General features: G+C 44.5%; 3 protein-coding genes and 1 long non-coding RNA gene across 4 annotated transcripts; 1 reads left to right on the forward strand and 3 right to left on the reverse strand.

Annotated features, from left to right (window-relative positions):
• Window positions 1-59,422: 59,422 nt before the first annotated feature.
• On the forward strand, window positions 59,423-80,044 carry LOC311101812 (neuronal PAS domain-containing protein 1-like; the record flags this gene model as incomplete). Its single annotated transcript, XM_084143012.1, has 11 exons — window positions 59,423-59,517; window positions 60,724-60,962; window positions 71,629-71,696; window positions 72,883-72,972; window positions 76,132-76,306; window positions 76,404-76,516; window positions 76,840-77,036; window positions 77,238-77,344; window positions 77,526-77,673; window positions 78,594-78,706; window positions 79,053-80,044. The coding sequence occupies 11 exons, from the start codon at window positions 59,423-59,425 to the stop codon at window positions 80,042-80,044; spliced, it is 2,337 nt and encodes a 778-aa protein (XP_083999138.1).
• A 5,775-nt stretch (window positions 80,045-85,819) lies between these two features.
• Window positions 85,820-88,391, reverse strand: LOC311101287 (transmembrane protein 160-like). Its single transcript, XM_084142416.1, has 4 exons — window positions 88,119-88,391; window positions 87,934-87,958; window positions 87,564-87,656; window positions 85,820-87,415 (listed from the first exon to the last, which is right to left on the reverse strand). Exons 1-4 carry the CDS (start codon window positions 88,335-88,337, stop codon window positions 87,111-87,113), a joined length of 642 nt encoding a protein of 213 aa, XP_083998542.1. The 5' UTR covers window positions 88,338-88,391; the 3' UTR covers window positions 85,820-87,110.
• Window positions 88,392-93,198: 4,807 nt separating this feature from the next.
• LOC311102142 (uncharacterized protein) lies at window positions 93,199-121,180 on the reverse strand. Its single transcript, XM_084143375.1, has 6 exons — window positions 120,887-121,180; window positions 118,570-120,113; window positions 97,990-98,109; window positions 97,691-97,827; window positions 95,869-95,936; window positions 93,199-95,742 (listed from the first exon to the last, which is right to left on the reverse strand). Exons 2-6 carry the CDS (start codon window positions 119,860-119,862, stop codon window positions 95,690-95,692), a joined length of 1,671 nt encoding a protein of 556 aa, XP_083999501.1. The 5' UTR covers window positions 119,863-120,113; window positions 120,887-121,180; the 3' UTR covers window positions 93,199-95,689.
• Window positions 121,181-139,096: 17,916 nt separating this feature from the next.
• LOC311101605 lies at window positions 139,097-139,678 on the reverse strand. Its single transcript, XR_014609936.1, has 3 exons — window positions 139,657-139,678; window positions 139,461-139,569; window positions 139,097-139,221 (listed from the first exon to the last, which is right to left on the reverse strand). It is a non-coding gene; the product is annotated as an uncharacterized lncRNA (long non-coding RNA).
• Window positions 139,679-144,179: the final 4,501 nt, after the last annotated feature.

Raw genomic sequence — 144,179 nt, forward strand, 5'->3', positions numbered from 1 at the left:
ATAGTAGCAATATCAAAAACAGAAAGTGTCCAGATACAATTATTTGATAAATATTTTGTCATTATTTGATGACGCTTACCCGACACACTTGTCTAAATTGATGGGTCATGTGAAGGAAATGCTATAACCACCCCTCATCCACATCTAGCTAAATTGATGGGTGACTATTGTCTAGACATGTACACAATCGATGGCCGTAATCACCCCCAGACACTACCCTGCTAATTTGATGGGTCATGTAATAATCCAGCCGAAGTAGAGTCTTTTGTTTAGACATGTAGCTAGCTAGCTAGCTAAACAATTAACCGGCATAACCCCAACTCATACTACTACCAATACAAACATTGTCAAAGCTCTAGTATGAATCTGCAGGTAGCTAAAGCTAACACACTAGGTTCAATGTTAACTAGCTAATATTAGGCTGGAACTAGCAATGCAAATGGATTTCAGATTCAAATAATACAGTGAGGGAAAAAAGTATTTGATCCCCTGCTGATTTTGTACGTTTGCCCACTGACAAAGAAATGATCAGTCTATAATTTTAATGGTAGGTTTATTTGAACAGTGAGAGACAGAATAACAACAAAAAAATCCAGAAAAGCACATGTCAAAAATGTTATAAATTGATTTGCATTTTAATGAGGGAAATAAGTATTTGACCCCCTCTCAATCAAAAAGATTTCTGGCTCCCAGGTGTCTTTTATACAGGTAACGAGCTGAGATTAGGAGCACACTCTTAAAGGGAGTGCTCCTAATCTCAGCTTGTTACCTGTATAAAAGACACCTGTCCACAGAAGCAATCAATCAATCAGATTCCAAACTCTCCACCATGGCCAAGACCAAGGATGTCAGGGACAAGATTGTAGACCTACACAAGGCTGGAATGGGCTACAAGACCATCGCCAAGCAGCTTGGTGAGAAGGTGACAACAGTTGGTGCGATTATTCGCAAATGGTAGAAACACAAAATAACTGTCAATCTCCCTCTGCCTGGGGCTCCATGTAAGATCTTACCTCGTGGAGTTGCAATGATCATGAGAACGGTGCGGAATCAGCCCAGAACTACACGGCAGGATCTTGTCAATGATCTCAAGGCAGCTGGGACCATAGTCACCAAGAAAACATTTGGTAACACACTACGCTGTGAAGGACTGAAATCCTGCAGTGCAGGAGAGGAGAGAGAGAAGAGGGGGCAGGAGAGTGGGCCAGAGAGGGATGGAGGAGAGGGGCCAGGAGAGTGGGCCAGAGAGGGATGGAGGAGAGGGAGCAGGAGAGTGGGCCAGAAAGAGATGGAGGAGTGGGAGCAGGAGAGGTGGCCAGAGAGGTGTCCAGAGAGGGATGGATGAGAGGGGGCAGGAGAGTGGGCCAGAGAGGGATGGAGGAGAGGGGGCAGGAGAATAGGCCAGAGAGGGATGGAGGAGAGGGATGGAGGAGTGGGAGCAGGAGAGGTGGCCAGAGAGGGATGGAGGAGAGGGGCCAGGACAGTGGGCCAGAGAGGGATGGAGGAGAGGGGGCAGGAGAGTGTGCCAGAGAGGGATGGAGGAGTGGGAGCAGGAGAGGTGGCCAGAGAGGTGGCCAGAGACGGATGGAGGAGAGGGGGCAGGAGACAGCCACTGATGGGGGATGAGGGGGTAAGAGCAGTGTTGCTCATCGGAGGCGTGTACCACTGACACATACACACACACACCAGAGGAGGCTGGTAGGAGGAGCTATAGGAGGATGGGCATATTGGAATGGCTGGAATGGAATAAATGAAACGGTATCAAACACATCAAACATATGGAAACTCTTCCATTTATTCCATTCCAGCCATTACAATGAGCCTGTCCTCATATACCTCCTCCCACCAGCCTCCTCTGACACACACGTATACATAAACACACTAGGCATTCATGCACCTAAGGGTATTCTGTTGATGCCTCTCTCTCTCTCTCTCGTTGCATCCAATGGCAGTGTACGCGATAAGCTAATGCAAGGAGCTGCTTGTGGATTTAACATCTCCAACGCAGTTCCACCTCCGATTTGATAGAATCTAGCCCTTCACATTGCATTATCCAGTAACCACATCAACCTTTAATCCACATCTTATACTTTTCTCATATTTTGTGTGTTCTTTCTTCCATATGGGAATGAATGCTGACAAATAAATGCTCATATTATTTTATTGATGAAGTATTCCACTAAATGAAAGAAGATAGAAATGAACTTTTGACCAATGCTAGCTGATAATATTTACTCTTCCATATGCGTTGTGTTCTTACATCTTCTTCAGTATGAGGTCTGGGATGTACACCATGTGATTTTCTTTGCCATATGCCTTTTTCAACAGCTTTTCTCTTTCTTTCTCCCTCTGTTTCTTTTCGTTATAGTTCCTTGCCACCTCGTCCAGGTGGGCTTTCACCCTCTCCTTATTCTTCCTCACTTCTTCCTTACTCTCTGCTTTTCTAGCTCTGAGCAGTTCTTTTACTTTGTTCTTCTCCAACAAGTCTCTTTCTTTCCTCTCCTTTTTCTCCTGCTTTGCCCTGACTCTCTGGGCGCGTTTAGTTTCCATCTGAAAGAGAAAGTCCATACATGTTGGTCAGTGATCTGAAATATTATTATTACTCCTTCTCTAGCATGCAGTCAACTTAATCTGTTGAATCTGATAGTATAACCATTAGGAGGTGACTTAGGACCTCCCTGAACTGTGACTGGTTAAATGGAGTACTGTACCTGTGCCTGCTCTTGCTCTCTGAACCTCAGGACAGTCTGCATCTGGTACAGCTTTATGTACGCCTCCTTCATCCTCTCCACCACATCCCTCTTCTCTATTGCCCATCTCTCTTTCTCCCTTTGCATTTTCTCAATTTCACTACTCTTTCTCTCCCGCTCCTCTGTAATCTTCCAGTTCTCCTTCTCCATCTCTCTCTTTTCCATCTCCCATCCCTTCTTCTCTTGTCCATTCAGGCACAGAATCCTCATCTTTTCTCTTTCCAGAGCCTCTATCACTCTCTCCTTCTCTCTCAGCTCAATTATCCACTCCTCTGCTGCCTGCGTGCTCCTCCTCTTAATCTCCTCCTTCTCCTTCATCCATCTTTCCCCCCGTTGATCCAAGAGGCTTCGTAGGCCAGCCTTGGCCTTGGCCCATCTCCCCCTGTCCTCCTTCCAGGCTACTAGGGTCTGATTCCTCTCCTGGTCTGCTTTGGCCAAAGCTGTCTCCAAACCATTTCTTATGAGGTTCCATCCATTCCTCTCTCTCACCCTCTCCTTCCCCACCCTTTCATTCTCAGCTAACAGTCTCTTCTTGTTCTCCACTGTCACCTTCCATAACTTGGCCAAGGACATCTTCACCATTGTTTGTTTGTCGGTCGCTGCGCTTTCTCTCTGTTTGTCCATCACCTCTCGCTGCCTTTCATTCTCAGCTAACAGCCTTGTGTTCTCCACGGTCAACTTCCCTATCTTGGCCAAGTGCAGTATGTTCTGCACCTTCAGCTTTGCCATCTTGAGCTCCATCTTTTTTCTGTCTGACACTGCGCTTTCTCTCTGTTTGTCCGACACCTCTCTCACCCTTTCATTCTCAGCTGACAGCCTCGTGTTCTCCACGGTCAACTTCCCTATCTTGGCCAAGTGCAGTATGTTCTGCACCTTCAGCTTTGCCATCTTGAGCTCCATATTTTTTCTGTCTGACACTGCACTTTCTCTCTGTTTCTCAAACAACTCTCTCTCCAGCTTCCATTGGTAGCAGTTTACCTCAATAGAAGCCTCAGTCTCCCTTATCTGTCTCAGCAACTCTTCAATTAGCCTTTCTCTTTCTTGCTCTGGTTCCACCCTCACCTTGTTGACTTCCTCCAACACCTCTCTCTGCAGCTTCCACCGGTAGTGGTCTACCTTGTTACAAGTCTCAATCTCCTTTCTCATTCTCAGCAGCCCCTCCATTTCTCTTTGTCTTTCTATCTCTCGTTCCCCCCTCATCTTGTTGCCTTTCTCCATCTCCTCACTTTCAGTCATCTCTTTCTCCATCTCAATGACTTCTCTCTGCATCAATATGTATGGAGAAACATGTATTCCTTATTTTGTTTATTTTGTGTGAATCTTTTCCATGTCATTTTCTTAAAACTGTCTGGCCATGCCAGTTTTCCAACTTCAGTTACCTTCAGGCTAACTGGTATAATTTATTAAATGGTAATAAGTAGGCCTACCTTCACTGATTTCCTTAGAAGTCAAACACTTTTACACATTATTATGTTCTAACTCACCTCTCCTCCGCGATTTCTGTCCACTTCTGAAGATTTAAAAAGATATACACTTGAGTAGTTATGGTGTGGTGAATGGATATGCTGGTTGTTTTCTTTGGTTTGGAACTTGTTGTAGCCAAGTTCTAATTCCAAATGATATGGTCGTAGCCTAGCTTAATTGTTGAGTCATAATGAGATTGGAATGTTGGCTTGAATTCTGTATTATGGACAAAAATCTCAGAATTCTGAAGATTTTATAATTATATTTAAAAATTATTGTTTGTCATACATTCTATATACAACATTCTAGCCCTTGGATGCTCTCTCAGAGTTATAAGTCTTATATTCTCAGCCCAAAAGAAATTTGGTCTATTTCAAAAATATTCAAAATAAGGATTATGTCGTGTCGCGTCGGCTACAGGTGCTCTTGCTGTAAAACAAAGGAGTCTGCCTATGCTGCCCTTTGATTAGAAAGTCTTTATTCATTATCACAAGCTTACAGCATAAGTTTACAGACACGCGTTGTCTGGAGAGCAGTGGCCTCGAATTAGAATAACCGCTCTGGGGTTTATTGTCTAAAACCCTTCTTATATAGACAATACCAAAATAAGGGTTACCCCCTCTTCTGGCCAATCACCAGTCTCCCCTCGGGCGTCACCCTCCAAGCGGCACATTTCAAATAACATCATAAAACATCCCCCCTCTGGCCTGAACAACCAACATTCCATTTCGTCATGAAAAACATTTAACAAAGACATAATTTTAATACACTACATATTCCCCCCTTCGAGACAAAACTAAAAAGTCTCGACAACAATAGGATTATGACCAGTAACAATTTATCTTATTGAGTATCTTTAACCTTAAACCAAAAACATTCTTCTCTAGAGTGTAAATACCTTTCTATGAAATAACTGTTTATGAAGTGTGAATACATTACTATGAAATATGAAGAAATCTCTATGGAGTGTAAGAGCGAAAAACTGTCCGGCAGCCATCTTTTCAGATATCCATCCATATCAATCAAGACAGTAAAATTCTCTCACGGTCCCTCTGCCCCAGGCAACCACCGTCGGTACTCCAGATAACTCATTAACCATGTAAATGCATTTTGAAACTATGATGCAATTAAATACACATGTAAGCCCCTGCAAACAAAATCCTATCCATAAACATCCATTGCACGGCTGGTCAACCCATCGAATCGTACAATGAATCTCTCCCTTCCTAGCCTCTCTGTCCCTAAACATTCACCGAAATAAACAAAAACATCTAAGATCCTCACATGTATTCAATAACATCAAACATCATTCTACAAAATTAATACCTGAGACTATTACACAATTATGTATTACACATGTCTATATTTCATTGCAAACACTGGAATGTAGTCCACTACACTTCATCTCCCTGTAGTGTCCTCTTCCAATGGACTTGTTGATGATGGAATCAGCCACACCCTCCTTGTTTCATCTCCTCCAGTCATATTGTCCCTTCATATTGTCTTTGTTTGAGTATTCCAATCTCCACATGTTCTCCCAAATGCTTCTGGAATGACAAGAAAATAAACGACCAAACAGTATCTTTTGCAAAACAAACACTTTCAAATTAAACCTCAATTTCACCTAAGAATTTTAAAAATGATATATAAATGATGCATGAATCACATAAACCTATTCCCCCCTTTGATTCATAAATCATACCAACATCACCCCAATATTGAAAAAAAAAAAAAAATTTTTTTTGAAAAATCATCAAAATGATATTTATCCATCAGTAGTCCATCCATCTTCCTGCAGATCCGGAACAGTCAACACCGGCATCTGAGTGTTGTCTCCAGGAATCACTCTCCAACCTATCTCAATATCATAACTTTCTCAAAGATCAGTAACAAATTACAAACATCACAGTGTTATCAAAGCTGAAACTAAAATCTGACCCATCACTGCCCCTACTGGCCTAATTGATCTTGCAACCAAATCTTCTCAGATCTCCCAAACACATCCCTTATAATGCATCTATAACCCCAGTGATCTTATCTGAACTATCTGGACTCAAAGTATAACTAATATTTATCAATATGATCTTCCCAAATGTTACACCATACCATGAATAAAGTCCCCCCTTCTCCCTGACCTTATCCTTCAATGATAGGCTTGAAGACTATGACATGTCGCCATGTCACCCTTTTAACCCTAGATTTAGCTGTGTCCAATGCTATCCCTCTTATAATGGTAAAACCTCATATGGAAGCTTCAACGTTGACATGTAACCAAATCCTGTCCATTCATAATGTAAGAATATATATTTTATCATCACAAACCCACCAAATATCTCTAAAATTCTCCATAGTCACATTGTCAGTCAAAAGCTAATCGTTTAACCATCAAAGTCCTGCTTTTCTTACTACCTGCTACCTAAAAAGTAACATATTTCTCATTACTACCCTTAAGGTCATGCTTATCCAAAGTTATCATATAACATCCCAATCTGATCTTCCCATAAACACACCCCTTACCTCATATGTTTTATTAGAATAAAACAACTTTTAGCCCTCAATGTTTCACCTGAATACTTCAGGATTCTGTTGTTACCTGCTTTTCCTTTCCCATTTAACAATTCCCATATTAATTCACTTAACCCAATTCCACCTAACCCTAGGCTTAAACCACTGTTCTGACAACGACATTATTTTATCTGTCAATGACTGTTGCCAATACCACAGTCATGACAAAGCATAAGACTGACCCACACCTGATAGAGGCTGCGCAACCGTCTAACATGTTTGGGCTGGAATCCTCAACAGACATGGACCTTCAAGATTCCTCACTGATCTTACAGAATGAGTTAATCTATCTCTAATTTCCACAACAGAAGAACGAGCGGTACTGATCAGATACCTCTCCCTGTCTGTCATCAAAATCAAAGACCTCATCCTGTCCTCCATGATGAATCTATATTCTCTCTACTACTATCTGTTCTCCTATTTTAACCCCATTCGTACTATCATTGACAGCACTCTCCATCCGTAACATAACCCATGAGTCTACAATCCCCCATTTAATTTCAGAAAAGTTGTTGTCGATGTCATACTCCCTCTTTTGCTATTGCCATCGTATCACTAATCCCTTCCAAAGTTACCATTAAAGTAGTTGATTTAACTGCTGTATCAACCCTAATTACTTCTAGTGCAAAAGTTCCCATTCCCATTATCCTCTGTGTCTTATCTACTGTTGGAGTGACTGTAATCTACTCTTCCTGAACTCCTTTGGTGACTGTGGAGGCTACAAACCTTAACTCTTCCATTATAAGCGTTACTTTATGAATTACATAGCCCTTTAACCAATAATTCCTAACCGGAACAACTTCTAATGCTTGCACTAGATAAGTATACAAATATTCTCCCTGACCTTTCTCTGTAACATTACGCAACATAAGTGAACAGTCACTCCTAACCCTCTTCTAAACTATACCTCCTTTTACTCCTGGTCCTGATAACAATACTTATTCTCCATAATTATCTCTCCATATGGGAGAAACGTCCCCATCCTAAACCCTAATAAGTATTTTTCCCCCTAAAATTGGTGCTGTATTGGTTCCCTTATAATCAAATGCGATATATTTATGACTTTAATACCTATCAATGTTGAAAGAGTTAACTTGCTTCTCACTGTTGTTATAATAGACTGAAGTGTGAATGTCCTTAGTTACTCCTAGTTTTTCCCCCCAGTTTTCCCCTAAGACTTTGAACTCTTTACTTGTATTTCCATCTATCCCCACTAATGTCACTTTTTCCCCAAATCTCAGTCCTTTCTCTAAATCCCTGACTTTCAAACTTTTGATTACACAAAATACACCCATAATTACCTTGATCTCCCTACTCTAAAGTGTCATTCATTACTGTTCTCTCTCTCTTACTACTAACCTTAAAACTTAGCTTACTGTCTCAGAGTTCCTTCAACCCTAATCTACTCCTAACTTATTTTAATCTAATCTTTTCTCTCATAACATTTACAACTTTTCCCCTGATTTTCACAAAATCCCTTACCACCAAATTTGTAGAATATGTGATTGGGAAAGTTCCCCACCTGCTTCTGACTCATTACACACAGACTTGGCAAAACGACTAAACACCTTTTAGCCTAGCCTGAAATCCCTTAGTGTAAGAATGTAACCCAGAATAATAGTCACCCCTTTTAACTTTTCAGACAGATTGTCTTAATAGACAATCGTCTAGTGTACATCTTATTGTACACTTCAATTCTCTTCCCAACACTGTAATAACAGTATCTTCTAATATTAGTATGTCTATTTTGATTAACTGTTTTACTACCTCAAATCCCTATCCTAATTCGTTATCAATTAGTGAGATGTTTAACCTCTTTAGGCCTAAACCCAAATAAGTTTTTCCCCTATTCACTATCACTTCTAATGGCCGGTTGTTTCAACTGTTAGCTATTTTCTCTTCTCCTCTAATCGATGCTCTCAGCAATGCACCCCCTTCCGGATCTTCTAGACACTAACAGGTGATCTTGAATTGCCCCTGTATCTTCCTTAAAAATGTTCTCTGTTCTTCCTCCTCCTCCAATTCTGTGTCTGTCCAGAAACTGGCGGTCGATATGGAACATCTGGTCCCCCCTTGGCTGGTACAATTGCCTTTGATATTGTTCAGTTAAAGCTGTAACAGTGATTGTTGATTTGGTTCACTCTGATTCTTCATAACCAAAACTTATCTTCTCCACCCGTTGTATGATTGAGTTTTCAGAGTTTCTTCTTCTCCAATTCTTGGGATCCTCTCAGCAGTTTCTCCTCTTCTGTATCTTCAACTGTGTTACTTCTAAACTATTTGCTTTATCCAGGCATGATAAGCATCGGTCTATATCTCTATTTCTTCTTTGCCAGTCATTGTAGGATAAAATCCTCGAACATAAAGCACCCTTCATCTCCAAATCTTCATCGCTTTCTTCATCAGAACTCGAATCTCTTGTCCCCTTCTTCGTTCAACTTTCATCAGAGATTAAATCTCGTGTATCCTTCTTCGTTTCTCTCTTGCCAACTTCCTTCTGATCACAGAGTCATATCCACCCATGACCTCTCTCAATCACTCTCATCTTCATCATCCTCATCTCCTTAAGTTCCCAGACATCTCGGTTTTTCTTCCTTCTGGAGTTTTGGATTCATCTTTATCGTCGTTTCTGCTTGTATTCGTCTTCATCTCTGATGCCATAATCACCCTGCTAGATGATCACTGAAAGCTGAGGATAAACACCCCTAAGCTGTACTTTTCTTCTCGTAAGGTGGGTGTCTTTTTGCTTAATCCGTATGTGAAAAAGGTGTACTAACATCTGCCATTAGTCTTTCTAACACTACTCTCTAACCCTACTTTAGTTAAAGGATTACTATTTTTCCCTATATCAATCGGTGTAATCACCTTCATCGTGAACTATCTTATTTTAGACTGTATAGCCTAAGGCTTCCCCCCTTAAATTATTAATATAACCCTAACAACCCCCAAAAAATCAAATAAAATCAAATATGAATATTAAAAAATTCAATTAAATGCCTTATTCAAAAACCCTTTAATTAAAAATAAAAACCAATTAAAAACTCAATTAAAAATTATGAATAATTTAAAACCAATTTTTTATTCCTATATTACCAATTTATCAATTAGTGTTTGCTATCTAACCACAACCCATCAACTGCCAGTAAATGCAAGTTAGTCATCTTCAGACTAAAATACCCATAAACAAAGCCTTCTAACCTTACAACCCTTCAATACTCCAATTCCCATAACCCCTTGCTCTATCAGCTCTAATTATCTTAAATTTACAGAAGAATGTCAGTCTTCGATTCCCAACACATCTGTAATCAAACCCCAGTGATACACAGAGCCTCCAAAATGCAATTTTTAATGAAATAGTATTTGCCAAGCCTATGTGAAATTGTCATAACATCACATATTTTGTTAGGATGATTTTGTGTACTAGCCTGATCTGATCCTCTCGTCTGCCTCGTCACACCTTGTCACGTGACGCACACGTCAGCCCCTCCTCTCTCCTATCGTATCGTATCGTATTGCTCCACTCATATGACAGGAAAAAAACAGAGACACAGAATAACATCTTAGTAGTTAATGCAATCCCTGAGTTATTTCACCCATTCAATATTCGTTCGTTCTACATTATTCACTCTAAGACTAAAATCAGAACTACATAGATCGCTCAAAAACATTATTTTATTTTATTTTAACAAAACATTTTTATTTTAATCCGTCATTTAATTCAATGCATTATTCTTCGCCAACATATATTTAATTTATCAATTCAATAGGACACACCACAAGTTTCATCTTTAACCAATCTTTAAACTAGAATACTCGTGCTAAAATCTCTCTGTCTGTGTGTTTCTCCGTCTCCCTGCAGCCCCCAGATGGGACCTATGACCCTAACCAACCATTTTGTTTTGTAGGCTGAGCACAACCGCATGTCGTAGATTTAGTGCCGTAAACCAAAACGTGTCCTAATCTCGTGTCATAAACTCCCCCTTTCTGTAGTGTAGTGTCGCAAAATCATGCACATGCGCACATCCATTCAAAAACACGTTTTCACCGTGGAAGATTTTAGATCTCTCCCCAAACAGACAGAATAACCGTCCAACTGTAACTCTCGTTTTCCCCTCCTAGTCAAACAACATTTAACAGCGCTCACAAAACATACAACCTGACTTACAGACAGTGACAAGTTTAAGAGACTTTAATCCATCGCAATGGAATCTCTAAGGATATCCGTTAGCATGTAGCACGCAACACAATTAGCCTTCAACATTAGCATTTAGCTTAGCCTAAGGTACACTGTGGCACAAAACACAATTAGCATGTAGCATTAGCATTTAGCCACGATGTACCACGTGACCCGTAACAATCCAGCCTTAGCCCTAGCCTCCAGCTAACTACGGCCTACAACACAAATGAACATCCCGCACCGTGGCCAAATCATCATCATCGCAATTATCTCCGTCTAACTTTTTGTTGCCGTAAGTTCTGGATAATCATAGAGAGGTTACCCCATGCATTATAGTCCGTCAACCATACGATGAGTATATAACATGCATATAATTCGTCCAGCTTAATAATTCCCAGAATTAACCTTACACCACCTAACGCGTTGCAAGGATTTTATGGCCCATTCCTAAAGAATCGCCTCGGTCCGAGGTCTTTTCCGTATTCACGGTGCCCTAACTATGCAGACGTCTTCCAACATTTATTCTCTACCAATCCATTGTCCAATCCATTGTTGTAAACAGCATTTACACATCAACCAAATTTAGAATATTTTCGTTCAGACTCCCAGTCAACAGCAATCACACCAACACCAGCCCAAAATCCCACTGTACATACTCTCATTTCCCCCGTGAGCAAGCGACCCAATGAATGCCCAAATGATGATAAATCTCACCCTTAGCCGGCTTGAACAATAATCGCCTCGCGTCTCAATAGGGAAAACGAAGAGAGATGCAATCAGTACCCGTACTGGCCACCATTTGTCGTGTCGCGTCGGCTACAGGTGCTCTTGCTGTAAAACAAAGGAGTCTGCCTATGCTGCCCTTTGATTAGAAAGTCTTTATTCATTATCACAAGCTTACAGCATAAGTTTACAGACACGCGTTGTCTGGAGAGCAGTGGCCTCGAATTAGAATAACCGCTCTGGGGTTTATTGTCTAAAACCCTTCTTATATAGACAATACCAAAATAAGGGTTACCCCCTCTTCTGGCCAATCACCAGTCTCCCCTCGGGCGTCACCCTCCAAGCGGCACATTTCAAATAACATCATAAAACATCCCCCCTCTGGCCTGAACAACCAACATTCCATTTCGTCATGAAAAACATTGGTCTATTTCAAAAATATTCAAAATAAGGATTACTTTGTAAGTATTGGTTGTCATGGTGCCGTGAGGAAGCCTAGGCAGAGAGCGCTGTCAATATGTGACCGACCGCCTTGATTCGGTCTTATGTAGCAACATTTGAAATTGTGTTTTTACATTGGATAAAAGTAGAGACTCAGAGCTAGAACATTGTATATCATACACTGCAGTTGAGGAACAATGGGGAAGTCATTGTGCTTTGAAAGTTGATAAACTTGTAACCCCAACTTCTGAGAAAATGGCCCTTGAATGTTTTGGTACACCTACTGGAGAGCTCTTCTTTGTCTACACCCATTCAGCATCGTTCACACCCTCTTAAGCCTTAGCCCCACCCATCTCTTTAAAGATTCACATGTGAGGCCATGTAGTAAACACATGCTATATCAAATAAAATCTAAGTTTATTTGTCACATGCACAGGTAACAGAAGGTGTAAACGGTACAGTGATAGTACTTGCATACTTGCATAGTAGCAATATCAAAAACAGAAAGTGTCCAAATACAATTATTTGATAAATATTTTGTCATTATTTGATGACGCTTACCCGACACACTTGTCTAAATTGATGGGTCATGTGAAGGAAATGCTATAACCACCCCTCATCCACATCTAGCTAAATTGATGGGTGACTATTGTCTAGACATGTACACAATCGATGGCCATAATCACCCCCAGACACTACCCTGCTAATTTGATGGGTCATGTAATAATCCAGCCGAAGTAGAGTCTTTTGTTTAGACATGTAGCTAGCTAGCTAGCTAAACAATTAACCGGCATAACCCCAACTCATACTACTACCAATACAAACATTGTCAAAGCTCTAGTATGAATCTGCAGGTAGCTAAAGCTAACACACTAGGTTCAATGTTAACTAGCTAATATTAGGCTGGAACTAGCAATGCAAATGGATTTCAGATTCAAATAATACAGTGAGGGAAAAAAGTATTTGATCCCCTGCTGATTTTGTACGTTTGCCCACTGACAAAGAAATGATCAGTCTATAGTTTTAATGGTAGGTTTATTTGAACAGTGAGAGACAGAATAACAACAAAAAAATCCAGAAAAGCACATGTCAAAAATGTTATAAATTGATTTGCATTTTAATGAGGGAAATAAGTATTTGACCCCCTCTCAATCAGAAAGATGTCTGGCTCCCAGGTGTCTTTTATACAGGTAACGAGCTGAGATTAGGAGCACACTCTTAAAGGGAGTGCTCCTAATCTCAGCTTGTTACCTGTATAAAAGACACCTGTCCACAGAAGCAATCAATCAATCAGATTCCAAACTCTCCACCATGGCCAAGACCAAAGAGCTCTCCAAGGATGTCAGGGACAAGATTGTAGACCTACACAAGGCTGGAATGGGCTACAAGACCATCGCCAAGCAGCTTGGTGAGAAGGTGACAACAGTTGGTGCGATTATTCGCAAATGGAAGAAACACAAATTAACTGTCAATCTCCCTCTGCCTGGGGCTCCATGTAAGTTCTTACCTCGTGGAGTTGCAATGATCATGAGAACGGTGAGGAATCAGCCCAGAACTACACGGCAGGATCTTGTCAATGATCTCAAGGCAGCTGGGACCATAGTCACCAAGAAAACATTTGGTAACACACTACGCTGTGAAGGACTGAAATCCTGCAGTGCAGGAGAGGAGAGAGAGAAGAGGGGGCAGGAGAGTGGGCCGGAGAGGGATGGAGGAGAGGGGCCAGGAGAGTGGGCCAGAGAGGGATGGAGGAGAGGGAGCAGGAGAGTGGGCCAGAAAGAGATGGAGGAGTGGGAGCAGGAGAGGTGGCCAGAGAGGTGTCCAGAGAGGGATGGATGAGAGGGGGCAGGAGAGTGGGCCAGAGAGGGATGGAGGAGAGGGGGCAGGAGAATAGGCCAGAGAGGGATGGAGGAGTGGGAGCAGGAGAGGTGGCCAGAGAGGGATGGAGGAGAGGGGCCAGGAGAGTGGGCAAGAGAGGGATGGAGGAGAGGGGGCAGGAGAGTGTGCCAGAGAGGGATGGAGGAGTGGGAGCAGGAGAGGTGGCCAGAGAGGTGTCCAGAGAGGGATGGATGAGAGGGGGCAGGAGAGTGGGCCAGAGAGGGATGGAGGAGAGGGGGCAGGAGAATAGGCCAGAGAGGGATGGAGGAGAGGGATGGAGGAGTGGGAGCAGGAGAGGTGGCCAGAGAGGGATGGAGGAGAGGGGCCAGGAGAGTAGGCCAGAGAGGGATGGAGGAGAGGGGGCAGGAGAGTTTGCCAGAGAGGGATGGAGGAGTGGGAGCAGGAGAGGTGGCCAGAGACGGATGGAGGAGAGGGGGCAGGAGATGGGGGATGAGGGGGTAAGAGCAGTGTTGCTCATCGGAGGCGTGTACCACTGATACATACACACACACACCAGAGGAGGCTGGTAGGAGGAGCTATAGGAGGATGGGCATATTGGAATGGCTGGAATGGAATAAATGGAACGGTATCAAACACATCAAACATATGGAAACTCTTCCATTTATTCCATTCCAGCCATTACAATGAGCCTGTCCTCCTATACCTCCTCCCACCAGCCTCCTCTGACACACACGTATACATAAACACACTAGGCATTCATGCACCTAAGGGTATTCTGTTGATGCCTCTCTCTCTCTCTCTCTCGTTGCATCCAATGGCAGTGTACGCGATAAGCTAATGCAAGGAGCTGCTTGTGGATTTGCCATCTCCAACGCAGTTCCACCTCCGATTTGATAGAATCTAGCCCTTCACATTGCATTATCCAGTAACCACATCAACCTTTAATCCACATCTTATACTTTTCTCATATTCTGTGGGTTCTTTCTTCCATATGGGAATGAATGCTGACAAATAAATGCTCATATTATTTTATTGATGAAGTATTCCACTAAATGAAAGAAGATAGAAATGAACTTTTGACCAATGCTAGCTGATAATATTTACTCTTCCATATGCGTTGTGTTCTTACATCTTCTTCAGTATGAGGTCTGGGATGTACACCATGTGATTTTCTTTGCCATATGCCTTTTTCAACAGCTTTTCTCTTTCTTTCTCCCTCTGTTTCTTTTCGTTATAGTTCCTTGCCACCTCGTCCAGGTGGGCTTTCACCCTCTCCTTATTCTTCCTCACTTCTTCCTTACTCTCTGCTTTTCTAGCTCTGAGCAGTTCTTTTACTTTGTTCTTCTCCAACAAGTCTCTTTCTTTCCTCTCCTTTTTCTCCTGCTTTGCCCTGGTTCTCTGGGCACGTTTAGTTTCCATCTGAAAGAGAAAGTCCATACATGTTGGTCAGTGATCTGAAATATTATTATTACTCCTTCTCTAGCATGCAGTCAACTTAATCTGTTGAATCTGATAGTATAACCATTAGGAGGTGACTTATGACCTCCCTGAACTGTGACTGGTTAAATGGAGTACTGTACCTGTGCCTGCTCTTGCTCTCTGAACCTCAGGACAGTCTGCATCTGGTACAGCTTTATGTACGCCTCCTTCATCCTCTCCACCACATCCCTCTTCTCTATTGCCCATCTCTCTTTCTCCCTTTGCATTTTCTCAATTTCACTACTCTTTCTCTCCCGCTCCTCTGTAATCTTCCAGTTCTCCTTCTCCATCTCTCTCTTTTCCATCTCCCATCCCTTCTTCTCTTGTCCATTCAGGCACAGAATCCTCATCTTTTCTCTTTCCAGAGCCTCTATCGCTCTCTCCTTCTCTCTCAGCTCAATTATCCACTCCTCTGCTGCCTGCGTGCTCCTCCTCTTAATCTCCTCCTTCTCCTTCATCCATCTTTCCCCCCGTTGATCCAAGAGGCTTCGTAGGCCAGCCTTGGCCTTGGCCCATCTCCCCCTGTCCTCCTTCCAGGCTACTAGGGTCTGATTCCTCTCCTGGTCTACTTTGGCCAAAGCTGTCTCCAAACCATTTCTTATGAGGTTCCATCCATTCCTCTCTCTCACCCTCTCCTTCCCCACCCTTTCATTCTCAGCTAACAGTCTCTTCTTGTTCTCCACTGTCACCTTCCATAACTTGGCCAAGGACATCTTCACCATTGTTTGTTTGTCGGTCGCTGCGCTTTCTCTCTGTTTGTCCATCACCTCTCGCTGCCTTTCATTCTCAGCTAACAGCCTTGTGTTCTCCACGGTCAACTTCCCTATCTTGGCCAAGTGCAGTATGTTCTGCACCTTCAGCTTTGCCATCTTGAGCTCCATCTTTTTTCTGTCTGACACTGCGCTTTCTCTCTGTTTGTCCGACACCTCTCTCACCCTTTCATTCTCAGCTGACAGCCTCGTGTTCTCCACGGTCAACTTCCCTATCTTGGCCAAGTGCAGTATGTTCTGCACCTTCAGCTTTGCCATCTTGAGCTCCATATTTTTTCTGTCTGACACTGCACTTTCTCTCTGTTTCTCAAACAACTCTCTCTCCAGCTTCCATTGGTAGCAGTTTACCTCAATAGAAGCCTCAGTCTCCCTTATCTGTCTCAGCAACTCTTCAATTAGCCTTTCTCTTTCTTGCTCTGGTTCCACCCTCACCTTGTTGACTTCCTCCAACACCTCTCTCTGCAGCTTCCACCGGTAGTGGTCTACCTTGTTACAAGTCTCAATCTCCTTTCTCATTCTCAGCAGCCCCTCCATTTCTCTTTGTCTTTCTATCTCTCGTTCCCCCCTCATCTTGTTGCCTTTCTCCATCTCCTCACTTTCAGTCATCTCTTTCTCCATCTCAATGACTTCTCTCTGCATCAATATGTATGGAGAAACATGTATTCCTTATTTTGTTTATTTTGTGTGAATCTTTTCCATGTCATTTTCTTAAAACTGTCTGGCCATGCCAGTTTTCCAACTTCAGTTACCTTCAGGCTAACTGGTATAATTTATTAAATGGTAATAAGTAGGCCTACCTTCACTGATTTCCTTAGAAGTCAAACACTTTTACACATTATTATGTTCTAACTCACCTCTCCTCCGCGATTTCTGTCCACTTCTGAAGATTTAAAAAGATATACACTTGAGTAGTTATGGTGTGGTGAATGGATATGCTGGTTGTTTTCTTTGGTTTGGAACTTGTTGTAGCCAAGTTCTAATTCCAAATGATATGGTCGTAGCCTAGCTTAATTGTTGAGTCATAATGAGATTGGAATGTTGGCTTGAATTCTGTATTATGGACAAAAATCTCAGAATTCTGAAGATTTTATAATTATATTTAAAAATTATTGTTTGTCATACATTCTATATACAACATTCTAGCCCTTGGATGCTCTCTCAGAGTTATAAGTCTTATATTCTCAGCCCAAAAGAAATTTGGTCTATTTCAAAAATATTCAAAATAAGGATTACTTTGTAAGTATTGGTTGTCATGGTGCCGTGAGGAAGCCTAGGCAGAGAGCTCTGTTAATATGTGACCGACCGCCTTGATTCGGTCTTATGTAGCAACATTTGAAATTGTGTTTTTACATTGGATAAAAGTAGAGACTCAGAGCTAGAACATTGTATATCATACACTGCAGTTGAGGAACAATGGGGAAGTCATTGTGCTTTGAAAGTTGATAAACTTGTAACCCCAACTTCTGAGAAAATGGCCCTTGAATGTTTTGGTACACCTACTGGAGAGCTCTTCTTTGTCTACACCCATTCAGCATCGTTCACACCCTCTTAAGCCTTAGCCCCACCCATCTCTTTAAAGATTCACATGTGAGGCCATGTAGTAAACACATGCTATATCAAATAAAATCTAAGTTTATTTGTCACATGCACAGGTAACAGAAGGTGTAAACGGTACAGTGATAGTACTTGCATACTTGCATAGTAGCAATATCAAAAACAGAAAGTGTCCAGATACAATTATTTGATAAATATTTTGTCATTATTTGATGACGCTTACCCGACACACTTGTCTAAATTGATGGGTCATGTGAAGGAAATGCTATAACCATCCCTCATCCACATCTAGCTAAATTGATGGGTGACTATTGTCTAGACATGTACACAATCGATGGCCGTAATCACCCCCAGACACTACCCTGCTAATTTGATGGGTCATGTAATAATCCAGCCGAAGTAGAGTCTTTTGTTTAGACATGTAGCTAGCTAGCTAGCTAAACAATTAACCGGCATAACCCCAACTCATACTACTACCAATGCAAACATTGTCATAGCTGTAGTATGAATCTGCAGGTAGCTAACACACTAGGTTCAATGTTAACTAGCTAATATTAGGCTGGAACTAGCAATGCAAATGGATTTCAGATTCAAATAATACAGTGAGGGAAAAAAGTATTTGATCCCCTGCTGATTTTGTACGTTTGCCCACTGACAAAGAAATGATCAGTCTATAATTTTAATGGTAGGTTTATTTGAACAGTGAGAGACAGAATAACAACCAAAAAATCCAGAAAAGCACATGTCAAAAATGTTATAAATTGATTTGCATTTTAATGAGGGAAATAAGTATTTGACCCCCTCTCAATCAGAAAGATTTCTGGCTCCCAGGTGTCTTTTATACAGGTAACGAGCTGAGATTAGGAGCACACTCTTAAAGGGAGTGCTCCTAATCTCAGCTTGTTACCTGTATAAAAGACACCTGTCCACAGAAGCAATCAATCAATCAGATTCCAAACTCTCCACCATGGCCAAGACCAAAGAGCTCTCCAAGGATGTCAGGGACAAGATTGTAGACCTACACAAGGCTGGAATGGGCTACAAGACCATCGCCAAGCAGCTTGGTGAGAAGGTGACAACAGTTGGTGTGATTATTCGCAAATGGAAGAAACACAAAATAACTGTCAATCTCCCTCTGCCTGGGGCTCCATGTAAGATCTTACCTCGTGGAGTTGCAATGATCATGAGAACGGTGAGGAATCAGCCCAGAACTACACGGCAGGATCTTGTCAATGATCTCAAGGCAGCTGGGACCATAGTCACCAAGAAAACATTTGGTAACACACTACGCCGTGAAGGACTGAAATCCTGCAGTGCAGGAGAGGAGAGAGAGAAGAGGGGGCAGGAGAGTGGGCCAGAGAGGGATGGAGGAGAGGGGCCAGGAGAGTGGGCCAGAGAGGGATGGAGGAGAGGGAGCAGGAGAGTGGGCCAGAAAGAGGTGGAGGAGTGGGAGCAGGAGAGGTGGCCAGAGAGGTGTCCAGAGAGGGATGGATGAGAGGGGGCAGGAGAGTGGGCCAGAGAGGGATGGAGGAGAGGGGGCAGGAGAATAGGCCAGAGAGGGATGGAGGAGAGGGATGGAGGAGTGGGAGCAGGAGAGGTGGCCAGAGAGGGGCCAGGAGAGTGGGCCAGAGAGGGATGGAGGAGAGGGGGCAGGAGAGTGTGCCAGAGAGGGATGGAGGAGTGGGAGCAGGAGAGGTGGCCAGAGAGGTGGCCAGAGACGGATGGAGGAGAGGGGGCAGGAGACAGCCACTGATGGGGGATAAGGGGGTAAGAGCAGTGTTGCTCATCGGAGGCGTGTACCACTGACACATACACACACACCAGAGGAGGCTGGTAGGAGGAGCTATAGGAGGATGGGGATATTGGAATGGCTGGAATGGAATAAATGGAACGGTATCAAACACATCAAACATATGGAAACTCTTCCATTTATTCCATTCCAGCCATTACAATGAGCCTGTCCTCCTATACCTCCTCCCACCAGCCTCCTCTGACACACACATATACATAAACACACTAGGCATTCATGCACCTAAGGGTATTCTGTTGATGCCTCTCTCTCTCTCTCTCGTTGCATCCAATGGCAGTGTACGCGATAAGCTAATGCAAGGAGCTGCTTGTGGATTTGCCATCTCCAACGCAGTTCCACCTCCGATTTGATAGAATCTAGCCCTTCACATTGCATTATCCAGTAACCACATCAACCTTTAATCCACATCTTATACTTTTCTCATATTTTGTGTGTTCTTTCTTCCATATGAGAATGAATGCTGACAAATAAATGCTCATATTATTTTATTGATGAAGTATTCCACTAAATGAAAGAAGATAGAAATGAACTTTTGACCAATGCTAGCTGATAATATTTACTCTTCCATATGCGTTGTGTTCTTACATCTTCTTCAGTATGAGGTCTGGGATGTACACCATGTGATTTTCTTTGCCATATGCCTTTTTCAACAGCTTTTCTCTTTCTTTCTCCCTCTGTTTCTTTTCGTTATAGTTCCTTGCCACCTCGTCCAGGTGGGCTTTCACCCTCTCCTTATTCTTCCTCACTTCTTCCTTACTCTCTGCTTTTCTAGCTCTGAGCAGTTCTTTTACTTTGTTCTTCTCCAACAAGTCTCTTTCTTTCCTCTCCTTTTTCTCCTGCTTTGCCCTGACTCTCTGGGCGCGTTTAGTTTCCATCTGAAAGAGAAAGTCCATACATGTTGGTCAGTGATCTGAAATATTATTATTACTCCTTCTCTAGCATGCAGTCAACTTAATCTGTTGAATCTGATAGTATAACCATTAGGAGGTGACTTATGACCTCCCTGAACTGTGACTGGTTAAATGGAGTACTGTACCTGTGCCTGCTCTTGCTCTCTGAACCTCAGGACAGTCTGCATCTGGTACAGCTTTATGTACACCTCCTTCATCCTCTCCACCACATCCCTCTTCTCTATTGCCCATCTCTCTTTCTCCCTTTGCATTTTCTCAATTTCACTACTCTTTCTCTCCCACTCCTCTGTAATCTTCCAGTTCTCCTTCTCCATCTCTCTCTTTTCCATCTCCCATCCCTTCTTCTCTTGTCCATTCAGGCACAGAATCCTCATCTTTTCTCTTTCCAGAGCCTCTATCGCTCTCTCCTTCTCTCTCAGCTCAATTATCCACTCCTCTGCTGCCTGCGTGCTCCTCCTCTTAATCTCCTCCTTCTCCTTCATCCATCTTTCCCCCCGTTGATCCAAGAGGCTTCGTAGGCCAGCCTTGGCCTTGGCCCATCTCCCCCTGTCCTCCTTCCAGGCTACTAGGGTCTGATTCCTCTCCTGGTCTACTTTGGCCAAAGCTGTCTCCAAACCATTTCTTATGAGGTTCCATCCATTCCTCTCTCTCACCCTCTCCTTCCCCACCCTTTCATTCTCAGCTAACAGTCTCTTCTTGTTCTCCACTGTCACCTTCCATAACTTGGCCAAGGACATCTTCACCATTGTTTGTTTGTCGGTCGCTGCGCTTTCTCTCTGTTTGTCCATCACCTCTCGCTGCCTTTCATTCTCAGCTAACAGCCTCGTGTTCTCCACGGTCAACTTCCCTATCTTGGCCAAGTGCAGTATGTTCTGCACCTTCAGCTTTGCCATCTTGAGCTCCATCTTTTTTCTGTCTGACACTGCGCTTTCTCTCTGTTTGTCCGACACCTCTCTCACCCTTTCATTCTCAGCTGACAGCCTCGTGTTCTCCACGGTCAACTTCCCTATCTTGGCCAAGTGCAGTATGTTCTGCACCTTCAGCTTTGCCATCTTGAGCTCCATATTTTTTCTGTCTGACACTGCACTTTCTCTCTGTTTCTCAAACAACTCTCTCTCCAGCTTCCATTGGTAGCAGTTTACCTCAATAGAAGCCTCAGTCTCCCTTATCTGTCTCAGCAACTCTTCAATTAGCCTTTCTCTTTCTTGCTCTGGTTCCACCCTCACCTTGTTGACTTCCTCCAACACCTCTCTCTGCAGCTTCCACCGGTAGTGGTCTACCTTGTTACAAGTCTCAATCTCCTTTCTCATTCTCAGCAGCCCCTCCATTTCTCTTTGTCTTTCTATCTCTCGTTCCCCCCTCATCTTGTTGCCTTTCTCCATCTCCTCACTTTCAGTCATCTCTTTCTCCATCTCAATGACTTCTCTCTGCATCAATATGTATGGAGAAACATGTATTCCTTATTTTTTTTATTTTGTGTGAATCTTTTCCATGTCATTTTCTTAAAACTGTCTGGCCATGCCAGTTTTCCAACTTCAGTTACCTTCATGCTAACTGGTATAATTTATTAAATGGTAATAAGTAGGCCTACCTTCACTGATTTCCTTAGAAGTCAAACACTTTTACACATTATTATGTTCTAACTCACCTCTCCTCCGCGATTTCTGTCCACTTATGAAGATTAAAAAAGATATACACTTGAGTAGTTATGGTGTGGTGAATGGATATGCTGGTTGTTTTCTTTGGTTTGGAACTTGTTGTAGCCAAGTTCTAATTCCAAATTCTATGGTTGTAGCCTAGCTTAATTGTTGAGTCATAATGAGATTGGAATGTTGGCTTGAATTCTGTATTATGGACAGAAATCTCAGAATTCTGAAGATTTTAGAATTATATTTAAAAATTATTGTTTGTCATACATTCTATATACAACATTCTAGCCCTTGGATGCTCTCTCAGAGTTATAAGTCATATATTCTCAGCCCAAAATAAATTTGGTCTATTTCAAAAATATTCAAAATAAGGATTACTTTGTAAGTATTGGTTGTCATGGTGCCGTGAGGAAGCCTAGGCAGAGAGCTCTGTTAATATATGACCGACCGCCTTGATTCGGTCTTATGTAGCAACATTTGAAATTGTGTTTTTACATTGGATATAAGTAGAGACTCAGAGCTAGAACATTGTATATCATACACTGCAGTTGAGGAACAATGGGGAAGTCATTGTGCTTTGAAAGTTGATAAACTTGTAACCCCACTTCTGAGAAAATTGCCCTTGAATGTTTTGGTACACCTACTGGAGAGCTCTTCTTTGTCTACACCTATTCAGCATCGTTCACACCCTCTTAAGCCTTAGCCCCACCCATCTCTTTAAAGATTCACATGTGAGGCCATGTAGTAAACACGTGGCCTAGCCAGTCTCCAGACCTTAATCCCATAGAAAATCTGTGGAGGGAGCTGAAGGTTTGAGTTGCCAAACATCAGCCTCGAAACCTTAATGACTTGGAGAAGATCTGCAAAGAGGAGTGGGACAAAATCCCTCCTGAGATGTGTGCAAACCTGGTGGCCAACTACAAGAAACGTCTGACCTCTGTGATTGCCAACAAGGGTTTTGCCACCAAGTACTAAGTCATGTTTTGCAGAGGGGTCAAATACTTATTTCCCTCATTAAAATGCAAATCAATTCATAACATTTTTTACATGTGTTTTTCTGGATTTTTTGTTTGTTATTCTGTCTCTCACTGTTCAAATAAACCTACCATTAAAATTATAGACTGATCATTTCTTTGTCAGTGGGCAAACGTACAAAATCATCAGCGGATCAAATAATTTTTTCCCTCACTGTATTACTACACAGATCATACATGTAACGTTAGCTAGCGAGCCAGCAAGCTAACGTTTGCTAGCTAACTAACAGTATGCTTTAACTTGCAATAAAAATGACATTCTGACAAAATTAGAAACTTATATCTGGAAAATGTAGCTAGACTCTTACCCCTATAAATGAATGAATGCTTCACGGCAGACTGGAACCATTTAACTCTGTTTTGTTTGTAGCTACATCTTGTTTGGCCAGCTTTGTGTCAAGTCACTTTGGTTCACACTGACCATGGCGTGTGCAGAAAGTAGCCCATCACTCTTTCCTACTGATCTGTCGATAGCACCTGCTAAATTCAGGGCATCAATGAAAAGTTGTTGAGAAAAGTAGCAACACTTTTGTAGTTCTCGATGGCTAACGTTATATCTTTCAAATGGCTTGCACAGAACACTGACCTCAACCCAATCGAACACCTTTGGGATGAATTGGAACGTCGACTGCGAGCCAGGCCTAATCGCCCAACATCAGTACCCAACCTCACTAATGCTCTTGTGGCTGAATGGAAGCAAGTCCCCGCAGCAATATTTCATCATCTAGTGGAAAGCCTTCCCAGAAGAGTGGAGGCTGTTATAACAGCGAAGCAGGGACCAACTCTATAATTATGCCCATGATTTTGGAATGACATGTTCGACGAGTAGCTGTCCACATACTTTTGGTCATGTAATGTATATATTTGAAGGTTTAGCTACAATATCTGGTGGATACCCATGGATTTGTAGGACTGAAGATGGCAAGTCTTGGCTTGGCTATGTCAGGACCCGGTGCGAGAAACAGTCACTAATAATTGTCAGAACCCAGAAGATGAGGCAGACACAGCAGTACTAGAGATGGTGGTTTAATAAAGAACAAAAATCCTCAGGCAAAGAAACTAAATCCACAATGTCCAAAAATAAAGCCAAGAGGCACAAAGAGGAAAACCTCCAAAAAACAAAGAAACTCCACAAAGTGGTAAAAATCCCACCAGAGAAATATCCATATAACACAAGGCTTGGGCTGGGGCTGGGTGCTAACTTACAAACACTGAGCAAGGAACTGAGGAACACACAGGGTTTAAATACTAACAGGGGAATGACCTACAGGTGCAAACAATAATTAGATCAAGAAAAAACAAAAGGTACAAAAAAGGTGCAATGGGGACATCTAGTGACCAAAACCCGAACATTCATGGCCAAAACCTGACAGAATCCCCCTCCTAGGAACGGCTCCTGACGTTCCTACCAGCCTTCTCAGGGTGGAGGGCCCTGAACTGACGAATGAGGTCAGGGTCCAGTATGTCCTTGGCAGGAACCCAGGAGCGCTCCTCGGGACCGTAGCCTTCCCAGTCCACCAGATACTGCCAGGACCGCTGCACCCGGCGGGAATCCAGTATCCGGTGGACGGTATAAGCCGATTGGCCACCGATGACACGGGGCGGAGGGGGAGGTCTGCCTGCCGGAATAAGGGGAGAAAAAACAACAGGTTTTAATAAAGAAATGTGAAATGTTGGATTGATCTTAAGGGATCTGGGTAAGTGCAGGCGAAAAGTAACGGGATTGACTCTCCTGGCAATCTTAAAGGGACCGATGAACCTCTGGGACAGCTTGCGAGACTCCACCCGTAGCGGTAGGTTCTTAGTTGAGAGCCATACTCTCTGGCCGGGGTACAGGGTAGGACCGGGACGGCGACCTCTGTTGGCATGTCGTTGGTACTGCTGAGAGGAACGCAGAAGATTAAGACGTGCCTTCTTCCACGTAAGCCGACAGCGTCTGATGAACCTCGAGGCTGAAGGCACTCTGACTTCTGCCTCCTGGTCCGGGAACAATAGAGGTGCATAGCCAAACTGACACTCATGCGGGGACATACCAGTGGAGGAGGAGCACAAGGTGTTGTGCGCGTACTCGGCCCAAACAATGAAGGATGACCAAGTGGACGGGTTGTTGGAAACCATGCATCTGAGGGTGGTTTCCAGCTCCTGATTCATCCTCTCAGTTTGGCCATTGGACTCCGGATGGTACCCGGAAGATAAACTGGCCGTGGCCCCTATGAGTTGGCAGAAGGCCTTCCAAAACCTTGAGGCGAACTGGGGACCTCTGTCGGAAACCATATCTTGCGGGATCCCAAAGACTCGGAACACATGGTTAATCACCAACTCAGCTGTTTCCTTGGCAGAAGGTAATTTGGTCAAAGGAACAAACCTGGCCGCCTTAGAAAACCTGTCGATGATGACTAGGATCGTAGTATTACCATGGGACGGAGGAAGGCCAGTAATAAAGTCCAATGAGATATGGGACCAGGGTCGGTGGGGAATAGATAGAGGGTGAAGGAGTCCTTGAGGGCGAAGGTGAGAAGATTTGCCCTGGCAGCACACGGAACAGGCCTTGATGAAAGTGGCAACGTCTTCCTTCATGGTGGGCCACCAGAACTTACGCTGGATGAACTCCAAGGTGCGGCCTATGCCCGGGTGACAGGTGAGGCGAGAGGAGTGCCCCCACCGAAGGACTTGGGACCTTGCTGCCTTGGGAACAAACAACCGATTAGCAGGACCTCCACCAGGGCCCGGTTCGATGGCTTGAGCTTGTTTCACGGTATCCTCCACTTGCCACGAGATCGGAGCCACGATCTTAGCGGCCGGAAGGACAGTCATGTCAGTATCTTCTCGAATGGCAGGAGAGTAGATTCGTGACAAGGCGTCCGGTTTGAGATTCTTCGACCCGGGTCTATAGGTGAGGATAAACTGAAATCGGCTGAAGAAAAGAGACCATCGAGCTTGTCTGGCGTTCAACCGCTTCGCCTGCTGGATATACTCCAGATTCTTGTGGTCCGTAAGCACTTGAAACGGTTGAGAAGCCCCCTCGAGCCAGTGTCTCCATTCCTTCAATGCCATCTTAACCGCTAGGAGTTCACGGTCCCCCACATCGTAATTCCTCTCGGCCGGGGTAAGCCGGTGAGAGAAGAAGGCGCAAGGATGAAGCTTCTTGTCTTCACCCCTCTGAGACAGGACAGCTCCAACCCCAACCTCTGATGCGTCTACCTCCACCACAAAAGGTTCCTCCGCCGTTGGTAGTGTCAGGATGGGAGCAGAGAGGATGCGCTGCTTGAGTCCTTGGAAGGCCGTCTCAGCTTCTCTTCCCCACAGAAACCTTGTGTTGCCACCCTTGGTTACCGCCGAGAGAGGGGCTGCCACCGAGCTGAAGTTCTTGATGAACTTGCGGTAAAAGTTGGTGAAGCCCAGGAAACGTTGAACTTCCTTAACGGACTTGGGGGTGGGCCAATCCGCTACCGCCTCTACCTTCTTGGGGTCCATCTGGACTCGTCCGGGTTCCACTATAAATCCCAGGAATTGTACTCGAGAGGAATGGAATTCACACTTCTCCGGCTTAACGTACAAATGGCTGTCTAGGAGGCGTTTGAGCACTTGTCTGACATGCTTAGTGTGTTCTTGAAGGGAGCTCGAAAAGATGAGGATGTCATCCAAGTACACAAACACGAAGATGTTAAGCATATCCCTAAGCACATCGTTTATGAGCGCTTGGAACACAGCCGGAGCGTTGGTCAGGCCGAAGGGCATCACCGAGTATTCGTAGTGACCAGTAGGCGTGTTGAAAGCGGTCTTCCACTCGTCCCCGGGTTTGATCCGCACAAGATGGTATGCGTTCCGCAGGTCAAGCTTAGTGAAGACAACTGCTTCCTGGAGCAGCTCAAAGGCTGTGGCCATAAGAGGTAGCGGGTAGCGGTTACGGACGGTTATGGCATTGAGTCCCCGGTAGTCGATGCAAGGTCGTAATCCGCCGTCTTTCTTGGCCACAAAGAAAAACCCTGCTCCCGCCGGCGAGGTAGATGGACGCATGAGGCCTGCTGTCAGAGCGTCCTTGATGTAGGTATCCATAGCAGCTCGTTCGGGAGGAGAAAGGGAAAAGATCCGACCCCTGGGAGGGCAGGTCCCCGGCAACAGGTCGATGGTGCAATCGTAAGGTCTATGGGGTGGTAGTTTGGTGGCCCTCTGTTTGCTAAATACCAGTTTGAGGTCATGGTAACACTCGGGAACTCGGGACAAGTCGATGGATTCTAGAGACTCGGAAGGAGAACTCTGGGAACTCGGGAAGATACAAGTGGCTTGGCACGTGGGACCCCACTGCTTGATAGTGCCCACAGACCAGTCGATGTGAGGGTTATGGCTGTGAAGCCAGGGATAGCCAAGGACGAGAGGAAACTCGGAACAGGCGATCAGATGAAAGTTCATCACTTCCTTGTGTTGGGAAACTGAAAGTCGTAAGGGGGTAGTGGCACGAGTGACAAGTCCAGATCCCAAAGGACTTCTATCCAACGTAGTAACCCTTATGGGGTCACTTAGAGGTTCAGAAGGAACGCCATTCTCCTTCGCCCAGATCCCATCCATGAAGTTACCTGCGGCTCCAGAGTCTACCAAGGCTTGAAGAGAAACCTCGTGGTCGTCCCAGGAAAGGGTAACAGGAATGAGCAGGCGGGAGTTGGATGGATGGGAGGAGGTTATGTTTCCCGTTACAGTCCTCCCAGGCCTGCACGGGAGAGTGCGTTTCCCTGGAGCCCGGGACACGTGGAGCGGAAATGGCCCGGTTTGCCGCAATATAGACAGCATCGCTCCCTCATCCGGCGGTCTCTCTCAGCCTGGGAGATGCGTCCAACCTGCATGGGTTCTGGTGGAGCCAGCGAGGATAAAGGTGGAGACTCGGAGTTGGAACCGATAGGAACTAGGGTGAGCGGTCTATGGTTTTGTTCTCTCTCTCTCAGACGCTGGTCTATGCGTGAAGCCAACTTGATAAGGGACTCGAGGTTGTCCGGTGGTTCCCGAGTGGCCAGTTCATCTTGGATGGTGTCAGAAAGACCCTTCAAAAAACACACTGTGAGCGCCTCGTCGTTCCAGCCACTTGCTGCTGCCAAAGTGCGGAACTGGATGGCATAGTCCGTCACGCTGCGCCGACCTTGGCGGAGAGTCAGGAGCTGTTTGGCTGAGTCAGGGCCGTTGGTAGGACCTTGAAACACTCGCTTGAATTCTTCAGCAAAGGTAGAGTAGCTGGCACAGCAGGGACTTTGGGCATCCCACACAGCAGTAGCCCAGGCTAGAGCCTTTTCCGACAGCAGGGTGATGATATATGCTATCTTGGACCGGTCGGTGGGAAACGACGATGGTTGCAGCTCAAAGGAGAGAGAACATTGGGTGAAAAACCCCTTACAAACACTTGGGTCCCCTGAGAACCGTTGAGGAGGCGGCAGACGAGGTTCCGCCAGGGGATTAACTGCCAGGAGCCCTTGAATCGGATGAACTGGAGCAGAAGCGGTTGCCGGGGAAAGTCGATCCGAAATCTGCTTTATGGAAGTCAGCATCTCTGACAGAAGTTGAGAATGTCTAGCCATTAAGGCCTCTTGCTGAACCAGAGCAGCTTCGTGGCGTTGGACAGTCCCCTCATGGTGGGACAGCATGGAAAAAAAATCCTGGGTACTGGCTGCCTCTGGGTTCATAATAATGGCTCAGTGTTTCTGTCAGGACCCGGTGCGAGAAACAGTCACTAATAATTGTCAGAACCCAGAAGATGAGGCAGACACAGCAGTACTAGAGATGGTGGTTTAATAAAGAACAAAAATCCTCAGGCAAAGAAACTAAATCCACAATGTCCAAAAATAAAGCCAAGAGGCACAAAGAGGAAAACCTCCAAAAAACAAAGAAACTCCACAAAGTGGTAAAAATCCCACCAGAGAAATATCCATATAACACAAGGCTTGGGCTGGGGCTGGGTGCTAACTTACAAACACTGAGCAAGGAACTGAGGAACACACAGGGTTTAAATACTAACAGGGGAATGACCTACAGGTGCAAACAATAATTAGATCAAGAAAAAACAAAAGGTACAAAAAAGGTGCAATGGGGACATCTAGTGACCAAAACCCGAACATTCATGGCCAAAACCTGACAGGCTAGGTAGCTGGCCAATCTAAATTTGAATAATGTACCGGCTGTTTCTGCCCCGGTTTCTGGAAGGATGTGCGGTGGGTGCTACACTTTTCGGTGCTGTATCTCTTCCAGCCTACATACCTACGTCACCCTCGGTGAGGCAAGATCAGAGGATTCCACCATAACCTGCGGTGTCCCACAAGGGTCGGTGCTAGGACCCATCCCCTTCCTACTCTACATGCTCCCACTTGGCCAGGTCTTCAGACAGCAAAATGTCAAATTCCACTGCTACTCAGACGACACACACGTGTACATTAAAAGCAAGGCTGACACAACATCTGCTCTGTCAACCTTGTCCAACTGTCTGGAAGAGGTTAAGACTTGGATGCAGAACAACTTCCTCCAACTCAACAGCAGCAAGACAGAGGCAATACTGATATGAACCCCCCAGCAGATCACCAACTTCTGCAACATCTGCCCTGTCATAGATGGCCACATCATCCCCCTCTTCTCAGTCATCACAATCCTGGGTGTGAAATTCATCCTGCTCTCTCCTTCAATGCCCACATTAGTCACGTCAGTAAAATGTCATTGTTTTAACTGAAGAACATCTCCCGCCTAAGACCCTCTTTCACCAATTCTGACGCTGAACAGCTTATCCATTCGTTTTTCTCCAGAATTAATTATGAGAATGCAGTACTTGGGGGCCTGCCTGCAAACTCAATTCATAAATTATAGCTCATTGAAAACAGTGCTGCAAGGATTCTGAAACAAACCAAAAAGTCTGCCCACATCACAACCACCCTTGCTGACCTCCATTGGCTACCTGTCCCTCAAAGAATTGACAAAAAAATTATCCTCCTCGTCTACATGGCATCGGACCTGCCTACCTGTCTGATCTACTCTCCCCCTATGAACCTCCACGCACCCCACGGTCAAGCCACGCCAAACTGCTTCATGCACCCAGGACCCGGCTCCGAACAATGGGAGAGCGTGCCTTTTCCTCCCACGCACCAAGCCTTTGGAACTCCCTTCCTGACAATCTCAGGGCTGTTCAGACTGTTGGCGCTTTTAATGCAGGCCTTAAGACTTATCTTTATTGGCTGGCTTACCCTTCCTCCTAGACTCGATTGTTGCTTTTATGAAATGGTTATATATATTAGCTATTATTTTTGTACAATTTTTATTTTTAACTTTTATTTTATGCACTTTGAGATTATTATTGTATAATGAAAAGCGCTTTACAAATTAGTGTCAAACAAATTATTATTATTATTATTATTATTATTACAGAGGAGGGGTAGCTGTGAACTTCAGAGACAGAGGGGCCTGGTGTAGAGCTCAGGGCCTGCCTGTCTGATGAATGTTTCTCACTCCCTGGCTGGACCTACTCCTTTACTGAACTGCATCATCATCTAGTGGTGGACGACCATCTCCCTTGAACTGCCAGCTCCCTGATTTTTTTAAATATATTTTTTTTAAGCGACTTTGAGATTCTGTATGAAAAGCACTATATAAAATATATCTATGATTATTATTATTCATTAAGTAATAAAAGGCCTTTACATGTATTTATTTTATTGAAAATGGTCATGTGTAGTTTGTCATGTACAGTGCATTCGGAAAGTATTCAGACCCCTTGACTTTTTCCACATTTTGTAACATTACAGCCTTATTCTAAAATGGATTAAATATTGAAATGTAATTTAAAGAATAATATATATATATCCTCCTGATTCCTGCTTATAAGCAAAAACTAAAGCAGGAAGCACCAGTGACTCGGTTAATAAAAAAGTGGTCAGATGACGCAGATGCTAAGCTACAGGACTGTTTTGCTAGCACAGACTGGAACATGTTCCGGGATTCTTCGGAGAGCATTGAGCAGTACACCACATCAGTCACTGGCTTCATCAATAAGTGCATCGATGACGTCGTCCCCACAGTGACCGTACGTACATACCCCAACCAGAAGCCATGGATTACAGGAAACATCTGCACTGAGCTAAAGGGTAGAGCTGCCACTTTCAAGGAGCGGTTGCATCACCGCCTGGTATGGCAACTGCTTGGCCTCCGACCGCAAGGCACTACAGAGGGTAGTGCGTACGGCCCAGTACATCACTGGGGCCAAGCTTCCTGCCATACAGGACCTCTATACCAGGCGGTGTCAGAGGAAGGCCCTCAAAATTGTCAAAGACTCCAGCCACCCTTGTCATAGACTGTTCTCTCTGCTACCGCACGGCAAGCGGTACCGGAGTGCCAAGTATAGGTCCAAAAGACTTCTCAACAGCTTCTACCCCCAAGCCATGAGACTCCTGAACAGCTAATCATGGCTACCCGGACTATTTGCACTGCCCCCCCATGGAAAAATGTCTGCAGCATTGAAGGTCCCCAAGAACACAGTGGCCTCCATTGTTCTTAAAAGGAGGAAGTTTGGAACCACCAAGACTCTTCTTAGAGCTGGCCGCCCGGCTAAACCGAGCAATCGGGGGAGAATGGCCTTGGTCAGGGACCAGACCAAGAACCCAATGGTCACTCTGACAGAGCTCCAGAGTTCCTCTGTGGAGATGGGAGAACCTTCCAGAAGGACAACCATCTCTGCAGCACTCCACCAATCAGGCCTTTATGGTAGAGTGGCCAGATGGAAGCCACTCCTCAGTAAAGGGCACATGACAGCCCGCTTGGAGTTTGTCAAAAGGCACCTAAAGGACTCTCAGACCATGACAAACAAGATTCTCTGGTCTGTTGAGACCAAGATTGAACTCTTTGGCCTGAATTCCCAGCGTCACGTCTGGAGGAAACCTGGCACCATCCCTACAGTGAAGCATGGTGGTGGCAGCATCATGCTGTGGGGATGTTTTTCAGCAGCAGGGACTGGGAGACTAGTCAGGATCGAGGGAAAGATGAACGGAGCAAAATACAGAGAGATCCTTGATGAAAACCTGCTCCAGAGCGCTCAGGACCTCAGACTGGGGCAAAGGTTCACCTTCCAACAGGACAACGACCCTAAGCACACAGCCAAGACAACGCAGGAGTGGCTTCGGGACAAGTCTCTGAATGTCCTTGAGTGGCCCAGGCAGAGCCCGGACTTGAACCCGATCGAACATCTCTGGAGAGACCTGAAAATAGCTGTGCAGCAACGCTTCCCATCCTACCTGACAGAGCTTGAGAGATCTGCAGAGAAGAATGGGAGAAACTCCCCAAATACAGTTTTGCCAAGCTTGTAACGTCATACCCAAGAAGACTCGAGGCTTTCATCGCTGCCAAAGGTGCTTCAACAAAGTAATGAGTAAAGCGTGTGAATCCTTATGTAAATGTAATTTTTCAGTTGCTGTTATTTTTTATAAATTTGCAAACATTTCTAAAAACCTGTTTTTGCTTTGTCATTATGGGGTATTGTGTGTAGATTAATGAGGTGAAAAAAACTATTTTATCAATTTTAGAATAAGGCTGTAACGTAACAAAATTAGGAAAAAGTCATGAGGTCTGAAAACTTCCCGAATGCTGTATAGTCCTTTCATTGAGGTGTCTCTAGATTAAGGCTTTCCAACCCTGTTCCTGGAGCGCTACCGTCCTGTAGGTTTTCACTCCAACCCTAATCTAGCACACTTGATTCTAGTAATCAGCCGCTTGATAAACTGAATTGGGTTACAGCTGGAGTTGGAGCAAAAACCTACAGGAGGGCACTGTAGCTATTCAGGAACAGGGTTTTGAGCCCTGGTTTAGATGTCTCTGTGTTTCAGGCCCTGTTACTGGGTAATGATGTGAGGATCTGATAGTTAGGAACAGTGGTCCTGGAGACAACCAAAAGAGAGCGGGGGAGAGAGAGGGAGGATCTGTATTAGCCAGGGAGCTGGGTCCGTCTTCACAAAGCATCTCAGGGTAGGAGTGCTGATCTAGGATCAGGTCCCCACATTTTCACTCATTGTGATCTACAAGGTTAATTGGATCTTAGATCAGCACTCCTACTCTGAGATACTTTGTGAATACAGGCCCTGATGGTTAGGAACAGTGGTCCTGGAGACCGAGCCCAGTCCAGAGAGAGAGAGAGGGAAGATCTGTATTGGCCAGGGCAGTTTGATGCCTTTAGCTAAATGATGGTGGCAGACGGAGGGATTGCTTTGGGAAGTTGTAATCCATCATGATTTCAGATGGACTCACAGCAGCGCTATGTTTTTGGGGTTATGGTCTGGAGCTGTGATTGATGTGATGTGGTGGCTGGTGTAGTGTCTGTCTGTCTGTCTGGGTGTGAATAGTGCAGGAGAGATGGGAGTATCAGGGCGGACTGCCCAGCTGGGAAGTATAGGTTCCCAGAATGGTTCTCTTACGTTATTGGAGTTATTATCTTATGGGCAGACTCTTGTGATAAAGGTTTCTGCAAACCAATTTGTAACCCTCACTACAACATTTCTCATTATGTTATACAAACATTTGCTTGAATGGTTAGGAACTGTGGTTTGACTCTGTGGTGTGTGTGTATTTTTGCCTTTCAGCGTTTTCACTGTCTAAATGTACACCTGTGTGTACAGCGTGGTACGTGGGTGCTCTCATGCATGTGAATGTGTTAGCCATGGTTTGCCAGGACGCTCCCTTGCCGTGTGTGTTATCGTATTTCTTTAAGCTGAAGCATTTGTCTGTGTCTCTCTCTCTCTTCCCCCTACAGGTTGAAGTCACACCCAAGTTAATTCTTCAATTAGCGTGAGCTAGATATTCCGGGAAGATCGGAGGGCCCGCCAATCGATGTCCAATTAGTGAGGCCTCGTGGCCCGGGTGAGACCAGGGGAGAGGGGGACCTCACCGGGCATGTAAGGGGTAGGGTGGGGGGGGAGCGGGAGGAGGGGCCGTGAGGGTCTTCTTGAGAGGGTGTATGTGGATGGATGTTAGACGCTCCATCAAGCTGTGCTGAGACCAGTGTAATTAATCAATTTAAGATGGCTGATTGCAGATGACTTTGGGAAAACAGGAGTGACCAGCCCTAGAGAGAGGGGGAGAGAGAGAGAGAGACAAAGGGAAAGAGTGAAAGACAGCGAAAGAGCAGGGATGTGTATTGGCATAATCATCTGCGGAAATTGTATATTAGGTACCATTAAAATAAAGTGTTACTGTATCTGCTCTAATATGTAGTGTAAAAATTGAGAAGTGACAGGAGGAAGCACAGCCCCCCCAGCAGATGTATTTTTGTTCTTGTGAATTAATAGGTCGATGGATGGATGAGCCATGAGTGTCTCATTATTCCAATGCTAATATGCTCAGAAGCCACTATTTATAGATTTGTTAATAGACTATAAAAAAAATGTAATGCATTTGTGCCTGCTTTCTGACTACTCTTACAGTATATACTTGTTTTCTATTAGTTCCGCTACTGTTGCACATTAATCTTTATATAGTTGTATGATTTTTACCATTTGGAAGCCGAGGCACATAATTACATTTTTTGTAGAAGTTGGGCCGCAGTGCATTTAGGGAAGCTCTCATTCTATCTCAACAATCTCATTTAAATACAAATGTAATATTTTGGGGATTGTGAAAAGTGCTTTATGAATGGAATACAGTGATGACTTATTACTGTATTATGAGTCCTCGTCCTTAGTAAAGTGACCTACAAACTTCACATTTTACCCTTGTTCTCTGTGTAACAATGTTTAACGACACCTCTAATGTAGACTATTATTGTACGGCAGAAGAGCACGATTCTGTGTGTGTGTGCTGTCACCTAAGCTTGCTCTAGCAGTATGTGTCAGTAAATTTGAATATCTATTGATTAGTTCTGGCACTGCCTGATAGACAGATCTGTCTTAATACCACTCAAGACAGCCACAATGTCACACGTACAAACACACACACACACACTCACACAGCCGGCGACCGTGGCTTGAGCCATCCTATTCGCCCACGGCTCTCCCAACTGAACAACACTAGCTGACAAAGAAAGACAGAAAGAGGCAGGACAGAGAGACCAGGTAAAGTGTTCTTGATAGAAATAGGTAAATAGAGAGAAAGACAGAGAGACGAGGTAAAGAGTTCTTGATAATGGAGTTGAAGGATGGGACTAATAACAACAAACAACAACTAATGATAAGATAACTAATAATGTAAGCATACTGTGTCCATAATAAGTATATAGGTTGTAGGTTGGGAGCTTTTGTGAAAGAGCACAGTTAGAAAGATATGGCATATAAAAGCAAACCGGATGGACATCATGAAAATGATCGGAGAGGTTGAGAGTAGTTCAGGAGAAAAAAACTAACAAAATATAGTTATTGTAAAATTGACTGTGTCCATAAAATGTATATAGTAAGTATAAGCTGGAAGTAGAGGCCTAAGCATTGTTGTTCACTAGTTTACTCCAATTAGGGAAAGGGTGGTGGGGTTGGAAAGTAATAAAGGGGAATATATTTTTTTTAAAGGATATGTATGTGTATGTATGTATGTATGTATGTATGTATGTATGTATGTATGAATGTATATGTGTATGTATGTATGTACAGTGGGGAGAACAAGTATTTGATACACTGCCGATTTTGAAGGTTTTCCTACATACAAAGCATGTAGAGGTCTGTAATTTTTATCATAGGTACACTTCAACTGTGAGAGACGGAATCTAAAACAAAAATCCAGAAAATCACATTGTATGATTTGTAAGTAATTAATTAGCATTTTATTGCATGACATAAGTATTTGATACATCAGAAAAGCAGAACTTAATATTTGGTACAGAAACCTTTGTTTGCAATTACAGAGATCATACGTTTCATGTAGGTCTTGACCAGGTTTGCACACACTGCAGCAGGGATTTTGGCCCACTCCTCCATACAGACCTTCTCCAGATCCTTCAGGTTTCGGGGCTGTCGCTGGGCAATACGGACTTTCAGCTCCCTCCAAAGATTTTCTATTGGGTTCAGGTCTGGAGACTGGCTAGGCCACTCCAGGACCTTGAGATGCTTCTTACGGAGCCACTCCTTAGTTGCCCTGGCTGTGTGTTTCGGGTCGTTGTCATGCTGGAAGACCCAGCCACGACCCATCTTCAATGCTCTTACTGAGGTAAGGAGGTTGTTGGCCAAGATCTTGCGATACATGGCCCCATTCACCCCCCCCCCCACCCCCCCCCCCCCACCCCCCCTCAATACGGTGCAGTCGTCCTGTCCCCTTTGCAGAAAAGCATCCCCAAAGAATGATGTTTCCACCTCCATGCTTCACGGTTGGGATGGTGTTCTTGAGGTTGTACTCGTCCTTCTTCTTCCTCCAAACACGGCGAGTGGAGTTTAGACCAAAAAGCTCTATTTTTGTCTCATCAGACCACATTACCTTCTCCCATTCCTCCTCTGGATCATCCAGATGGTCATTGGCAAACTTCAGACGGGCCTGGACATGCGCTGGCTTGAGCAGGGGGACCTTGCGTGCGCTGCAGGATTTTAATCCATGACGGCGTATTATGTTACTAATGGTTTTCTTTGAGACTGTGGTCCCAGCTCTCTTCAGGTCATTGACCAGGTCCTGCCGTGTAGTTCTGGGCTGATCCCTCACCTTCCTCATGATCATTGATGCCCCACGAGGTGAGATCTTGCATGGAGCCCCAGAGCGAGAGTGATTGACCGTCATCTTGAACTTCTTCCATTTTCTAATAATTGCACCAACAGTTGTTGCCTTCTCACCAAGCTGCTTGCCTATTGTCCTGTAGCCCATCCCAGCCTTGTGCAGGTCTACAATTTTATCCCTGATGTCCTTACACAGCTCTCTGGTCTTGGCCATTGTGGAGAGGTTGGAGTCTGTTTGATTGAGTGTGTGGACAGGTGTCTTTTATACAGGTAACAAGTTCAAACAGGTGCAGTTAATACAGGTAATGAGTGGAGAACATGAGGGCTTCTTAAAGAAAAACTAACAGGTCTGTGAGAGCCGGAATTCTTACTGGTTGGTAGGTGATCAAATACTTATGTCATGCAATAAAATGCAAATTAATTACTTAAAAATCATACAATGTGATTTTCTGGATTTTTGTTTTAGATTCCATCTCTCACAGTTTAAGTGTACCTATGATAAAAATTACAGACCTCTACATGCTTTGTAAGTAGGAAAACCTGCAAAATCAGCAGTGTATCAAATACTTGTTCTCCCCACTGTATGTGTGTATATATGTGTATAAAACATGGGGGATTGGAAGTGATGTAGACAATTACATTGATTGAAGTTACAATCTATCTGCAATATTAAGCTGATCTACCCCCTAAATAAATAAAAAATAAAGAGTTCTTGATAGAAATAGTTAAATAGAGAGAGAGGAGGATGAGAGAAAACGAGAGAGGTAGAAAAAGAGAGCGAGAAAGTGAGGATGCAGAGAGTGTCCGCCTCTCTCCGCTGCGGCCAGAGGCGAACAGACAGCCACTCCGCTGCAGGAATGCTAATTCAACAAGCTGTTTTTTCTCTCCTTTTACCTCTCTTCTCCTCTGTATGGGGAGTTAAGGCCATCAGAGACAAGACTGTTTTATGGGCTTTGATTATGATGGTGCTGCCACTGACATACATGATGAAACAAGGCTGGACATGTGTGTGCGCACGTGCATGCGTGTGGGTTTGGGGTCTGGGACAGACACTTTCACCCCGTTCCCTCCTTGTTCCCACCTCTCTCCCTCCATCCTAAAGGTTTCCCTATCTCCCTGCTCCACTTCCACACCCCAATCTGCCCCCACCCCAACCCCCCGGCTCATTCACCGGCATCATGTTTGTCTGCGGCTCAGTGGCCATGACAACGGTGTTGTCGGAGGGGGGTCGTGGGGTCAGGGGCCAATCGCAGGTCACTTAGTTGACTATCTGTCTGTGTCACAGGGTGGTCAACTTTGACCCCTGCCTTCCAGCCCTGTCTGAAAGATGAGACAGAGAGCAGTTGTTTCGTGAGACATCCAAGAGGATAAATGTCTGTTTGTTTTAACACCCAGGCCAGTCATTCTATCATTTGAAGCATTCACATCACAGCGCAATGCCCCCCAGTAAAAACTATTATTATTTATCCCTTGAACTTATGCACAGAGCCCTGCTGTTCTAACTGTCATCTGTTAAATTTCAGGACGTAACCTTGAGTCTAGCGTCTTCCCCATCTCCCCATGGCATCTTCAGAGGTTGCAGACTCTTGAAGTGTGATCCATTTAGATAGTGGTTAGTTTCTTCCTGTGCACACAACCACTCATGCACGCTCACACGCACACAATCACGCACACACGTACATGCAGTCATGTAGTTTTTTGGTTGAAAGTCATCTCAGATAAGCTTGACAGACAGGTAGGAAATGTTTGGAAAGTGTATGTCGTGAGTTATGGTTATATGCTTCTTTAGGTACATTTATACTATTTACAATTTTAAAACAGCAAGCAATAATACAATTATTGTAATACATTTTTTGTATCTTTATATTTTCAGGGTTTCACTTGATCAGTTTGAATGCCTGCTCACTGCTTTCTATTTCAGTTCAAATGCATTCTGTTGTCCAAATCCAAATCCAAATCCAAATCCAAATCCAAATCTTGTTGTTTTCCCCCATACGCTGTATGTGAAGGTTTGAACATTCCAGCCTTGTATATCATCTCACTTACATTCACCTCACTCCATCCCCACATCTCCCCATGCTCCATTCCCCCATTTTCTTATCTATTTTCCTCTCTCCTCTCTCTCGCTCTCTCTCTATTTCTATCTGTCTCTCTTTTCTCTGGCTCCTCTGGCTGGTCCCCCTGTGGCACACCGTGTTGTGTCCCTAATTTATTTATAATTAGTGCTCTTTGTCGGGATGTGCGTGGAATGTTAAAGTACAAGCCACTCCGCTCTGGGTACAAATGGGCTAGTGTACCTGCCCCTCCCCAACCCACCAACACAGCGACCCACCGGCCAGTAGGGAGAGCTATGCTGCTAGCCACAACCACAGCCCCAGACATAGGCAAGCACCTTAGGACACAGCGCACACACACATGTACACGCATGGACGGACGCGTGCATACGCACACACGCTCACACAGATAAATGGTTGAGAAGGAATGGAAAGCGACATACAGAATGCTTTTCTGTGCAGGAATAGACGTTTATTATTGCGTTGCAATTTTGAACATTATTTAGGGTGTATTTTAAAGGGTCTTGAGTGAAATGTGAATGTGTGAGTGCAGAGTGTTCATTATACGTTTTCTTTGGTTGTGAGTGTACTAAGACTGGTCATGAATTATCACTATTAACATTCCTTATCACGTCTTAACGTCAACCCTGTCATACTTCATTTACCTCAGCAAGAATGACAGTAGTGATAGGACACGCACGTACACACACACATACACGCGCACGCACATGCACGAGAGCACACACACACACACACGCTTGTGATCAGCCAGCAGGAAGAGCTTTTGTCCTTGGGCTGGGAGGGCACCTGGCTCCTCTCCCATCCTTGTGATCTCTCCGTTCCTTCCCTCTCGTGCGTTCTATCCCTGCTCTATCCCTCTCTTCCTCTTCCCCCTCTCTTCTCCTTGGATCCCTTCATCCCACCATCCCTCTCTCCTCCGCCCAAGGCAATGCCGTCCTGCAGGCTTTGATCAGAGGGCCAGGGAGGAGAGAGGAACTGGGTCAAAAAGTTGTGCTGGAGACTGCAGGAGAACAAGGCTGGAATATCGAGTAGGTGAGACCGAGAGAAAGGGAGAGATAGAGAGATAGAAGGGAGGAAGGTAGAGCGAGGGGGGGAGAGTAAGATGGGGTAATCTAGAGAGAGTAGAGAGAGAGAGAGACAGGGAGAGGATGAGTGGGAGATGGGGAGATATATATAGAGAGAGAGGGAGGGAGGGAGAGAAGAGGATGCCTGAACCGAGGGAGTATAGAGAAGATCAAAATAAAAGGAAAGGAAGCAACAGGAGGGGATAGAGGAGAAGGACGTGGGAAAGGAGAGGTGTTTTCATTTAGTGAAAAGTAAAAAGACAACAACACGTTTATCTTGGATGTGACGCTCAGCATGTTATCAGTGGGTCAGAGGATTGGGCTTTCACTACACCACACTGTACAGGACAGTGCATGCGCGTGTGTGCCTGCGTGTGTGCATGTGTGTGTGCATGTGTGTGAGTCTGGACCTGTTTGACTTGGCTCTGTGTTTTTATCTCATTAAGATGCATGGTTTGTTAATATTCAGATCAATGGATTAATATGCGTCTGGTGTTCCTGCTCTCCTTGTGTCGTCAGCTCACCTGGGACTGGGGAGGGCAAATGGGCTGAGGTGGAGGAAGGGGATATGGTGGAGGGGGAGACAGGGGTAAAAGGGGAGGGTAGGTTGGGGTGTGATCTGGCCAAGGAGGTTTTTGGGGCTGGGGATGGTGGGATGGGATGGGTGAGGGATTTAAAGGAGAGGAGGGAACCAGAAGTGTTTGGTTCTGGAGTAATTGGACCAAGGGGAGGTTAACCATATGCTAATACACACACATATGCACATTCATACACAGGCATGCACACATACACTAGTGCCTACGGTATACACACGCAGACGCACACACACACACACACACACAAACACACACACACGTATGCAGACATACACACCCACATATCCAGGCGCCTACGAGCCACTCAGGCTAGCACAAAAGAGGACAGCAAATGAAAGTGGTAATTACTTTTAAGACTAGAGAAGTGAAGGATTGTATGGCGGGGAGCAATGGGTCACTGTTGAATGGAGAATAGAAGAGCAACGAGACAGTGGGCGAGACAGATACACATCTCAATGAAATGTAGAGCACCTCACTCAACAAAGGGAAAAATAGCGGTTTAATCCTCAAAGAATATTTTCTGATAGATTTGGAATATAATCTGCTTCATGGAAATTATCTTCAATGTTTGCATATTGCATACAGGCCTTGGATTATATAGAAGGTGTATTGTTATTTTGCAATATGCCACCCTGTGCAATGTATTTTATAGTGCTCTTACAGTCATTAATGCCATCGCTGTATTTTATGGTTGTGTTTTATAGTCACAGCGGATTACATCACATCTGTTTTTGTTTTTTTGGCACTGGGAACCTACACTACCAGTCCAAATTTTGGACACACCTTCTCATTCAAGGGTTTTTCTTTATTTTTACTATTTTCTTCATTGTAGAATAGTAGTGAAGACATCACAACTATGAAATAACATATGGAATCATGTAGTAAACAAAAAAGTGTTAAACAAATCAAAATATATTTTATATTTGAAATTCTTCAAATAGCCACCCTTTGCCTTGATGACAGCTTTGCACACTCTTGGCATTCTCTCAACCAGCTTCACCTGGAATGCTTTTCCAACAGTCTTGAAAGAGTTCCCACAAATGCTGAGCACTTGTTGGCTGCTTTTCCTTCACTCTGCGGTCCAACTCATCCCAAACCATCTCAACTGGGTTGAGGTCGGGGATTGTGGAGGCCAGGTCATCTAATGCAGCACTCCATCACTCTCCTTCTTGTTAAAATAGCCCTTACACAGCCTGGAGGTGTGTTGGGTCATTGTCCTGTTGAAAAACAAATGATAGTCCCACTAAGCCCAAACCAGATGGGATGGCGTTTCGCTGCAGAATGATGTGGTAGCCATGCTGGTTAAGTGTGCCTTGAATTCTAAATAAATCACAGACAGTGTCACCAGCAAAGCACCCCCACAACATAACACCTCCTCCTCCTTACGGTGGGAACCACACATGCAGAGATCTTCCGTTCACCCACACTGCGTCTCACAAAGACACAGCGGTTGGAACCAAAAATCTCCAATTTGGACTCCAGAACAAAGGACAAATTAATGTCCATTGCTTGTGTTTCTTGGCCCAAGCAGGTCTCTTATTATTATTGGTGTCCTTTAGTAGTGGTTTCTTTGCAGGAATTCGACCATAACGGCCTGATTCACACAGTCCCCTCTGAACAGTTGATGTTGAGATATGTCTGTTACTTGAACTCTGTGAAGCATTTATTTGGGCTGCAATTTCTGAGGCTGGTAACTCTAATGAAGTTATCCTCTGCAGCAGAGGTAACTCTGGGTCTTCCATTCCTGTGGCGGTCCTCATGAGAGCCAGATTCATCATAACGCTTGATGGTTTTTGCGACTGCATAATATGGACCTGACAACACAACTGATTGGCTCAAACGCATTAAGAAGGAAATCAATTCCACAAATTAACTTTTAAGAAGGCACACTTGTTAATTGAAATGCATTCCAGGTTTCTACCTTATGAAGTTGGTTGAGAGAATGCCAAGTATGTGCAAAGCTGTCATCAAGGCAAATAGTGGCTATATGAAGAATCTCAAATCTAAAATATATTTCGATTTGTTTAACACTTTTTTGGTTACTACATGTTATTTCATAGTTTTGATGTCTTCACTATTATTCTACAATGTAGAAAATAGTAAAAAATAAAGAAAAACCCTTGAACGAGTAGGTGTGTCCAAACTTTTGACTGATACTGTAAGTAAACAGATTTGAGGAATGTAACACTTCACATTCAGTTTCTGCACTTCTTGTTATTCAAAAATAATGACACTTCGTTGGAGCTGTCTTTGATCTATTTCCCCAGAATACGTTTGGAGTGCGCTGGGCGGAGCCAGGTGAGGTCAGAGGGTATAGGGGCGGGTCAGAGGGTATAGGGGTGGGTCTCTCTTAGCGTCCAATAGGGTCACACACCTCAATATCAGTGATCATATGGGTAGAGACGAATGGGGAAGCAAGACATCCCACTCGCCAAAAAATTCTGGTTCATATACAGTCAATTAACTAATAAGCAGACCAGATCCAGCTTCTAATGCATTGGGGCCTATGGGATAGCCACCCCGTTAAGCAGAATGTTTTTCCAATGGTAAAAGGAGTTGGACATCTTCATTTATTCACCATCTTTGATATGGGTCAAAGTCTGAATGACGCTAACACCTGGGGGTGCCCTAAGGCAATGTTGATACTTGTGCTCATGAGGGTTCCCAAGGTGATATTTTTAAGACACAAGGGGGTTCCTTGTTTTGATATGGGAGTGCCTGGCAACTCTGTACACACCTGTATTCCGAACCCTGTGGATGATGATTATATATGGAGACAGACACCCGTTCCCATGAGTCACTCCTTCAAGGGCGTTGCAGGAAGGATTGGAGGGCAAAATCACCCACTCTGTCTCTCCGTCTCACAGCGGATCTCTTTTAAAACATACAGAATAGAGGAGTAGACACACACAAACACAACCCCCAAAAGGCCATTCTCTCGCTTTGGGCTTCTTCTTTTGAGTGGGGGAACTTTTTACTCCTGTGCTCAGTGTTGTTTTTGTTCTAGTGGCTGGGCTGTCAGCTGTTTAAACTGCTGAAGGGTGGGGGTCCACTGGGGGTGTTTGAGGACTTCACTGGCCCCTCTCTCTCTCGCTCTCTCTCTCTCTCTCTCTCTCTCTCTCATTCACGGTCGTGGCTGCCTTCACATCAATGAGCCAGTGAAACCAAAACACTGAATGAGTCTTCATTTGCCTGAACTTTTCACACGCCTCTCTTTTTGTTGCTACGAGTCAGCTTGTTTCCATCGCCCGCCCTGGTACCAAAGCAGCACTTTTCTTCTCCCTTCTGTCCCTTCGCACAATGTTAAGCCCATTTTTAGCTTGACATAATCTGAAATGGTACTTATCTGATTTCATGTCTACCTCAGTGCATTAACTTCAGCTATTTCCCCTTTATGTTGCTGTTTTTCTTTTTTTATGGTGAGTGCATCGAGAGAGAGGGAGAGAGAGAGATAGGGAGGGAGAGATTTGAAACCCAGACCACGGACTAGACAGCCTATCAGTATTCAGTGGAGAAAGTGAGTGATGGAGGGAGAGAGGCGGAGAGAAAAAAGGGGAGGGGGGTGATGTATCAATATTCTGAGTAGTGTTTGAGGGCAAGGGGAATGAACAGAGGAGAGGGAGAGGGGGGGAAGGGGGGAGCGGGGGTGGAGGAAGGGAGGGAGGTTGGCGGGAGAGAGTACTTGAGTGAGTCTCTGAATGTGATTATTTGCTCATGTATGCACATGCTTGTGTGTGTGTATGCATATGTGTGTAAGTGCGTGAATGTGTTGGTGCATGTGTGTAAATGCTTGTTCACCCTCTGTGTGATTGTTTTGCAGATGCTCACTTGTGGACGTTTTGTTAGATAGACTGTGTATAAGACTAGGGAAACCGTTTACAATGTGTTTGTATGTGATGGAATCTCTCACTTGTTTCACTTACACATTCCCTCCCTCCCTCCCTCCCTCCCGTCCTTTCTTCCCTCCCTCCATCCATCCATCCCTCCCTCCCTCCCTCCCTCCCTCTTTCTCTCTCTCTCTCTCTCTCTCTCCCTCGCCCTCTTTCGCTTGTCTTTTACTCTCCCTGCTAATCAGCATTTGAAAGGCAGCTTTGACAGTGAGAAAGAAAGTGAGGGGCAGCGGGAGGAGGGGGTAAACGAAAGCAAGAGACAGTGAGTGAGAGCGAGAGAGAGGGAAAGCGAGGGAGAGAGAGACCGAGGCAAGGGCTGTACAAGCATGCCTTTTATATTTACTAGCGATTGAGGGGAAGAGAGAGCGAGAGAGGGTGAAGAGAGAGACAACCGGTGTGCGCAGCTTTCCCAAGAGGAAATTAAAAGAAAGAAGCTCAGCAGAGAGAGAGAGAGAGAGAGAGAGAGAGAGAGAGAGAGAGAGAGAGAGAGAGAGAGAGAGAGAGAGAGAGAGAGAGAGAGAGAGAGAGAGAGAGAGAGAGAGAGAGAGAGAGAAAGAGAGAGAGAGAGAGAGAGAGAGAGAGAGCTCACGCTGGCTGTCTCCTAATCCTAGTCCCATCTCTAAGAAGTGGCGAAGGGAGCAGAGTGTTATTGAAGTGATCCTGAGCCAGCATAGCCTCTTTTCTCCACCAGCTAGCACCACTTGCGTGCTCACACACACTTGCAACGGGATTCCGCGGTGGGTCCGCCTGCCTGCCTGGTGTCCAGGTCTTTTGTGAGCGTGAGGGGATTGTTGTGCCTCTCAGCCCAGACAGCCAGCCCACCCCCAGTGTGTTTGGGAGCAGGGGACCCCAGCCGGGACGTTTTGGGGGGCACAGGAGTCTGAAGAAGAGGAGGAGGAAGGGAAGAGGAGAGAGTACGTACCCTCAGAGTAGAGGAGTATAGGAGTCAACGCTGGAAATGCCCATCAGGTGAGGCCATCCTGGAACAACTTCTGGTCAGTGTACACACACACTTCCACTGTTTGATAAGTTGATTTGATGTTGTAGAAATACTGTCAACTGGTTGACATTCCAACAGTCATGTGATTGTTATATACTTGATGGTTATGTCAGTTTGAGAGTATATTAAGATGTCACATTTATTGTATAATGACAAAGTTACTTGTTTCAGAGAGTTTTAGGGGAAGTCTCACTTTTTTCATGTCATCTACTCTCTTCATTTCTAAGCAAAGTTTGGAAGATGTCAGACGTACTGACACATGATGGTCCTCTGCTCTTCAAAAAAGGGTCTGAGCCGTAACAACATGTAATTTAGTGGGAAATATTCATCTTTGAACTAGATTAATATGGAAATATCAGTGTGTATCATGAAAAATGTATGCACTCACTAAACTGTAAGTCGCTCTGGATAAGAGCGTCTGCTAAATGACTAAAATGTAAATGTATCATTAGTTACATTTAAAATTGTCAGGAAAACAATATAGTTACAAGAAATGTGAAATAGTTTATTTTAGATTTAGAATTGGATGGATATGTGAAGGATAACACATTGGATATAAATATACATGTAAATATCTGCTTTGGTTTTTGTCTGCTCAGGACTAGATATATTGTCTATGTATTTACCGTAACTCTCTAAAGTAAACTGGATAAAAGCTGTTTGCATAACAGACATAAGCAAAGTACTTGCTTCCTAAGTTGTTTATTTTTGCCAGAGCACTGAAAGGTCAACATTTATTATTATTATTATTAAGAAGACATTATTGTTTTTTATATATAAATAGTGTCATTCTTTAGCCATGGGACGGCAGGTAGCTTAGTGGTTAAGAGCGTTGTGCCAGTAACCGAAAGGTCGCTGGTTCTAATCCCCGAGCCGACTAGGTGAAAAATCTGTCGATGTGCCCTTGAGCAAGGCACTTAACCCTAATTGCTCTGGATAAGAGTGTCTGCTAAATGACTAAAATGTAAAATGTCATTTCCTGTCCACTGTAGCTCGTTCAGAATAGTATTAGCGAGTTATCTGCTGTAAAGGAATGAGAGAAAAGCCCAGTTGGCTGGATGGATGATTGTAGTGCTTTAGGGCACTAACAGCAGGTGGCCATAATTGGGTAAATGACTGTTACAAAATGCCTGTGTAATCTAGTGGTAAATAGTAAATATCACCAATATTATTATATAATGACACCATACAAAAGAATAAGGATCATAAGGTATTTTATGTTAGACTATTTTTTCCATTTGTGTCTAAGGTGCGTGTGTTTGTAGAAACACAGCAATAAATAAAAGGAGGGAGGAGAGAAGGGTGATTTAGGAAAGACAGAGTGGTGCATTAACAAACAAATGTGTGTGTGTGTGTGCAATCATGTGTTTGTATATGTCTGTGTGTGTGCATGTGCGCAAACAACACAGGGACCAGTGTTTTACCCTTGTTGTTTGTCCCTGGTCCACCTTCATAGAGTGTGTTGTTTGCAATTGACCGTTTCTATGCTGTGTGAGAGTGTTGCGAGGTGAACAGCACATAATCCTACCACCACCACCATCTGTAGGGCTCCACCTACTCAGTCACTGCAGGTCCAAGGAGAAATCACTCCACCCAATAATACACAACCACTTCATAGACCACATTAAAAGTGTGGATTTTAGAAGATGTTTTCGGGCTGTGGTGATTGTGTCTGTATCAATAAAAGACATGGGGATCGAAAACCGCTCCAGACATTATTGGTATCACAGAAGCAGGCTATTTCTACAGAGTCACTCGTTACTATAGGCTCTGAAAGGAGAAGACACGCATTGTCTCGATCAATCAGTAATAGCTAATATTAGTTATTGTGGACCGTGTTCAAACCAGAACTTGTCTTCTTTGATTGGTTTCTATCTCTGTCTGTTTGGGGGATTTGACATTCTGGACCCTGTCCTCTTCTGTACTAGTGAAAATATGGAGTCGAGCTCCGCAAAACAACTTTTAATTTTTTCACGATATGGAGAGACACTTGGGTGAAAGGATCATCCTTGGCAACCAGGCCATGATATATTTTGCTCTGTTGAATAACATGCCAATGGACTAACCTCCAACAGTTATTGCAGTAAAAGGGGTCTTAGAGGCAACAGTCACATAGAGGGAGAGAGAGGGTCGGAGATGTCTGGAACAATTGGGATGGCAGGTTGACATTGGGATGGCGTTGGTAGTTGTGGATGAGGAAAGACATGTTTGAAGACTATCAGATAGTCATTGAAATGTCATTTTCTGTGGGGAAAAACTAATTCTTATTGGCTGGACCTGGCTCCCCAGCGGGTGGGCCTGGCTCCCAAGTGGGTGGGCCACCCATGGCTGCGCCACTACCCAGTCATGTGAAATCCATAGATTAGAGCCTAATTTCTTTATTTCAATTGACTGATTTCTTTATATGAACTGTAACTCAGTAAAATCATTGAAATTGTTGCATGTTGCGTTTATATTTTTGTTCAGTATACAGGTATACCAGTATGAAAATGTATGCACTCACTAACTGTAAGTCGCTCTGGATAAGAGCGTCTGCTAAATGACTAAAATGTAAATGTAAATGTATACAGTGGCTTGCGAAAGTATTCACCCCCCTTGGCATTTTTCATATTTTGTTGCCTTACAACCTGGAATTAAAATTGATTTTGGGGGGGTTTGTATCATTTGATTTACACAACATGCCTACCACTTTGAAGATGCAAAATATTTTTTATTGTGAAACAAAAAAGAAATAAGACAAAAAAACTGAAAACTTAAGCGTGCATAACTATTCACCCCCCCCAAAGTCAATACTTTGTAGAGACACCTTTTGCAGCAATTACAGCTGCAAGTCTCTTGGGGTATGTCTCTATAAGCTTGGCACATCTAGCCACTGGGATTTTTGCCCATTCTTCAAGGCAAAACTGCTCCAGCTCCTTCAAGTTGGATGGGTTCTGCTGGTGTACAGCAATCTTTAAGTCATACCACAGATTCTCAATTGGATTGAGGTCTGGGCTTTGACTAGGCCATTCCAAGACATTTAAATATTTCAGCTTAAACCACTCAAGTGTTGCTTTAGCAGTATGCTTAGGGTCATTGTCCTGCTGGAAGGTGAACCTCCGTCCCAGTCTCAAATCTCTGGCAGTCTGAAACAGGTTTCCCTCAAGAATTTCCCTGTATTTAGCGCCATCCATCATTCCTTCAATTCTAACCAGTTTCCCAGTCCCTGCTGATGAAAAACATCCCCACAGCATGATGCTGCCACCACCATGCTTCACTATGGGGATGGTGTTCTCGGTGTGATGAGAGGTGTTAGGTTTGCGCCAGACATTTTCCTTGATGGCCAAAAAGCTCAATTTTAGTCTCATCTGACCAGAGTACCTTCTTCCATATGTTTGAGGAGTCTCCCACATGCCTTTTGGCGAACACCAAACGTGTTTGCTTATTTTTTTCTTTAAGCAATGGCTTTTTTCTGGCCACTCTTCCATAAAGCCCAGCTCTGTAGAGTGTACGGCTTAAAGTGGTCCAATGGACAGATACTCCAATCTCCGCTGTGGAGCTTTGCAGCTCCTTCAGGGTTATCTTTTGGTCTCTTTGTTGCCTCTCTGATTAATGCCCTCCTTGCCTGGTCCGTGTGTTTTGGTGGGCGGCCCTCTCTTGGCAGGTTTGTTGTGGTGCCATATTCTTTCCATTTTTTAATAATGGATTTAATGGTGCGCCGTGGGATGTTCAAAGTTTCTGATATTTTTTTTATAACCCAACCCTGATCTGTACTTCTCCACAACTTTGTCCCTGACCTGTTTAGAGAGCTCCTTGGTCTTCATGGTGCCACTTGCTTGGTGGTGCCCCTTGCTTAATGGTGTTGCAGACTCTGGGGCCTTTCAGAACAGGTGTATATATACTGAGATCATGTGACACTTAGATTGCACACAGGTGGACTTTATTTAACTAATTATGTGACTTCTGAAGGTAATTGGTTGCACCAGATCTTATTTCGGGGCTTTATAGCAAAGAGGGTGAATACATATGTACGCACCACTTTTCCGTTATTAATTTTTTTGAATGATTTGAAATAAGTTATTTTTTTCATTTCACTTCACCAATTTGGACTATTTTGTGTATGTCCATTACATGAAATCCAAATAAAAAGCAAACATTGGTATCATATGAAGCTTTACCGCTTGCTCTGTAATATGAGTAGTATTTTGATTTCAACTATTTTTTTTTACAATCATTTCTGAATATTGAAAAATATAAACATGAATATTTCAATATATTGTTGAACATAATATACTCTATGGGCATATCAAAGTTTCAGAGTGGGATCTCTGCTAGTTTGATAGTTATGGCCTATTTTATACAGAGAAATTGGCATAGTAGGCAATGTAACCAATCACAGCACTCCTTTTACTTGTATCATTGAACATCCTGCAAATCACCAGCAGAGGGCGACCATTTTGAATCCATATTGTCAGGAATGAGGAAGATATGTAGACATATAGGTAGACGTTCTCGTTTGTTTGACTGTTGACTCACCGTCAAAGAGGACAGACAGACAAACACACAGAGGTGTCTGACTGTTGACACACACAGAGCGAGCGAGCGGGAGAAGTGTGTGAGAGCGAGCGAGCGGGAGAAGTGTGTGAGTGTGACAGACAGTGGCTGCGTCAGTGATAGAGGGTGTCAGCTCAGTGTCAGTGAGATGTGTTTAGTGTCACACTCTGCTGACCTGATCTCCGGTCAGGCTGTCCACTCTGGCCCTCTGTGGCTCCTTACATAACCCTGCTGTCATTCACACACTGCCCTGCAGGGAGCCAGCGGCCCGAAGATTTACACACATGGACGCACACACACACACAAACATACACACACCGGACAGATGCATGTGCACACACACATACAGTGAGGGAAAAAAGTATTTGATCCCCTGCTGATTTTGTATGTTTGCCCACTGACAAAGACATGATCAGTCTATAATTTTAATGGTAGGTTTATTTGAACAGTGAGAGACAGAAAAACGCATGTCAAAAATGTTATAAATTGATTTGCATTTTAATGAGGGAAATAAGTATTTGACCCCTCTGTAAAACATGACTTAGTACTTGGTGGCAAAACCCTTGTTAGCAATCAAAAGAGGTCAGACGTTTCTTGTAGTTGGCCGCCAGGTTTGCACACATCTCAGGAGGGATTTTGTCCCATTCCTTTTGCAGATCTTCTCCAAGTCATTAAGGTTTCGAGACTGACGTTTGGCAACTCGAACCTTCAGCTCCCTCCACAGATTTTCTATGGGATTAAGGTCTGGAGACTGGCTAGGCCACTCCAGGACCTTAATGTGCTTCTTCTTGAGCCACTCCTTTGTTGCCTTGGCCGTGTGTTTTGGGTCAATGTCATGCTGGAATACCCATCCACGACCCATTTTCAATGCCCTGGCTGAGGGAAGGAGGTTCTCACCCAAGATTTGACGGTACATGGCCCCGTCCATCGTCCCTTTGATGCGGTGAAGTTGTCCTGTCCCCTTAGCAGAAAAACACATCCCAAAGAATAATGTTTCCACCTCCATGTTTGACGGTGGGGATGGTGTTCTTGGGGTCATAGGCAGCATTCCTCCTCCTCCAAACACGGCGAGTTGAGTTGATGCCAAAGAGCTCGATTTTGGTCTCATCTGACCACAACACTTTCACCCAGTTCTCCTCTGAATCATTCAGATGTTCATTGGCAAACTTCAGACGGGCCTGTATATGTGCTTTCTTGAGCAGGGGGACCTTGCGGGCGCTGTTCTCATGATCATTGCAACTCCACGAGGTGAGATCTGGCATGGAGCCCCAGGCTGAGGGAGATTGACAGTTATTTTGTGTTTCTTCCATTTGCGAATAATCGCACCAACTGTTGTCACCTTCTCACCAAGCTGCTTGGCGATGGTCTTGTAGCCCATTCCAGCCTTGTGTAGGTCTACAATCTTGTCCCTGACATCCTTGGAGAGCTCTTTGGTCTTGGCCATGGTCGAGAGTTCGGAATCTGATTGATTGCTTCTGTGGACAGGTGTCTTTTATACAGGTAACAAGCTGAGATTAGGAGCACTCCCTTTAAGAGTGTGCTCCTAATCTCAGCTCGTTACCTGTATAAAAGACGCCTGGGAGCCAGAAATCTTTCTGATTGAGAAGGGGTCAAATACTTATTTCCCTCAATAAAATGCAAATCAATTTATAAAATTTTTGACAATGCGTTTTTCTGGATTTTTTTGTTGTTATTCTGTCTCTCACTGTTCAAATAAACCTACCATTAAAATTATAGACTGATCATTTATTTGTCAGTGGGCAAATGTACAAAATCAGCAGGGGATCAAATACTTTTTTCCCTCACTGTACATGCATGGATGCACACACTCATACATACAGGTAATTGTCAATAGAAATACCTGAGTAAATGAGGGATACAAAGTTTATTGAAAGCAGGTGCTTCCACACAAGTGTGGTTCCTGAGTTAGTTAAGCAATTAACATCCCATCATGCTTAGGATCATGTATAAAAATGCTCCCATAGGATGACAATGCCCCCATCCACAGGGCACGAGTGGTCACTGAATGATTTAATGAGCATGAAAACAATGTAAACCATATGCCATGGCCGTCTCAGTCACCAGATCTCAACCCAATTGAACACTTATGGGAGATTCTGGAGCCTGAGACAGTGTTTTCCACCACCATCAACAAAACACCAAAATATGGAATTTCTTGTGGAAGAATGGTGTCGCATCCCTCCAATAGAGTTCCATACACTTGTAGAATCTATGCCAAGGTGCATTGAAGCTGTTCTGGCTCGTGGTGGCCCAACGCCCTATTAAGACACTTTATGTTGGAGTTTCCTTTATTTTGGCAGTTACCTGTACACTGTATAGGGTTTCAAAATAGTTATTCGGCTGTCCCCATAGGATAACCATTTTTGGTTACAGCTAGAACCCTTTTTGGTTATAGGTAGAACCCTTTTGGGTTCCATGGAGAACCCTCGGTGGAAAGGATTCTACCTGGAACCAAAAAGGGTTCTTCAAAGGGTTCTCCTATGGGGACAGCCGAGGAACCCTTTTAGGTTCTAGATAGCACCTTTTTTTCTAAGAGTGTACATACACACACACACACACACACACATGCGCCCTCATACACGAAAAACTTCAAATGTCGACAAAATGAAATACTCTAGACAAGGTGGGATCTTTGTGTGTCTGTAAAATTAATTACAAAAAAATGCTAAAAAAAATAAAAAAATATGCGAGAAATGGCGGTGGAAACAACTTTATGTGCAAATATTTATGTAATTTTAGAATATTCGCATGAAAATCTGTCACCAATTGGATGGAAACCTAGCTATATTTACAAAAATGTGGTTACGGTATTTATATAATAATAGAGTGATTCCTCACGAAACTCAGACAAATAAAGAACAGGATTTGGGGGGTTTTCACTATGTAATCCATAGAATAGTTATTTGGAGGAAGGATTGTTCACATATATTTGAAATTTGTATCTAAAAGCATAATTGAGAAATAATGTATTAAAGTTGACATATTTATGACATTTTAGCCTTACCCAGGCCTCATTTAAGACTCGATAGTGTTTCATCTGTAGGTGCAACAAAGCAACATTGGTGTAATATGAAGCTTGACCCCTTGCTCTGTTATATGAGTAGTATTTTGATTTCAATAACTTTTTTTTACATTCCTTTATGAATATTTAAAGATATAAACATAACATTTAATAAAAATGTTGTTGAACATAATATATTCTACGGACATATCAATGTTCCAGAGTGGGTGCTACTTTGAGTTATGATCCAATTTGGGTGCGTTCATAAATTCACTCTGGCTATCTACTTCGTTTTCAGAGCGCTCTCATCTGAGTGTGCCAGAGCGCAGACTAGCTGATACATTTACGAATGCTCAACACCTGTTGAATATGACCGGTGTCAGTAAACGTAGTCACATTATTATTAACATTTGTGTTTGAAATTAGCTAGTAAACTAGCCAACTTTAGCCAGTTAGCTTGGGTGCTTGACTGCCTTTGTGAGGTCGGAACGCTCGGATCAACCTTACTTCTCGGCCAGAGCGTCCAGTGTGTGCTCTGAACGCTCCGAAAGTGAAATGCTCTTAATTTACAAACGGACAATCTGACAAAGCTCTGAATTTACAAACTTTACAAATTTACGAACACACCCTATGTACGCATTACCAACAGAGTGAATGTGAAAATGGATTCAAAATGGTCGCCCTCTGCTGGTGATTTGCAGGATGTTCAATGATACAAGTAAAAGGAATGCTGTGATTGGTTACATTGCCTTCTACACCAATTTATCTCTATAAAATGGGCCATAACTATCAAACTAGCAGAGATCCCGCTCTGAAACTTTGATATGCCCATAGAGTATATTATGTTCAACAATATATTGAAATATTCATGTTTATATTTTTCAATATTCATAAATGATTGTAAAAAAAAATATTAATGAAATCAAAATACTACTCATATTACAGAGCAAGCGGTAAAGCTTCATATGATACCAATGTTTGCTTTGTAGCACCTACAGATGAAACATTATGGAGTCAAAGGAGGCCTGGGTAAGGCCAAAATGTCAAACTTTGATAGATTATTTCTCAATTATGCTTTTAGATGCACATTTCTAATGTATGTCAACAATCCTTCCTCTAAAGGACCATTCTATGGATTACATTTAGTAAAAATCCCCCAAATCATGGTCTTTTTTTTCTGGGTTTCTTGGGGAATCACCCAATACGAATAGTATATACCTGTATACTGAACAAAAATATAAACGCAACATGCAACAATTTCAATGATTTTACTGAGTTACAGTTCATATAAGGAAATCAGTCATTTTAAATAAAGAAATTAGGCTCTAATCTATGGATTTCACATGACTGGGCAGTGGCGCATCCATGGGGAGCCAGGTCCAGCCAATAAGAATGAGTTTTTCCCCACAAAATACCTTTATTACAGACAGAAATACTCTTCAGTTTCATCAGCTGTCTGGGTGGCTGGTCTCAGACGATTCTGCAGGTGAAGAAGCCGGATGTGGAGGTCCAGGGCTGATGTGGTTACGTATGGTCTGCGGTTGTGAGGCCGATTGGACATACTGCCAAATTCTCTAAAACGACGTTGAAGGCGGCTTATGGTAGAGAAACGAACATTCTATTATCTGGAAACACACTCAAAAATTACGTAAATATATAAACCAAGTACAGGGCAGGTACACTGAAATCCATTCTGCACTGGAACTCACCTACACAACTTATGCAACCCTTATAAGCCACTGATACTGGACTGAACTCTCTAACATTTGTATACATGTTTTTCTATTTTAATGTATTTGTATGTTAATATGTCAGCACTTGCGTGTGTGTGTGACCCTGTGTGCTAGTGATGCATGGGTCAGCTGTTTGTTCACCCGCACCCACCCGCATGTGAGAATAACCCATCTGCAACCGCCCGACTATATGTGATAATGTGAAAATCTGAGGCCCTAACCCGCAAATATAGAAAAAGCGCTGAACAGTTCCCGTTTAACTTTTTCTCCCCAGGTTCCCAAAAGCATTTGGTGATTGGGGTGTATCTGGCGCACACATACAGTTACTAAAGCTTAGGCTTATGCACTAATGCCAGATAAAAATAATTAATGAAAAACTTCCATTTAGCCTATAGATATGAATTGCACAAGAATTTTACATTTATGGATTTTTTAATGCATTTTTTCTCTTTATTCCACCCACTCGCCACCCACCCGCCTTTCACCCACACAATATTTCATGACCCTAAACCCGCCCGCCCCGCGGATATAACTGCGGGGTTATGAGTCAACCCGCGCATTACACTGTGTGCTGGGTTATGGCATGTGGTTATTTAAAGGTCAGTGGTGATGTTAATCCTGCCCGAGGGAAGTGGATTTAGTGTCTTTCTTCTAAACTGTTCCCATATCAGAATACGCAGGTACAGCAACATTATGCATCTCTCTCTCTCTATCTTTAAGACCTTTCTCTTTTCCTTTCGGACAGTTTAGGAAATCTTTGGTGATTTTCTCGCAGTTCTGACTCATAAGTTTCGCTTCAACTTTATATCGTGACGTTCATAAAGCCTTTACCTATTCTTCTGTATATTTATATAAATTCAATGTAATTGTATTCATAAGACATCTTATTCCCCTCTGATATTAATCTACCAGCTGTCAGGGCTACTTTCATGTAGGACTGTTAAAGTGGGTCTGTGGTGTATCAACAGTGTTCACATACAGTATTAACATGCTATCTCAGAGCTCCAGCCCACGGTGGATCATCATCATGGAAAAGCATGGATTTTCTGTTGCAGCCTGTCCGTGAACAGTAGGACATCAAAGAAAGCCTACTGATGCCCTATTAAATAAAAGAGTAGGAGGGAGACAGCTATCGATTAGTATAGATAAACATTAGCAAACTTCCCTCTCCTCCTTTTCCTCTCTCCCTCTCCACCCCTCTCTCTATCTCTCATCCATCTTCCTTCTCTCGTTCTCTCCACCCATCCCTCTCTCTCTTTATCTCTCCATCTCTCTCCATACACCCCCCTCCTCTCCATTCATCCTTCTTTCTGGAAGGTTCCAAAGTAGATCTCTTGGTTCTGTGGTCATTCAACTATAAGTAGGGCCTGTTTAGGAATGAATGGTCAACCCCAATTGCTCTTGTTCCCTCGTGGTCACTCCCTTCGTTCCGTTCCATCCCTCCTTTTCTCCTCATTGCCGTGACGATACCTGGGGGTGGGAAGGGTCACTCTGGTCTAATCTAACAGTGTATTGATTCCATTAGATAATTAATGACCCGGTTGCGGGTTGGGGAGTACAGGGAGAGGTGCAGTGGGTGGAGGGAAGCACTTAAGCCCTTGAGAGTTGGAGAGAACCTTGGGCCAGGAATGGTCCGGAGTCGTCAAGGTCAGACGCAGCCGGTGCTTCGATGTGGAGGTGGTTTGCCGGCTGAGGACCGAGAGGGAGGGAGAGGGAGGGAGGGAGGGAGGGAGAGAGAGGGAGGGAGAGCGAGAGAGAGAGAGAGAGAGAGAGAGAGATCATAATGTCCAGCAATCCAGTGTAGCTGTGTATTGATCAGCGGTTGAATAAAAAGTAAATAGAGAAACATCTGACTTCCAAATGTTCCACCATCAGCCGTGTGATAGCATGATAAGCAGTCTACCTCTGGAAGACCAGAATACTGAGCTACCTCTTTATGGACACTCCAGCCACTCATCAAGGTCTATTCACCAATGTGATAATAACCCCCACTGGAAGAAAACATTTCACATTCTATAAGTAAAATATTGCTCTAGTCTACATAATTGATATGGATGAGTTTTTGCCTCTGTATGGTTTGGACGTTTTCACACCTCTATGGTCCCTCGATCTTTCTCCTTTTGTGAGATGGGAACTAGCTGTCCTGTTGGGTGGTTGAGGGACCAATCATACCGTTTAGTAAACATTTTAAAACAGACAGACAGTATTTCATAGTGGTAAGAGGAGTAGAAAGAGGGGAAACGGGAAGATAAGGAGAGAGGTGTGCGGCTGTTGTCTTTCCCAGTGTCAAAGCAGGCGGTCTAACTGTATCGCTGCACAGGCCAATGTTACCCGGCTAACGTGGGCCCTCATTTATTTTTTATGGAGCACACCAAACATTCTATTCTATTCCATTCCATTATATTCCATTCCCTTCCATTCTATTTTATTTGATTCTATCCTATTCTATTCCAACTGACATTACCAGGGCTGACTGTGTCCCTGAGGTGTGGTGGGTGGGGGTCTCAGCTGGTATTTAGACCCAACTCCCCCCAGCCTTGGCCAGGTCTTCTATGGGGCTCCAGGGGAGAAATGTGAGGCATAACACAGCCATTTCCCTGCAGCCTGGGGTAGCCAGTGGCATTCCAGCAGGCAATTGTCTGCGTGCTGTTTGCCTTAAATGTGTTCATTTGCCCGACTCCCCCAGTCAGAGCTCCGTGGGGAGGGTCGGAGTGCTCTAACAAACCTCTGACAGCTGGAGGCCCTAATTAAACGTCCCCGCTGAAAACAAACAGCCGAGCAGCCAAACTAACTAACACACCGACCAACCAACCGACGGAGAGGCTCTGAGCGGTGAACGCACTCCCTCCCAGCCCTGTGTTGCCTACATGAGAGCCAGCCGCAGAGCAGCGAGCAGGGCAGCACAGCGTGAGGGATCACATAGACTTACACACAGATGTAAGCACTTGCAAGCACGTCACACACACAGCTGCTTGGATACACACGTACGCATACACACACCATAATACTTTTAGGTCCTGTATACCGAAGTCATGCTGTTTTGGCAAGGCTACTGTAGAGCCTCATACAGTATGTTTTATATCTGAATAATCGTTTGATGTTTTCAATAACCCTCCACAGATGACACAGTTGACATACAGCTTGTTGTGACGGTACTATAGGGAACATTTGCCGCGTCCCATTTGGGGGAGGGCATTAATAGCCTCCCAACCTGCGACAAGGTTATGAAGCTGATTGAATAATTACTGTTGAAGCCCCGTCCATTACGGCCCACGCCGCTGCTGATGTGCTGCCTGGCTTCTGTCTATAGAGATGGAGATGCAGATTAGATAAGGACAGACAAATAGATAAACGTACGGGACAGAGCGGCTGTGTCTGTGTGTGTGTGTGTGAGAGAGAGAGAGAGTGTCACGTTCGTTTAATGACGGGTCAGACCTAGGCGCAGCGTGATATACGTACATGTTTATTTACTGATAAACACCACAACAAATGAAACGAAACATGAAGTCCAAGGTAGCACACACAACATACCTTACACGGAACAAGATCCAACAACCCACTAGTGCCAATAGGCTGCCTAAGTATGTCAGAGACAACGAGCTACAGCTGCCTCTGATTGGGAACCACACCGGCCAACATAATAGATCGAAACATAGAAAACGCACAACAAAGAATATACACACCCTGACTCAACATATAAGTCCCCTGAGTCAGGGCGTGACAGAGAGAGAGAGATAGTGTATGTATGAATTGACTTTTATTTCCCCCTCACACAATGCGATGTACTCAGCCAGCCAGGTTGGGGAAGGTGATGTAAAATGTCATTTAAACACGGCACAGGGACAGTGTGTTGGCTACAGAGATTCTACATTGATGTGATGCCGGGTTGGGAATTGGAAGGTACAGCATGTGTCTCCTGTAGCTCAGTTGGTAGAGCATGGCGCTTGCAACGCCAGGGTTGTGGGTTCGTTTCCCACGGGGGGCCAGTATGAAAAATGTATGCACTCACTAACTGTAAGTCGCTCTGGATAAGAGCGTCTGCTAAATTACTAAAATGTGTTGTCACAGTCATGTTAAATGCACTAGAAAGTATTCTCTTGTGGACAGACTACGCAACATTTTAGGTCTGGGTTAACCAAGATTAAATAGAAAATGTCAAAGTAAAGTGATGGCTTGGCCCAGCTCAGTCTGGCTCCACATATTCCAGCTCCCTACCCCAGCCTGACCCTATTCTACCCAGCCCAGCCTGGTTCCCCTCCCCTGGTAGTGTTGACCCAGCCGTAGAGAAGGTACCCCTGGCCGCAGGGCAGGACACCAGGCTGCTGAAGGCCACGCTGACCTTTTAAAGGTCACCAGAGCACAGAGGCAGAGAGGGGGAGGGGAGAGGGAGGCCAGCCAACTGGTAGAACTGGGAGCCAGAGGGTGTGGGGGAGGCAGGGGAATTAGGGGCAGGGGGTCTTCTACTGTCCCTGCTTTGCCCTGTGTCTTTGGTAACCGGAGTGATTCTGTAATGAATGCCTTTTTTTAGCACAGTGGACGTTCTTCAAAGCTTTTATAGAGAAATGCATACCTAACTAACCCTAATTCTTCCCCCCTCTCTCTCTCTCTCTCTCTGTCTCTCTCTCGCTTCCTCACTCCTGCAGGGGGTCTGAGCCTGTCACAGCCTTGGCCAATCGCAGCCTGCGTTAGAGGTGGCGGCTGCATTTGATTGGAGGATGGCGACCATGCCGTTCGTCAGCGAGGGAAAGTGTGTGAGCGTGGAGTGGGACTTCCTACAGGGACTACTGGCCAAACCCCCCACCCTGCCCTGGTGAGAAACACACTAACACACATAATAGCATGCATAGCGAGTGCTAACACACACAAACACTTACTCATATTCTAAACCATCACATCCACACAGCCCCTCTCACCCTGTACTGTATAGTAAAAGTGTTATTGCTCTGTAGCCTTGGCTGTCATAGCTGTTAATCCCACACACACACACATGGAAACATGCGTATACACACATTTTATTTTCTCTATTGCTCTCTCTCTATTGCCCTCTATCTCTCACTCTCTCTCACTCACTCACTCACTCACTCACTCACTCACTCACTCACTCACTCACTCACTCACTCACTCACTCACTCACTCACTCACTCACTCACAGACACACACACACACACACACACACACACACACACACACACACACACACACACACACACACACACACACACACACACACACACACACACACACACACACTCCCTCCCTCCCTCCCTCCCTCCCTCCCTCCCCCCCTCCCTCCCTCCCTCCCTCCCTCCCATGGCAGGCAGTCTGCAGGCCCGGAATGAGAATCGATGTCACAGACACGGAGGAGAAATGCTGTTTCTTTATTCTACCACAGACACAAACTGTGGAGTCGCCGTGACAACATAATTCTACCACTCAGGCCCCATTGAGGGGAGTCGATACCCAATCAGAGAGACAGGCTACCTGGGCCCTGGGCCCCCTCTGTCACATGGCCCCTCCCCCTCCCATTGATCCCTCAATCACCGCTGCAGCCCAGCACCCGCCAGCCAGTCGCATGGCTGTGTGTGAAACAGAGAGGGAGAGAGAGTGTGGATGCTAGTGTGTGTGTGTTGGAAGCATGTGCGCATGCGTGTGTGTGTTGGAAGCAGAGGCACTAGCTGTGCTGTGTAATAGCAATGTGTATACCAGTGAGACAGGGGAATAGACCCTGGTAGATAGAGCACTTTCTGTCTGTAATTACACAGACAGACAATCTGCTGGGTTAGAATTTAGATTGGTTCACTAAGATTGCAAGCGTCATTATATGCCTTTTAAAGGACTATTCTCGGTCATCGTCAGCGTACATGACCAAGCCACAGGTGGTCATTCTGCGTTCAGTTAGGATTCCTTATCATTCCAGTTTTGGCATGAACCACACACCCTTTTCACTTACAATTCTCCTCTACCTTCTCTTTACTATCTCTCCCCTCTCCCCCGGACTTTTCCTCTCCTCTTCCAGTTTGCAGAACCTGCGGAAGGAGAAGTCTCGTAATGCAGCACGTTCCCGTCGCGGTAAGGAGAACTTTGAGTTCTTTGAGCTGGCCAAGATGCTCCCTCTCCCTGGAGCCATCACCAGCCAGCTGGACAAGGCCTCGGTCATCCGCCTCACCATCAGCTACCTGCACATGCGCACCTTCGCCAGCCAGGGAGACCCGCCCTGGTGCCCCCTGCTGGAGGGCGAGAACCACTGCAGCAAAGGTGAGCTCTCACCCTTACCTTATCTTACCCATGATCCTAACCTGGAATGACTGGAAAACTCAGTCACCAATGCTGCAACAAAAGCAATTTACAAATGTTACTGTGGGTGTATCAGCATTGTAACAGCACTATAATATTCTATGTAGTCCCTCACCCAATGCACCGCACAGACACACATCTCACTATACCTGATTGACCTTCCCCCTCATCACAGACAGAGAGGGTGAGAGAGAGAGACAGAGACAGAAAGGGAGACAGAGAGAGAGTGTGAGAGAGAGAGACAGAGACAGAAAGATAGACAGAGAGAGAGGGTGAGAGAGAGACAGAGAGAGAAATAGAGAGAGATAAAGAGACAGACCGAGAGAGAGAGAGAGAGAGAGAGAGAGAGAGAGAGAGAGAGAGAGAGAGAAACAGACAGAGAGACAGACAGATGATACACAAAGGAAGGAGGAGCCTATTGGTGCAATTTGTAATTACAGAAATTACCTATATAACAAGGAGAGTGTAATTATAAAGGTTGTCTAATTGCTACTATTACTGAGGGGAAACAACTCAGCTACAATTAGGTGTGTGTGTGCGTGTGCGCTTGCCTGCGTGTGCGTTTTATAAGAGCACCTGTGAGGAGTGTGTATGTGCGTGGGTGTGTGTGTCAATGGTTGCAGAAGTGTTTGTCTGTGTGGGTGCATTATCCTTTTTTGCACCAGTGTGTGTCTCCCCATTACTCTCAGCAAGTCCTCCTGAAATGGGACAAACCCATGATATCTCATTGATACTGTATGAGATTTGAACATGGATATTATGTACCTTACAAACAATGGCACTGTAGTTCTCATTTGCCCATATATTCTCATAGACTTACTGTATACGATCTTACTCTTACCATTGTTTGGTGAATATGTTTTGGAGGATCTGGCCTTGGAAGAGGCCTGGTGAAAGGAAGACGTGGATATCTATCTATTCAATTCTTCGATTGTACCTGTGGAAACATATTCAATCCACTAGCAGATGTTCTAACAAAGCCTTACAAATGCATCTATGGTAGTCTGGAGCCATCCACCTCACAAATCTCAATGCATTTACTTTGGAATGTAAAGTACACTGCTGTGTGTAAGCAGTACATCTGACCATTGATCTATTTCTAATGTCTGAAATCTATACTGAAGTTCCCTCTGGAACTCCCTATTCTATACATCAGCCTTCAGAAAACATGAAAGTATGACGCAGGCAGATAGGTTAATGTTGAGCTAGACTGGAGGTCATCTACCTGTACCCGAATACCTGAGACCCGATCCGGGACCCAGAATTCTAAATAATGTCACAGATCTGGGTCGAATCTGATATGATTGTCACGAGTCTCGGTATGTGAAATTTGATTTATTTTCCCTTTTGTACGTTAACTATTTGCACATCATTACACAACTGTATATAGACATAATATGACACTTGAAATGTCTTTATTCTTTTGGATCTTTGTGAGTGTAATGTTAACTGTAATTATTTTATTGTTTATTTCACTTTTGTTTGTTATGTATTTCACTTGCTTTGGCAATGTAAACATAAGTTTCCCATGCCAATAAAGCCCCTTAAATTGAATTGAATTGAGAGAGGAGCGTGGTGCGTATTGCTTTTTGTTGTTGTTGGCCAATCATAAGTCATCAAAGCAGCAATAGGCTACAGTCATAGAGCCTCAGAGTGTGGCAAAAGTTAGGTGATATCTAATAAATGGAAGATGGAATTAAAATGACGAAATTAAAAGTTAAAGGAGAAGGATAGGCTACAACGACCAAGAGCCAACAGGTAGGCTGCTATCTAATATTCTGAGGAGTTGTTATTTGTAACTGTAGGATGAGAAACTGCATGCACTGCAGCCTCAATTAGCATAGCGAGCTAACGTTAGCTAGCTTAACTAGCTAGTCCCGGTTTGATGCAGTCAAGATAGGTACTATGTAATCATAATTGATGATAAATAACCTAGCTATGGCAGCTATTAGTCTACTATAGCGCGAGGCGGCTTGGCTGGTTGCTGCCCTTACGAAAAAAGATTGCAGTCAGAATGCACTATGACTGCATTATCCTGCAGTACAACTGCAGGTCGAGTGCAGTACAACTGCACTATGCTGCAAATACTGCGTCCAAGTAACACCGTTTTTTTTTTTTTACTGCAGTAATTTTGCAGTGTAACTGCAGTTAGATCTCTCCCTCGCCCTCCATTTGGCAAATCTGACCACAACTCTATCCTCCTGATTCCTGCTTATAAGCAAAAACTAAAGCAGGAAGCACCAGTGACTCGGTTAATAAAAAAGTGGTCAGATGACGCAGATGCTAAGCTACAGGACTGTTTTGCTAGCACAGACTGGAACATGTTCCGGGATTCTTCGGAGAGCATTGAGGAGTACACCACATCAGTCACTGGCTTCATCAATAAGTGCATCGATGACGTCGTCCCCACAGTGACCGTACGTACATACCCCAACCAGAAGCCATGGATTACAGGCAACATCCGCACTGAGCTAAAGGGTAGAGCTGCCGCTTTCAAGGAGCGGGACTCTAACCCGGACGCTTATAAGAAATCCCGCTATGCCCTCCGACGAACCATCAAACAGGCAAAGAGTCAATATAGGATGAAGATTTAATCATACTACACCAGCTCTGACGCTCGTCGGATGTGGCAGGGCTTGAAAACGATTACAGACTACAAAGGGAAGCACAGCCGCGAGCTGCCCAGTGACACAAGCCTACCAGACGAGCTAAACCACTTCTATGCTCGCTTCGACGCAAGCAACACTGAAGCATGCATGAGAGCACCAGCTGTTCCGGATTACTATGTGATCACGCTGTCCGTAGCCGATGTGAGTAAGACTTTTAAGCAGGTCAACATACACAAGGCCGCAGGGCCAGACGGATTACCAGGACGTGTACTCAGAGCATGTGCTGACCAACTGGCAAGTGTCTTCACCAACATTTTCAACATGTCCCTGACTGAACCTGTAATACCAACATGTTTCAAGCAGACCACCATAGTCCCCGTGCCCAAGGACACTAAGATAACCTGCCTAAATGACTACCGACCCGTAGCACTGATGTCTATAGCCATGAAGTGCTTTGAAAGGCTGGTCATGGCTCACATCAACACCATTATCCCAGAAACCCTAGACCCACACCAATTTGCATACCGCCCCAACAGATCCACAGATGATGCAATCTCTATTGCACTCCACACTGCCCTTTCCCACCTGGACAAGAGGAAAACCTACGTGAGAATGCTATTCATTGACTACAGTTCAGCGTTCAACACCATAGTGCCCTCAAAGCTCATCACTAAGCTAAGGATGCTGGGACTAAACACCTCCCTCTGCAACTGGATCCTGCACTTCCTGACGGGCCGCCCCCAGGTGGTAAGGGTAGGTAACAACACATCTGCCACGCTGATCCTCAACACGGGGGCCCCTCAGGGGTGCGTGCTCAGTCCCCTCCTGTACTCCCTGTTCACCCATGACTGCATGGCCAGGCACGACTCCAACACCATCATTAAGTTTGCCGACGACACAACAGTGGTAGGCCTGATCACCGACAACGATGAGACAGCCTATAGGGAGGAGGTCAGAGACCTGGCCGTGTGGTGCCAGGATAACAACCACTCCCTCAACGTGACCAAGACAAAGGAGATGATTGTGGACTACAGGAAAAAAAAGAGGACTGAGCACGTCCTCATTCTCATCGACGGGGCTGTAGTGGAACAGGTTGAGAGCTTCAAGTTCCTTGGTGTCCACATCACCAATGAACTATCATGGTCCAAACACACCAAGACAGTCGTGAAGAGGGCACGACAAAGCCTATGCCTCTCAGGAGACTGAAAATATTTGGCATGGGTCCTCAGATCCTCAAAATGTTCTACAGCTGCACCATCGAGAGCATCCTCACTGGTTGCATCACTGCCTGGTATGGCAACTGCTCGGAATCCGACCGCAAGGCACTACAGAGGGTAGTGCGTACGGCCCAGTACATCACTGGGGCCAAGCTTCCTGCCATCCAGGACCTCTATACCAGGCGGTGTCAGAGGAAGGCCCACAAAATTGTCAAAGACTCCAGCCACCCTAGTCATAGACTGTTCTCTCGGCTACTGCACGGCAAGCGGTACCGGAGCGCCATGTCTAGGTCCAAAAGGCTTCTCAATAGCTTCTACCCCCAAGCCATAAGACTCCTGAACAGCTAATCTTGGCTACCCGGACTATTTGCACTGCCCCCCCACCCCCACCCCACTTTAACTCACATGTACATATTACCTCAACTACCTCAACTAGCCGGTGGCCCCGCACATTGACTCTGCACCGGTACCCCCCTGTATATAGCCTCCCTACAGTTTTATTTATTTTTCTCAACACTATTTTGTTGTTGTCGTTTAATTTTTTACTTTTTATTAAGAAATAAATGCATTGTTGGTTAAGGGCTGTAAGTAAGCATTTCACGGTGATGTCTACACCTGTTGTATTCGGCGCATGTGGCAAATAAAAATTGATTTGATTTGATAGAGTGCAGTATAACTGCAGTTCAACTGCAGTACACTGCAGTTATTCTGCTATTACTGCGTCCAAAATACCACAGTTGACTGCAGTTACTGCACTTTTATCGTCTCTCCCTCCCTCCTCCCTGCTCCCTGTGTCACTGGCTCACAGTAAGGCCCCTCCCCCAACTGCTAGAGTGGCAACTCTCTCTCCATCCTCTTACGCTTGATCAGCTCTGGTTTAAAAAGTATCTTAAAAATTGACTTTTATGCTGCCTCCCTCACTCAGATCGAACCATGTCTGGATCCGATCAGGTCTATACAGAATGCATATCGGGTCCGGGTAGGAAAGCCCCAGCTCCATTTCGTAACGGGTCCAAAAACCTCTAGGTATATGGAAGTCTAGATACAGGTACCATGATGCAACGTCATCGTTGGGGTTTAAAGTGTGATGCATGGCTGTAATTCCACTGGAGGAATGTCATGTGAAGTCCAACCGGAATCCGGAGGGAGGGAGGGAGAGAGGGAGAGAGGGAGAGAGATGGTGGAAGAGGAAATGAAGGAGCGGTAGAAAGGGAGAGGACCAGTGGAGGAAAAGTAAAATGACTCAAAGATGTGTAGTGATGTTTTTTCACCCATTGTGTGTGTGGTGGGGGTTGGGTCTACAGTAGAGTGCATTAGTCCTGAACCTTTAATTTAATGTATTATTCAAGACTACTGTATATGCACAGGTGATATGAGCTTTTGAGAGAATCTCTCTTTCAGATATGACTTCCACCCTCTAGAAATGCAAAATATTGACCTGTCTATTTTCAGAAACATCTTAGTATTTTGCAGTTTTACAATATTGTAGAGATGTTTTCTCATGACAGAACACACTGACAGACAACACAAGCCTCTCAGATCCTCTAAAGACACCAAACCAGCAACTAGGGACCAATTGAACTGATCTACTGTCACTGTTTGTGAGGTCAAACTCACCACTTTCTATCAATTCAATTCAATTTCAATTTAAGGGCTTTATTGGCATGGGAAACGTGTGTTAACATTGCCAAAGCAAGTGAAGTAGATAGTAAACAAAAGTGAAATAAACAATAAATATTAACAGTAAACATTACACTCAGAAGTTTCAAAAGAATAAAGACATTTCAAATGTCATATTATGTCTAGCTGTCTAGCTGTCTCTTGACTTTTAGTCTGCCTCTCATTTTTCTCTCTCTGTCTCTGTCTGTCTCTGTCATCTCTCTCTCTCTCCCTCTCTGTCTTACCGTCTCCTCATCACCTCTCCCCTGTCTCTCTCCTTCACTTTCACCATGTCTGCCTCTCCCCTAATTCTCAGCGTTTAAAGTGGCGATGGCTTGTAAGGGAAGTTAATTGCACTCAAATTATGTTTGACCGCAGAAGGAGCGAGGGAGCGACAGAAAGAGAAACAGGGAGCGAGCGAGAGGGATTGCAGAGTGAGAGGATAATTGCAGTGGAGAAGGACGTTGCGATTATGATCACTCTTTCTCTACCGTCTGTCGTCTCAAACCCAGTCTGTTCCTACAGGGGTAACAGACACAGACACACACACTCTTGGATAACTATCAAAATTGGAGCTCAGTGAACAAGTTGCTAGGTGATGAGGTTCACATATGAAAAGACAACTAGCATAAGCAAACTTGAGTCAAAAAGAGAAAGAGAAAGAGATATGTGTGTTATCTACAGGCAGGTCCAAAATTATTGGCACCCTTGATAAAGATGAGCAAAAATGAATGTAAAATAAATAATACAAATACTGAGCTATATTGTATGCTTAAAAAAATGGAAAATGATATTATTTTAAACAATTGCTCAGAGAAAGAGATTTTGTTTGACAAGTAATACTTTTTTTCAAAAAAATATAGGGGTCAAAATGATTGCCACCCCTGTTTTCAATAACTTTCACTGAGCCATTTTCTGAAATGTTTTACAAGATTGGAGGCCACATTGGGACGGATCTTAGACCATTCCACTGGTGTGCGTGGGCGAAGAGCTCTATTTTCAAGTCATCCAATAAATGTAAATGCCTGGAGTTTGCAAAACGGCATTGGCACTTGGATTTGAACTGATGCTATGGTAAAACTACATGAAAACAGAGCCCCTTGGCAACGCACACCAGTGGTGGGTCTGGCGTCAAAATAAGGATACATAAGCAGAAATGTACCTCATACCTACTGTAAAATATGGTGGTGTATCTTTGATGTAATGGGGCCATTGTTCTTCCACTGGTCCTGGGGCCCTTGTTAAAACCTCTTAAGGATCGGACCCTTTTTTTCAATTTTTGCCTAAAATGACATACCCAAATCGAACTGCCTGTAGCTCAGGACCTGAAGCAAGGATATGCATATTCTTGATACCATTTGAAAGGAAACACTTTGAAGTTTGTGGAAATGTGAAATTAATGTAGGAGAATATAGCACATTAGATCTGGTAAAAGATAATACAAACAAAAAAACATGCGTTTTCTATTTCTTTTTTTGTTGCCGTGATACGTTTTTTGTTGTTGTGCACTCTCCTCAAACAATAGCATGTAATTTTTTCACTGTAATAGCTACTGTAAATTGGACAGTGCATTTAGATTAACAATAATTTAAGCTTTCTGCCCATATAAGACATGTCTATGTCCTGGAAAGTTTGCAGTTACTTACAACAGTCATGCTAATCACATTAGCGCACGATAGCTCAACCGTCCCGTATACGGGACACCGATCCCGTAGAGGTTAAGGACAACGGTGTCATGAACTTTACCTAGTTCTAGGACATTTTAGGCAAGAACCTGGTTGCCTCTGCCGGGAGGGTGAAACTTGGCCGCTAGTGGATCTTCCAGCAAGACAATAACACCAAGCACACATCAAAATCCACAAATAAATGGTTAATTGGCCACAAAATCAACATTTTGCAATGGCGATCTCATTGTCCGGACTTGAACCACATTTGAATTGAAGAGGGCAGTCCATAAGAGCAGGTGAAGGATATCAAGGAACTGGAAAGATTCTGTATGAAGGAATGGTCTAAGATCCCTCCCAATACAGTGCCTTCAGAAAGTATTCATACCCCTTGACTTATTCCACATTCTGTTGTGTTACAGCCTGAATTCAAAATGGATTAAATATGTTTTTTTTCTCCATCTACACACAATACCCCATAATTACAAAGTGAAAACATGTTTTTAGAATCTTTAGCAAATTTATTGAAAATTAAATACATAAATATCTCATTTACATACAGTGCATTCGGAAAGTATTTTTATTAATTTTTTATATACATTTGCAAACATTTAATGACAGCTTTGTCATTATGGGGTATTGTGTGTAGATTGATAAAAAAAAAAAAAACGTAACGTAACAAAATGTGGAAAAAGTTAAAGAGGTCTGAATACTTTCCGAATGCACTGTAAGTATTCACATGTTAGAATCACCTTTGGCAGAGATTACAGCTGTGAGTCTTTCTGGGTAAACCTCTAAGAGCTTCGCACACCTGGATTGACAATATTTGCAAATCATTCTTTTCAATGGTGAAATCCCTAAGCAGTTTCCTTCCTCTCCCGCAAGTTAGGAAGGACGCCAATATCTTTGTATGCAATTTATGTGACTTGTTAAGCACATTTTTACTACTGAACTTATTTAGGCTTGCCATAACAAAGGGGTTGAATATTTATTGACTCAAGACATTTCAGCTTTTCATTTGTAATTAACATTTTTTAAAGGTTAAAAACGTAATTCTACTTTGACATTATGGGTTATTTTGTTTAGGTTATTGACACAAAATGTCAATTTAATCCATTTTAAATTCAGGCTATAACACAACAAACTGTGGAAAAAGTCAAGTGGTGTGAATACTTTCTGAAGGCACTGTATGTTCTCCAATCTCAAATTTTGTTTTTAGAAAAAGGCTCAGTGCCGTTATCCTCGCAAGGTGAGGTATTGAACGATATTTAAAAACAGGGTGCCAATAATGTTGACCCCTATCTTTTTGAGAAAATCTAAAAATGACTTGTTAAACTAAATCTCTTTATCTGAGCGATTGTATTCGTATAAAATAATATAATAGTCCACTTTTTTTTTTAGCATACACACAATATAGCTCAGTATTTGTATTATTTATTTTCTAGTTTTTTTGCTAATCTTTTTCAAGGGTGCCAATAATTTTGGACCTGACTGTCTTTGGTTTCCCACGGTAACGTCATAACTTGGTTAAAAGGTCGACAGCTAGGGGGTGGAAAGTAAAAAAGAGAGGTGGGGAGGGTGAATGAACTAAGTTATGTATAGAACAGAAGCATACAAATCAAGCAATCAAATTTCTCTCTTCTATCAGTGCAGAACGTCTGGAAGACCCCAAAATTGACCTGCGAGTCACACTGTTATTAACATGGACGCTTCATCCCATTCCTCAAATGAAATTAAACCACGGAGAGCAAATCTAGCCAAGCTAATGAAAAGTGAATGTGATAGAAAGTACCCCAAGAGCTCTCCTATGAGACACACACACACACACACACACTTATTTCTACTAACACAGAAGGATCTTTGTTCTCAGGGTGAGATACCCCGCACCTTCGTTAGGCCCCTGAACGTTACCATCACGACACACACACACTGTTGAGGCTGTTTTGGTTTCTTGGCCGCCCAATTGTGTGACCCCAGGCATGGCAGGCAGGCGGGTGGAGTGACTGTAGTAAATGGCTCTGTGTGTAGACTCATCCGTCAGCCCCACTGGTCTCACGTCACATCCACCATTTCCTCAGGCCCCTGACAGTATTCATCGCCACTGATCACCAGCAGCATCTCCAGGGACCCATGGGGGGATGCGGTGCTGTGTGTTATGATGATGGGGGTTGGTACCAGACCCCCAGTGGGCCAGCCCTCTCCCCGTAGCCCCACTAGTGTCCAGGCAGGCAGGCAGGCAGGCAGAGCGACAGGGTCCCCTCCCCCTCTGGGCTAGCTTCTGAGTTGTGGCTGTAAGGTCCCCAGCCCCAGACCCCCTTTCAGCGCTCTGAATGGACCAGCCTCATTGATATTCCTATGCTTTCACACAAGGGGACCCCAATCTCACAATGGCACTGTGGCTTCGTCCGGCAACTGTGTATTTATGTGTGTGTGTGGCGGGGGGGGGGGGGGGGGGGGGGGCGGTATTTGTATTGTGTTCTAGTCTACTGGAATGCCTTCTCTTCTGTTGGCTGACCGATGGCAGGGACACGACAAACAGACGGATGGGGGATGTGTGCCCCCCCCCACCTCCATGTTCACTTGTAACACAGAAGAGCACTTTAATTTTGCTGTCATAATGTGTATTGATTTCCCAAAGCCTTGCAACGATACATGGACGTCTGGCGATCCCTACACACACTCACTCACACACACGCACGCATGCATGCACACACACAATAACACACACACTGCCGCTGCCTACTCAGAACACAGTGTTCAAATAAAAACCTGGCAGAGCCACACACACACACACACACACTCTTTATGAAATAAAATGGTAAAAACGGGATTTGTGGATTTATCGCCCGTTTCTTTCTTTCTTTCTTTCTTTCTTTCTCTCTCTCTCTCTCTCTCTCTCTCTCTCTCTCTCTCTCTCTCTCTCTCTCTCTCTCTCTCTCTCTCTCTCTCTCTCTCTCTCTCTCTCTCTCTCTCTCTCTCTCTCTCTCTCTCTCTCTCTCTCTCTCTCTTACACAGTCACACACACACACACACACACACAATCTTTATCCATCTTTCTCCCTCTCTGTCACTCTCTATTTCGGTTTCTCTCTCCATCTCTCCTTTCTTTCTCTTCCTCTCTTCATCTCAGTTGGAAACCTCTGTAAACAGCTCTACTTTGATGGCAATGCTTCTGTGATAGCTTGTGTTTGGGATGCATCAGGAGTGGTGAGGCTGTGTGGAGTGTGTGTGAGTGTTTGTGTGTGCGTGTGTCTGTACGTGTGCATGGTTGCCTGTGTGTGTGTGTTAAAAACACAGGCATTTCCCTCAGACCAGCTAAATCGACTACACTACTATTCAAAAAAATAAATATTGAAAGTATAACTGATTTGCAGACTAACAATTAAGCATCTGTTAAAAGTGGTTAGCTGCCTCATGTCTCTGATGTGTGTTGATCAGTGTGTGTTGATCTGTTGTGTGGTGATCTGTGTCCCTGCAGTGCGACGCTCCTCTCACTCTCTGGCCACTGACATGTTCGAACAGCACCTGGGAGCACACCTGCTACAGGTAAACATCACACACTCACACGGACACACATGAGGACACACACCCAGGCTCCTCTAAAATCACCCTGTTTAATCTCAAATGTATTTATTATAGTAACCTTTATTTAGCCACGTGTCATTGAGAACAAACAGTATTTTAGAATAGTACAAATTTAGCCAGGTTGTTCAAGAGGTAGCCATATTTATTCCTGAGACAGTCTGACAGTGTGATGCTGCTTCTCTGTGTTATGTCTCCTCCTGCGTTTGCACTCCAGCGAGTCAACACTCGTAAATAACTAATCGCACCGCCCCACCGTAGTACTATCAATGAACAAACACCAATAAATAACTGTAGAGTACAGAAAAGAGAAAGAGAGTGATAAAGCGAGGGAGGGAAAGAGGAGAGTAGTGAAAGAGACGGGTGTATAGAATGTCCTAAATGAGAGAGGTATGCTAAGACAAAAGACTGCTGTCCGCTCCGAACGTTCTGAGGAGGAACGGCACTGATAGAAATCAAATTAGCGCTTCAGAAAACACTATGATTCTTTCCTCTTGCCGTCCTCTGTCAGTAATAGTCTGATAATTGCACTTTATTTCTCCGCCATTCAGCCGGCTCGCCGCGCCCCACACCCCGGCCACTCACATTTGCATACTGAATGTGTCAGTTGCATAAATTACCGCCACTTTAAGCGCCACCACCAAAATAGCAATCTTTCTTCAGCAAAGTGGCCCTAGCTTCCCAGCACACCGCGACTCACTTGTGTGGATGCTTGTTATTACGACAAATATTATTCTGTGAAGGAGTCCTTCCTAATGGGGTGGCTGTATACCTTTCACTTATCATCATAATCACCACTCCCTGTCTCTACCTCTGTCTCTACCTACCAGTGTCAATGGACCATGTCGTCCTACTGTTATTAACACTGATTGAAACAGCTCTGCTGGTATCTGCCTGCTCTGTGTTTAATGTGTCTTGTTGACTCTCTGAACAGGCTGGTGGTGTTTACCAGTAGTGGGTCGTGTGTACCTGAGGGGCCAGCCAGACAGGATTGTTAATGTGGGCGGGAGAGAGGGGAGAGACTGAGCGGTGAAGGGCTGGTTGCTGGTGGTTCTCAAACGGCAGGCAGCAGCTCATTGTAATTTGCTCAATACACACTAATTGCTCTAATTTGTCTGTCCGGCTGTGTGTGGATGTGTTGCTTCCACAGTCTCTGGACGGCTTTGTGTTTGTGGTAAGCTCAGAGGGACGATTCCTCTACATATCAGAGACTGTTTCCATCTACCTGGGCCTCTCACAGGTAAGGCCTGCTGTATACACACGCGCGCGCGCACACATACACACACACACACACACACACACACACACACACACACACACACACACACACACACACACACACACACACACACACACACACTCACACTCACACTGTCACTCATACAGGTTACTCCCATCATCTCTCTTTTCATATCAGATGTTGTAATGTGTTTGAGGGTGTTCCCACCTTTGTGTGTGTCTGAATGTCTTTGACTGTTCTCTTGTGCTTGTCTCTCTAGTTCCTCCCTCTCTCTCTCTCTCTCTCTCTCTCTCTCTCTCCCTCCCTCCCTCCCTCCCTCCCCCCTCCCTCCTCCCTCCAGGTGCTCACCTCTGTTGATTGCCTGTGGCCTCTTGTACTGTGAATGTTAAGTCCTGCCATTTCGACCAGATGCATAAATAATAACAGTAATTACTGGCCCAGCAATCAAAGTGTCGCCCCTGCGCGCAGGGCCTGTCTAGTGGAGCAAATCGATTGGCATCTTAAAAGCCCCATTGATTGTGGGGAGGAGAAAAAACACCAAGGGGGATGGGAAGACAGATCGGGATAGAGATAGAGAGAAAGAAGGAGGGAGGAGAGGAGGGGAGTGATAAGAAATGTTTGGAAGATAAAAGATGGAGGATACAGTATGAGAGAGAGAAAAGAGGGAGAACGTTACAATAGCGGTGGTATTTGAGTGGATTTTAAAAGGGGGGATTTGGGTATGATTGGGAGTCCGCCCCTGGTTGGATTGGACTGTCCTGGAGAGAGGCTAGTAGTGGCGTGTGTGTGTGTTTGCGTGTGCATGTGCGCGTGTTCGTGCCGGTGTGTTTGTGTCACAGTTCGGTATTTCTGCTGTTAACTATTAGTAAACACAAACTTAAAATCTAATTATGAAATATATCTGAACAGATGTGAAAAGACTACACAGCCAAATGGCATTGGATAGAGAGAGAGAAATAGTGCACTGGGGATTTTGGTATGCAAATAGAGCTTAAATGTGCAGTTGAAGTGAAATGCATCATGGGACTAAATAGGTAAACAACAAAGGCCATTCTTATTCATGAAACAGATGGCCTCACTAGTCAAATCTCCTCAAACAGAACTAAACCCACCAGCCTTAAAACAAAATTACAATCAAGATTTACTTTAATTCCAAAACACACACTACCACGTTTAGAAACTGACAAAGAGAGAAAGACTGAAAGACAAAAAGAGAGAGAGACAGAAAGAGGGAGGAAGGAAGGTGGGAGAAAGGGCATGCACACTTTAATAGAACAAATCCCTGTCTCTCAGGGAAAAACAAGTGAGAAGGGAGATGTAACTGGTGGTTGTTGTTGGACCGCCCTGTCCTGTCCCCCAGCCTAACCCCTCTGCCCCGGCTTACCCACGGGGCCCCTCTCCAGACAGTGGGGTTTCTTAGACGGCTTAGCCCAGGTCAGGCACCTTGACCAAGGGCACAGCCCGCCGTCCGCTCCCCTGCTACCTGGAGGTGATCATGTCCCTCACCCCAGGTCTGCTGGCTGGAGAGGCCCTCTCTGAACCCGGGACCCCAGGTCCTGCTGCTCAACCCCTCTTACCTCCTACATGGCAGGAGGGAGGATGGAGGAATGGAGGGAGGGGGGAATTGATCCTGGACTGTTTAGTATGCAGCCCCCATCACTCCCCCTCCCTCTCTCCTCTTCCATCCGTCAGTGGCGGGCTGAGAGTGTGTTGTGGACGACTGCCCGGATGCCTCATACATGTTAAAGCAACCTGCTATTATTTATATCATGTCTCTCCTCCTTCATTCCCCCTCTCTCTATCTCAACCCCCCCCACACTATACCTGTGTCTTGCTCTGTCTCCCTCTCTCTCCTTTCTCTCTCCTCTCTCTCTTTCCCTCTATCTTTCAGCTGCCTCTTTCCCCAATAGTTCTCTCTCTCTCTCTCTCCTCCCTGTGATGAAGTGACAGTAGACTGACAGGTAACGTAACATAGACGTCTGTATTGCCCTTTACTGAGGGAGGGCAAAGGACTGTGGGAAGCCTGGGGTCCTCCAGGGCTGACTTCCTGTCTCTGCCAGGGGATTCTTCCACATGTACATATTACCTCAACTACCTCAACTAGCCGGTGCCCCCGCACATTGACTCTGCAACGGTACCCCCCTGTATATATAGCCTCCCTACTGTCACTTTATTTTACTTCTGCTCTTTTTTTTCTCAACACTTTTTTTGTTGTTGTTTTATTTTTACTTTTTTTGTTTAAAATAAATGCACTGTTGGTTAAGGGCTGTAAGTAAGCATTTCACTGTAATGTCTGCACCTGTTGTATTCGGCGCATGTGACCAATAAAATTTGATTTGATTTGATTCTGGTCGGTTTACGTCTCGTTTAGCTCTAGCAACTCATTAACACCAGGCTGTTTTTTAACTTTTATCTCTCTGCTGATCCCTCGTTACTTACTCCCCTCCTCTCTCCCTCAGTTTTTTTTTACACTTTAGAGGAGTTAGCCTTCCTTTTTTTCTCTTTGTTCACACTTAATCTGTGCTCCCTCGCTCAGCTCTCTGGCTGTGATGTCCTTGAAGGCCTGCTGGAAATCCCATAAAGCCCACACTAAATGGATCTAATCCTGTAATAAATGGGTATGTCCTACAGACAAGGGTGTGAGGCTGCAGGCAGGCAGCCAAGCAGGCAGCCAAGCAGGGAGCAGGCAGGAAGGAAGGAAGGGAGCAGGCAGGGAGCCGGCAGGCGCTTTATCAGATGGGATGGAATCCATCCCGCTCCCATTGTGTTTTTATGGATGCCATGCCAGAGCCTTAAACGCTTAGAGTAGGATACTATGATGCACGAGGATGATAGCTGGGAGGTGCTAGTGTTCTTTATCCCTTTCTGGGAGTGGGCTGGATACGTTCATGCCTATGAATTAATAGGGAATGAATTAACAGATTAAAATAGTCAAATCTGACCTTCAAAGATGCTGTATCCCTGGTGTCTTTTAGCTTACTTTAATCACCAAATACAATAGATTTTTATCCTTCCGATTTTAGATGTGTATTACTGTAATCTGTGTCTCAGGGGTCTGTATGCGACATGTGTGAGCGGTTGCGTGCATTCATGTGTTCATGCATGTGTGTTTGTGTCTGTGCTACACCCTGTCCCATATCTACATTTGATTGTGTGTAGGTGGAGTTGATGGGCAGCAGTGTGTTTGACTACATCCACCCAGCGGACCACGTGGAGATGGCAGAGCGTCTGGGCATCAGACCCCACCTGAGGGCCGAGGCTGGCTGCCACGTGGCTCCCGAGAGCGCTTCCAGCTCTGCCTCCACATCCTCCCTGGCAGGGACCCCCGAGCCTGGTACGTCTCACATACATGTCTGTAGGACTGATGTGGTCCAGATCTTGTCCAAATGTGATTGCTCCCAAGTTAACTCTGTCCCCCTGTCTCTCCATAGCCCCCTCAAGCCCTCTCTCTCCTGGGAATGAACCTCCTGACCGAGGTTTCTTCATTCGTATGAAGTCCACCCTCACCAAGAGAGGCCTCCACGTCAAGTCCTCAGGCTACAAGGTCAGAGTAAGAGACATATATAGAAATATCAAACTCTCCATTCCTATAGATCCTGCAGACAGTGTTTAATGTATAGGGTAGCAAAATTCCAGTAACTTTCCCTGGTTTTCCAGAAATGCTGGTTGGAGGATTCCCGGATTTCCTGTTTATTCCCTCGTAAACCTAGGAATCTTCCAACCAGGATTTCTGGAAAACCTGAGAATTTTTTAAAAGTTACAAGAATTTTGCAACTCTAGTAATGTACTACTCACCATTCATTCAGTAGATACACTGTACATGTACAACCATGCAGGTTGGTTTAAACTCTATTCTATTCCTGTCAGGTGATCCATGTGACCGGGCGAATCCGCTGTCGCCCTGCCATAATGCCTGGCTCCGCCCGCTCGGTGCGTCGGCCAATGGGCTTGGTGGCCCTTGCGCACACTCTCCCTCCCTCCACGCTGAACGAGGTGCGCATGGAAAGCCAGATGTTTGTCTTCCGGGTCAACATGGACCTGCAGGTCACCTACTGTGAGAACAGGTACAGCTACAGTGACCCACAACGACACAACAACACAGCAACACAACAACACACATGGACAGATGTCTGTATGGGGTGCATATATGGTTGTACTGTGAAAATGTATGTGGGTGGATTTGATTCAATTAATAGTATGTGTTTGTTTGCCTGTGTATTTGTGTCTATATGTTTACATCATGTGGATAATATTGTTCCCTGTAGGATCTCGGAGTACATGGACCTGAGCCCAGCAGAGGTGGTGGGACACACCTGCTACCACTTCATCCACGTAGAAGACCTTGATAACATCAGACAGAGCCATGAGGACTGTGAGTCACTGCCCGCCCTGTGTGTGTGTGCGTGTGTCTTTGAACGTTAACATTTTTACTAAGTTCATATTTTGCAATCAGCGCCCTCTGCTGCCAAAGTCCTGTAGTGCTATGCCAACTCACTCTTTACTCTTATCCTCTCTCCCCCTCTCCCGTCCCTCCCTCTCTCTCTCTCTCCCAGTGTTGAGGAAGGGTCAGGTGGTGACAGGGTACTACCGTTGGCTCCAGAGGAGAGGGGGTTATCTGTGGGTCCAGTCCTGTGCCACCGTCTCCATCAACCACAAAGCCCCCCACGAACGCAACGTCATCTGGGTCAACTACGTCACCAGGTCAGCCCCGTCACCAGTCAGCCCCGTCACTAGTCAGACCCGTCACCACAGTAGCCTCAGGTCAAACACACAACACATCCAACATTATGCTCTAAGACAAAGAGTCCAACTCCTTCAGTCTACCGTCATTTTTATATACGAAACTGTAATTACAGTATATTAATTTTATTATAGCATTATGCATAGCGTTATTCATTTACAACACTTATATGATACAAGTACTCGCACATGGATTGAAGGAAATTCTATTTTTTCCTTTGTCTCTCTCTCAGGACCCACAACCCCCACCCCCTAAACACACATACACACTCAAAGACAAACAGACACACATGCACGCACAGAGCAAGAGAGGAGTCAGACAAAAACAAGGGGAACAGGCTGAATTACAATACTAATTGGAGTAGCGCTTTATAATTACAACAAATGGATGTCAGAATGGTGGGTCTGAATGGTGTTTTAGTTAATTAGTGCTGTAATTACAAGAGCTAATTAACTTCTCCAGCAGCAGCCCCCCAATCCTGTCTGGGCTCAGTTCTTTACAGGTGGGCTCCTGAGTGGAGTAAAGCTGGCTTTGGGAGAGCAGGGGTGGCTGTTGTGTGTGTGTGGAATTGGGGGGGGGTTGTTGGATACAGTATTGCGGGTTGGGGATAGCTGATGGGGGGTATTAATGGAGAAGTGGGATGGTTGGAGAGGCTGGTTGTTGATGATAGATGAGGGTAATGGTAGGAAGGAAGTTGATGAGAGACTAAACAAAATAGACAATTTAATCTAAGACCATATAGGGCTCTCTGTAAAGTACTCACTGCACCCATCTTGCTAAATCAGGAGACATAAACAGTGGTTTGCTGCAGCACTCAAGAGCTGTAAAAGGTGCATTTATTGTCTTTTATTTACTGTCTCTCCCTTTCTCTCTCTCTCAGTCGGACAGAGCTCCCAGACACTCCCCTGGATCTGCTGCAGCTCCCAGAGAGCCTGAGGGCGGAGCGTCTGAAAGCCAGCTACTCCCCTTCGGAACACTCGCCACAAGCCCGGGGTAGGGATCCACACAGGCAAACACACACACACACACATCTGCAATCACACACACATTTATACCGTACATTGAATCATTCACACATACACAAACATACTTGATGGGATGGCAGGTAGCCTAGCGGTTAAGAGCAATGGGCCAGTAATCAAAAGGTCGCTGGTTCGAATTCCCGAGACCACTAGGTAAACAATCTGTCGATGTGCCCTTGAGCAAGGCACTTAACTCTAATTGCTCCTGTAAGTCGCTCTGGAAAAGAGCGTCTGCTAAATTACTCAAATGTAAAATGTAATGATACATCCACATTTTTCCTCATGAAAAACATATCTAACTATTTTCCCCTCCTCAGGTCCACAGCCAATGAAAAGCTCTATGTGTAAAGGTGACCCTGACTCTAAACTGAGAGAGATCTATAATCCCGGCATCCAATCTGGGGACAGGAGGAAGCGTCCGCTGCGGTCTGACTCTGAAGGTGCTCCCCCGGAAACGCGGCGTCGCCTGGAAGAGTTTCGCCAGAGAGAGGGGAGTGTGTCAGCCTCCTCTGACCTGGGCAGTGAGAGTGAGGGAGAGGAAAGAGAGTGGGAGCAGGGGGGAGACAGCGGGAGGGTCAAACGAGAGGGGCCTTCGAAACGAGGCGTGGAGACCCCCATGAGGTTCGAGAGGGGTGGCAGGGTGCACAACAGCCGTGCGGTAATCCAGCACCTGAAGAGTGTAGTGTCCTCGCCTCTCTCTGGCCCCCCCAACATCAAGACTGAACATGAGGCACTGGCCACAGGGGGCCGCTGGACACACACCTCCTCACACACACAACCCCCACCCTCACACACACACACCCCCTGTGGCAGCCTGAACGGCGACAGTCCCCCCACCCCTATCCCAGACTCCTCCTCCAGCAGTGAAGCCCCACCCAAAGGTATTTTCACCCCGCCCTCCCCCGCCATGTCCCCTCCCATGTCCGGCTCCTCCCCTCTACCCTGTGAAGAGCGGGGCATGTTGTCTGGAGGCCGGGTGGGCGGGCCTGACTTTGAGCTATTGCAGAGACTGGCAGCGGGGGGTGCTGCAGGACGGGTGCTGTTCCACCCCCTGGCCCTCGGCCCCCAGGGGCCACAGAGCCTGTACGCCCCCAGTACCATCCGCTATGCGCCCCCAGAGCTTCCCCACTCCCACCCCGGTGCTGAGGGGCTGCGCTCCGACCACCACAAGGGCCCCCCAGCCTTCTTCCCCCACCTCCAGAGGCTGGCCGGCCTGCCCTCCTTCAGTGGGTTCTCCGCCTCAGACAATCCCTTCAACCCCTTCTGTATGAACGGACTGAGGGGGGCCGCAGGGTCCGAGGAGGACTGAAAGAGAGGAGGGGCTAGAGAGAGACATGGGGGCAGGACATTGGGACATGTGGGGTTGGGAAACTGAACAAAGGACCATTTGCACAGCTTCCATGGGGAGTCAGATGGTGTCCAACACAGGTGACAGGATGTGTGACACTCAAAGTGGACTTTGACACTTGACTTTACCCTACTAGCTGTCCAAGCTTTGTCCCCCCCTCTCTGCTCTACCGTATCCTCTCTCCACTGCTGTTATATGACTGTGCAGTGTTCCGTGTCTCTTTCTTCCACTCAGAAAAGCCATATTGTACATAGAGACAGGACCATACATACCTTCACTACTCCATCCTCAGTATCATAACAACTGTTCCTGAGCCTGTCAGACTGACTTCTGTGTGAATGAAAAAAAGAGAAACTTGTTTGTGTGAAATACTGAATCATCTCTTAAACAGAGTTAGAAATTATACTCAGACACAATAGTGGAAATATAGAGGTCTGAGCAAATCTCATGGATGCCCAAAATAATATTTGAACACATCTCGGGTACTCCTTCCTTCCATTATGTGAACCCTGCTGAAGAGGGTTTGAAACAGTGAAAGCACAGAGAGTGAGAGTCCCTGATACATTCCATTCCACTCTGAGACTGTTCTGTCATGATGTCGTCTGGGAAAGAAAGGTATGGGAGGGGGAGGAACAATACCTCTACTGGCTGGTCACTTTGTAATGTTTTCAGTCTTGTAAAAACTGAAAATGGTCCTACAGAATGAAGTGTTGTGAAAGTTAATGACGCTGTGCTGTGTATGAGATGAAAGCCATATTCCTATTATATTGTCATGTTGTTGCCATAGGGTGAAGTGGGAGGGGTGTAAAAACTATTATTTTACTAGAGGACATACTTTGGGAAATGCCACAGATTAATCCAGAAACCCTCAACAAATGTATTAGAAAGAAAGGGTTTGGGTGGGGGTGGGGGGAATATTCTTTTTTTATTCACAATATTTGTCCGAGCACTTACTGAAATGTGTTATGAACACATAGCACTTCATCTTTTAAATTTCCTTGTGTTTATTAAGGGTTAAATACAAGAGTGGTCATGATGAATACCACAAACGGACCACAAAATGTAGGGTCATTAAAGAAAGACCACAGGAGTTTAATACATGGTCATTAAACGTGTGGTCATTCAAATATGACCATGGGGATTTAGTACAGTTGTGGTCAATAAAAAATAACTAACTTTTTGTTCTCAAAGGTCATTATATTAGGTCATTAGAGGTGGGGTGGAAATCAGGGGTAAAATATTCATATACAGTTGAAGTCGGAAGTTTACATATACCTTAGCCAAATACATTTAAACTCAGTTTTTCACAATTCCTGACATTTAATCCTAGTAAAAATTCCCTGTTTTAGGTCAGTTAGGATCTCCAATTATTTTAAGAATGTGAAATGTCAGAATAATAGTAGAGAGAATGATTTATTTAAGCTTTTATTTCTTTCATCACATTCCCAGTGGGTCAGAAGTTTACATACACTCAATTAGTATTTGGTAGCATTGCCTTTAAATAGTTTAACTTGGGTCAAATGTTTCAGGTAGCCTTCCACAAGCTTCCCACAATAAGTTGGGTGAATTTTGGCCCATTCCTCCTGACAGAGCTGGTATAACTGAGTCAGGTTTGTAGGCCTCCTTGCTTGCACAAGCTTTTTCAGTTCTGCCCACAAATGTTCTATAGGATTGAGGTCAGGGATTTGTGATGGCCACTCCAATACCTTAACTTTGTTGTCCTTAAGCCATTTTGCCACAACTTTGGAAGTATGCTTTAACTTCCTGACTGATGTCTTGAGATGTTGCTTCAATATATCCACATAATTGTCCTTCCTCATGATGCCATCTATTTTGTGAAGTGCACCAGTCCCTCCTGCAGCAAAGCACCCCCACAGCATGATGCTGCCACACCCGTGCTTCACGGTTGGGATGGTGTTCTTCAGCTTGCAAGCTACCCCCTTTTTCCTCCAAACATAACGATGGTCATTATGGCCAAACAGTTCTATTTTTGTTTCATCAGACCAGAGGACATTTCTCCAAAAGTAAGATCTTTGTCCCCATGTGCAGTTGCAAACCGTAGTCTGGCTTTTTTATGGCGGTTTTGGAGCAGTGGCTTCTTCCTTGCTGAGCGGCCTTTCAGGTTATGTCGATATAGGACTCGTTTTACTGTGGATATAGATACTTTTGTACCTGTTTCCTCCAGCATCTGCACAAGGTCCTTTGCTGTTGTTCTGGGATTGATTTGCACTTTTCGCACCAAAGTACGTTTATCTCTAGGAGACAGAACGCATCTCCTTCCTAAGCGGTATGACGGCTGCGTGGTCCCATGGTGTTTATACTTGCATACTATTATTTGTATAGATGAACGTGGTACCTTCAGGCGTTTGGAAATTGCTCCCAAGGATGAACCAGACTTGTGGAGGTCTACAATTTTGTTTCTGATGTCTTGGCTGATTTCTTTTGATTTTCCCATGATGTCAAGCAAAGAGGCACTGAGTTTGAAGGTAGACCTTGAAATACATCCACAGGTACACCTCCAATTGACTCAAATGATGTCAATTAGCCTATCAGAAGCTTCTAAAGCCATGAATTGTCCAAGCTGTTTAAAGGCACAGTCAACTTAGTGTATGTAAACTTCTGACCCACTGGAATTGTGATACAGTGAATTATAAGTTAAATAATCTGTCTGTAAACAATTGTTGGAAAAATTACTTGTGTCATGCACAAAGTAGATGTCCTAACCGACTTGCCAAAGCTATAGTTTGTTAACAAGAAATTTGTGGAGTGGTTGAAAAACAAGTTTTAATGACTCCAACCTAAGTGTATGTAAACTTCAGACTTCAACTGTATTAACTCATATCAAAGATATTCCTTTTTATACTCCTCACCAGAAATTCCATCCCAAATATTGTGAGGTCATAAGAAAAAGACATCATCCCAAACTGAAATTATAGAGAGATTAAAATGTCCCAATCCTAAATTGCTGTCCTGGTCTTAGATTAAGCATTACTGATGGACTGGGTTGGATGTATAGGACCATATCTGTCATACGAGGGGATGTCTGTCCGTCTGTATATCTGTCCGTCGATTATAATTCCACTGGCTCTACTACAATAAGTCCAGATAAAAACCCTAACCCGCTCCATCACTGTGACTCTAACCCGTTTCTGTTCAAATATTTGTGAATATACCATCCATTCAAATTAAAATGAATCAATGTATAAAAACGATGATACTATTGATGATAATAAAATATTCCATTAGAGGAGCACAAGAAAGTTTCCTGATTTCCTTGTTCTAGTATCTGACTGACTGTCTATAAGATGTCTTGAAAGGTCTCTAAGTGTCTCAAGTCATCTCAACTTTATGTCTCAAGATGTCTCGAGACATCCTAAGATGAAGGTGATGGCTGAGTATGTATACCTGCCCCACACAACAATATTAATGAAAAAGTACCGGATGTAAAAACCATCATCCATATTCGTCCCTGTGGATCAGGTTTGAGTGTCCCTGGCCTGATGTTGTGCAGATAGAACTTTCCCATTAGACAGTATATATCCTCTCTAAGTAATAGCTCTGAAGATTTAGACAAAGGGTGTGTGCGTGCGCATGCATGTGTGTGACTGAGGCAGTGTTTGTGTGCGTGTAAGTGCGTGTGTGTCAGGGTGCGTGTCTGTCTGCCTGAGGCCGTGTGTATGCATACAGTGTATTGTGTGAATGGCCGGTGTGTGTATCTATGTGTGCGTATGCGAGCGTGTGTATGTTTCAGAGCGGGTGTTGTGTTGTTCCATGCAGCCCTAGGGAGGGGCTCTGACATTGAAGACGGGTTAAATCCTGTTTTACATTCAAGTGGCAGGCCCCAGTTCATTAGAGTGAGGATCAGTCCTCCTCAAGACCAAAGGAAGCGCATACTAAACAAGAGCAGTTGTTGGGGAGAAAATGTGAGTGTACGTGCGTGTGCCTGCCGTGTGTGTGCACGTCTGCTGTGTGTGTGTGTGTAAAGAGAGTTAAGAAATGACCTCAGGTTCCTCCTTTATCGCTTCTGTTCTTAGGAGTGAGTTCTTTAGCTGATAGCCTGTTCCATGCTGGGTGTAAAGGTGTCTCTCTACATCTCAGATAGGGACTGTGGATTTGTGGGGACATGGGCGTCTCTCCTCAACCCTACGCCCTGGCTGTCTGTCTGTCAGTGACTTCGAAGGCTTATCTCAGTCCCTGAATGGAGCTGCAGTCTCTAGTGAAATACCTTCGCACATGGGCCTGACAAGGTAGACCCCTCCCCCCTTCCTTTACACCCCCTCTACTTAATCCATTCCCAACTACATCACCCATACCACCCCTTCTCTACTTGCCCCACTACCTCTCCACCTCGTCTTCCCTCAATCTTCCCACTCATTTTACACTATTCCCTTCAATCTCTCCATCCCCACCCACACCACCTGTTCCACTCATTATTTCACTGCTACACCCCCATCCTCTATTCTGTCCAGGTTGGGAGGGGTGGGTAATATGCTCATCTACAACCTGCCATGGTGCCGTGAGGTGGGTTGGTGATGGTGTTGTGAGTCAGTCCATGGTCCAGGTGTTTGTCAGTGCGGGCGCGTGCTGCTGGGCGCCAGGCCCTTTAGACGCGCCAGACCCCAGCAGCCGCCTGCATGCCAAACAAAGCTGCCTGCGCAGTCAGACGCAGCCACGGAGGAGGAGGGGGGGTGGCACGATGCAGCACCCAGACACACCCTGCATGAGAAACTAACTGCGCCAAAACGCCTGGGGTGGAGAGAGAGAGAAGGAAAGAGGAGAGGGACGGTTAGTAAGAAGCACTGGAGTTTACCTGAGTGACACAGTCTGATATAGAGAGAAAAAGTGAGAGTAATAGAAAAAGCGGATGGGCATCTGACCTCAGGACAGAGAGGAGAGTCTCAGCAGCTCAAGCCTTGACCCGAACCTTCTCACCTCTCCAGTGAATCGATGGATGAGAGAGATAACCCACACCTGGGCAGTAACCTATTCAGTGATCACTATAATCACCCTCCCTGTGTTATCCAGACAGCACTGAGGTGCTGCTCTGTGTGTCGTGTACCCAGAGAGGAGGATGGAGGAATACATGGCATCAATGCTTGGTTGAGTGATAGGAACTACACAACACGGTTTGAATGAAGGGAATGTCAGCCATTTTGATTTCATATTCTTATTCCATTTCTCTGGTCAAATCTGATAGATAAGCCTACATTTGTGTGTGCAAAATTCGGATCTCTTTAAAGGTGCTACACATAGGATATTTTTGCATTGTAATTTCAGAAATTACAATGCTCGAGTTGAGCCTTTACTTTTGGTTTTGGTCCAACAGCTGTAAAAACAATATTTTTGTTATTGAATATATATTTCACAGCGATTTAGATGGTACAATGATTCCCTACACTATTCAGTGCTTGTTTTCTCACATAAACTGAAATTGAGCGAACAGTGTAGAATTTTTGCAACCGTGGAAATTAGTGATTTCCACTAAATAACACAGCCAAAGTCAGAACAGCTTTCTCCCTTTTGACAACAGAGCCACACCGGAGGGAGAAATCAATAGGCGAATATCACAGCCAATCACAACACTGGCGGGTAAGTAATACTGTGAAACACTATCATTCCACTATTAGCGCCAAATATATTATGGACATTTTCTGAAATTACAATGCAAACATTTTAAAACATCCTGTGTAGCACCTTTATGTATTCACGTAGGGGTCAAACACACAACACAAGTTTGATGTTGCAACTGTGTTTATGTACATACTCATACATAAAGTCTAATGATGTACAGTAAGTTGCACTGAAGGCCATGCAGAAATCAAATACATCACACTGCAACTCCATACAGATCTCCTCTAACCAAGAGACTAACTCGCCTCGTTCCACCATCCAGGTCTCGCAAGCTAATGTTCTGTAGTGCAGCGGTCAGGTCAGGATGGTGGATCAGGCTAGAGGCTAACCATACCTAAATGTACTCCATCATCTCATACAAACATCAAGCATACGGGTTACCCAAATGGTATGGTTTCTCACTAAAATCTCTCCCAAAAGACAAAGAGGTTGAGGGTGGTATTTTGATGAAGTTGTTGCTCCAACTATCAATCCTCGATTGAGTAAATGTATGAAATAACATTACTTTATGGTTAAAATACTTTATAAATCAACTATTGAATTCAAGATTGCATTGAACATGTTTAATAAAGTAATTATAACTTATGACAAAAAAAACATGGCAAAGTGCTATTTGCTTTGTGACAAAACTATATGAATCACAAAACCCTTTGGAAAAAATAAGCCGAAGCCTTTATGGGTTAAAATAATCTGTTCCATCTGTAAGAACAGAACAAACACAGAAGAAAAACCCACAGACTGACACAAAAACAGAGAAATCGATTACATAAAGATAGAGCATTGCTGATGACCTACAGTATTTATACCTTATATCGCAAATTCACATAGGCCTAGTTCATCCATTCAACACAGCAACATAGGCTACATCTCTTCATTCTACATCACCAGCATGGATTACTACAGAGAATCCAAGTAGTCCTTTGTATAGATATAGAATAAACTGATATAAAAAATATCAATCAAAACCATATTTAGGTGAACACGGCATGAGTTGGCTCAGAGTATGGTTTAGGAATTGTACAGGGCACTTTGATTCATAAAGTAAACATGATCAGGAGTAAATATACTCAAAGGACTCACTCTCACTGAGTGTGTGTGTGTGTGCACAAAATACAACTAAATTAAAAAATCTAACATTGATATTATGAACTCTATCACAGCAATTTCACACAATCACCCACCCACACAAACTACTATGACAGAGGACAGAACCAAACAACCACCACATTTACATTTTACATTTAAGTCATTTAGCAGACACTCTACCACAAATCATGTCTTTCACTGATCGCCTTTATTCCCACGTGTCTTTGAGTGTCATACACACTCCCTCTCAGTCCTCTCCCTCTCTGTCTCACTCACAAACAAACACCTCTTCACCTTTGCCACTCACACTCTACTTGTCTTGGCCTTTGTTGTTGCCGTGGTGCCTGTCGCCATGGGAGTGGTTGCCGCGGTCCCGACAGTCTGGACACTCCCCTCCGTCATCGTCCTCGTCCTCCTCATGTATAATCTCCACCTCCAGGCGTCCGGTGTAGAGCGATACCGCACACAGCCAGAAGAGGGCGATGCTGCTCACCACAGCAACATTCAGCAGCACGGCTGGCAGGGAGAGAAACATCATCCTCCTCAGGGAAAACAGGCTGCCCACGTAGGACGCCCCGCCGAACGATACACACACACCACCCAGGATGAAGAAAGCTGGGGGAGAGAGCGAGAGTGAGAGGCGGAAAGACTGATGACCTAAAGTAGTATATTTATAATGGGTTTGTTTCAGCAAACTTAAGGTCTGTTCTGATAATTATGCTTTGCCCCAATAGAATTGAGCCCTGCCCCTGGCCCTCCTAACCATATCCTGCCTCTCGTCCCACGTCACTCTGGACGAAAGCGATGACCCCGATCCCGGTGGCCAGGAGTCCGTTCCGGAACCAAGACAGGAACCCTGGAACAGAAAAACACGGAGCTTACAGCCCAGTCTGAAAACACCCCTCATCCCTTCCTCTAACCCTGTCAATGTTTGCAGTCAGAAGCTTCTCCCATATTGCTCAAGTTCCTGGATTCAGATATAGCCTACAGATGCATGCAGATCTTCTTTCACTTCTTACACTACAATAATTGGTCTAACTGTGCCAACAGGAATAATAACAAAATGCATAGCAAAGTAATTAAATAAATAGCCTATGTCTTTGAACCTCTTCCTAATCTAAATGTACAGTTACCAGTTTCGTGGGACTTTCTCAGCATCTGCAGAGCAAAAAACAAAACAAAAAAGCAGTGATTTAGAAAGACGGTTCATGTCAGCACACACACAGATAATATCTGTAATACAGGTGTATATTCATGCTATATGGAAACGCAAAAAGGAGAATCAAGTCGTACCTATTTACTTTCACTTTGAACTTACCAAGGCATCCGCCTTATCGAGTTCTGTCATCTGATGATACTCTGGCATCCGAGCCTTGCCCCATGGCCCCTTCTCAGCCACCCATTTCCACGACGACCCGTGGACTCTTCTCACCGGCAGTACCCCTAGGTACTGCGGCCTGACGTGTTTCACAACCCGGGCGAACTGAGATGCAATCCGCGGCAGCTGTCTGCACGTAAACCAACTCAAGGCAGCCATAGCTCGCTAAAAACACAGCACGACCATTGCATGCCCTGTGAACTTTCACACTGCAAACGACACACGGAAGGAGGCGGTGCTCCCGTGCACAATGGTGGGGAAACATATTATGGTAGCGCCGTCCTGCGTTTGTTATTGTAAAATAAACCGTGCCATATTAATCCTTTATTCAATTTGTATTTTATATTGTAAATGCTTAACGTAGGCTGTTTCTCACAGGTTTCTCCTTTACTGCCACATTTCCTCTCTGGGTGCATCCTGTTAATCTCCTTAATACTTTACCTGCGACTTGACTTGTGTTTAGCTCATTCAGACACCAGAGGGCATCGCTAGACCACAAAATGGAGTCCATTATCCCATTGTGCCAATTTAACAGTTCTAGGGTTTTAAATTGTTTGTGTGTCAGGATAGGAACCTAACTTTCGGTCAGGGTTTCCCCTAGGACCCTAATTAGTGGGGAACATGTAAAAGGTATAAAACCACCCTTGGACCCGCTGCAGCAGTCAACTTTTATTTTATTTTTTATTTTTTTAGGAGGTCCAGTGTGGAGTCTGTGCTGCTTTATTGCTATGCCTGGCTGTTACACGGATGTGGGCAACCATTTTGGGGTCCATGCATTCTGATTGAGAGTAAATGTTTGCGGTGTGGTCGATTGTAGTGAGAAGTTATATGTTGAGTTTGGTTATCATTGTTTTTTGTTTTTGTTTGACAACATTCCAAATGTTTTTGTAAAGTTATGCATCTACAGTAATGCACATTAGTTTCCAGTTGGTTTGTGTTTGGATAGGCTTTATAAATGGGTCTAGAATATCTGACTTTGAATATGGTACATATTGTTAGGGATGTGAATGTTCTGCATTTGAACCTATGCAAGGCCATGTACAGTGCCTTCAGAAAGTATACACACCCCTTTACGTTTTCCACATTTTGTTGTGTTACAGCCTGGATTTAAACTTGATTAAATAGAGATTTTTTTTGTCACACACAATACCCCATAATGTCAGTGGAATTGTTTTTTTGTGTGTTAAAAAAAAAAATGAAAAGCTGAAATGTCTTGAGTTAATAAGTATTCAGTCCCTTTGTTATGGCAAGCCTAAGTAAGTTCAGGAGTAATAATTTGCTTACTTCACATAAGTTGCATGGACTCACTCTGTGTGCCATAATAGTGTTTAAAATGATTCTTGAATGACTACCTCATCTATGTACCGCACACATACGATTATCGGTAAGGTCCCTCAGTCGAGCAGTGAATTTCGAACACAGATTCAACCACAAAGACCAGGGAAGATTTTCCAATGCCTTGCAAAAGGCAACTATTGGTAGATGTAAAATAAAAAGACATTGAATATCCCTTTGAGCATGGTGAAGTTATTAATTACACTTTGGATGGTGTATCAATACACCCAGTCACTACAAAGACACAGGTATCCTTCATAAGTTGCCGGAGAGGAAGGAAACCTCTCAGGGATTTAACCATGAGGTGAATGGTGACTTTAAAACAGTTACAGAGTTTAATGGCTGTGATAGGAGAAAACTGAGGCTGGATCAACAACATTGTAGTTACTCCACAATACTAACCTAATTGACAGAGTGAAAAGAAGGAAGAATGTAGAGAATACAAATATTCCAAAACATGCATCCTGTTTGCAACAAGGCACTAAAGTAAAACTGCAAAAAATGTGGCAAAGAAATTAACTTTATGTCCTGAACACAAAGCGTTATGTATGTGTTTTCAATCATGGTGGTGGCTGCATCATGTTATGGGTATGCTTGTTATCGGCAAGGACTAGGGATTTTTTTTAATGATAGAAAGAAACGGAATAGAGCTAAGCACAGGCAAAGTCCTACAGGAAAACCTAGTTCAGTCTGCTTTCAACAGACACTGGGAGACAAATTCACCTTTTAGCAGGACTATAACCTAAAACACAAGGCCAAATATACACTGGAGTTGCTTACCAAGATGACATTGAATGTTCCTGAGTGGCCTAGTTAAAATGTGGACTTAAATTGGCTTGAAAATCTATGGCAAGACTTGAAAATGTCTGTCTAGCAATGGTCAACGACCAACTTGACAGAGCTTGAAGAATTTTTTAAAAGAACAATGTGCAAATATTGTACAATCCAGGTGTGCAAAGATCTTACAGACTTACCCAGAAAGACTCACAGCTGTAATCGCTGCCAAAGGTGACTCTAATATGTATTGACTCAGGGTTGAATACTTATCTAATCAAGATATATTAGTGTTTTCTTTTTCATATATATTTTTTTTACAATTGCTAGAATTTTTCTTCCACTTTGACATTACAGAGTATTTTGTGTAGATTGTTGAAAAAAAAGAGGATTCAATCTATTTTAATCCCACTTATACAATAAAATGTGGGAAAAGTAAAGGGGTGTGAATACTTTCTGAAGGCACTGTATGTGTCAATGACTGTGTATCTTATTGCTGCTGTTGGGTGTGTGTGTGCGTGCATGTGTGACTGGTCATTGTAGGATAAGTGGGGGACCTCTTCCTGTCTGTCTCTCTGTGTGGTGGGCCCTTTGTCTCCTGCAGTCCTTAGGGACACAGACAGACCACGCCCGCCCTACCTGATGATTGTTTAGTGTGAGGAGCACGGGGAGGCAGGCGGGGGGTCTCAGGAACAAGGGGGGTGTGGGTGTTGACAGGGGGCTTTCAGGAAGGCCAACAACTCTTTGATGTGATGAGCAGCTGACACTCTGGTCTCAGTCACGCCACCTACTACTGACCATGCTGGATACACACACACACAAACGCGCACAAACGCGCCACACACACACACACACACACACACACACACACACACACACACACACACACACACACACACACACACACACACACACACACACACACACACACACACACACACACACACACACACACACACACACACACACACACACACACACACACACACACACACACACACACACACACCAGTTTTAAGATCAGTTTTAGTTTACTTGAATAATGCTCAGGGCTAGGGACTGGAGGAAATCTGATCAGAAACCGAGAGTAATGGAATTAATATATTAAGTTGGTGAAAGCTTTAGGTGGGAGAACCTCTTTAGTTGAAGTCAATGGCAGAAGTGTGCAACAATACAGAAAATAACTAGACACCCAGCTATCAATATCCTGGGTTAGATCTCAGCTATCAATATCCTGGGTTAGACAAAACATGTGTCCCGTGTGGCTCACTTGGTAGAGCATGGCACTTGCAATGCTAGGGTTGTGGCTTTGATTCCCACAGGGGACAAGTATGAAAATGTATGTACTTACTACTGTAAGTCGCCCTGGATAAGAGCGTCTGCTAAATGACGTAAATGAGAAGACATCAGGGCTTCACTTTATGCTGATCACACTTTTACAATGAAGTGCAAGCAGCACATGCTTTTATATTGTGATAACTGAAGGGCAACACACTGCTGGTCTGGATGTCTGGGCCCATATCCACAAAGCGTCTCAGATTAGGAGTGCTGATTTAGGATCTGTCCATATAATCTCATTATTATGATCTAAAAGGCTAAACTGATCCTAGATCAGCACTCCTACTCTGAGAGGCTTTGGGGATATGGGCCATGAACACTGAGCAGTGAGATGTTGAGGTCATCAGAAGAAGTGCTTGTGTGGTGACTATATACTTCTGGACTGGCTCCAGGAGGGAGCAGAAAAAGACGTGGATGTGAATGGCGTTTTTGTTCCAGACGAGAAGTGAGAGGCACTAGGACCATTGTCTTGGTGTGTGTTTGTGTGGCTGTGTTTATCTTTCCAATTATGTGTGTGTCTCTCCATGAGTGCGTCTTTGTGTGTGTGTCTCCGTGTGTGTGAGTGTGTGTGTGTGTTAGTGGATTTATGTTGGCACGTACTGTAGTAGCCGTGTTGCTAGATACTTGATATTGATATGGTTACATAAAGGGGCCTGAGGCTATGAGCATTTGGATTATGAAAAGAGGTATTAGAGAGAGGAGGAGCAGGAATGGGGTTAGTATATGGGAGGGCAGATTCTGGGATATCATAGACAACATCCCAAATGGCACCCTATTCCCTTGTGCACTACTGGTCAAAAATAATGCACTGCATAGGGAATAGGGTTCCATTTGGAATGGAACCATAGAGTTCATTCTGGTCTTCAGAACGCTGTGTGACCACACTGTAATCTCCTCAACTCTGTAGTGACATGCAAGCTGCCCCCCCCCCACCAGTTTTATATTCCTTTCTCTGTTTGTCTCTTGCCATTCATTCCATCTTTATACAGTGGGGGAAAAAAGTATTTAGTCAGCCACCAATTGTGCATGTTCTCCCACTTAAAAAGATGAGAGAGGCCTGTAATTTTCATCATAGGTACACGTCAACTATGACAGACAAAAATAGATTTTTTTTCTCCAGAAAATCACATTGTAGGATTTTTAATGAATTTATTTGCAAATTATGGTGGAAAATAAGTATTTGGTCAATAACAAAAGTTTCTCAATACTTTGTTATATACCCTTTGTTGGCAATGACACAGGTCAAACGTTTTCTGTAAGTCTTCACAAGGTTTTCACACACTGTTGCTGGTATTTTGGCCCATTCCTCCATGCAGATCTCCTCTAGAGCAGTGATGTTTTGGGGCTGTCGCTGGGCAACACGGACTTTCAACTCCCTCCAAAGATTTTCTATGGGGTTGAGATCTGGAGACTGGCTAGGCCACTCCAGGACCTTGAAATGCTTCTTACGAAGCCACTCCTTCATTGCCCGGGCGGTGTGTTTGGGATCATTGTCATGCTGAAAGACCCAGCCACGTTTCATCTTCAATGCCCTTGCTGATGGAAGGAGGTTTTCACTCAAAATCTCACGATACATGGCCCCATTCATTCTTTCCTTTACACGGATCAGTCGTCCTGGTCCCTTTGCAGAAAAACAGCCCCAAAGCATGATGTTTCCACCCCCAAGCTTCACAGTAGGTATGGTGTTCTTTGGATGCAACTCAGCATTCTTTGTCCTCCAAACACGACGAGTTGAGTTTTTACCAAAAAGTTATATTTTGGTTTCATCTGACCATATGACATTCTCCCAATCCTCTTCTGGATCATCCAAATGCACTCTAGCAAACTTCAGACGGGCCTGGACATGTACTGGCTTAAGCAGGGGGACACGTCTGGCACTGCAGGATTTGAGTCCCTGGCGGCGTAGTGTGTTACTGATGGTAGGCTTTGTTACTTTGGTCCCAGCTCTCTGCAGGTCATTCACTAGGTCCCCCCGTGTGGTTCTGGGATTTTTGCTCACCGTTCTTGTGATCATTTTGACCACACGGGGTGAGATCTTGCGTGGAGCCCCAGATCGAGGGAGATTATCAGTGGTCTTGTATGTCTTCCATTTCCTAATAATTGCTCCCACAGTTGATTTCTTCAAACCAAGCTGCTTACCTATTGCAGATTCAGTCTTCCCAGCCTGGTGCAGGTCTACAATTTTGTTTCTGGTGTCCTTTGACAGCTCTTTGGTCTTGGCCATAGTGGAGTTTGGAGTGTGACTGTTTGAGGTTGTGGACAGGTGTCTTTTATACTGATAACAAGTTCAAACAGGTGCCATTAATACAGGTAACGAGTGGAGGACAGAGGAGCCTCTTAAAGAAGAAGTTACAGGTCTGTGAGAGCCAGAAATCTGTGAGAGCCTCAGTTTGTGTGTATATAGCATCCATAATTCCCCTGAATGTCCAGACAGTGTGAGGGTCCCTGCTCTGTGTGTTATCAGTGACTGTCTAGAATCAGAAAGGAGTACTCCATATTCAAGAAGGCAAAAAACAAGTCTTCTTGTACAAAAACACGTTTTAATTCAATACTGCAAAATTATAAAAAAATTAGGCAACATTTGTTGTTTTAGTCACTATTGCATATCAATAACCATATTATCCACAGCATAAAAGCATTTTCTAAATGTCCATTGTTATCATTCACAGATAGCATTTATGAAAAGTGATATTTTTTACTTCTCTCTTACCCAGTCTGTAACAGACACACAAAGTCAAGCGCATCCACGTACATACACACACACATACACTGTCCTACACACATCAACAAAATACACCCCATAACATTCAGCAAACCCTGTTTCGACCCGCCTACCGATGTCTTGCACAGGCTCCAGTGTTTTCATGGAAGTGTCTGTGTGAGCTTTGTGTAGGTGCCTTCTTCAAAAAATGTCACAAACAAAGACACGCTCTTGGACTTGTTACATTGCTTTCTGACATTACACACTCCTTCGATTCTTCAGTATGTTTCTCACTGTGTCACATGAACAAACATTATTGATGAGGCTGTGAAAGCACTTTTTTCTGTTGACTAGTTTAGTTAAAGTTGAGTTATTAAAGAGAGTCTTCATGCTTCTCTGTGTTAAAGAAAGTCTTCAGTCTTCTCTGCACACTGGTGGCAGGTGGCTACCCTAACAGGGTGTCCAACAACAAGACTGCTGGGAGAGCTGAATTCCACACTACTGTATGATATGTAAAGGACAATTTCCTGTGAGGTCACTTCCTCTTTAACGGCGCGTTGTTGATTGATGGCTGGATGTAACTGAGGCAACATGCTGGATGTGTCACGATGTGTGTGATGGTCAGGACCTCCAATCACATTTCCTTAACTGTCCTGTTTGAACCTAGTGAGAGAAAAACACATGTTGGGGGAGGTTCTCTTCTGCACTGTTGTACCAATCTAGTAAATGTGGAGGAGGAGTTAAGATGGAGTGTCGTCTTGTTAACATCCAAAAGCAGAAGTCGCGTCACAGGCTCTCTTTCCATTTCCCCTGAAAACCGGATGCAATCGTTTCCCTCCGACCCCACAGAGGGTGCTCCTGTCTCCTTAGGCCTGATTTCTGATTGGACAAAAGACTATTGTATGTTACCCCTTATCTTCTGACTGAGCTGGAAAGTTTGCGAGAGCAGAGAAGATTGCTTTCTGATTATATTATAACAGCACTGATTACTGAAAAGGCAAAAACTGAAAAACAAGTCTTTCCATTCTGTTTGTTGTCTCTAATGAATTTTGGACTTCTCTGATGAAGAGGAGTCATCTTCATCCCCTTCGGCTCTTATGCCACCTGAGTTAGTCTGACCCTGCCTCGCTCCATTCAAAAACGGATTCTACCATGTTCTATCTCCGCCCTCTTTCCCTCAACCGCCCAATCAGATGCTGCCGTATCTCCTCACAGCCAATCAAGAGCTGTTTCAGATGACTGACAGAGCCAGAATGGGCGGGGCCTGATGGTTTACAGCGTCTCCCCTCAGAATAAGATGTCCAATAGCAGCGCGGGTAGGCACATGCATGTCCAGGAAGCACTCGGGGGTATTGGACGAGATTTAGGTTTTGTTGTTTTGAGTGAATGGCACTTGAACACCTTTCTGTCCGGTTGCTATGGACAAGAAATGGCAGAGGAGACGAGTCAGAAATACTTTTTGAAAAATGTACTGTACAAAGTGCATCAATCGTTTCATGCACGCTATTACATGTAAGTCAGACATTCAGAACTGTAACTCACCCAATCTGTACTTCTCTTTGGCCTCGGCCCGCTCCTTGGCATCAAAGTACCAGACAGTGATGGCATAGCTGTAACACACAAGATGATCTGATCAGACTGACAACAGAGATTCTCAGCTCACGAGCAAGAACAGACCAATTCAGTACAGTATAGTACAGCATTGGAAAGAATAGGAGAGGGTTAAGTCTGTGCTATATATGGTCAGTGGAGGGTTAAATCTGAGCTGCTTCTGGACAGTGGAGGGTTAAGTGAGGGTTATTGCCTCTCCTGTGGGGCTTCTCAGTGGGGTTGTGTTGTTTATTCCTGTCTCTCTCCCTCAAGCACGAGAGCTGCAATTGAACCGACGACTGCCCCCCTACCGCCCTCCTCCCTCCCTCTCGCCACCCCTGACCCGCTCCCAGTCAGGAAATACGTTCTTCCTGCCCTGAGCCCCACCTCACCCCCTAGATGTCAGACAGAGAGGAGAGTAGGAGAGGAGAGGACTAACAAATGAACTAGAATCAAGCTAATGACATGTCACATTTTTGTGGTGTACTTCTGACTAATGCGTTCCAAGATTCAGCACATAGATGAAAAAATCATGTGCATGATCACAACATCAGGCAGGAGTCTGAATAGGTTCTGATTGAGTTCATACTTCTCTCAACAGTGGATCATCAGCATGAGTGGATCTATAATTTGTGAAAGGGATACTTCGGGATTTTGGCAATGAAGCCCTTTTTCTACTTCTCCAGAGTCAGATGAACTCGCAGATACCATTTTGATGTCTATGCGTGCAGTTTGAAGGAAGTTGCTAACTAGCGTTAGCGCATGCTAGTAGATGCCATAGACCCCCAGTCATTGCGCTAACGCTAGTTAGCATTGACTCGCGAAAAACTACCTCTAACTTCCTTCATACTGGATGCAGAGACATAAAAATGGTATCCATGAGTTCATCTGACAAATCCAAAGTATCCCTTTCATAGAGCAGGTAAAAGCTTCCCCAACACCATTAGGAGCCTTTAGTGAACATTTACTGTACTGTACAGTGTGTGAATGAGGTAAAGTGGGTAGGAGGTTATAAGGGCTCAGCAGAGAGAAGAAGTGTGGGGGGGTGAGTGGATGTGGTTATGTGGGTCTTTAAGTGTGCCTTAGTGCATACTACATACTTCATCACATAGTAAATCTCAGTTTGAATATACAGTACCAATGGGACATGTGTATGTGTGTTTAATTGTGTGTGTGTATGTGTGTGTGATTGAATACATTGCGTCTCAGTGAGCATGCAGTGACTTTGTAAGTGTACATACTGTATCACCTCTCTGACCCCAGTGTGAGTCTATGTCAGCATGCATTTGTGTGTGTGTGTGTGGAAAGAGGCTATACGGGCACGCCTGGTGCGCAAATTGATGACATATGTCACGCAGCTGAGAGTCGAGTGGATTTGGCAGTAAGGAGAGGGAAGTAGCTGGATAGTTTAGCCAATATCAGGCCAGGATGAGAGCTAAAGCATGGTTTTCACAGAAAATGTACAACTACGGCATTAACGTCTACAAAAAAATGAACAATTACTCCGATTTAAAAACAGAATGACTCTGAACACTCTCCCAAGTCACAACTTCGGCAGACAAGTTTCAAATTCTCACGGAACTTTCTAGCCACAAGCATAAATTAGCTAGCTGGGAAGGGCTCATCAGGATGACTGACTGAACTGACAAACAAATCCGTTGTCTCCACTTGACTCTCAGCTGTGCGACATACGTCATCAATTTGGGCACCAAGCGTGTCCGTATATAGCCTCTCCTGTGTTTTTGTGTGCGTGGCTGCATGTATGGTCACTCACCGTGTAGCGTAGGCTGGCTTAACCTCGTGTGGGTTCCTGCGGTCGGACCAGAAGATGAGCAGACGGTCAAACAGCGGTTCTATGTTGGCCACCACACTTTTCCCCTCTGGATAGATCTGCAGCAGACCTCCTTGAACCTGACAACAAGCACACATAGGTTTCCTGTTAGATGCACAGTGTCTTATCCATAGCCTTGAGGTTAGAGAGGCTGGCGAGTAGCCGGAGGGTTGCCAAGGAAAATCTGGTGGGACAGTAAAGTACAGTATATCAGATGTATGAGACTCAATGTTCCATTGTACCTTGACATCCCAGTTCTTGTTGAGATAGTAAATGCAGGTGATGCAGCGGCCGTCACCGTTAGGGTTGTCCACGTGACGGATGTACCCCGTGCCGTTACCTGGGTAACAAGCCACCATAGCCTGAGGAGAGAAGACGGGGATGTTTAACAGTCGGTTACAGTAAGAACACAAACCTCTCCAGACTGCCCTTAAAGAGTGAATGCCCCTAAAAAACAACTAATCCCTTTGAAAACGGCATAGATATGAGTCAGAAACATTTATTCTAGTGTCAAAATTGACTTCAAAGTGTAAATAGGATCACTTTGGTCATAAGGTCAGTCTCGTCTAAAACAGAGTTTGGGATCTCAGTGCTTCACAACGAGTAAATGAAGGTTGGGTTTGTATTACAATTATGTCAACAAATCACACCCCCTTTTGCCAAGCTCCACAGTGCAAATTGCCCCTCCGCCCACTTCGCTTCCCTTTATTGAATGGGGCTCGGTCATTACATCGCCCCCCAACCAACGCGTTCAAAGGATCACGGCCGTTTGAGACTGAAAAGCCCTATACATATTGACAAGCAGGATGTACAGGATGTTTCCAGCAGGATGTACAGCCAACAACTATGGTTTGCATGCCCTGCCAAAGGACCCTATATCATGCAGAATAGGTGGTTGGAGTTCGTTGGTTCTCAGTGGTGGTGAGTATAATGGCAGCTATACAATAGACTGCTGGTTATGTATCTGGTTATGTATATTTTGATCATCATTATCACCATCATCGCTAGCATAGCTGACTTTAGCTAGCTAGCTGACTTTAGCTAGCTAGCTACCTAACTAGCTAGCTAACGTTAACCTACCTCAATAAAACTCAGATTTGGCTTGGAAACACGGTAACATCATGATTGCGATCATCATGATTGTGATGTCGCCAGATTGACTTTAGATGCAGTATAACTTAAGCCAGCTAACTAAGATTGAAGCGACCACCGTATTCTAGCTAGCTAACATTAGCATTGCTAGCTAGCTATTTTTGATTAACTTTGCTAACAGTAATGGCAACATTGCCATCTCTCTAAAGTACATTTGTTGACATCTTATGGCAAAATTGTTTCCTACTTATTTACCTACTTAAGCAATGCCATCATATTTCCATGCCACTCTAAGTTAGTGTAATTTAGACTAAACAGTCACATTAGCCTCTGAAGTGCAACCCATGTCTAGGGCACAAATTAATATTGGATTCAGCTATGTTTGTACTAACTAGCTAACTCATGTCTGACTACAACAGTGTACTAACTAGCAGCAACAAACTTAAACAAACCCAGGGCCATGGCAAAACATGTCACAGCTGGTTGCATAGTGTAACGGTGTCACCGGTCTGAATCTAATCCAATCTGCAGTCAGTCAGTCTACATATGTAAAGCTTAGAATTAGCTTCCATAATGTTTATAATTGAGGGATGATGACAATTGTTGACCCTGTTTTTCTGTTAGACAAAGTGCACAGTTGGGTTCCAGACTGATCCCCTGGTCATGAACGGGTCCCGGAAGGAGCAAAGTTGGGTTTCATAACGTCCAGCAATATGATTGCAATGATAATTTCATTCACTGTTCACTTGCTATTTTCACAGCTTGTCAGGCAAGACCTAACAATAAAAGTGTGTAATGCGACACAAGTACCCTTGGGACACCCCCTCCATTGTTGCCAGTCTCCCTTGACTCAAATGAACAGCACATGCCATCATGAGGCCTAACTGAACAGTGACTATGTGTGTATGTGTTCACAGAAACATGTATGGAGCCAGCAAATGGAAACTTGCAAGATGATGTGATGAAGTCCAGACTGACAGATGGGCTTGATACTGATGTCTCTGAATGGAGAGAGACCTGGCACTCAGCATTAACATTTTACTAGACCATTTTTATGTATTGTCTTTTTTTATTATTGAATTGAATGGTATCAGTCAATATGGGGAGGAAGAAACCCTGTCTATTCCTGTTATATACGGGACTCCACACAGGACGGTATGACCACTATGACATGTTTGCCAAGGTAGCCCCATTACCACCAGACACAATGCTGATTGGCACAGTATCTGTATCAACTGGGAATGACAATGAAAGATGAAAGGTGCACATTTTTATACAGTATTAGCAGAACTCTGCTTCTATGGTATTATGTAAAGGACTGTTTATTCTACATCAGTGGTCACAAACCGGTCGATCTTCAAAGCATTCCTAGTCGATCACTAACATTTCTGTAGAAAAGCCAACAACAACGGCTTGCGCTACTTTTTTTGTATTCGTGTTGCGCTGTTGGCGGTAGGTGCACTTGATTCAGAAGCCCTGCGCACTGGATAGGCAAAGTGTTTCCATTTGGAACCATTTCATTTGTCTGAAAAGACATGCTCTGCCTACCCTGCGGACCGGGAGATCTGTGGCTAAATCGAGTGTGCCTACTGCGCTGGCCAATCGGATAGCCTACATCACCGTGCCAACAGCTTCCGCGACCCCAGCAAAGTTTGTTACTAGCCTACGTGAGATTTCATGACTTTAAAACCATGACCAGAGAGAGACTGCCAAAGAATACAGCAAAGAGCTGCTGTTTTTATGAGTGAGTTCATGTCTAAGTTTTTATTCAGCACTGTCAACACTGTTTTTATTCAACACTATTACAAAACATAAAACGAGCTTCTCCCTACTTCCACTCACGCTGCAGCTGCAATTAAATGAGTAGCCAAGTGTATAGATAGCCCTGCGTTATTATTATTATTATTATTATTATTATTAGCTCGTCGTGTCTATTTTAATAGCAAGGAATATTTCACTTTCTGTGGTCATAGGAAAAACATGAATTTGTGCATGAGGCAGATGAGATCTCCTACTTCCGAATTCAGTGCGTTCAAGACAACTTCAAATGGTTTGAACGGTCATCCAACACGGAATTTCAAGTCGGAAACTCAGGCATCTTTTCTAGAGCTCTGACTTTCTGACCTGAAGATCACTGATGTCATGATTTGACCTCATTTTTTCCCAGAGTTCCCAGTTGTCTTGAAAGCACCATGACCATCAGATGCAGGTACCATCAGTCTAGTAAAATAAAAAAGCAAATTTTAGCAAATTATTTCAATTTATGCTCAGCTGTGCCTCGCAAGTGCTACACCAACTGATCAATTTTATTATCAAAGATAATCTGAGAAGAACAATATCGGCAGGCATATAGCCAATATGCTGTGATAATGTACACTGCTCAAAAAAATAAAGGGAACACTAAAATAACACATCCTAGATCTGAATGAATGAAATAATCTTATTAAATACTTTTTTCTTTACATAGTTGAATGTGCTGACAACAAAATCACACAAAAATTATCAATGGAAATCAAATGTATCAACCCATGGAGGTCTGGATTTGGAGTCACACTCAAAATTAAAGTGGAAAACCACACTACAGGCTGATCCAACTTTGATGTAATGTCCTTAAAACAAGTCAAAATGAGGCTCAGTAGTGTGTGTGGCCTCCACGTGCCTGTATGACCTCCCTACAATGCCTGGGCATGCTCCTGATGAGGTGGCGGATGGTCTCCTGAGGGATCTCCTCCCAGACCTGGACTAAAGGATCCGCCAACTCCTGGACTGTCTGTGGTGCAACGTGGCGTTGGTGGATGGAGCGAGACATGATGTCCCAGATGTGCTCAATTGGATTCAGGTCTGGGGAATGGGCGGGCCAGTCCATAGCATCAATGCCTTCCTCTTGCAGGAACTGCTGACACACTCCAGCCACATGAGGTCTAGCATTGTCTTGCATTAGGAGGAACCCAGGGCCAACCGCACCAGCATATGGTCTCACAAGGGGTCTGAGGATCTCATCTCGGTACCTAATGGCAGTCAGGCTACCTCTGGCGAGCACATGGAGGGCTGTGCGGCCCCCCAAAGAAATGCCACCCCACACCATGACTGACCCACCGCCAAACCGGTCATGCTGGAGGATGTTGCAGGCAGCAGAACGTTCTCCACGGCGTCTCCAGACTCTGTCACGTCTGTCACATGTGCTCAGTGTAAACCTGCTTTCATCTGTGAAGAGCACAGGGCGCCAGTGGCGAATTTGCCAATCTTAGTGTTCTCTGGCAAATGCCAAACGTCCTGCACGGTGTTGGGCTGTAAGCACAACCCCCACCTGTGGACGTCGGGCCCTCATACCACCCTCATGGAGTCTGTTTCTGACCGTTTGAGCAGACACATGCACATTTGTGGCCTGCTGGAGGTCATTTTGCAGGGCTCTGGCAGTGCTCCTCCTGCTCCTCCTTGCACAAAGGCGGAGGTAGCAGTCCTGCTGCTGGGTTGTTGCCCTCCTACGGCCTCCTCCACGTCTCCTGAAATACTGGCCTGTCTCCTGGTAGCGCCTCCATGCTCTGGACACTACGCTGACAGACACAGCAAACCTTCTTGCCACAGCTCGCATTGATGTGCCATCCTGGATGAGCTGCACTACCTGAGCCACTTGTGTGGGTTGTAGACTCCGTCTCATGCTACCACTAGAGTGAAAGAACCGCCAGCATTCAAAAGTGACCAAAACATCAGCCAAGAAGCATAGGAACTGAGAAGTGGTCTGTGGTCACCACCTGCAGAACCACTCCTTTATTGGGGGTGTCTTGCTAATTGCCTATAATTTCCACCTGTTGTCTATTCCATCTGCACAACAGCATGTGACATTTATTGTCAATCAGTGTTGCTTCCTAAGTGGACAGTTTGATTTCACAGAAGTGTGATTGACTTGGAGTTACATTGTGTTGTTTAAGTGTTCCCTTAATTTTTTTGAGCAGTGTATTAAGCCTACTGCACAAATCTAATTCCTACAGAACTGTTTTTATTAGGTTAATGTTAAATTAATGTTTAAATAAGTCAGAGCGGTAGATCTTGGCTTGCTTTTTGACTGCGAAAGTGATCTTGACTCAGAAAAGGTTGGCGACCACTGTTCTACATGGACCTGTTACTACATTTGAAAATTATCAAAACACAGTTCAGAATATCTTATGTAGTTATTGAACTCAACCTGCAGGAGATTTGTTTGTTGTGATTGAGTGGGGGGAAACAGCTGCAGGCAAGTTTCTGACAGAATAGAGCCCCACAGTGGAGGTGTCATAATACCCATAAAACCTGGCGGTCAAACAGGGAAATGGTTCCAATCGTTTTTCCACCATTCATTTTTCCCATAGGGGATTTTAGAAACACTTAAATTAAGGTCTGTGTTTCGTGTAGGCTTATCCTGGCGTGATGTTTTGTTAACCATGTAAATCTCTCTCGGACAAGGTGACTTTTATCAGTATATTCGTCTCTATTTACTCTCAGAATCGAAAATGCAAATTAGCATAAAAGTAGACATCATGCAAAACTACAAATCCCTGCAAGCTCCTGCACGTCATCTCTAGCTGACACTTTTGCTAACAGGTAGTGTCAATTTAAAACGCACAAGATGATGGGGATTTTTTAGTGGACTATGAGATAAAATGGAGTTAATCACAAACATATAGTTCGAATTCTCTGTTGCTAGGCAATAACTTAATTGGTTCATTTCACTGTGTGTGTGTGAGAAGTGGGGATCTGACCTAGGGTCGAATTGCTCGCTCTTACCTAATCCAGGGCTGTCCTACCTTATCAGAGACTGAAACCAGACTGTTGCCTAATGCAGCTCTCCTCAAACAAAGTACAAAGAGTGGCGCCAGAGTTGAAAAGAGTTTAGACTAATCATGAGTAATTACAGCATGACAGGAGGGAAGAGAGGAGTGGGGTTTTGTGTACGTTTGAGAGATTGAGTGTGGACCTGTCATGTCCAAGAATCAATCTTCAGGTCAAGCCAGGGTGAGCCGGAGTTTAAAACTGAACATGATTGTTTTTGCATGACAAGTGTGTGATTGTAATAATATTGTTTCTAAACTGAATGACAGTCAAATTTAGCCGCTATCATAGACTAATGTAACAGTGTTGCTTCCGTCCCTCTCCTCGCCCCTACCTGGGCTTGAACCAGGGACCCTCTGCACACATCGACAACAGTCACCCTCGAAGCACCGTTACCCGTCGCTCCACAAAAGCCGCGGCCCTTGCAGAGCAAGGGAAACAACTACTTCAAGGTCTCAGAGCGAGTGACGTCACCGATTGAAATGTTACTAGCGCGCACCGCTAACTAGCTAGCCATTTCACACCGGTTACACTCACCCCCCTTTTGACCTCCTCCTTTTCCGCAGCAACCAGTGATCCGGGTCAACAGTATCAATGTAACAGTGTTGCTTCCGTCCCTCTCCTCACCCCTACCTGGGCTCGAACCAGGGACCCTCTGCACACATCGACAACAGTCACCCTCGAAGCACCGTTACCCGTCGCTCCACAAAAGCCGCGGCCCTTGCAGAGCAAGGGAAACAACTACTTCAAGGTCTCAGAGCGAGTGACGTCACCGATTGAAATGTTACTAGCGCGCACCGCTAACTAGCTAGCCATTTCACACCGGTTACACTAAGGAAGTGGGCGGAGTGGTAGAGAGAGGGAAACTGAAGATAATGGTAGGGGAACCCAAGAGGGAGGGACTTTGAGCTAGGAGGTATGTGAATGTGACTATATAGACGGGGAGTGGAGAGAGAGAGGGGAGGTGCTCTGCAGACCATCTCGGCTCACGTTACTCTGTGTAATAAAGTCTATCTTAATTTTACAAAAACTCTGGAAGAACATTGATTTTTAATAAAGTATAGTGATCATTTTCCACAACAAAGACAGTTCACAGAATTGTCAATTTAAATAAATGTTGCCAATTTATTAATTGCTACATTAGCTAACATTAGGGTTAGGGTTAATCTAGAGATTCTTACCTTTGCCTCAATTCGGCAGTCTCGTCAAGATCATCATGGCATTTGCAGTTCTTTATGATAGCCACATTAGCAGCTAATTAGCATTTCATTTTGGGGGGGTAAATACAGGCGAATATATTGATAAAAGTCACCTTGTCCGAGAGAGATTTACACGGTTATCAAATCGTCACACCAGGATAAGCCTACACAAAACACAGCCCTTATTTTAAGTGTTTCTAAAATCTCCTATGGGAAAAATGAATGGTGGAAAAACAATTGGAACCATTTCCCTGTTTGACCGCTAGGTTTTATGGGTATTATGACTCCTACTGTGGTACTCTATGGTGTGTTTTGGTGGTGGCAAGGACACACCCAAGAAACACCCACATCAAACCACACCCCCAAGCCACTCACGTTTGGCTTCTGTCATGGCCGCCAGCATTTCTTGAGGAGCAAGCAAAAAAACTAAGCCAAATCAGAAGGGGCAGTTCACCTTTAAGACATGTTATAAAACCCCAATCCAGACACTCCCTCCCTCCCCCCTGAGGCAACTGGAACACTACTGCATTGGGAGGTAGGTTGGCAGGCAGAGAAATAGCCTGGTCTTGGGAGCTGGGACACTTCCATCCTCCTCACCAGGGACCAAGCACTGTTTACCCTACATATGGGCTCTGATATAGCACCAGGTGAGTGAAGCAAGGTGGCAGAGAGATAGAGAGAGTAAGGGCCTCCCTGTAACCAACTTTGGGGCTTCCATTTAACCTGTAATTGTAGGACTACATGGGGGGGTTAGGGTTTTGTTTGGCTACTAACTTGATGGTTGTTCTGTAACAAGGGTTTTGTGTCGTGGCCCCTTTTCAGGTAAGAGGCTTTAGGCGGTGAGCAGTAGAAGTGGTATCCCTCTGCTGTGTGTACGGTTACTTAACCTCTTCACTGGTGTTCGTGGGGATGAAATTCCACTCCATGGGGCACCATATAGGTTACTGTACTCACTCACAGTCACATGATTCTGTATAGAGACAGTCAATGTCCCAATGATTTCTCTGTCTCTTAAACACTTGTGTAGGCCCACTACAATTCTAACCTGCATTATGGGTCACACATTACTATGAACTCTGACTGTTCTAAGAAATGTATTATGGAGAAAGAAATGGGCTATCGTCTTCACAAGACGGTACTCCAAAGCTCTAACTAGCTGGTCCTGTGGAGGACAGGACAGTGGGCATGTAACTACTCAGCTAATGTTTCAACCTCACCTGCACTGTACTGGACTGGAGACAGTCCCCTGAGTATCAATAGAGTAACAATGGTCCCTGGCTGGCATTTCCCCTGCTAGGCAAGGCTGTGTTAAAGACTAGCCCATGTGCTTCTCTAAGGATGTGTGTGTCTGAATGGGCTGGGAGTACACATTCCTCCACTGCACGCAACTATGTGAAAAGGTCACTAACACCACGTATCACATAGCCTGCGTTTACACAGGCAGCCCAATTCCGATCTTTTTTTCACTAATTGGTCTTCTGACCAATCAGATCAGCTCTGAAAAAGATCTGATGTGATTTGTCAAAAGACTCATTAGTGGAAAAAAGGTCAGAATTGGGCTGCCTGTGTAAACGTAGCCATATGATGCATGACCTTGCTCAATACTAATCCTAATAATAATACTGCGTAACAAAGGCTCTGATCCAATACCTCTAGAACACCAAGGGGTGGTTTCCCGGACACAGATTAAGCCTAATCCTGGACTAACTAGCATTTTCAAAAAGATTCTCCATTGAGCTTGCTTTTTAGTCCAGGTCTAGTCTTAATCTGTGTCCCTGGAACTTCCCCCAAGTCTTAGTCAGCTCTACAGAAACAGAAACACACCAAGGTCAGAATACGGCGTATCTATAGACACACCTCCGCCACACCTTCATTTATTCAATCTCCACCCAAAATGAATAGCAGGTGAATAGCACGCTATTCTCATGCTTAAATTCAAGGTCAGAATATGCATCGAGAAGTGCATAAAAATGGAATTACGTTCCGGGCCCCTAGCCTTTGTATCTCTGCTGGGGAAATTGTTTGGGTCAGGTTGGGTGTGTGTGTGTGTGTGTGTGTGTGTAGACGTGTTTAACTATTCTTGTAGCAACCAGAAGAACAAAAATGTCACCAATTGGGGACATTTTGTTAGTCCCCACGAGGTCAAATGCTATTTCTAGGGGGTTTAGGGTTAAGGTTAAAATGAGTGTTAGAATTACGTTAAGCATTAGGAGCTAGGGTTAGTTTTAGGGTTAGGTTTAGGGTTAAGGTTAGGTTTTTGGGTTTAGGTTAGGGTAAGAGTACAGGTTAGGGTTAGGTTTAGGGGTTAGGGAAAATAGGATTTTCAATGGGACTGAATTGTTTGTCCCCACAAGGTTAGCTGTACAAGACTGTTGCCAACCCCATTCCACTGAGCCTGTACCATATCATCAGTGGGTGGAACCTTTTACCCACCAATCAGGTAAGAGGCTTTAGGCGGTGAGCAGTAGAAGTGGTATGCCTCTGCTGTGTGTACGGTTACTTAACCCCTTCACTGGTGTTCGTGGGGATGAAATTCCACTCCATGGGGCACCATATAGGTTACTGTACTCACTCACAGTCACATGATTCTGTATAGAGACAGTCAATGTCCCAATGATTTCTCTGTCTCTTAAACACTTGTGTAGGCCCACTACAATTCTAACCTGTATTACGGGTCACACATTACCATGAACTCTGACTGTTCTAAGAAATGTATTATGGAGAAAGAAATGGGCTATCGTCTTCACAAGACGGTACTCCAAAGCTCTAACTAGCTGGTCCTGTGGAGGACAGGACAGTGGGCATGTAACTACTCAGCTAATGTTTCAACCTCACCTGCACTGTACTGGACTGGAGACAGTCCCCTGAGTATCAATAGAGTAACAATGGTCTCTGGCTGGCATTTCCCCTGCTAGGCAAGGCTGTGTTAAAGACTAGCCCATGTGCTTCTCTAAGGATGTGTGTGTCTGAATGGGCTGGGAGTACACATTCCTCCACTGCACGCAACTATGTGAAAAGGTCACTGACACTAACACCACGTATCACATAGGCTGCGTTTACACAGGCAGCCCAATTCCGATCATTTTTTCACTAATTGGTCTTTTGACCAATCAGATCTGAAAAAGATCTGATGTGATTGGTCAAAAGACTCATTAGTGGAAAAAATGTCAGAATTGGGCTGCCTGTGTAAACGTAGCCATATGATGCATGACCTTGCTCAATACTAATCCTAATAATAATACTGCGTAACAAAGGCTCTGATCCAATACCTCTAGAACACCAAGGGGTGTTTCCCGGACACAGATTAAGCCTAATCCTGGACTAACTAGCATTTTCAAAAGATTCTCCATTGAGCTTGGTCTAGTTTTAATCTGTGTCCCTGGAACTTCCCCCAAGTCTTAGTCAGCTCTACAGAAACAGAAACACACAAAGGTCAGAATACGGCGTATCTATAGACACACCTCCGCCACACCTTCATTTATTCAATCTCCACCCAAAATGAATAGCAGGTGAATAGCACGCTATTCTCATGCTTAAATTCAAGGTCAGAATATGCATAGAGAAGTGCATAAAAATGGAATTACGTTCCGGGCCCCTAGCCATTGTATCTCTGCTGGGGAAATTGTTTGGGTCAGGTTGTGTGTGTGTGTGTGTGTGTGTGTGTGTGTGTGTGTGGGTGGACGTGTTTAACTATTCTTGTGGGGACCAGAATAACACAAATTTGACTAACTGCGGACATTTTGTTAGTCCCCACGAGGTCAAATGCTATTTCTAGGGGGTTTAGGGTTAAGGTTAGAATTAGTGTTAGGGTTAGAATTACATTAAGGGTTAGGAGCTAGGGTTCGTTTTATGGTTAGGTTTAGGGTTAAGGTTAGGTTTTTGGGTTAAGGTTAGGGTTAGGGTAAGAGTACAGGTTAGGGTTAGGTTAGGGAGAATATGATTTTCAATGGGACTGAATTGTGTGTCCCCACAAGGTTAGCTGTACAAGACTGTGTGTGTGTGTGTGTGTGTATACAGGTCAGTATTTATCAGACCCTGGAGAGTAGAGTACACCTCATCCCCTCACCGACTCTAAACAACAACCTTCGTTTTACTCTGCCCTTCCTCTCTTCCTCTGCCTCTCTTTTCTCACTCTTCCACTGTCTTTTCTCACTCTTCCACTGTCTTTTCTCACTCTTCCACTGTCTTTTCTCACTCTTCCACTGTCTTTTCTCACTCTCCCACTCTCTTTTCTCACTCTTCCACTCTCTTTTCTCACTCTTCCACTGTCTTTTCTCACTCTTCCACTGTCTTTTCTCACTCTTCCACTCTCTTTTCTCACTCTTCCACTCTCCTTTCTCTTTCACCTAGTCTTCCCTTCTTCTCTTAATAATGATGTAATGATCTCTTCTTCTTTTCTCTCGGTCTTTCCCTTCCCTCTCCTCTGTCCCTCCATAGCTCCTTCTCCTTTCTCTGTCCTCCCCTCTCCCAGCCCATCACAGAGTACTAGGGGGAGGAGTAAACACTGGTGAAGAGCAGAGGGCTGAGTCCCTCTTTCCCTCCAGCTAGGCTACGCAAGTATTGGCTCCGTTATCAGCAAGCCGTGAGGAGTGAGCAAGGAGAGAACATAGTATCATTCAGTGTCACCCCTGAAGTGGCAAGCCCAGAAGCTTCAATACAAAGTGACGACAAAGTCCTTCATGTTCAAATCCACTGAATCCATTACAGTGCCGGTCAGCCTTTTGCATACTGACTGGTGAAAAGCAGCGCTGTCAAATACACACCTCAATAATCATATTCGACATAGAACAGTGACAGGAAACCAAAATGTCACCCAAATACGCCCATTTGTAGTCAAACCATCAAATCAGGTTTAGTCTCATTATGGAAGAATGATACAGGCCAAAGTACAAGTGTTCCCTTCTGTCTGTGTGACTCTCTGGCAAGCCTGCCGGCCACCATTGTCTCGCCTCATTACCGCGCGACGCTCACATGCTGTGTGTGTTCATTAACCTCTGACTCCAGCTCCAGCCCCAGGCCGCTGGTCTTTACCCACACACACACACACACACACACACACACACACACCAGGGCCAGAGCTCATCTGAAGTCCCTCCAGGAGTCAGAGGACAGACACATTACTGTAATCCAGATGTGATTGACTGTACTGGGGCTGTAGAACGTGGCTACATAATTCAACTGATAACATTGTTGTATATAACACACAGGACATGGACTGTATGTAAGACTTGATTAAGGATTTGGCAAGTGAACATGTACAGTATTAACAGTACAGTAGTTTTTTTACATTTTACATTTTAGTCATTTAGCAGACGCTCTTATCCAGAGCGACTTACAGTTAGTGAGTGCATACATTTTCATACTGGCCCCCCGTGGGAAACGAACCCACAACCCTGGCGTTGCAAGCGCCATGCTCTACCAACTGAGCTACAGGGGACCAATCATCACTGTTATAACACTATACCTTCACGTAAAACAAGGCATTAATCTTCTCTTAAAGAAGAATTGTAAAAAGCTTAGCAATAACATACAATCACCTTTGTGGTCTTTGTAACAATAAAAGTCTGAGACATCAATAAATTGGCCTCCCACAGTGTTTAACCCCAATATAGGCATACTGAGTCGTATTCATTAGTGCACACTGTATAGATTTCGGGTCTTAATTTGAGCCAGTTTGCTACAGCAGGAAAATAATCCTGCAGCAACAGGAAATGTGAATTATTACGTGGATTATAATTAATGGGCATTTTTGTAGGGGATGATACATTCTTGCAAGGGAAAATTAAGTCTGAAATGTCAAAGTGGAAATTGTAAACTTCAGAAGCCTTTTTAAACCTCAAATACACTACACGTTTTAAAGTTCATGCATTGCATAAAAAAGCTATCTTGCAACAGGGTGATCAAATTAAGATCCTACATCTGTAGTAAAACGTTTTGAAACTTTATTCAACGGAAAACAAACACAAGCGGTTTGGTGCTATTTAGTTCCTAATCAACCATAGGGCAACAGACTAGATACCTTAAAATCAGTTTAAAGAGACACTCAAATGATGAAAGATATATTTCCAGTGTCAACATTTTTGTTTTCTACAGTAAGTTTCAATAGTAAGCCACATCTTGATCCCTACTTTGGGCACTTGGTGTTACAAGGGGACACTCAATCTTATGTATTGGTTACTCTAATCTTATGTATTGTTTTTGTGTGTGTGTTGGTGGGGGGGTGAGGCTTACAGTGGGCCAGGCTGCTTCTGGGAGATGTGATGTCATCAGCACCATGGGTGGTGGTGTTGCATTCTGGGAAAGAATGACCTTTTTGCGTTGCACCTGACTTTCACTGTGGCAGAGCTCTTTATCTGGGATTGAGATGGAAATCACACCGTCTCCATTCACACTGCTCTGTTGCTAAGCAATCAGTGTCAGGGCACAGAGAAATGATGGTGAACATTTATATGTTGTCAAGCGCTTCCAGCGGGCTTCCAGAATGTTTTAGTCGCTAATAGTCGCATCCTCTAACCTCACTCATTACCCTCACAAAAATGTCTACGGAACAAAAGGGAAAAGCACTATAGAGGTAGATATACAGCCAAAATATGTTTGACGTTTGCACTGACCCTGGTGTTGAAGATTGCAGCCCACTGTATGTATTAGTGTGTAGTATTTTATACGTGGTCTTTCTTGGCCACAATTAACATGTACCGTGCCACAGCACAGCCCTAGCCTGGAGGACATACACACACACACACACGCACACACACACACACACACACATACGTGGATGCACACACACACACACACACACACACGCACATACGTGGATGCACACACACACACACACACACAAAGCTGAAAACAAAGCTATTATACACCAGCGTTCACATAGAGATGAGACAGTTCTAAACCAGAGCTAGTTCAGTTCTAAGCCAGTAGTCAACCAGAACTGTGAGAGTCAGTCACAAAAGCCGTCGCCGGCATCCCAGTCAAAACAGCATCCCAGTCGCTCACCTCTCCTGTTGCTCCCAGCCCCGAGTCAGTCAAACAGCATGAGAACAGCATGACCCGACGTGTTGCAATCATATTAGCCTTCTTCAATCTCTCTTCAATCTCTCAGCATCTCCATGCCAATCTAATGGGCACCACTGGCACCAGCATTAATCCCTAACAGCGTTGCCTCCTGTCTCATGTCTCTGCCCGCATGCCTGCCTGCCAAGATGAAGGCCAGAGAGAGAGAGAATAGGCGGTTCCTGGAAAGGAGGAAAATAAAGGGCCGAGCACGCAGGTATAGCATACTGCCAGCAGATAAGAGGCATGGAGGACAGAGGTAGGAGGGAGACAAGGCTGAACAAATACAGGGCCTGATGCTGACGAGACAGACACACAGACAGACAGGAGAGAGGGGAGGGCATCAGGGTAGTGCTAGGCTAACTAGCTAGCACTGGGATAGGTTGGTGTATACTGGGCTGGGATGGGCTGGGGATTTGCCAGGCTGAGCTTAGCTGAAGTGGGCCTGTGTGGGTTATACTGGACTGGGCTGAGGTGAGCTGTGCTATGCTGGCAAATTCTGTGCCAATCAGACAGTGATGAATGTGTTGGACTGAGGTGAACTCTGTGCGCTCAGCTGGCCTGTGTATTTCCTGATGAGTCAGTAAGGCTGAGCTAAGGACAGACGGAGCCTCATTAGGTTCTATGGCTCTCTGTGGACCTGCAGTAAGCTGTCTGTCTCGGGCCTGACTAACCAGCTGAGCTGACACTGACATAAGTTCATGAAGTAATGCGCCATGCCTGTCTGTGAATTATTGGGGGAAAAATAGGAGTGCACTGTTACAGGTTTATTTCTAGTGATATAAACTTTATTGGATATTCAACCATTAGCCTAAATCAAATTATATTTCCTCTCTAATCTTATATCCATCTTCTCACAGTTTCCATACTAAAATCAACTCTGATCACTTTCCCTCTGCTGCCGCTGAGTGTCAAGTATCAAGCAGAAAAAACGGATCAGCCTTTATGAGTCATGCCTGGTGATGGACCCCATCTTGCCTGAGTCACACTAACCACAGGGCTGAGGGTGTGGGTGTGTGTGTGTGTGTGTGTGTGTGTGTGTGTGTGTGTGTGTGTGTGTGTGTGTGTGTCTGCGCGCGCTCCCCCATTTCCAGTAACCTGACAAAGCAGTCCTTTATACTATGTACACTCCCTATTTAATGTTCATACACTGAGTTGGTAGAGCATGGCGCTTGCAATGCCAGGGTTGTGGGTTCGTTTCCCACGGGGGGCCTGTATGAAAATGTATGCACTCACTAACTGTAAGTCACTCTGGATGAGAGCGTCTGCTAAATGACTAAAATGTAAATGTCTCCCCTGCCCTGTAAATCAGAACATCACACTACCCACCAGAGTGACTCTGTATACAAACGCAACCAAGCCAGCCTACTGTCAGCAACATCTGAGACCACACACACGCGCAAACAAACACAATGTAAACACACAGGCATTCACACACTGCGACACAAACAGTGACACACTGAATGTCAAACCCAAGATCGAGTGCAATTGGCCAGTGCGCTCTGTATGTGAGAATCACTTGTAAGGTGGGTGGGTGGGTGGGCATGTGTGCATAAGTAGAGATGTGTGAATGTTTAGCATAGGACACCAAACCGCAGTCCAGACTGCTCTCAGAGTCAGTATGAGTCCTTAACCCCTGCTGTACAATGCTCCAAAACAAGATGAGATCACAAGAACCAGGCCCTTCCAAAGCCTACTCTCCCTGGACAAACAACAAGCACTAAAATCCCATTGGAGGCCACCCAGAGAAAAGTGAATTCTCTTTAAAACTATTTTGCATTCAAGTGCAATGGTTACATTATCATTCAGCCTTCTGTAAACTGAATGGGTAAGGTCAGGAAGTGAGAGCAGTGTGATCCTCTCAGTACCTTAAAGCCTATATGATGCTCTCATCATTTGTTTTAGATATCTCTTTGTCTTAGCAGCTAGCTTGATACTGCATCGTGTGTGTGTGTGCTAGGCGAAATGCTAGTTGCTAGCATGTCCCTGGCTGCTCCTGTGTGCAGCAGCACGGCTGGCTCTCTGGGAGGGGCATCTGAGGGCACGCTGCACCAGACACTCATTATGATACGGCTGCTGCATCGCGCGCTGCCTATCCCTCTATACCACCTCTCATCTCACTCCTCCTCCGAAACCACATCCATCTCTCCCTACCTAATATATCGTCCTCTTCCTTCTCTTTTCCACATCTCCTACTCTCTCTCCACCACTCTTTCTCTGCCTCTTTTCTTGTGATATACTGCCGCTGCTGTGTTGTGCTTGGAGACAGCTAGAGTTGATTTGTGTTTGCCGAGGGTGCATTGGGTTTAGCTCTAGCTGGTGCTACGCTGGCATTATTCTGGGCACACACACACACACACACACTGCAGTGCTACGCTCTGTATGGCCCTGTTACCAAGGAAACGGAGGGGAAATAGTTTGGCAGACAAGCTAGAGTGGGGCTGATAAGACGCAGGAGAAAGGGAGTGGGAGAGAGGTCAGAAAGAGAGAAGGGGGGGGAAAAAGAGGGAACAACGAGAAAGAAGGACAAGGGAAAGAATAGACAACAATAATGAGAAACCATAGTGGGGGACATAGTATTTACTGAACCATATAGACAGTAGGCTATTACAGATCGGAGCTACGTACAGATCGACATAGGAAAAGGAAAGCAAGTTTCAGGTTGGGGGTGGGGGTAAATGTATATAGCTTTTGTTGTGATTTTGTTGTGATTTAAAAACCAATAAATAAAAAGTATTAAATCTACAATATATAACTGTTTACGAGACCCGACTAAATTCACATAGAAATGTGAGTTATAGATCTGTCATTCTCATTGAAAGAAGTGGTAGAGCTGTTCTATGTGCGCTATTTCTATGCTTCCCTTTCTTAAGTTTCGTTTCTGCTTCTTTTACTTTCGGTTTTGTACACCAGCTTCAAACAGCTGAAAATACAATATTCTGGGTTATTGAAAATATACTTCACAGCGGTTTAGATGGTACAATGATGCTCCACACTATACAGTATATTGCTTGTTTTGTCACAAACTATTTCTGCATATTGTACCTTAAAAAAAAAAAAAAGAGTAGAGAGCATAGAACTGCTGGTACAATGACCTTGTAATTTAGCAGCACACCTCCCTCCCTTTCTGTTTCTCTAAACTTTGCCTCGCCCACTCCCACCCCCTCAATTCATACCTGACTCATTGCTACTGTTCTATCAACTTCCACTACACTATTTAACAGACAGCAAGGACATTCTTTCTGTTCAAGATGGCATAGTATGCCAAGGCTAGAGGAGGGGAGGTGGGTATGGAACATAGGGGCAGTGACATTGGCTTGTGGCTCAACTAACCCATTTCCCATCAGCTGCCTGCCACACTCATTGAGCAGAGCAAGCATAACCTTTGACCTAGAAGCAGAATAGTCAGTTCCATGACAGAGGAGCAAAGTGCTGATGTCTGGGAGAGTGACGTCTTTGTTCAAACACATGGTGTCTGGGTATCGCACAAAGTTCGTCACTGTAGGGGCAAGGTGCATCTCTTTACTTCTCCGACTGGGTCACCTCATAGCTGTGGTTTGATAATGAAATCGGTCCAGCCAGAGGGGTTCTCTGTTCATTGCGCAGACAGGAATAAATATCTCTCCGGGAAGCAGAAGGACGGAGGTGTGCGTTTCATGATTAATGACTCATGGTGTAATTGTAGTAACATACAGAAACTCAGGTCCTTTTGTTCACCCAACCTAGAATACCTCATAATCAAATGCTGACCGTATCATCTCCCAAGAGAATTTTCCTCTGTTATAGCCACGGCCGTATATATCCCCCCTCAAGCCGATACCACGATGGCCCTCAAAGAACTTCACTGGACTTCATGCATACTGGAAACCACATATCCTGCGGCTGCATTTATTGTAGCTGGGGATTTTAACAAAGCAAATTTGAGGACTAGGCTGCCGAAGTTCTATCAACATATCGACCGTAAAACACTGGACCACTGTTATTCAAACTTCCGTTATGCTTACAAGGCCCTTCCCCGCCCCCCTTTCGGCAAATCTGACCACGACTCCATTTTGCTATAGGCAGGAACTCAAACAGGAAGTACCCGTGCTAAGGACTATCCAACGCTGGTCTGACCAATCGGAATCCACGCTTCAGGATTGTTTTGATCACGCGGACTGGGATATGTTCCGGGTAGCTTGCGAAAATAATTTAGACGAATACACTGATACGGTAACTGAGTTTATCAGGAAGTGTATGGGAGATATCGTACCCACTGTGACTATTAAAACCTACCCTAACCAGAAACCGTGGATAGATGGCAGCGTTCGCGCAAAACTGAAAGCGCGAACTACCGCATTTAACCATGGCAAGTTGACTGGGAATATGGCAGAATACAAACAGTGTCGTTATTCCCTCCACAAGGCAATCAAACAGGCAAAACGTCAGTATAGGGACAAAGTGTAGTCGCAGTTCAACGGCTCAGACACGAGACGTATGTGGCAGGGTCTACAGACAATCACGGACTACAAAAGGAAAACCAGCCACGTAGCCGAGAACGATGTCTTGCTTCTGGACAAGCTAAACACCTTCTTCGCCCGCTTTGAGGATAACACAGTGCCACCAACGCGACCCGCTACCAAGGACTGTGGGCTCTCCTTCTCCGTGGCCGACGTGAGTAAAACATTTAAACGTGTTAACACTCGCAAGGCTGCTGCCCAGACTGCATCCCTAGCTGCGTCCTCAGAGCATGCGCAGACCAGCTGGCTGGTGTGTTTACGGAGATATTCAATCTCTCCCTATCCCAGTCTGCTGTCCCCACATGCTTCAAGATGGCCACCATTGTTCCTGTACACAAGAAAGCAAAAGGTAACTGAACTAAACAACTATCGCCCCGTAGCACTCACCTCTGTCATCATGAAGTGCTTTGAGAGACTAGTCAAGGATCATATCACCTCCACCTTACCTGTCACCCACTTCAATTTGCTTACCGCCCCAATAGATCCACAGACGATGCAATCGCCATCACTCTGCACACTGCCCTATCCCATCTGGACAAGATGAATACCTATGTAAGAATGCTGTTCATTGACTATAGCTCAGCATTCAACACCATAGTACCCTCCAAGCTCATCATTAAGCTCAATGTGGCGTAACAGAGTCTAGACAGTTCTGCAATGGCTAACACCACTGATAAGAGGCAGACCCTGGGGTTATGGTGCAGTAGTGAACAACTGAGATAATATGTTAATACAACATAGTCACTACGTAGCAGATTATATCAAAGCGACTTTCAGAATAATGTATTGCGGCCTATGCAGGACTCAAACCATGCTCTATTCTAGTTGAACCAAGGTCTAGATAGGTCTGAACCCTGCTTTGGGAGAGGGCTGAGTGGGCTGAGAAACTGCTTCAGGGTGGGGTGGAAACCTGGGGGAATGCAGTGAGAGTGGGTGAGCCCAATGTAGGACCGTGACATAACCTGGCTCAAATATCCAGACCTGCGTCACTAAGCAAGGTCACTGACAGCTTACAGCACTGCAGCCAACTAGGCTCTGTACGGGCTAGCAGGGATGGGGCAAAATCAACTACCGCTCTTTGGTCATCAGGGTTGGAGTCAATTCGAATTGAAGTCAGTCAATTCAGGAAGTAAACTGAAATTCCAATTCAATGATTGAAAGGGGCTTTTTATTTTCAGTGAATTCTCAACAAACCTAAAAGGAGAAACTATTAATTTCAAACGTTTCCTTTTGTCTTTTTTGGTTGTTTCTTTACTTCCTGAATTGACTGACTTCAATTCGAATTGACCACAACCATGTTGGTCATGTCTGGCTATTGTCTAAGCTTGTAACAATCATATTCTCAAACACACAAAGACGGAAACGATCCAAACAAACGCATACATACATACATACATAGCCATACAAATAGCTACAATAGGCTAGGCAAGCAAACAGTCAAACATACACAGCCATCCAAACAGACACCAACTAACCAAACAAACACACACACTCTTACCAAACCAGCCACAAGAACGCCTTGTTTGTGTACGGTGAGAGATATAGATTGAAAGAGTTGTCTTCAAAGCTAATGAAACACTGATCTCAGACCAGATAGCTCCAGAAGGTTGTCTTGCTGCCAGCGGTATGAGAACATTGGCATAAACAGTGGCATGACAATAGTGGCATACTGGCACACACAGTGGCATGGGAGAAGTCAGGGGCATACAAGACAGCTATGGCCTCACTTACCTGGGGGTGTGGCCCTATCACATTGAATCAGACAGGGAGCGGAACAGACGGGATTAGGTACCCACCCTTTATCAGTGATATGATAGTGCCAGCTCAACATCACAATAGATTATTTCATAAAAATGGGACTCCACAGCTAATCACCCCCTATCTATAGCGTATAATTATATCAACGTTGATGTTGGTACTAATCCTTTCTATTTCAGTCAGCCTCCCCTCCTCACCCCTCATCCTCCTCTCAGCACGATATGACCATTGATGGCATTGAGTCCCCAGCTCACACTGTTCCCTTCCACAATTCTCTATTTCTCTCTTCCCCAGCTTCTCCCCCATCTCCCCTCATCTTGGTGCTCCCATTGATGACGCCATCCTTTCCTGTCCCCAAACCCACCACCTCTACCTCGGTCCTCCCCCCACCCTCCCCTTGTTCACTCACCTTGGTGCGCCCGTTGATGACACAGTCCCCCAGCTGCCCGTTGGCAGCGCTGTGCATCACGGCCTCGTCGATGTGTGCCATCAGCGTGGCGATGCCCTCGCACCCCGGCTCGTGCCCCTCCACCCAGGCGATCTGGTCTCCACGGATACTCCGCGAAGGGATGCTCCTCTGGCTGACCAGCTGACCCCCGCGGAACTTCCCGCTGCGGTTCAGACTCTCCACCTCGCCCATCACCGACTCACCCAGCCGTGGCCCCAGGAAACTGTCCTTCACACAGATACCATAGGATTTCATACAGGGCACGATGAACTGCTGGGCGATACGCTCCGCCGACCAGCCCGCCCCGGCCTGTAACTGTAGAGACGGGATCCTGTTGGCCTCTACTGGGGACATCTGGTCTGGAATGGCCCCGGGGCTCAGCAGCGCCACCTTGTGAACATTGTGGTGCAGCTTGTTGTTGTGAGGGGCTGGCAAAGGGGGATGAGGGGTGGCGCTGTGTTTGTGGTAGCTATGGTTATTGTTGATGCTGTTGTCGCCGTTAGCAGCAACCGGGACCGCCTTGCCTGGTTTGGAGGGCTCCGTTTTGTGAACGTCGCTCTCCGCCACTAGTCTCCGTTTGCAGTCCGGGGTTATCGACTCTCCTGGTCCGTAGGCCATCATACCAAGAGATCCTAAACCTGACCCTGTTGACAAGCCACACCCTTTGGGCGTCTCTGAACCCATGTCCAGGTTCTCCACGCCTCTCCGCTTCTGATGGTGCAGCTGTTTGACCCGTGGGTCACCATTGGCCCTCTTCACTAGAAGAGCGCATTTCTCATGTTGTGTTCTGTCCCCGTTCTCCACGACGCGTGCTCTGTTGCCGAGGGGTTGCGCAAGGCCATTCGGTGCCTCCCCCACCCCCTTCACTTGCGGAGGACAACCATTGGGAGTTTGCGCCAAAACCCCACTGTGGCTGCCCTCAATGGTTGCGGACTGAGACACGATCCCGCCGTTATAGAATGGCAGCCCAGTATTCGGCTGCTTCTTTAAAACCGTGATTCCGGAAGAGCTTGCTTTGGAAGCCAGACCTGACAGTAACTCCGCGGCCGTGGCGATCCCAACCGGCGCCGTGCCCGGGCAGTATCTATTTAGTCCATTTAGTCCATTTAGTCCCATGTTGGTCTGGAAAGGGTGAAGCTCAGCAGCTCCGAATATGTGTTCACCGTTTGTCACTCTCTCATGCGAGGCTGAAAAACTGTGGTGTCCGTGGGAAGAGCTTGGATTTAAAAGGTCCGTGTGTTCCAAGCTCTCCATTTCATCTCGTCTAGTGCTGGATGTGCACGTAGCCCACGTCCTTGCCTCATTTTTTACGAGAGCCACTGTGCGAGAGCGAGTGTGCAGTACAACTGCCGAGGCGAGAGAGGAGCGGTGCCACAGCTTTGGAAAGTTTCATATTAAAAAGTCTCCTTGTCTCCGTTTTTCTTTCATTCATGTTTTTTCTTGAAATGGTTCGACATTTGTCTTCTATTGAAATGTTTTCTGATATTCAAAAGCTTGAGATGTTTCTAAAACAAAATGATACAATAATTACTTGACTGTGATTACGGTTATAGCCTACAATAAGTAGGCTAATCGTATCACCTACAGGCTTGGGACGAAATACTCAAACTAAACATAAAGCAGCCTAATTTTCACCCTAGGTTATTCATATTCCTTACATTAAGAAACCTGTAAATTGCTAATTTAATTGTAGGCCTAATATCTTATGTAGCGTCGCCTACATTTTATTGACAAACTTCAAATATGTCGAAATTGCTTTAAATATTATTATATTATATTCTAATAATATATTATATTCAGACATTGGGCTATATTGGCTCGGGTAGTTAAATAGTAATTGATTTGTTACAGCAGTTCAAACCTAAAATATCAAAGCAAGGGTAGTTTACAAAAGGGGTTGTGTAAAGCGTCTTCATTTTTATGAAATATATTTCAGGCAATATCAACACATTAAAGTCATAATACGGATATATGCAAGAATAATTCCCCACTTCGCGAAGCAGTGGTAAACACACTGTGAGAGCAGCTACTCTGAAGAACACATGCCACTCCAACTTGTTATTCATTCGCATTACTTACAGTTTAGCCAGTATGCATAGCCTATAATTTAGAATTATAGCCTACACGTGTTTGTATTCCTTCCAAGATACAAATAGCCTATACTGGATTATTTTGGAGTGAGTTTTGCTATGACTTTGAAATCAATTCAACAAAGTACATAATAATAGTAGCCCGGGCAAAATATAGCCCTCTAAATGTCAGCTGATTGTACACTTACCTATATGTAACGCAAAGCTCCAGTAGCCTACGTGACCGGCTGAGGGTACGTCTGTTATTTCCGGGATTGTCTTGCTGATGTTCCAGACGATTTTCTTTATGTTTAGCCAATAAATATCCAGATATGTCCCACCACCCGGGGTTAAATTTGGAAACAGATGCTTGTCCTGGGGCGGGAACTACCGCTTCTGCCGCGGGAGGCACGGTAGGTCCCCCTCAATCACCAAAAAGTACGCTCCATTTCTCCACCGTCTCTCCGCTGGTAACTCCCCCAGCATCTCTCTCTATCGCGCCCTCCCTCTCTCCGCATGCTCGCCCTCTCCTGTCCATGAACGATCCTGTCAGTTACACGTGCACATGAACACGTCATTCAGAACAGTTCAGATCAGAGCGCAGAGCCGCGCGTGTGCACATTTGTTGATATTCTTTGCTAGTTAGCGAGTTATTAGCCCATTTATAGATAAGTATAGGTCAGCAAAGGGGTAGCTTACATTGTCTAATTCTCTGTATGGTAATAATAATTAATTTTATTTTGTAAAGTAGTTTCTTGCATCATACAACACAATACAATGCAATTTACAGTCACCTATTTGGCCCATGGTGTTACAGACCAAGTAAAAAATCATTAATTAATGTCAAGCCCTTTATAATGTAAAAACGTTTTTAAAAGTCTCATGCAATGTAGGCCTGCATTGAACACCACATATAGGCTACTGTAGGCTATATCATAGAAATCAAAAGCTTTTTCCATGTGAACATTTTATGGGATTTGCTCCATTGGTTTTGTTGGTAGGCCTACATTATGCTCAAATAGCGACAATAGCCTATTGGCTACTGTCTAAAACTTGAAGGGTACAGCCTCAGTGTTCACACAAAATTCTCACAAGGTTCAAGTTTCTGCTCACAAGACCAAAAATGTGCTCAGTGCCACCAAAAATTTGAGGGAACATTGCTGGACAGATGTTGCTCTTCGGTTTTGTGATGAAGCAAACGTATGTGTAGTTGAATTTATTCCACCACTGTGTGACTGTTGTCTTTTTATTTTCACAGCCTTATCGTGGTGTATAAACCAATGGGTTATAGACCAAACAACCCAAATATCACAACATATGTTGTAATATGGCTTTTTTACTGGCCTGGCTTGGCTTCCCCAGTGATTTTACCCACGCACTGCTACTGAAGGGAAAACCTCTGTGATACAATATAACTGTTTTGAGGAAGTGGGTTATCGTGGGCTCCTGAGTGGCGTTGCGGTCTAAGGCACTGCACCTCAGTGCTAGAGGCGTCACTGAAGACCCTGGTTCGATTCCAGGCTGCATTATAATCCGGCCGTGATTGGGAGTCCCATAGGGTGGCGCACAGCGTCGTCCGGGTTAGGCCGTCATTGTAAATAAGAATTTGTTCTTAACTGACTTGCCTAGTTAAATAAAAAAAAATGAGTTTGGCAAAGATGTAGGCTATCACATTCTTGTTTCTATGAAATGGGTCAAACAGTCAATGATAGTCAGTGGCTATTAAGTCATTCCCAGTGCGATGACGAGAAACCATTTGAACTTAAAGCTGACATTGACAACCTCAGCATATGGATTGGGCCTAAAAGTAGGCCTACAGTGTGCTCAGAATTATTACGTTATTCAGTGTATTGCCATGGGTGCACTACTATTTTTTTTTTTTTTTTTTTTTTGTCATTTAGCAGACGCTCTTATCCAGAGCGACTTACAGGAGCAATTAGGGTTAAGTGCCTTGCTCAAGGGCACATCGACAGATTTTTCACCTAGTCAGCTCGGGGATTAGAACCAGCGACCTTTCGGTTACTGGCACAACGCTCTTACCCACTAAGCTACCTGCCGCTACTACATTTGAAAATGTTTTACTTAAACTCTTATACACTATATATACAAAAGTATGTGGACACGCCTTCAAATTAGTGGATTCGGCTAGTTCAGCCACACCTGTTGCTGACTGGTGTATAAAATCGAGCACACAGCCATGCAATCTCCATAGACAAACATTGGCAGTAGACTTTCAACATGGCAACGTCATAGGATGCCACCTTTCCAACAAGTCAGTTTGTCAAATTTCTGCCCTGCTAGAGCTGCCGCTGTCAACTACTGTTATTTTGAAGTGGAAACATCTAGGAGCAACAACGGCTCAGCGGCAAAGTGGTAGGCCACACAAGCTCACAGAACGGGACCGCAGAGTGCTGAAGCGCATAGCGCGTAAAGATCGTCTGTCCTCGGTTGCAACACTCACTACCAAGTTCCAAACTGCCTCTGGAAGCGCAATAACTGTTTGTCTGGAGCTTTATGAAATGGTTTTCCATGGCCGAGCAGCCACACACAAGCCTAAGATCACCATGCGCAATGCCAAGCGTCAACTGGTGGTGTAAAGCTCGCCTCCATTGGACTCTGGAAACGCGTTCTCTGGAGTGTTTAATCACGCTTCACCATCTGGCAGTACGACGGATGAATCTGGGTTTGACGGATGTCAGCTGAACGCTACCTGCCCGAATGCATAGTGCCAACTATAAAGTTTGGTAGAGGAGGAATAATGGTTTGGGGCTATTTTTCATGGTTTGGGCTAGGCCCCTTAGTTCCAGTGAAGGAGCCTTAACGCTACAGCATACAATGACATTCTAGATGATTCTGTGCTTCCAACTTTGTGGCAACAGTTTGGGCAAGGCTGTTTACTGTTTCAGCATGACTATGCCCCCGTGCATAAAGCGAGGTCCATACAGAAATTGTTTGTCGAGATCGGTGTGGAAGAACTTGACTGGCCTGCACAGAGCCCTGACCTCAACCCCATCGAACACCTTTGGGATGAATTGGAACGGCGACTGCGAGCCAGGCCTAATCATTGCCCAACATCAGTGCCCGACCTCACTACTGCTCTTGTGGCTGAATGGAAGCAAGTCCCCGCAGCAATGTTCCAACATCTAGTGGAAAGCCTTCCCAGAAGAGTGGAGGCTGTTATAACAGCAAAGGGGGGACCAACTCCATATTAATGCCCATGATTTTGGAATGAGATGTTCGACGAGCAGGTGTCCACATACTTTTGATCATGTAGTGTACATACAGTAGGCTATTACCCTGCTGACATTTAGGTTTTTTAAGACATACAGTATAAATAAGCCTGCAGCAACAGGAAAATATAATTATTGTGTGGATTATTAAAACATTTGTAAGGGTTGATACATTTGTTGTTGGGGCATATCAAGTTTGAAAATTATAAAGTGGAAATAAAAAATTTAGAAGCCTTTTTAAACCTATAATACACCTATAAAAGTTTGCATTTTCTGATGTGCAGGACGTTTCCTACAACAACAGGTTGATCAAATTAAGATCATACGTCTATATGTGTTGAAGGAGGAGGTGAGATAATGTGAGCCTGTGGCCCGTGGATTAGTGCTCCACACTGTGGGATTATAGACAGGGAGGTGTTTTGTCACCACAGAGCACGCTACTCTCGTCAACCATTTTCCAGGAACAATGGGTACGGGCAGCCGCCGTGTGGAGTGACTGGGTCACCAGCCTCACTGTCCATCCTCACACCTCAGCAGACACACACGCACACGCACACGCACACGCACACGCACACACACACACACACACACACACACACACACACACACACACACACACACACACACACACACACACACACACACACACACACACACACACACACACACACACACACACACACACAGACAGACAGGCAGGCACATGTGCAATACATACAGGACAATACAGACAGACAGACAGACAGACAGACAGTCAAACAGACATGCACACAGACCAAACAGACGGAGAGATGGAGAGACAATAAGGCAAAGTCCAGAGAGGAGACATGCCCCATAGTGTAAGCCTACAGGCTAGACACAGGGATCAATGGGGAAACCAAAAAAAACATGATGTCATAGGCTACAGGGTCAGCAACTCTGTGACTGACACTCATTACCATTAGGAAGTGGCATACATAGTATGGCTTTTATTAGGCAGAGCACTCAATGTGGGCAGTATTGGCTTTCCACAGCCTTCAGCCTTCGGGCTTAAAGGAAATCAGCACTCAAAAGCTATATTTAGGTATTTTTCCATTTGTCCCCTGTTGATGCAGTCCCAAGACATCGGACTTTCAAGCAGTGTCACTTGCCACATCATTGGCGGCGCACAATTGGCCCAGCGTCGTCCAGGGTAGGGGAGGGAATGGCCAGCAGGGATGTAGCTCAGTTGATAGAGCATGGCGTTTGCAACGCCAGGGTTGTGCGTTCGATTCCCACGGGGGGCCAGTATAAAAAAAAAATATATATATATATGTATTCACTAACTGTAAGTCGCTCTGGATAAGAGCGTCTGCTAAATGACTAAAAAAAGTAAATGTAAATGTAATTGGACTATTGAGAAGCAAAATGTCACTTGCCACATCATTATGATGATGCAAAACGCAGCATCATGATGCAAAACGCAGCATCATGATGTGGCAAGGCTCATATTACGCTTACTACATGATGTGTTATTTCATAGTTTTGATGTCTTCACTATTATTCTACAATGTAGAAAATAGTAGAAATAAATAAAAAGCCTGGAATGAGTAGGTGTGTCCAAACTTTTGACTGGTAGTGTATTTTTTTATTTAATTTATTTCACCTTTATTTAACCAGGTAAGCCAGTTGAGAACAAGTTCTCATTTACAACTGCGACCTGGCCAAGATAAAGCAAAGCAGTGCGAAACATGTATACCAAACATTGAATCAAGTATAGCCTACCATTCATTCTCCAGCCTGATGCTTGTCACATGGAAAAACCCCAAATGTGTCATGGACTTAATAGCTGACAGATTGTGTAAATAGTTGATAGAGCCACCTTGGTGTACTTGGTTTGTGTGGTAGTGGTGAAACAGGAGGTAGCAAGGAGTGCGATTGATCACACTGCATGGTTCTGCAGTCTCTTACAGGAACACATGTAAACAAATGTGTTAACCCCTTTCCTAGAAATATGATTGATCATCCCAGGTTAGTAGCATATCTCTCCCACTGTTTGAAGTACGTTTTTATACATTGCATTCAAAGTACTAAAATTGATTAATGGCTTTAGGCTGCACCTTGGCAGTGTTGGCAGAATGGAGAATGTACCCAGCAGTGTGCCCACCCACAGTCCTTGGCAGTGCCCCCTGCAAGTGTTTGAAGCGCCCACACAATATTAGAGGTCAGCCAGTTAGATACTATTTCAATTACTCGTTCTGTCTTTCACTTTGGGTAACACCTCGTTAGGGGCGGAGGCTATGAAGATCCAATCACACAACGTCTGTCGTAGACAGACAGGAGCAACGGCCAATAGTGGACCACTCCACTTCCTATATAAGGGGCCATAGTCCTCTCCATCCTCATTTCATTCATCTTCCTCATAGATTCGATTAAGATCCTCTACTCTTCTCAGCATCAACTTGGACCTCTGCTTTCCTGCTAACACAGGTGATCCGTCAAAGACTCCGCCACCGAGCGTTGCATAGCAGCTTCTCATCGAGAGGATTGAGGACACAAGAAAGCTACTTCTCAGTTTCTGGCTCAGCTGCCCACATGGCTAGCTCTTGTGCTACCAGCCCGCTTAGCTACCTGCTTCGTGCTGCTTATTCACACCAAGGTGGAAGAAAGGAAAGATACTTTTGAGATTCGGTTAGCCACACTCTAAGCCAGGGATGGGCAACTTTGATCTTTAAAAAAAATAAATGTGTACCCACATTCATAACGATTCAGTCAGAGCCAGCGCTAGCCTTTTGGGGGCCACAAGCAACATTATGTTGGGCAGAGGAGAGAGAGAGAGAGAGAAATACATTTTTGAGTGAATTTCCTGCAATTCTACACCTTTTGCAATAGGGTGGAGAGAAATGTTTGCAGTTTTTAATATATATATTTTTTTGTCATTTAGCAGACGCTCTTATCCAGAGCGACTTACAGTTAGTGAGTGCATTTTTTCCCCCCATACTTAAACATAGTTAAACAAAGGAAGAATGAATGTTCAGGAAACTCCAATGTAACACAAATCTGTGAGAACAAACGGTAACATTACAACGACAATGCCTGAAGATGCGAGGAAGAGCACAATAGAAGACAGGAATGAGTCAATCAAATAATACTGCAAATATAAGTGGCCTAAATTAGTGAGAACCCACTATCTGAGTAAGAGTGACTAACAAAATCAATGGGGGCCCTCCCTTCGGTAAATCGACCATGATTACAAGTTCAGATAGCTGGCCGCTAGACTAATTTACCAATCCAAAATTTTTTAGCATATAGAGCACCGCCACTAGTGGTGCTCTCCAGCTGACTGCGTGCCATTTACTGTACGACAGGCTTGTAGCCCACTCTACAGAGTCATAGCTACCACTACTAGGTGAAGCTAACCAGCTAGCTCACCTAAGACTTACGCCATTTGCTTTGTCTTCAACTAGCAGTGTACTAGCAATAGCTATTGATTGGCCCACAGGGCGAACACTAGCTAGCTAACGCCAGGACTAGCCTCACAGCTACCGTCGGCTAGTACACGCTTAGAGCTCTTTCTGCTAGCTCTTCTATCTACACTGGGTAGCATTACTTCGCCCCTCATTTAGCTTCTCAGCTCCATCGCTGGCTAGGCTGACCAGTTGTGCCTCTCGGTACTACGGTCATAGGAGATTTTCAGCATGTAAGAGCAACAGTGCTCTTTGGCTAACGAAGTGCTAACTAGAGCTAGGCGTTTAGGCTACTACTAGCTAGCTGAGCTGTAGGGACCCCACGATCAGGCTTTGAGTAGCTCACGTATAACCCGGCAGAACCTTCTATCCCAGTTATGGCTACTGCTTTTCCCCGTACTGGGCGACCTAAGCCAAGCACTCAAATTCCTGGAATTACTAGCTAGCTGCGGCTAAAACTGACTGGTTACACCGCAAAGCACTATGGTAAAATCTCCAGGTAAGCAACACTGTTCTCCTCGGCTAACACAGTGCTTGCCTAAGCCAGAATAGTAACCCCCTAGGTGAACACTGGCTAGCTGATGCCAAGTACGAGAACCTCACGGCGTAACGTCGTCTAGCACACACCTAACCCAGGTAACATGCCCAGGCAGCTCTCGGCTACCCTGAGTCCTGCGAGTATTGTACGGCTACCAACCCTCCTGGCGAACGTCAACTAGTTGGCTAACTGACGGTAAACAATGGTTCTATTAAACAATGGTTCTCACCGTGTTACCCTTCACGCTTTGCATAAGGAAGACAAACGTACTTAGAAGTGAAGATACGACGACGACAAACTTTGGAACTGGTAGGGACATCTCAGAGCTTCATGCCTTCTTCTATCCATCTTCTCAATATATCGGTCTGGTGAAGGTCAGGTTTGGCAAGGTTGGTTGAATTAAATAAAATCTTCCTCAACTTAATTTGATTAAAACAACTTTTTATGGATTTTAAATGTAAAGAATTAAAGTAAAAATAAATAATAATAATACAAATAAATAATAATAATAATAAAAATACAAATAGAGGAGGAGGGGTTGGGTAGAGGATACGAACCTGGTTTAGGGTTTAGGTTTAAATGGAAGGGTTGGGAATAGGATACGAACACGGTTTAGGGTAAGGGTGTAGGTTAAGGGAAGGGTTAGGAGTAGGATAAGGGGAGGACACAATGCAAATAGTCCGGGCAGCCATTTGATCAGATGTTCAAGAGTCTTATGGCTTGGGGGTAGAAGCTGGTAAGAAGCCTTTTGGCCCTAGACTTGGCGCTCCGGTACCGCTTGCCGTGTGGTAGCAGAGAGAACAGTCTATGACTAGGGTGGCTGGAGTCTTTGACCATTTCTAGGGCCTTCCTCTGGTATAGAGGTCCTGGATGGCAGGAAGCTTGGCCCCAGTGATGTACTGGGCCGTACGCACTACCCTCTGTAGTGCCTTGCGGTCGGAGGCCGAGCAGTTGCGATACCAGGCAGTGATGCAACCAGTCAGGATGCTCTCGATGGTGCAGCTGTATAACATTTTGAGGATCTGAGGTCCCATGCCAAATCTTTTCATTCTCCTGAGGGGGAATTGGCTTTGCCGTGCCCTCTTCACGATTGTCTTGGTGTGTTTGGACCATGATAGTTTGTTGGTGATGTGGACACCAAAGAACTAGAAGCTCTCAACCTGCTCCACTACAGCCCCGTCGATGAGAATGGGGGCGTGCTCGGTCCTCTTTTTCCTGTAGTCCACAATCATCTCCTTTATCAACCACGTTGAGGGAGAGGTTGTTATCCTGGCACCACACGGCCAGGTCTCTGACCTCCTCCCTATAGGCTGTCTCATTGTTGTCGGTGATCAGGCCTACCACAGTTGTGCCATCAGCAAACTTAATGATAGTGTTGGAGTCGTGCCTGGCCATGCAGTCATGGGTTAACAGGGAGTACAGGAGGGGACTGAGCACGCACCCCTGAGGGGCCCCCGTGTTGAGGATCAGCGTGGCAGATGTGTTGTTACCTACCCTTACCACCTGGGGGAAGCCCGTCAGGAAGTCCAGGATCCAGTTGCAGAGGGAGGTGTTTAGTCCCAGGGTCCTTAGTGATGATCTTTGAGGGCACTATGGTGTTGAACGCTGAGCTGTGGTCAATGACTAGCATTCTCACATAGGTGTTCCTTTTGTCCAGGTGGGAAAGAGCAGAGATTGCATCATCTATGGATCTGTTGGGGCGCTATGCAAATTGGAGTGGGTCTAGGGTTTCTGGGATAATGGTGTTGATGTGAGCCATGACCAGCCTTTCAAAGCACTTCATGGCTACAGACGTGAGTGCTACGGGTCGGTAGTCATTTAGGCATGTTACCTTAGTGTTCTTGGGCACAGGGACTATGGTGGTCTGCTTGAAACGTTGGTATTACAGACTCAGTCAGGGAGAGGTTGAAAATGTCAGTGAAGACACTTGCCAGCTGGTCAGCGCATGTTCGGAGTACACTTCCTGGTAATCCGTCTGGCCCTGCTGCCTTGTGAATGTTGACCTGTTTAAAGGTCTTACTCACATCGGCTACGGAGAGCGTGATCACACAGTCGTCCGGAACAGCTTATGCTCTCATGCATGCTTCAGTGTTGCTTGCCTCGAAGCGAGCATAGAAGTAATTTAGCTTGTCTCGTGGGCTCGTGTCACTGGGCAGCTCGCGGCTGTGCTTCCCTTTGTGTTCTGTAATAGTTTGCAAGCCCTGCCACATCCGACGCGCGTCGGAGGAGTGTAGTACGATTCAATCTTAGTCCTTTATTGACGCTTGCCTGTTTGATGGTTCGTCGGAGGGCATAGCGGGATTTCTTATAAGCGTCCGGGTTAGAGTCCCGCTCCTTGAAAGCGGCAGCTCTACCCTTTAGCTCAGTGCGGATGTTGCCTATAATCCATGGCTTCTTGTTGGGGTATGTACGTATGGTCACTGTGGGGACTGTTATATCTAGCCTAGCTGTAGAAGAACGGACATCTGACAGTTTCACATTGTACATCACTCTGTCGTTTAATGACATGTGCCACACATTCTGACAACCCATTAATCCGTAAAGCAGCACACTGTCGTAAACCATAACAACGTACAGTACGACGTACAGCACGTCGTACCATACATAACAGGGACGACGACATTGATGCACTTATTGATGAAGCCAGTGACTGATGTGGTGTACTCCTCAATGCCATCGGAAGAATCCCGAAACATATTCCAGTCTGTGCTAGCAAAACAGTCATGTAGCTTAGCATCTGCGTCAACTGACCACTTCTTTATTGACTGAGTCACTGGTGCTTCCTGCTTAAGTTTTTGCTTGTAAGCAGGAATCAGGAGGATAGAGTTATGGTCAGATTTGCCAAATGGAGGGCGAGGGATCGCTTTATATGTGTCTCTGTGTGTGGAGTAAAGGTAGTCTAGAGTTTTTTTTTTCTCCTCTGGTTGCACATTTAACATGCTGGTAGAAATCAGGTAAAACAGATTTAAGTTTCCCTGCATTAAAGTACCCTGCCGCTAGGAGCACCGCCTCTGGATGAGCGTTTTCCTGTCCTGCTTATGGCCTTATACAGCTCATTGAGTGCTCTGTTGGTAAAACTATCTTGGTAAATAGTGTGGTCTACTGCTTATCATGAGATACTCTACCTCAGGTGAGCAAAACCTCAAGACTTCCTTAATATTGGATTTTGTGCACCAGCTATTGTTTACAAATATACACAGACCGCCACCCCTTGTCTTACCGGAGGCAGCTGTTCTATCTTGCCGATGCAGCGTATATCCCGCCAGCTGTATGTTATCCATGTCGTCGTTCAGCTACGACTCGTTGAAACATAAGATATTACAGTTTTTAATGTCCCTTTGGTAGGATATCTGTGATCGTAGTTCGTCTATTTTGTTATCCAATGATTGAACGTTGGCTAATAGGACTGATAGAAGAGGCAGATGACCCACTTGCCGTCGGATCCTTACAAGGCACCCCGACCTACGTCCCCGATATTTCCGTCTCTTTCTCATGCGAATGACGGGGATTTGGGCCTTGTCGGGTGTCTGAAGAAAATTCTTCGCATCCGACTCATTAAAGAAAAAATCTTCGTCCAGTACGAGGTGAGTAATCGCTGTCCTGATATCCAGAAGCTATTTTCGGTCATAAGAGACGGTGGCAGAAACATTATGTACAAAATCAGTTACAATAACGCGAAAAAACACACACAACAGCACAATTGGTTAGGAGGCCGTAAAACGGCAGCTGTCTCCTCCGGCGCCATTCTTGTTGTGACTCCGCCCCTAACAAGGTGTTACCCAAAGTGAGAGACCTTACTCATAATGTCATAGAACCGGGGTTACATTAGGTAACCTTAAATTAGAGTGGATTAGATATGAAGCTGATGGGCAGAGCACACACGCACGTATTGACATACATACACACACACACACACACACACACACACACACACACACACACACACACAGAGAGTTTCACCTATGAACTTAACATTCTTATCTTTCAAAACATCCCAAAATAAATTATTAAATAAAGTAAAGGAAGAACAAAAGGAACCTGTCACAATTAGATGAGAAAACAAAGGATGGAACACACACCTGTGCCCATAAATAATTATTCCCACCGCTTCCTGTTCCCTGTAACTGGAACATGACTTACAGTATCTGTTTGTGACGAGAAAAACACTAGCAATAAAATGTTGTTACATTCTAATAACCTACCTAAACAATTAACTTCAATCTGGTAACTGAAAGCAAATGGCTTTGTATACATCTATGGAAACAAAATAACAGATGAGTTCACATATTTTGGTTGTATAGTGTAGACTACATATTGACCAATACTTATCTTTCCACTTTTTTTCTAGAGCAGAAAAACATTGTAACAATCGCCAAGGTCACTGCTCCCTATAAAGCTGCACTGGAGTCCCCCAGCATGCATTTCACTGAGGAGTGCTGCTTTGCACGTCTATCCCCCTCTCTCTCTCTCGCTCAGTCTCTGTCTCTGTCTCTGTCTCTGTCTCTGTCTCTGTCTCTGTCTCTGTCTCTCTCTCTCTCTCTCTCTCTCTCTCTCTCTCTCTCTCTCTCTCTCTCTCTCTCTCTCTCTCTCTCTCTCTCTCTCTCTCTCTCTCTCTCTCTCTCTCTCTCTCTCTCTCTCTCTCTCTCTCTCTCTCTCTCTCTCTCTCTCTCTCTCTCTCTCTCTCTCTCTCTCTCTCTCTCTCTCTCTCTCTCTCTCTCTCTCTCTCTCTGTCTGTTTCTCTCTGTCTCTATCTCTGTCTCTCTCTATATAAATATATATTTTTGCTCTATATATATCTGTGTCAGAGAGCGGTGACAAAAAGCTGAGAGGATAACAAAAAGCTAAAAGGAACTTGATGCACATACAGAAATATCCTCACATTTCCTTGTTCTTATGCGATTTCTTGAACTCCTTCCTTGGGAGGGGAGTGCCATTATAGTTCAATAATTCACTAGATTTATATCCATATTATGTTTTTCCAATCACATATGTATATGGTATTGTCATATGTTAATGTTGCTGATACATAGCATATTTTTGTCTGCTAATACCATACAGTCGAATGTGTTGACAGATGTTCATATTCAGGTCACGTTCTATACAGTGCATTCAGAAAGTATTCAGACCCCTTGACCTTTTCCACATTTTGTTACATTAAAGCCTTATTCTAAGATGGATTAAATAAAAAATGTTCCTCATCAATCTACACACATTACCCCATAATGAAAAAGCGAAAACAGGTTTTTAGAAATAAGTTTTCACACCCTTTGCTATGAGACTCGAACATTTAGCTCTGGTTCATGCTGTTTCCATTGATCATCCTTGAGATGTTTCTACAATTTCATTGGAGTCCACCTGCGGCAGGTAGCTTAGTGGGTAAGAGCGTTGTGCCAGTAAACGAAAGGTTGCTGGTTTAATCCCCGAGCTCGACTAGGTAAAAAATATGTCTGTGCCCTTAAGCAAGGCACTTAACCCTAATTGCTCCTGTAAGTCGCTCTGGATAAGAGCGTCTGCTAAATGATGTAAATGTAATTGGACATGATTTGGAAAGGCACACACCTGTCTTTATAAGGTCCCACAGTTGACAGTGCATATCAGAGCAGAAACCAAGCGATGAGGTCGAAGGAATTGTCCATAGAGCTCCGAGACTGGATTGTGTCGAGGCACAGATCTGGGGAAGGGTACCAAAAACTTTCTGCAGCATTGAAGGTCCCCAAGAACACAGTTGCCTCCATCATTCTTAAATGGAAGAAGTTTGGAACCAAAATCAAATCAAATCAAATGTATTGGTCACGTACACATGGTTAGTACAGTGGGGGAAAGAAGTATTTAGTCAGCCACCAATTGTGCAAGTTCTCCCACTTAAAAAGATGAGAGAGGCCTGTAATTTTCATGATAGGTACATGTCAACTATGACAGACAAATTGAGAGAAAAAATCCAGAAAATCACATTGTAGGATTTTTAATGAATTTATTTGCAAATTATGGTGGAAAATAAGTATTTGGTCACCTACAAACAAGCAAGATTTCTGGCTCTCACAGACCTGTAACTTCTTCTTTAAGAGGCTCCTCTGTCCTCCACTCGTTACCTGTATTAATGGCACCTGTTTGAACTTGTTATCAGTATAAAATACACCTGTCCACAACCTCAAACAGTCACACTCCAAACTCCACTATGGCCAAGACCAAAGAGCTGTCAAAGGACACCAGAAATAAAATTGTAGACCTGCACCAGGCTGGGAAGACTGAATCTGCAATAGGTAAGCAGCTTGGTTTGAAGAAATCAACTGTGGGAGCAATTATTAGGAAATGGAAGACATACAAGACCACTGATAATCTCCCTCGATCTGGGGCTCCACGCAAGATCTCACACCGTGGGGTCAAAATGATCACAAGAACGGTGAGCAAAAATTCCAGAACCACACGGGGGGACCTAGTGAATGACCTGCAGAGAGCTGGGACCAAAGTAACAAAGCCTACCATCAGTAACACACTACGCCGCCAGGGACTCAAATCCTGCAGTGCCAGACGTGTCCCCCTGCTTAAGCCAGTACATGTCCATGCCCGTCTGAAGTTTGCTAGAGTGCATTTGGATGATCCAGAAGAGGATTGGGATAATGTCATATGGTCAGATGAAACCAAAATAGAACTTTTTGGTAAAAACTCAACTCGTCGTGTTTGGAGGACAAAGAATGCTGAGTTGCATCCAAAGAACACCATATCTACTGTGAAGCATGGGGGTGGAAACATCATGCTTTGGGGCTGTTTTTCTGCAAAGGGACCCGGACGACTGATCCGTGTAAAGGAAAGAATGAATGGGGCCATGTATCGTGAAAACCTCCTTCCATCAGCAAGGGCATTGAAGATGAAACGTGGCTGGGTCTTTCAGCATGACAATGATCCCAAACACACCGCCCGGGCAACGAAGGAGTGGCTTCGTAAGAAGCATTTCAAGGTCCTGGAATGGCCTAGCCAGTCTCCAGATCTCAACCCCATAGAAAATCTTTGGAGGGAGTTGAAAGTCCGTGTTGCCCAGCGACAGCCCCAAAACATCACTGCTCTAGAGGAGATCTGCATGGAGGAATGGGCCAAAATACCAGCAACAGTGTGTGAAAACCTTGTGAAGACTTACAGAAAACGTTTGACCTGTGTCATTGCCAACAAAGGGTATATAACAAAGTATTGAGAAACTGTTGTTATTGACCAAATACTTATTTTCCACCATAATTTGCAAATAAATTCATTAAAAATCCTACAATGTGATTTTCTGGATTTTCTTTTCTCATTTTGTCTGTCATAGTTGACGTGTACCTATGATGAAAATTACAGGCCTCTCTCATCTTTTTAAGTGGGAGAACTTGCACAATTGGTGGCTGACTAAATACTTTTTCCCCCCACTGTAGATGTTATTGCGAGTGTAACGAAATGCTTGTGGTTCTAGTTCTGACACTGCAGCAATATCTAGCAAGTAATATCTAACAGTTCTACAACAAAAACTTAATACACACAAATCTAAGTAAAGGAATGGAATAAGAATATTTAACTATATTGATGAGCAGTGTCATTATCATTATCAGAGTGGCATAGTCTAAGATGCAATAGATAGTATATAATACAGTATATACATATGAGATGGGTAATGCAAGATATGTAAACATTAAAGTGGCATTATTAAAGTGACTAGTGTTCCATTTATTTTCAAGTCTATGGTTACTCTGACAGAACTCCAGAGTTCCTCTGTGGAGATGGGAGAACCTTCCAGAAGGACAACCATTTCTGCAGCACTCCACCAATCAGGCCTTTATGGTAGAGTGGCCAGACAGAAGCCACTCCTCAGTAAAAGGCACATGACAGCCCACTTGGAGTTTGCCAAAAGGCACGTAAAGGACTCTCAGACCATGAGAAACAAGATTCTCTAGTCTGATGCAACCAAGATTGACTCTTTGGCCTGAATGCCAAGCGTCACGTCTGGAGGAAACCTGCCATCATCCCTATGGTGAAGCATGGTGGTGACAGCATCATGCTGTGAGGATGTTTCAGCGGCAGGGACTGGGAGACTAGTCAGGATCGAGAGAAAGATGAACGCAACAAAGTACAGAGAGATCCTTGATGAAAACCTGCTCCAGAGCGCTCAGGACCTCAGATTGGGATGAAGGTTCACCTTCCAACAGGACAACGACCCTAAGCATATAGCCAAGACAACGCAGGAGTGGCTTCGGGACAAATCTCTGAATGTCCTTGAGTGGCCCAGCCAGAGCCCGGACATGAACCCGATCAAACATCTCTGGAGAGACCTGAAAATAGCTATGCAGCGACGCTCCCCATTCTACCTGATAGAGCTTGAGAGGTTCTGCAGAGAAGAATGGGAGAAACTCCCCAAATACAGGTGTGCTAAGCTTGTAGCGTCATGCCCAAGAAGACTAAAAACCTGTTTTTGCTTTGACATTGTGGGGTATTGTGTGTGGATTGATGAGGATATAAAAAATATATACATTTTAGAATAAGGACGTAAAGTAACAAAATGTGGAAAAAGTCAAGGGGCCTGAATACTCTCCGAATGCACTGTAAGTAGGACGCATAGGGCTATAAAGAGATGTAAGTGCTTCTTGACTGGGTATAGTGAGTAGCAGACATGGTTACTGGGTGACATGACAATGCAAACACTCGGGTCATCCCAGACTGATAACTGGTGTATAAACAGAGAGCAGCGGGCACTGGGCACCGTGTTTTTAATGAGAGAGGGAGGGAGATAGGAGAAAGCAAGAGATAATGAGGAGAGGGGTGAGGAAGAGAGAGAGGGGGGTTCATGATCAAGTGCACAGATAGCCTTGCCTAAAACAGCATGGTGGGGTCTATAAAGGGACATCATATGTCTGCAGATAGACTGACCCATCTGTCTTCATTAGAGTTCAGTAGAGAGTCCAAGATGGCCAGGGAATAAGCTCACAGACACTAGGTAGCAACATTAGATTCATCTATGGAAAATGAAACACATTAACTATGATCCTATTCCTGGGATGTGTTATATTAATTGGTCAATGTGATGGAAAGAAACGCAGTGTAACTGAACACTCTATATCTATAATGATATGTAGCCTAATAAGTGATATTCTGCTGGCTCTTATATGGTCAGATGAGAGTCAGTGTCCTCAATATGACTTGCAGCCAGAAGTTTAGCAATGTTGTAGAAACATTGTGCAAGCATTGCAGAAATGTTATGGCCCAGCCAAAACTCTACATTGTTGCCTGTTGTCAGGCTGCGATTCCTTCCTGCTTTAACAACTTTGATTTGGCTGTATATGTCAAAGATCAGCATCAGCATGCTCTCTTCTGTCAGAAAGTTACTGTTGTCTATTTTTATTCATTTTATATGAATTAGAATGGAAATTGAATCGAACCTACATCATACACTTGGTGTGAGAACATCTTTGTGCATGTGTGTATGTGCCTTGTGTCTGTTTCCATGGGTGTGTTTGTGAGTTGAATAATGTCCTGATAGCTTGTGTTTATAATGGTGTATTTCACTGCTGGTGGTTGTATAGTGCGAATGGAGTTCGTAATGGTCCAGTAGACAGGGAAATGTTATCAATAGCTGGAAGAGAGCTTCCATGAGCTGCCGTTCCACCTCCCACTCACACACACACACACTGACATACACTCACACACACGCACACTCACAAACACACACTATACACATTTACAGCCTTGTTCTCGCTTAAGTATGTGATGTCACTATATCAGACCCCGACTCCAAAAGGAAATACATTTTGTCCTGCAAAGGATCCTGGGAACCTTGTCTGCCTGGACCACACCTACAGTATTGGAGATGGAGCTATAAGCGTGTGTGTATATGTGCATGCGTGCGCGATCCTATTTTGTGGTTTAGTATTTTTAACATGGGCTTCACTTACCTGGGCCATGTTCAGTACACAAACATTGTGGAATGTTGCAGATAGAAATGTCATCAATAGAGATTACGTTATTCTACATGCCAGAGAGGCATGTTTGTTCTACATGATACATTTCTATCTGAAAGTTGGCAAACATTGTGTCCTGCTGAATGTGGCCCTGTTGTGGAGTGTCATTACCTCCTCCACATGGAAAGGAGATACAGGTAGGTCAGAATCAAGCCTTGGTCAGGAACACTATGTTGTACTGCTATCTTACGCCACCTTATGGTGATTACTCATGCCGCAGCAGTTTGAAGAACAGATTAGTTTAATAGGCCCTTTTCACGATGACGTCATCTAACTTCCGCCTTTCCGCGTAGCAGGTTAACTTCACTTCCGTTCGCCCGTAACCTGAGACTTCTCAACGAAAATACAACTGTTGACCACTAACTAGCAAGCTAGCTACTTGAAGAAATTCCAAAAGGTACGTTTAAGTTAAATTAGTAAAGTTAAGAGTAATAATGTTTACGTATATGCAATGGTTTGTAACTTGCTAACGTTATTGTTAATTCATAATTGTTCACTGCCTTAGTTACTTAAAAGTGGGCTAACGTTAGCTAACAACAACTTAGTACCAGATACCGATAACGTTAAAAGGTAGCGTTACATTGCTGCCTGACTGTAATGTAACAAGTTTACTTAGCTAGCTATCTAACCCTTTGTTAGGCAGTTAGTTTATTCATGAATGTATAGTAACTCACCTATTCAAATACTGTTGTGCATGATAGCTAGATAAATATTGATTCCTGGTCAAAGCTGAATGTTAATTTAGCTGTTTCTTTTCTCCCGGTGTCTGTATCGCAACAGTATCCCATCCAACACCGAAGCATGGCACAATCTTCTCAATCAATCAATCTCAATCAGAATATTGCCTCAGTATCTCAGGTTCCAGATCCAACCCTCTTCTCATAGCAGCTGTCTGAGGAGTTCCTCTCAGAATGCGGGTTGCCAAAGCCTTGGCAGACAACTCCCCACGAACATGGCATATTTCACGGAATCTGCTGGCTGTCAGTCGGGGTTTGCGTACCTGGCTCCACAGCTGGCATTCTGACTGCATTCTTGTTTCTGCTTCAATAGCAGCAGACATCTCCTCTGACACAATCAGGCTGTCCAAATGACATTGTTGTATGTAGTTGGGCTCAAAATCAATGGGAAATTTAAAGTTGTAACCTTCAATAGGCAACTGAGGAAACTCACTGGCACCAGGGTGTTTAATAATATCTCTACTTAATTCTAGAGGGCACTGGTAAGAAAGCACAGACCCAAATGCCACAGGGCCAAATTTAGAGTCCACCAAATTAAGGCCCTCAAGCCCGTGCAGCAATTTGCAAATCCCTGGTTGTGGACGGATGTCTTTCAGTTTCTCAGCACTGGCCATGACGTGAGGATCCGGAATAGGCCCTGGCATGAAAGTGAGATATGTCAAGTTTAGATTTCATTAAATGCCACCTTATCTTTTTCACTAAAAAAGACAACCACACTCATCCAGTCTCGTACATGCTTCTAATACAAATAAAAAAATATCCACTGAAAGTCTATATAAAAAGTAACAAATAATAATCACTTTTATGTTTGTATTATTTTAGAAATGCACTAAAGTCTTTGTGCTCTAGTACAGGCGGGGGCTCATTCAGACTCACCATCATAGGCTCGGTACAGTGTGCACTTCACACCAGCTCTGACACTTGTTTTTTTCTTAGCCGCTGGTTTACACACCGCCATATCATTGGTGGCCTCTGGTACAATTCCCTGTGATATAATAATGATGAACAATACATTGTCAAAAGTCAATACAAACTGCAAAGTTCTGCATCAGTGTAACAAATAATATCTGACCTGTGTCCTAGGCCGGTGCCAGGTCTGCAGTGCGCTGGTGCATGACAGAGGCAATGGCACTGTCTTAAAGCCCATGGTAACATAGTGAGCACTTTGAAAAAGAAGTGCTACTATGTGATTACATAGTGCTTTCCCAGCAGAGCAGGAACATGACATGTGATTGAGTACCACAGGAACCTCTGCAGAGTCTAGTGTAACCTGTTCATAGAGACATAACAATTAGTGCTGTACTTACAAAACATTTTTTCTGCGTTTCATTATAAACTACTGTACACAATTTTCAAAACCCAATTTCTTTTTTTAATTAAGAAAAATTGGCTGTTCTGAAACCTTTGACAAGTAGTGCCAACACTTATCGAAAATTTGAACATTTTGAGTTATCACAGAATCTTTCCCAGTCTTTATTGCCGTCAACAACCCACATCGGTTTGTAAGAATTTCGTTGTGTATTAAGTTTAATGATACAAAATCAGAGCTCAGACTGAGAAACAAACTGATCCACAGTGGAACTTTGTGGAATCATTCTTATTAAATCTGCAACCGCAGCAAAACACAACAAAAAGAAAACTTATCTATCTTAACCTATCTTATCATAATGTTAGAGAACTGTTTATCTGAGAAACCTGAAGCCGATGAGCCTCCTCATTTTTCTTCATGGACCTGTAACATCGCCCTCTCACTGTCACCTCACCGTTAACTACACTTGAGACTGTTTCAATACAGTGATTGGGAGAAAGGGCGCAGCATTAGCCATTAATACATTACTGACTCTTATCTTACGGTCGATACAAACAGCAGTAATATTAAAAAGAGGCTGCAAAACAGAAACTCGTCAGCTCATAACCTTCGCTAGCATAGGGCTAATTTAAGCTAAATAAAGATAAACACGTACCTTCATAATCAAACAGGTAACCTTCAACGAAGAACTTGTAGCCTTTATCAAGCTTCGATCTTGAAGTAAGGGACCACTTGTCAGCAAGTCGTTCTACGTCGTTAAGTCGTATTGGTGGCAGATGTGAAAGGGACTGGGTGAACTCCATAATGATGTGTTACTAGCTAAGCGTTCCTAAGCGACACCGGATGTAAACATAACCTGCATCGCGGCAGAACGGAAGTTGTCTGACGTCACGTGAAAAGGGCCTATAGTAAACCAGATACTAATTATGGAAGTGCATAAGAAAAAAATCGTTTTGTTGATTTCCTTGGGTTTTATTTTAATAAAAATGGTATTTGTTCAACACGGATAATCATAATAGGTCCACATATGAAATAAATATGTTAGGTTTTGTAGTCACGTTTGTGCAGTCAGCATTGCCTTTTTGGGTAGCAGGATTGAAACAAAATCACAAGACATATACTGAGAATTTCTATTGAAAACACATGACGTTTATATTGCCTATTTCTCAAGCTAAGCCGCCAATTGAATCCTGCTGTAGCTACATAATATGTCCACTAGAGGACAGGGCGAGACAACAAAAGTTTGGATGTCAAGCCTCTTGTCACAAGAACTAAACTAACAGTATAGCTAGGACATACCCATCAGCTTAGTGTTCTGATGTCTGTTCGATTGTGTGATGTAACTCAAACTGTTAATTGACTACATAGCCTAATGATGCATTTTATTGACTACTTTTATTTGATATTTTAGTCTGAGAGTGGGTGGGGGGAGGTAAGGACAGCACATGGGTGGGTGTGTGTGTGTGTGTGTGTGTGTTTGTCGTGTACAGAAGGCTCTAAGTGTAGGTGTGCTCTCCTGGAGGAAAATCTGCAGCTGTTCATACATTCACAGTCCCTCTGTCTTCTCTCACACACTCATTCAATACATTCACATATATTAGATACACAACAGTGGAGGCTGCTGAGGGGAGAACAGCTCATAATAATGGCTGGAACGGAGCAAATGGAATGGCATCAAACACCTGGAAACCATGTGTTTGATGTATTTGATAGCATTCCACCTATTTCGCTCCAATCATTACCACGAGCCCGTTCTCCACAATTAAGGTGCCACCAATCTCCTGTGATACACAAAACACCATGCAATTACCTGTACTCCACACATGACCTCATTCTCAAACGTGCCAACATGACAGTGGAGGCTGGTGGGAGGAGCTATACAGTGAGGGAAAAAAGTATTTGATCCCCTGCTGATTTTGTACGTTTGCCCACTGACAAAGAAATTATCAGTATATAATTTTAATGGTAGGTTTATCTGAACAGTGAGAGACAGAATAACAACAAAAAAATCCAGAATAACGCATGTCAAAAATGTGATAAATTGATTTGCATTTTAATGAGGGAAATAAGTATTTGACCCCCTCTCAATCAGAAAAATGCCTGGCTCCCAGGTGTCTTTTATACAGGTAACGAGCTGAGATTAGGAGCACACTCTTAGAAGCAATCAATCAGATTCCAAACTCTCCACCATGGCCAAGACCAAAGAGCTCTCCAAGGATGTCAGGGACAAGATTGTAGACCTACACAAGGCTGGAATGGGCTACAAGACCATCGCCAAGCAGCTTGGTGAGAAGGTGACAACAGTTGGTGCGATTATTCGCAAATGGAAGAAACACAAAATAACTGTCAATCTCCCTCGGCCTGGGGCTCCATGCAAGATCTCACCTCGTGGAGTTGCAATGAGAACGGTGAGGAATCAGCCCAGAACTACATGGGAGGATCTTGTCAATGATCTCAAGGCAGCTGGGACCATAGTCACTAAGAAAACAATTGGTAACACACTACGCCGTGAAGGACTGAAATCCTGCAGCGCCCGCAAGGTCCCCCTGCTCAAGAAAGCACATATACATGCCCATCTGAAGTTTGCCAATGAACATCTGAATGATTCAGAGGAGAACTGGGTGAAAGTGTTGTTGTCAGATGAGACCAAAATGGAGCTCTTTGGCATCAACTCAACTCGCCGTGTTTGGAGGAGAAGGAATGCTGCCTATGACCCCAAGAACACCATCCCCACCGTCAAACATGGAGGTGGAAACATTATGCTTTGGGGGTGTTTTTCTGCTAAGGGGACAGGACAACTTCACCGCATCAAAGGGACAATGGACGTGGCCATGTACCGTCAAATCTTGGGTGAGAACCTCCTTCCCTCAGCCAGGGCATTGAAAATGGGTCGTGGATGGATATTCCAGCATGACAATGACCCAAAACACACGGCCAAGTCAACAAAGGAGTGGCTCGAGAAGAAGCACATTAACGTCCTGGAGTGGCCTAGCCAGTCTCCAGACCTTAATCCCATAGAAAATCTGTGGAGGGAGCTGAAGGTTCGAGTTGCCAAACATCAGCCTCGAAACCTTAATGACTTGAAGAAGATCTGCAAAGAGGAGTGGGACAAAATCCCTCCTGAGATGTGTGCAAACCTGGTGGCCAACTACAAGAAACGTCTGACCTCTGTGATTGCCAACAAGGGTTTTGCCACCAAGTACTAAGTCATGTTTTGCAGAGGGGTCAAATACTTATTTCCCTCATTAAAATGCAAATCAATTCATAACATTTTTGACATGCGTTTTTCTGGATTTTTTTGTTGTTATTCTGTCTCTCACTGGTCAAATAAACCTACCATTAAAATTATAGACTGATCATTTCTTTGACAGTGGGCAAACGTACAAAATCAGCAGGGGATCAAATACTTTTTCCCCTCACTGTAGGAGGATGGTCTCGTTGTAATGGCTGGAATGGAATTTTTGGAACGGTATCAAACATATGTAAACCACGTTTGACTCCGTTCCAATAATTCCATCCCATCCATTACAACGAGCCCGTCCTCCTATAGCTCCTCCCACCAGCCTCCACTGCTACATGCACACTCACAACCACATCTCATTGTCTCTCTGTTTCTCTTTACTGTAACACAGCTGTGAATTCCATCATTATTTTATAGCAGGCGTCTCATTTCTAGTTAGTCCCATTGGTGCCAGAATGGGGTGGGAGAGTTAGGGGATATGCGGGGGTGTCATTTTACCCTCACCCTCCGACTGAGCATCCTGTAACCCACCGCACATGTTGCCTGACGACTGAAACTGAATTATTCCGCTGCTCTTTGTTCCCTACCTACTTCAGTCTGAGACTGCCATCGTTTAAGTTGTTTGTGGTGACGTCAAAATGAGGGGTGTTGTACAAAACGTTGTACAAAAAGTCATCAGCGATTGGATCGTCTCGAACCACAGTATCAAAGCCAATGGTGAATTTTCAAAACGCCGCTTTACCCACGTGTGTTCTGGCTCTGGCTCAACCCATCGGTTTCTGGGACCAATCAGAATGGTTAGAATGTGTTTTGTGTTCTAGAAATCACTGAGGAGGGACTCAAATCCATAGTCATTTCGGAGAAGAACCGTCCATGGGCATGGCGTTTGGCCGAGTTTGAGTAGCCAGGCAACCTTACATGCACACCATATAAACCATCTCCATCCCCTTGACCCTCCCCTCACTTCTCTGGCACCATGCAGAACCCATTTGTATGCAGGTTTTGGTTCCAATCATTATCACATACAGTACCAGTCAAAAGTTTG

This window comes from Coregonus lavaretus (assembly GCF_964263955.1).
Source record: "Coregonus lavaretus genome assembly, chromosome: 26".
NCBI lineage: Eukaryota > Metazoa > Chordata > Actinopteri > Salmoniformes > Salmonidae > Coregonus > Coregonus lavaretus.

Excerpts from the sequence above, each read along its gene's own strand:
- LOC311101287 (XM_084142416.1), bottom strand. The coding sequence starts at position 88,337 with ATGGCTGCCTTGAGTTGGTTTACGTGCAGACAGCTGCCGCGGATTGCA. Across the intron at positions 87,959-88,118 it reads TCGATAAGGCGGATGCCTTG|ATGCTGAGAAAGTCCCACGA; the intron begins GTAAGTTCAAAG and ends TTTGCTCTGCAG. Across the intron at positions 87,416-87,563 it reads GGGACGAGAGGCAGGATATG|CTTTCTTCATCCTGGGTGGT; the intron begins GTTAGGAGGGCC and ends TCTCTCCCCCAG.
- LOC311102142 (XM_084143375.1), bottom strand. The coding sequence starts at position 119,862 with ATGGAGAGCTTGGAACACACGGACCTTTTAAATCCAAGCTCTTCCCAC. Across the intron at positions 98,110-118,569 it reads TCATCAACGGGCGCACCAAG|GCTATGGTGGCTTGTTACCC; the intron begins GTGAGTGAACAA and ends TTCTCTCCTCAG. Across the intron at positions 95,743-95,868 it reads CAAAGAGAAGTACAGATTGG|CAACCGGACAGAAAGGTGTT; the intron begins GTGAGTTACAGT and ends TCTTGTCCATAG.